At 45.6% G+C, this 144,179-nt stretch overlaps 1 protein-coding gene and 1 long non-coding RNA gene across 2 annotated transcripts; both read right to left on the reverse strand.

Moving 5' to 3' along the window:
* Positions 1-204: 204 nt before the first annotated feature.
* LOC122463085 lies at positions 205-62,277 on the reverse strand. Its single transcript, XR_006286067.1, has 5 exons — positions 62,107-62,277; positions 61,190-61,313; positions 25,125-25,566; positions 8,053-8,137; positions 205-918 (listed from the first exon to the last, which is right to left on the reverse strand). It is a non-coding gene; the product is annotated as an uncharacterized LOC122463085 (long non-coding RNA).
* A 14,012-nt stretch (positions 62,278-76,289) lies between these two features.
* On the reverse strand, positions 76,290-90,544 carry TBX3 (T-box transcription factor 3). The gene is made up of 7 exons (XM_037878836.2): positions 88,241-90,544; positions 86,235-86,502; positions 84,962-85,108; positions 82,747-82,823; positions 81,390-81,547; positions 79,479-80,155; positions 76,290-78,385 (listed from the first exon to the last, which is right to left on the reverse strand). The coding sequence occupies exons 1-7, from the start codon at positions 88,633-88,635 to the stop codon at positions 77,942-77,944; spliced, it is 2,166 nt and encodes a 721-aa protein (XP_037734764.1). The 5' UTR covers positions 88,636-90,544; the 3' UTR covers positions 76,290-77,941.
* Between the last annotated feature and the right edge of the window lie 53,635 nt (positions 90,545-144,179).

The following is a 144,179-nucleotide window of genomic DNA, read 5'->3' on the forward strand; positions in this document are numbered from 1 at the left end:
ACAGCACTGCATCTGCGCAGGTTCTGTGCTCTAAGTGGCTTGGCAGTGTGCACACCTCGGGAGTTACACCGCAGAATGCTGCTTTACTGCGCACAAACTTGCCAGTGTAGACAAGGCCTAAGCTCCTGTATAACACAGGCCAGAGAACATCCCCTATATCACAGCTTTAAAAAACCCCTCAGATCTTAATTTTAAAATTGCCAGTGATGGAGAATCCACCATGACCCTTGGTAAATTGTTCCAGTAGTTAATTAACCTCCCTGTAACAAACTGATGTAATCAAGTCATTCCTTAACCTTTCCTCTGTTAAGCTAAGGGAGCTTTGAGTTTTAAATCCTTAACGCTTTTCTTTGACGTGCGTGTGGGGTTTTCTTTTCTTGCATCAAGTTCTGCTGGTAAAATCATTCTGTAGCAATAAATCCGCAATGTGTAGCCCACATATGCTGCTTTCAGGCCCCTGTGGGGTGGTTTGTTTTGGAAGCGGGATTGCTTTCATGGGGGCATCACAATTAATGTATTATAGGGTTGCAATATAAATAAGGGGCAATAAAAAGGCAGGGGGGAGGGGGAGAAATGTCTACTGCTGATTAGAGCTCTGAATACAGGGCAATCAAAGATTCAAGCTCTGAAAGGAGAGAGAAACTGCCCCTTATCTTTTATGCAGAATAATCATCTTTGAGGAATTTTCCTGTAACCTCAGTGCCACTTTTTTACTCTCCATAAACTGGTTTTAGTTATTTTAAGAGGAACAGCCTCAAAAGCCAAGTCATTTATCTTTCCCAGAGCATTCTCCAGCATGTCACATTATGAAGATGGGAACGTCACGTGTGCTGTCAGGGTTTTTTCTCCCTGCAGAACCGATTGGTCTCCTGTGGCTTGCTGATCCTGAGGCGATGCCATGGTCTGTGGTGCTGAAACCTGTGGGGGGTCAAGCAGGAGACCATTAAGATCTTCTTACAGGGAAGACCCTCAGCTGATGTAACTGAGCTCAATAATACAATGCCGATTTACAACAGCTGAGAATCAGGCCTTTCCGTGTCTCTGGTGGGAATGAAACAGAAAATAGGCAGGTTTATGTCACCAAAAATTAATGGGTGCCAGCTGCATTATATAAGGCTTGGGGCTAAATTGTACCCTCAGTTACACCACTGATTTTAAAAGAATTGCATGGATGATTTCTGCCTGGGTCTTTAATTTTATATTGACCATATCCTGAGTCCCATCTCTATCCAGCTCATTTATCAGCCGTTCTCTTGATGCACAGTTCCTGGTAGTTGCTGTAATCAGTTGGTGCATGGTATCTTGCTTAAGAAAGAAGAGGAGGGCTACTTAGACAAATGAAAAATGGGTTTCTTTCATCGTTTGGACTGAAACGATAAGTTCATCTTTCAAGTCTGGTAAACAGCAGGGTTTGAAATCAGAATACTGCCACCAACAGGGGCTTGTGTTGAACTACTAGATGGTCAAGCCCAGGGCTTTAAGACCCAGGAGATGGGGTAATTCTGTCATTAATCTTTTGACAAGTTTTGCATTCTGGCTTCTGAATTTCGTAGCACATCAGCTTGGAGAATTGTGTTAATGGTGCTCTGTACTGAGATTCTTTCTGCAAAGTTACGGTGAAAAGGAACATTACCTAGTGGTTAGACTTTTTGGGTTACGTTCCTGGCTCCTCCAACAACTCATTGCCAGCTGGTGCAGGTGACCTTGCCTCACTTACCCCGTCTGTAAAATGGGGACTGTAATATTAACCTGCTTCTCCAGGGCCTTGTGAGACTTAGTCAAGAAATATTTGTAAAGCGCTTGGAAATCTCACGTTAAATGTGCACTACTGACAGGGCTCCCACCATGGATGGTCACGGCTCCCAGTGGGGCTACAGAAAGGTGTCAGTGGTAGCCTTCCCCTACTGCTAAATAGTAAGAGGCCCTAGCTAGGTCCTAATTAGATGGGAGAAGGTTCCGGAGGGAAGGGCCCAATACAGAAAAAGTTGAGAACGAATGCACTACAGAAATGCAACAAGTAACTAAGCCAAGATGTACAGATACTCAGAAAATGGAATTCCATCCCATGGGAAATTCTGAAATTTCAAAATTTGTTTTCAACCTGACTAAAGGCCAAAGGTTGAAATCTCAAAATATTTTATGGAGTAGAAATTCTGAGATATTTCAATTCAGAAACATCATCATGTCCTCATCAAAACTTTCACTTCAACTTGCTCATTTTGGTTCATTTCTATGTTGAAACATTATAATATAACAACACAAAGCAATATATATAACAGAAACAAAACAAGAATGTCAAAAGGAAATACTCCATTTTGTTTTCAAATCATTTCAAAAGTTTTTCCATCAAAACCTGTTGAAATCAGCTTGTTCCTATGAAATATTTCAATTTCAACAAAATAGCATTTGCTGGCGGAAAACTGTTCCATCAATGAAAAAAATATATCCCGTTCTACCAAGCTGTAGACATCCCATAGTGTAGCTCTGGGGAATCTGAATGGAAATTAGGGACATCAGACCCATGTAATAACTCATCCAATTGTACAGAAACAAATGGGCTCAGACATGAATTTAGAAGAGGCCCCTCTTTTCCATTTCTTGCTCTTCCCTTTAGAGATTTGAGTTGGGTTTCAGCTTCTCTTTTGAATGCACAAACGGTTTTGCCTTTATTAAAGCTATTGTCCAGTAACATAGTATTCAGGCTACACACCTTCACTGCAACTTCATTAAAGAGACCTTGATCCTGCCATGCAATATTACTGCTCACCTTCGGATGAGTTACTGAGGGAAAGGAAAGCAAGACCAACAGACCCATGAAACACATGCAGATCTTTCACCTAGGTATAAGTAGCTGTAAACCTACTTAGACATTTAGGGTGGTAGTTTAGCATCCAGATCCCTTAGACAGCTACAGTGTGGTGATTCTTGGCCTCAAAAGAACTTCAATTCCTTGCTATATTCATACCTTCATAGTGTATTTGGGAAGACTATGTTCAAGTACCAAAAGCCTATTGACTGGTAAAAATCTGTATAATTTGACTGCCCTCTAGTGGCTGAAGCGAATGTATGCAGCCAGAGAAATATTGTTTGTATTAATTATAACTTCTGACACATTGTGAATGAAAACTGCTGAATAAGAGTCCAGGGCTTACGGATGTAAGCAACCCCAGTGATGTCAATGGGATTGTCCAATGAGGAAGAACTCCAGGATCAGGTGTCACATGTTCTATACAAATCCTGTGGTTAAGACTGCCTTGCTCCTCCGAATGCCAATTTATATTTTTATTATTAGTAATAGTACAGTAGCACCTAGAGGTTCCAGCTGAGATTAGGGCTCCATTGTGCAGTACAAACGCAGAGAGAGCGCCAGGGCTTCTCCCAGTCTAACTAGACAAGGCAGACAAAGGGTGGGAGGGTAAGGAAAGAAGTTACTTGCCCAAGGTCTCCGGCAGAGCTGGGAACAGACCCTAAAACTCCTGAATCCTTATCCAGAGTCCTACCCACTGGATCACATGGCCTTTCAAACAAGAAACCACCTTCTCGTTTGCCAAAAAAAGTATCTTTTTGTCATTGCTCAGGTGAGTCAAAGGGCTTGTCTACACTGCCCCGCAGTTCGGACTATGGGGTGTGTGAATAGACGTGCACCCCAAAGTGCTGCGCTGCTTCGTGGGGACATTGCGGACACAAATTAGAAGGTTCCTAGTTTGCGTTAACAGAGTCCTCTTCAAACAGAAAAGGAGTACTTGTGGCACCTTAGAGACTAACCAATTTGTTTGAGCATAAGCTTTCGTGAGCTACAGCTCACTTCATCGGATGCATACTGTGGAAAGTGTAGAAGATCTTTTATACACACAAAGCATGAAAAAATACCTCCCCCCACCCCACTCTCCTGCTGGTAATAGTTTATCTAAAGTGATCACTCTTACAATGTGTATGATAATCGGTTATCATACACATTGTATTATCATACACATTGTAAGGAGAGTGATCACTTTAGATAAGCTATTACCAGCAGGAGAGTGGGATGGGGGGAGGTATTTTTTCATGCTTTATGTGTATATAATATCTTCTACACTTTCCACAGTATGCATCCGATGAAGTGAGCTGTAGCTCACGAAAGCTTATGCTCAAACAAATTGGTTAGTCTCTAAGGTGCCACAAGTACTCCTTTTCTTTTTGAGAATACAGACTAACACGGCTGTTACTCTGAAACCTCTTCAAACAGGACTACATTAATGTGAACCAGGAGCCTTTTAGTTCAGGCCTGCAAGCATCCACACGTGGGTGGCGGGTATCATAGGCTGGGGGAGGCTGTGCCTCCCCAAACAGCCTGGTGTGGCCCCACCCATGCTCCACTCCCCAGACCGCCTCCTGCAGTTCCCGGCACTCTGCCCTGGCCCAAGCTGGCTGGGGCTGGCCGGCCTGCCTGCCACGGGGACTTGGAGTGGCTGGTGCTGGGGCCCGCGGTGCTCTGGGGCTGGCCGTCCGGCGCATTGGGGCTGCGGGTGCTGCCGCCCGGTGCTGGGGCCCATGGTGGGGGTGCTCTGGGCTCCTGCGGGGGAGGGAGTACAGGAGGGGAGGGGCAGGGCCTCAGGCACAAGGGAAGGGGCTGGGGGCTAGCCTTCCCCAATGGCTGGGTCACCGACTGCCCATGCGTCCACACAGAGGAGTTATGGCATGTGCAGCTATTCACACCCCCATAGTCTGAACTGGCGGGGCAGTGGAGACATAGCCTAAGAACCAAAGTTCCTAATTTTTAACCCCTGGTGTTAATAGTTGCACTTCCTGATCACTGTCTATTACTAGGCTTTGGTACAGTGCCTGCACACTGGCCAGATCCTCAAAAGCACTGAGGTGCCTAACTCCCATTGATGTCAATGGGAGCTCGGGGCCTAAATACCTTTGAGGATCTGGGCTAATGAGACCCTGAGCCAGCTGGGGCCTCCAGGTGTAGTCATAATACAAAGCGGGGGTGGGGGGGGGGCGTGTTTTCCTATTTGCACTGCACAAATGTGCGCGTCATTTAGACCCTTTGTGAAGTGATGCTTTGGGCGACTGAAACCCCCCCCCTCCCCCCCAGCTTAGCTGGTTTAAATATAAACCAGCTTTTAAACAAATACATACACATTAGCATTTAATAATACATTGCACTTGTCTAGTGCCTTCCACCGAGGTTCTCGGCATTCTCGGTGTCCAATACGTTTGCCACTAGCCACCTGTGGCTAATAGGCTATTGAATTGTGGCTAATGCATGTGACTTTTTTATAGTGTGGCTAATAAGAAAAATTCAAAACCACTAGTGTGACTAGCAGTGTGGCGAGCATCGAATTTCTATTGGACACTGCTGCTTTATAAGCATGAATAAATGAAGCCTCACAAATCCCAGGCTTGTTAGATGAATGTTATCCCCATTTTACAGATGGGAAACAGAAGTGCAGAGAGGGTTAGGCCAGCCCTTTCAAAAGTGGCCACTGATTTAGGGTGCCCAGATGTAAACCCCTTGGACCTGCTTTTCACAGGTGCCAAGGACCCACCATTTTCAAAGACTTCAGCTGGCAACTGTCTTCAGTTTGTCCAAATGATTGCTATCTGCAAAGGAAAAGTTGCTAAGAGTGCTGAAGGACACCCCTGCCTTGTACTGATTTCCTGCCCAGTTCACATTACGTCACCATCATTTGGTTAGTTCTGATATGCCACAGTTTTAGCGTGCACAGAATTAATCCAACATATGGGATCGGGGGCAGAATTCAGGGCTGTGTATTCTGCACTATTAAGAATTATAATATTGTGTATTCAGGTAGAGCCAAACAGTCCTAAGCAGGGTCAGGACCTCACTCAGCTTGGCCCTATTCAGACACAGACCAAAAGATGCAGCTCTGAGAAAGGAGAGCGTGTAATTTTCACCGCTCTGGGAGTAGCCCCAGGACTCATTGTGACTCAGAGACAGCCCTCTGTAGGTATTAAAAACCTGCGGATGGCCCATGTCAGTTGGCCCAGAGTCCCAGGGCTTGGGCTCGGGCTGTTTAATTGTGGTGTAGACACTAGAGCCTCGGATCCCGGGGGGAGGCGGGGGTAGTATATCCCAGACTCCAGCCCAAGCCCAAACATCTACACTACAATTGAACAAACCCTTAGCCTGAACCCTGCGAGCCCAAGTCTGCTGGCACAGGACAGCTGGCGTTGTCTAACTGCAGTGTAGACATGCCCTGAGTCACATCTCCTCCTCTGCATTCTCCTTCCTTTCAAGTAAGGATAGCAAATTACTCCTGGTCTATATCAGCAGCAACCTATTCCCTTTTTCTGCCCCCATGCTGACTCATCTACTCTGGTCCCTGAGTGTAAGAGTGGGGAAAAGGAGGAAAGCCAAAGTTCTGCCCATTCCCCTCACCTCCCTGCCCACCTGCTCTGGGAAGGAAGAAAGCAGGCAGGTTGTCCACTTACTTCTAGGCATGTAGACCCAAGGTCCAGGTAGCCCACATACCAAGATAAAAATGGCTACTTTACTCCCTTGCGTTGGTATATAGTCCAAGTCACCATCTATCCCTATGAGGGTGTGTTTCACCTTGGAAAGTGAACAACAAATATTACAACAATGAACCTGTATGGAAAGGTAGCCCAACGACCGACTTGGGAACAATTTACCAAGGGTCATGGCGGGTTTTCCATCATTGACTATTTTAAAATCAAGTTTGGATATTTTCCTGCAAGCTCTGCTCTAGGGATTATTTGGGGGCAGGTCTCTGGCCTGTGTTATACAGGAGATCAGACAAGGTGACCACAGATGTCTCTTCTGGCTTTGGAATCTATGGGGTCAGGGCTTCATGATTCCCCACAGCTGCAGATGGGCTGCTCCAAGAGCAGAGTGCTTTGGCAGCTCCCATCCTGTCTCCACTTAGCCGGGCCCCAACTCCTGCATGACCCCAGGGAGGGGAGCAATGTAGGAGCATGCTGGAGGTGGGGCCATAGGCAGGAGTTGGAGTGGGAGTGGTTCTGTGCTGAAGCAACATAAAGGGACCAAACCAGTGACTAGAATCTGGCCCCCTGCGTTTCAAGCTGGTGTTCCTTGTACTAAATCATGTTGCTTCAATCTATGCTAAGAGGCACAAAACCAAGCTTTCCAAGCTTCAAACAGGGCATTAGGAACAAAAGAGAACATTGAAATAACACACTTGTAAACACAACGCCGCTGGCACTTCCCCAGTAGCATTGAGTCCTGAGACGAATAACAAAAGGTTCTAGTAATGCCAGGCAACAAAAAGGTGTCTTGTTATCAAATTGGCACGCATATGCCAATATCTGTTCTAATGTGCACCTTGTGAAATCCTGTAAGTCAGCATTCAGCCCACTCACTTTTGCTTCAGAAGTCCTTGGTTAACACCTCAGTAGGGACACAGATTCTTTATGCCAGTGCCCAGCGCATGGTTTGACATGCCCTGTGTTGCGTCTGATGCTGTACAGCACAGCGCAGTTTGCATTCATTTCAAAGGAACAGCTTTTTGTTCCTGGGGTCCTGGGCTTTGTTAAAATGGAGGATGCAGGCAGTCGTCCTGTTCTCTGGCAGCTCAGAAAGACAGCAAACTACTGTGACTTAATAGAAAGGGTCCTTTGGGTCAAATGGCAGAGTCTCCTGTATTGGAGCCAGTAGTCTTCCCTTCAAGTCTGAGCAGAGAGTGAGTCACTTAATGGACTTGCTCTCCAGACAGGTAAAATATGCGTGATTCTAAACTCACCAGGAGACATCTTTGAGACCAGAGACTCAAGGAACCCAGCATACACTCAGAGAGTCTTTCCTTAAGTGCACCTGCTACCTTCATCCAATTCTTTCTCCTAACTTCATCATAACCTCTGGCCTCAGCCTGCAGATTTCAAGCATCTCAGATGTTCCGTGGTCTGTAGCAATGGCATCTTCAAAGCCATCAGGGACAATTCAGGCCTTCAATTGATCTTGACAAAAGTTTGACTCAGGGCAACAGTCTACCTACTCTCAAGGGTGGTTGGTGTGTTTGAATGAATCTATTTTGAATCCTTTTTAAACAGAGAAGTGTTCCCCACCTTATCCCAGCTCTTTCATAGACCGCTGTACGATTCTTCTCATAGCTCTACGCCTCAAGCCCCCTTCTTCTCTTCTTCACAAAACCTGCATGAGTAGAAGCAAAGAGTCAGAGGCTGCATAAAGTTATGTGCTTGGGAGACTTATTGGTGAAGTTGTACAACTGCACAAACCCTTTCATCTTTGTAGATGGGATCAAAAATGTCTTAAAGTTAAATCGCTCCCATTTTGCTCAGCCCAACAGTCTAGACAATCAAGTTAATAATCATGGTAACTAGTAGACTAATGATCGTAATTACTCATAGATTCATCCTATCATTCCCACCATAATAACCACCAAGCAATCTAGCCATTCTGCTCCTGAAAACGAACTCCTTATGGTTAGCCTGTTACCATTAACCTTCTCTCTTGTGCTGTCTACTCCAGCTCCGAAACTTGACCTAAAATATAACTAGCATGAAAAAAATTCAATCTAACGATTTTGTTCCAAACACAGGGCCTGATATTGCCCATCCTTCCTCCCAGCAAATAGAATCTTACCTTGTAGGGAGACCCCAGGGCACAGATCCTCAAAGGGTACCTAGGAGCCTACTCCCATTCATTTCAATGGGAATTAAGCACCTAAATCTGTTGCCCCCTTTTGACCTGAGCAGCTAGTCAAAGTTTGGGGCCCTGGGAAATTCCAGCTGGAAGTAGAAATTGATGGGGTCTGGTATTTTGTCTGAGACAGTCTTGTTTATTTACAAGGAATGTACAAAGTCCTGCTCCTCCGAGTGGAGGAGGAACCGAGAAAAAAAAAAAAAAGAGCGTTTTCTTAGATTACAGCCCAAGATTTTTTAGCCAACAGACCCAAAAACTCTCTCTCTAGCTTTCCCCAGGGTCTCACTGTGCTCACCAGCTACTGCATGGCTTTCTTGCCTTCTGCCTCTGCCTCTCTCGGAGTGGTCCCTCTGGTCTCCGTGTCCAGGTGTTCTCCCTTCCCTCACCCACGCCCAAGCTTTACCCAAAACAATACTCAGCAAAAGCTCCTCTGCCCACCCAGTCTAAAATTCCTGAGGGGGTTCCCAGGCACTTTTGTCTCAGGTGGGGAGGCTGGAGATTAATTTATCCTGACAGTTCCGTTCCTTGAAGGGTGAATTCACCCCCAATCTCAAAACGGTTTGTGGTCCATGCAGTCACCAGGACTTTTTAGCACAGGTGCCAACTTCCATTTTTCTGGATGGGTGCTCCCCGAAGCCCCACCCCCACTCCGCCTCTTCCCCCAAGGCCCAACTCTCGCTCCGCCTCTTCCTGCCCCAGCTCTGCCCCCTCTCCCAGGGCCTCCTGCCTGCTGCTGAACAGCTGATCAGCAAGTGGCTGGTGGGTGCTGAGTACCTGCTATTTTTTCCCCCCGGAGTGCTCCAGCCCAGGGCCCCCACAGAGTCGGTACCTATGCTCTTAGCACAGCCATACCTTTGATGACCTGGCCCTGGGACGTTTCATTAAGTCAAGCACTACTCATTGTGGCTAAGCCTGGAAGAATCTGGCCTACCTCAGGGATGGGGAACATCTCTTCTTACATCTCTATAAAGTACTATGCACAGCTGTGACACTAGAATAATAAATAATCATAATGATGAACACATTGTATCTCTGGGGGTCCTTCTTATCACTAGAATCAAGTGCTTTGCAGACACTGGTACTTAAGCCCCCTCCCCCGAATACTGCTGTGAAGTATGAGGTGAGTAAGAGATATATAAAAATCACTTCATCCATCAGACAATTTTCTTTCCAGCTGCATCTGTTTAACAGCAGACAGCAATAGAAGAGAACATTTTAGGACAGGAAGTGAAGAATGCCACTGCCTGTTGAAACTGAAGGGGCCATCTGAGTCAGCAGACTGACTCAATAACATAACCAGGTGAATAGCCTAATTCTCGAGAAAACGCCATTGCGTCTTTAAATGACCACACATTGCCAGAACTTTGGTGTGATGTCCCAAAGAGGTGCTGAGTTGCCCTCAACTTCCAATAGAAGAGTGCTCTCTACCATCACAGAGTAAAGAGGAAGGATGGTCCAGTGCTTAGCGTGCTAACCTATGCCATGAGAGGCCCAGCTTCAATTCCTTGCTTTGCTGCACACTTCCTCTATAACCTTGGCCAAGTCACTTTCAATGGGAGTTCGGCACTTAAGTACCTCTTAAGGTCTGGATCTTCATCTTTCTGGGCCTCAGTTTCCCATCTGTAAAATGGGGATAATAGCATTGCCCTATCTCAGAGGGGTGTTTTGAGGATAAATACATTAAGGATTGTAGGTGCTGGAAGTCCTACAAGTACTTAAGATGTATTTCTGCTTCACAGAAAAAAGCATCAACAAAGGAACCTGTGACACTGAAAAAGATTTAGGGGTCATGGCAGATAATCAGTTGAACGTGAGCTCCCAATGTGACGCTGTGGGCAAAAAAGCTAATGCAATCCTGGGATGTATAAATTGAAGAATCTCAAGTAGAAGTAGAGAGGTTATTTTACTTTTATGTATGACACTGGTGTGGCTACTGCTGGAATCCTGTGTCCAGTTCTGGTGCCCACAACTCAAGAAGGATGTTGATAAATTGGAGAGCGTTCAGAAAAGACCCAGGAGAATGATTAAAAGATTAGACAACATGTCTTACGATGACAGACTCAAGGAGCTCAATTTATTTAGCTTAACAAATAAAAGGTTAAGGGGGTGTGTAGCAGGGCAAGACTCATCGGTGCGGCACCTCCTGCTGGTTGTCCAGGGAATTAGCTCTTCGCCAGCACTGGAGCGTCCTCTGCACACCAGTGTCTCACCTGCCACTGGCCCCATGTCCCTCCCGGACCCTGGTGCCTTTTTCCCTGCAGGACCCGCGCTCTGGGAACCCCCAACCTTCTAGACCCATCTCGCCTCAGTGGCTACTGCCAGTGATCAGCTAGCCTCCATTCACTGGGGCAGACTGCAGTGTAATGGACACTCATCGTTGGCAAGGAGATAGGACCTGCTGCCTTTGCCTATCCTCAGGCTGCCCCTCTGCAGTCCCAGTGCCTCTGTAGGCCGTCGCCAAGGCCTGCAGCCTAGGGGTTTATCAGGCTGGAGCTCCCCAGTGCTGCTGTGCTCAAGCACCCTGTTCCCAGGCAGCTAGCCCTTCCCACTCCAGGGCAAGAGTGGGACTCCTCCAGCTTCTGGCCCTCAGCCCTCTTAGAAGGGCCAGCTGGGCCCTGATTAAGCCAGCCACACCTGTGCTCAGCTACAGTCAGCTTCCCCCAGATGTTCTTAATCCCTTTCCTGGCTGCAGCCCTCTCCAGGGCTGCTTTTAACCCCTTCAGGGCCTGAGCGGGGTGACCACCCCACTACAGGGTGACTTGACTACAGTCTAAAGTTATCGCCATGTGTCATAAATATAAAGGGAAGGGTAAACACCTTTAAAATCCCTCCTGGCCAGAGGAAAAATCCTTTCACCTGTAAAGAGTTAAGAAGCTAGGATAACCTCGCTGGCACCTGACCAAAATGACCAATGAGGAGACAAGATACTTTCAAACCTGGGGGGAGGGAAAAAACAAAGCTCTCTCTGCCTGTCTGTGTGATGCTTTTGCCAGGGACAGAACAGGAATGGAGTCTTAGAACTTAGTAAGTAATCTAGCTAGATATGCGTTAGATTATGATTTCTTTAAATCGCTGAGAAAATAAGCTGTGCTGAATAGAATGGATATTCCTGTCTGTGTGTCTTTTTGTAACTTAAGATTTTGCCTAGAGGGATTCTCTATGTTTTGAATCTAATTACCCTGTAAGGTATTTACCATCCTGATTTTACAGAGGTGAATCTTTTTAGTTGTTACTTCTATTAAAATTCTTCTTTTCAAGAACTGAATGCTTTTTTCATTGTTCTTAAGATCTAAGGGCTTGGGTCTGTGGTCACCTATGCAAATTGGTGAAGATTTTTACCAAACCTTCCCCGGGAAGTAGGGTGCAAGGGTTGGGAGGATTTTGGGGGGAAAGATGTTCCCAAACTGGCTCTTTCCTAATAAAATAAACCCGGATAAAACGTTTGGTGGTGGCAGTGGAAGTCCAAGGGCAAAGGGTAAAATAGTTTGTACCTTGGGGAAGTTTTAACCTAAGCTGGTAAAAGTAAGCTTAGAAGGTTTTCATGCAGGTCCCCACATCTGTACCCTACAGTTCAGAGTGGGGAAGGAACTTTGACACTATGAGATACAAATATTTAATAATGGGCTCTTCAATCTAGCAGAGAAAGTTCTAATACAGTCCAGTGGCTGGAAGTTGAAGCTAGAAAAATTCAGACTGGAAATAAGGTGCATAGATTCTGTGGCCTGCGTTGTGCAGGAGGTCGGACTAGATGATCATAATGGTCCCTTCTGACCTTAATATCTATGAATCTAAGTGAGGATCATTAATTGGAACAATATACCAAGGAGCATGCTGGATTCTCCATCACAGACAATTTTAAAATCAAGATGGGATGTTTTTCTAAAAGCTCTGCTCTAGGAATTATTTTGGGGAAGTCCTATGGGAGGTCAGACTCACTAGATTATCATAATGGTCCGTTCTGGCCATGGAACGTATGAATCACCAACATAATTTCCTCTAATACCTAGGTGTAGTTAATGATCTCCCATTCAAATGCCTACCTAGTTTAACCCTTAGTTAGTTTGTGGCCTCTGAGCAGCTTGCTACACAAGGTGGTATAAGTTCCAGTCAAAAGCATCAATCAATCAGATTCTGAGCCCAGCAGTGGAGGTGGGGTCCAGGTTTTTGTGAACAGGATTTGGTTTTTGACAGAAAATTTTAAAATGCAAAATCCCCCGCCCCACACACACACTTTTTTTAACCAATTGTTTCAATGAGGGGAAACCCCCACTTTCTCCTATTTTTTTCATTCCCCTTCCTATGGCCTCTTTTCCAATGGGAAAAAAAAGTTTGGAGAAAGTGAGGTTTTTCCCCCCCAAACACATGAAAATTAAAGGAAAAGTTTCGTCAGACACTTTGAGAAAACAATTTTATTTCCTTCACAAAATACACTTCCTTTTTTTCAACCAGACATAGAGATGTCATTGTGTGGGATCGCTATGGAAAATAATATTAAACAAGTGAGTTGTTTGTATAGTCACTTAACAACCCTGCAGGAGAATGCTGATATTTTAATAGAATGGTGAATGATATAATATTAGGTGCTGAAATCTTTCGTCTGCCTGTTAAGCCAATTTTAATACAGATATTACACATATTTAATACACGTATTGTCTTACAGCATCTTCTGCTGGGCCCTTGCACAACTGAAGTCACAAATGGCATCGCTTGTAAGCAAAATGGCCGCCTGTTGAGCACGGATTAAGAATGCCAGATCTAATAAAATCCATTGAAAACGAGAATGACATAATATATTAATGGTTACAAGTGCTTCTTACTGTGTTCGCTTCCAGGCTATTAGGCTGAGCAAATCTAGCACAATGTAGCACTAGGGGTATGCGAATGAATTAGGTGAGATTGCACTGTACAACAAAGCCACCAAACTTTAATGTTTAAAGAATGCTTTGTTTCACTTTCTATTCCCCCAACCTATCTCAAACCACATCCACCTGCAACCCAGCTAGTGGGAGAGTGGAAGCCCTTTACAAGTTATATAATAGTTCAGATGGTGCTGGTCTCTTTAGAGGCTGTTGGCTTAAATCCTACATTTTGCATAATTGGAAAACTCTGCTTGAGACACCCAGGGCTGTGATAGTGTGTGAGTGGGGAGCGGGGCTTGCAGAATCAAGGAACATTAGCAGAGCTAAGCTTGCCCAGGCCTGACAACAGGATGCCCTGGTAGTATTAGTCTCAGAGACCCACTGTTATTCATGCATTTCTCCAATAAAATGAATGTCTGGAGTGGCTCATGACCGGGAGTGCCTGCTTCAGGGCAGACGGGCAAAACCAGGGCAGACGCCCCAAACTGGTGGTGTGTCTATGGATTTCACCAAGCCAGTAACAAATGTGAACTCCTGGATCACTATAACAGTCTTACCATGGAATCAGACAATCCCCTTAGAGTGACTCTCCAGTCTGTCTTGCTATCCAGACAAACTGGACTTAGTGATAAATGGTCACTTTCACCAAAAATCACACCACATTCAGGCTGCTTCCAGTCTCAAGAGACCAGTCACTTACTCCCAGATCAATTGGTTTCCTAAATCTTGCACCAAAGAAGCTTGTAACCAGTCCTGTAATAAACTATCTAAAGGTTTTTTTTGACTACCACTGCTCGTTCGGGGTGTGGGTTTTTATCGCTGGGAGAGCTCTCCCCGGGCGATAAAGCGTAACTACACTGCTCACTTCACCGTGCTGCTGCGGCCACACTGTAATGTGGGCAGTGTAGACATACCCTCAAAATCTTGTCTCTTTCACCAACAGAAGTTGATCCAATGAAAGATATTCCCTCAGACACCTTGTCTCTTTAAATATTCTAAGCATTGGCCTGCCGCCAGATGAGAAAAACATAGGATACCGTTCAATTAAATAACAATAAAACACACTGGGCTGGGCGTTTCATGGCTGTTTGAATTTCAAAAGGGATTTCAAATCTCTCCTCCTGCCTGCTTCCCCCACCCATCTAACAGCAGCTATAAATCCTCTTCTATCGCAGGAGATTATTCCACGCCCGTCAATTAATCTGGAGAGAATGTGATTTTGTGGATTGAGCTCAGGGACTGGATTTAGAAACTTCAGAGCTCGACGCTTGTCTCTGCTACTGATTTGTTGTGTGGTTTTATGCAAGTCATCTATGGCCTAATTTTCAGAGGTGCTGAGCGCCGACACCTCCCAGGGAAGCCAGTGAGAGCTGCAATTGCCTCATCTATAACATGGGGACAGTTTAGCTCACAAGGTGTGAAGGAGAACTAGTTTAGGCACAAAAATTGATTGTGTGGTTAAGGTGCTGGCCTGAGAATAAGGAGATAAGGCCAACTCTATCACCAGCTGTGTGTGTGATTTTAGGCAGGGCATTTCATCTCATTCTGTTTTTTTTGCTATTTAGATTTTATACTCTTTGCAGCGAGGACGGTCTCATACCGTGGGTTTGCACAGCACAAGCACACTGGGGCTCTGATTCAGTTGCGGAACCTAGGTGGTACCATAACACAAAAAATAATAACATCGATACAGGGGTTTGAAACTGCAAAGTTCTAAGGTTTATGATCATAATGGGAGAGCCTTTGCTTGCTTGCTTGCATTTGGATTTTCCCATCTCTCTTTACATTCCTTCTTGGACCGGCTCTTTAAGGAATTGACTATATGTGCAGAGGGCACAGATGCAGCAAAAAATAAAATAAAATATCATATAAACAGTTCAAAGCAATGGCTTATATTCCAGAGATAAATTTAAAAAGAAATCATATCTAAATCTCCAAAGGAACAAGAAATGGTGAAAAATGGTATAGAGAACAAGGAGAAAGAAAGAAAGAAATTGAACAGAAAGGGAGAAGAGAAGGGGAGAGAAAAAAAATCCAAAGATTCCAAAAATTCATAAGTTTCTTTGGATTTTTTTCTCGCCCCTTCTCTGCTCCCTTTTTGTTCAATTTCTTTCTTTTTATGAATACAGTATTTATACCATATGGAAGCCACTCATCTCCTAGTTTTAGAAGGACCCTTCAACATGTAGAATACAACATGAGCTTTCCTTCAACTAGAAAAACATTTGTTTTTAAATTGGAACATGCTTGGTAACCTTCCCCCCAAAAACACAGGTTGAAATTCCAGGCAGAAAAAGACTTACAAACTTGAACTAGTTTTGCAACACCTAAAGCTATTTTGACCTCCATGAGAACAATAAACAAGTGTTCAGCTGCCACTCACCACCTTAACCAGAGCTCACTGAAGCCAGGGGAAGGTTGCCATTGACTTCAATGGGCTTTGGATCAAATCCACAGTGAACATATTAATTTTAATATACAGGATCAAGCGTTCTCAGATTACTCATTTCAATTATGAGCCAGAAGGATGTATTTGGACAGTGGCTTAAATTCTGGCATCGAGTCATATTTCCCTGTGATCGAGTCCTAAGCAAGCAACTGTTGGAGAATATATAATTACAGTACTTTGCACTTATACAGCACCTTTCATCCAGCAGTTTCAAATGCTTTACAAGGGCTAATTAAGCTCATAACATCCTGATATGGCAGACAAATATTATCATCCCTATTTTATAGATGACTTACCAAATCCAAAGCCACACAGCGAGCGGCAGACGTAGAACCTCAACACATTTTGAATATTATTGCCTCTCTCTAAAATGTTGCTCTCATTTTTTACCTCCATGAAGAGATATGCAGGGAGGATTTAAACGTAGTAATCTTCGTAACAACCCCAGACCCACTTGTCAATTCCATCCATCTCAAGAGGCTTGATACATACCTAGATTGTCGGCTCTCTGTTGGCTTTATACTGTATGTTTGCACAGTCCCTAGCACAATGCCCCTAGATTCTACTTTAGAACAAGTAACTAATACTAACACAGCCAGTTTAATATAGCACAGATATGTAGTGGTTTATTACCTTGGAATCTGTCCCAGGACATAATTAAATAGACTTTAGCCATTATCTGTGCCCCTAGTGTCTTATTGCATGTTTTATGGATTTTTTTTTACATGCTTGTCTCACATATTTTACTGCAATTAAAAACCAAACAAAAAGCACCACATGATAACTATAGGGTGGAGTTTTACTGAGTTTCTAGGTGAACATAACCTGTTGCATGGAGAAACAAGTTTTCTTGAGTCTGTTTTATGACAGACAAATTATTTATTACTGGGATTTGGATTGCAAAGCAAACACATACTGTCCTAAAAGTCACATGGGTAGAGACTGTCAGTCCTGCATTTTCTATTATCATACATATTGATTATTATAATAGAATGGGATTTATGGAAATATGTTGAGAAGAGATTATAACTCAGAGGCATTTTACAGAAGACAAAAGAGCTGTGTATGTCTGTGTGTGAGAGAGAGAGAGGAGGGGAAGACTCAGACATTATAAGTAGAACTGGGTAAATTTTTTTAGGCAAAAGGTTTCTGTTTGTTTTTTGATGAAAAATGCAGAATTCGGATTGATCGAAACGTAGAAAATTTAGGTAGAATTCACAGAATTGTTCTGGTTAGAAATAAAAATACAAAAGGAAAACATCTGAAAAAAAATTAAAGCATTTTATTTCTACATTTTCAAAATGAAACATTTTGATTCTTTGATTTGAAAACATCGTTTCATTTTGAATTTGAGTACAATTTTAATTTTTGAAAAAGTTAAAGTTTTTTTCAGTTTGTCAACATTTTTGAAAAAAATTTTTGTTTCAGCTTGACCAAAAATGGTGGGATTTTTTCTGCTTTTTCAGTCCAGCCACTGAATTGAAAAAATCAGTTACTTGCACAGATCTAATTATAAATATTGCACATACGTTATCAACTTTGTACCAAGGGGCTGTCCTAGAACCTGGGAATAGTGGCACATAATGATGTGACAACACACCTCCTGTTCCTCAGCCACACTCACTGTGCTGGGAAGGCTGCAAGGGGAGGTACAGGCTACATCTGGCCTACGCCCCTTGAGGATTTCCCAAATGCAGGGGGAATTCCCAGGTGGCCAGATCGGTGGTACAAATTGGGTTGTACGCGTATAAAGAACTAGGACCTTTGTTTTAAAACTGAAAAATACAGTTTTAAATTACAGCAGAAGAAAGGATTCATGAACTCACACTAGTTTTGCAAACTCCAAAAAATAGTTTGTGAGTTTTGCCAAGCCTTGGAAATTCCATGATGCTTACCCATCCCTATTTCAGACAATAACCAGGTATTTAGCTGTCACCAATGGAACAAAGTCTACAGTACAGGATCAAGAATATGGCCAGAACTCACATGCCTCTCACAGATAAGCCCAAGGGATCAGCAGGGTGCTGTCCATATCTTAACAAGAAGAATCCTGTAAAAATATTCCCCTTGCACTGTGTACAAGGGATACATTTGCTGCAGAGAGGAGGGAGAGGACAGGGTAATAGACAGGGAAATTGGCCCAAATTTCCCTTTGCTTTGGTGGAAGGCCCTAGTGTGTCTTCTTCAGCACATCACTGAGAAGAAAGGGGTTTGGCATCCCAGCCAATTGTTTAAATTCTGGCATCCGGTCAGAATTTCCCTGTGAGCAAGTCCACAGCAAGCACCTACTTGAGAATATGTCATTTGCACTCATGCATCACTACCATGTGCTGAAGCAGGTTTACTTAATTCCTACTTCAGCACAAGGGGGGTGGACTAGATGCCCTTCCAGCTCCTACATCACTACAATTTCATCAGATCTCAAAGCACTTTACAAACTTTAGTTAGGCCACAGAATATTATATTCCTGGCAGACACACAGAGAAGTTAGATAAAAACTTACTATACTTTCTGGACGGTTGCAAGGTAGAACTGTTTCTTAAACTGCAGAACAAGAACCCCAAACCAGAAAGAGACAAAGCAGGCTGTTCCCTAAAATAGAGAGGCACAACTCAACACACCTTACTCTAGGCTGGCTGGCTGCAGACTGACTGCTGAGATCCAGAATCCCACGTCCCTACAGAGCCCCTTAGCCTGCAAGCAGGACCAGGAAACCCCCCTACTCAGAGTGATAACTTGCAATTCCAACACAGTCCTCACTACACCATATGGAACACTCCAAAGGGGTGATGGGTAAAGTAAAGCAGAGTGCTTTAGTAATTTGCCCAAACACAGCAGTTCATTGTCAGAATTTGAGGTAGAGCTGAAGACTCATCTCCAGTCTTGGTCACTAGGCCATTCTTTCTTTTACAATGTTTATCTCGTGTAAATCTCCATTCTGCTGCTATACCAACAATTCTTGTGTCACTTTAAATTACTGGCTCCAGTGACGATGCAGAGAGTCAAGGAGGCTAACCTAATACACTTCTCAATTTACGGTCCTCACAGTGCCTAGGCAAATAACACTTCCTTGACACTAAACTGGGAGGACAGGTAGATATGCTGGAGGGTAGGGATAGGATACAGAGGGCCCTAGACAAATGAGAGGATTGGGCCAAAAGAAATCTGATGAGGTTCAACAAGGACAAGTGCAGAGTCCTGCACTTAGGATGGAAGAATCCCATGCACCGCTACAGACTAGGGACCGAATGGCTTGGCAGCAGTTCTGCAGAAAAGGACCTAGGGGTTACAGTGGACGAGAAGCTGGATATGAGTCAACAGTGTGCCCTTGTTGCCAAGAAGGCCAATGGCATTTTGGGCTGTATAAGTAGGGGCATTGCCAGCAGATCAAGGGACGTGATCGGTCCCCTCTATTCGACATTGGTGAGGCCTCATCTGGAGTAGTGTGTCCAGTCTGGGGCCCCACACTACAAGAAGGATGTGGAAAAATTGGAGAGAGTCCAGCGGAGGGCAACAAAAATGATTAGGGGACTGGAACACATGACTTATGAGGAGAGGCTGAGGGAAGTGAGATTGTTTAGTCTGTGGAAGAGAGGAATGAGGGGGGATTTGATAGTTGCTTTCAACTACCTGAAAGGGGGTTCCAAAGAGGATGGATCTAGACTGTTCTCAGTGGTAGCAGATGACAGAACAAGGAGTAATGGTCTCAAGTTGCAGTGGGGGAGGTTTAGGTTGGATATTAGGAAAATCTTTTTCACTAGGAGGGTGGTGAAACACTGGAATGCGTTACCTAAGGAGGTGGTGGAATCTTCTTCTTTAGAAGTTTTTAAGGTCAGGCTTGACAAAGCCCTGGCTGGGATGATTTAATTGGGGATTCGTCCCGCTTTGAGCAGGAGGTTGGACTAGGTGACCTCCTGAGGTCCCTTCCAACCCTGATATTCTATGATTCTATGAAACGGTGACCTGAGCCATTTGCTAAACTCTGTTTGTTTCATTGTAACCTCATCCTCCCGACCCCCTTTTGCCTGTCTTATCCACCAGTTGCATCCTGTCTGACATGTAGGTTGGAAGATCTCTGCAGCAGGAACTGTCTTCCTTGTCACTAAGAACACATCTACATTTACTGGGGATCAATGCTGTGGGATTGATGCACCAGGGATAGATTTAGTGGGTCTAGTGATGACCCGCTAAATCGACTGCAGTTCGCTCTCCTGTCAACTTTGGTATTCCACTGGGACGAGAAGTGTAAGGTAAGTCGACGGGAGAGTGTCTCCCGTTGACCCAGCACAGTATAGACACTGCAGTAAATTGACCTAAGCTACGTTAACTCCAGCTACGTTATCCACATAGTTGGAGTTGTGTAACTTAGGTCAACTTGCTCCCATAGTGGAGACAAGACCTAAGGCCTGGTGTACACACAAGATGTGTGTACACTACAGAGCCTCTGTCAGCACATCTATGCCAGCATAACCCTCTAGTGTAGACACAGTGCACATGGATAGGAGGAGTTTTTCTGCTGTATAACACCACCACCTGACTGAATGATGCTAGCTGCGGGCTTGTCTACACTTGAAACGCTATAGCAGCACCACTGCAGTGCTTCAGTGTAGACGCTACCTACACAGACAAGAAGAGTTCTACCACTGGCTTAGGTAATCCACCCACTGAGAGGTGATAGCTAGGTCAATGGAGGAATTCTTCCATTGACCCAGCATGGTCTATGCTGGGGATTAGATCGGTTTAACTATGTCTCCCAGGGGTGAGGATTTTTCACAACCCTGAGCGACGTATCTATGCAGATGTAAGTTTCCAGTGAAGACCAGACCCAGGTTGACAGACGTCCTCTTCTATCGGCATAGCTGCATCTACTCTGTGGGTTTGGCTGGCATAGCTATGTCACTGAGTGGGGAGGGTGGATTTTTCATACCACTGACCAATATAGTCATGTCGTTATGAGTTTTAAGTGTAGACCAGGCCACAGATTTTGCACCAGTATAACCACATAGGGTAGGGGTGTGATTTTTTTACCAAAATAGTTACACTGGTATAAACTCTAGGGTGGACACAATCATACTGTTAAAAAAATGCCTTATACCAGTGTAGCTTATTCCCTTTCCTATATAGGAATAAGCTATATCTGCATCCACACTAGTGGGATTGTACCACTTTAACTATACTGGTATAGTTTAAAGCAGTACAACTTTTGTGTGTAGATGAGGCCTTACATAATGCCTAGAATCATGGAACTCTAATGCTTATTGAGGGTTCCATAATGGAAATAATAAATAATAATAAAACTCACACTCTCAAACAGCAAATGTAGCTGTCTAATTACCTAGGATCAGACCCAGGCTGTCATGACCCAGACTGAGGATATAATTGGTGTTAGGATATAGATATTCAGGCCTGTCTGCAAAGGCCTGTACTTTAAGAATTTAGGTGTATTCTTATCACTTGGCTAGTTATAGAGGTATAAAAGAAAGAATCAAAATCACCGTCTGCCAGTGTAAGGTCCTTCTCTTACTGTGACAGTCTGAGGCCCTGTTCTTAGGCTAAGGCCTTTGGCTAAGCAACAGAGGCAGCCATGAGCTGGGAAGCGACCGGTCACCTCCTCACGTTCCAAACTAGTCACACTGAAAGAAGGTGCTATTGGGCTGTTAGGAATACACTCCTGTCCTGATAATGCCTGTCACCTCCAGAGAAATGGAAGTTCTAGTAAGAACTCACTTATCAATAGACACAGCTGGGAAACCCTTATGTCTTTATAGATGTAGTTGTGAAATCCTCACTTCTGTATTGTTTTGTCATTATAGTTCCCACTTTGCTATTGTTTATTGGCATGGTCTCTGTCTGGTTTTGTGATTGTTTCTGTCTGCTGTATAATTAATTTTGCTGGGTGTAACCTAATTAAGGTGGTGGGATATAATTGGTTAGCTAATCATGTTACAATATGTTAGGATCGGTTAGTTAAATTTCAGTAGAATGATTGGTTAAGGTATAGCTAAGAATATTACTATATAAATTAGGGGCCAACAGGAAGTAAGTTGGGATTCGAAAATAAGGAAAAAGGAACTTGGATTTAAGCTTGCTGGAAGTTCACCCCAATAAACATCGAATTGTTTGCACCTTCGGACTTTGGGTATTGTTGCTCTCTGTTCATGCGAGAAGGACCAGGGAAGTGGGAGAGTGAAGGAATAAGCTCTCTAACATCTATAAAGACGTAAGGGTTTCCCAGCTGTGTCTATTGATAAGTGAGTTCTTACCAGATGTCAAGAATTATAACATTCATAAACCAGTCGGAGAACACTTCAGTCTCTCTGTTCACTCGATTTCAGACCTAAAGGTCGCAATATTAGAACAAAAAGACTTCAAAAACAGACTCCAACGAGAGACTGCTGAATTGGAATTAATTTGCAAACTGGATACAATTAACTTAGGCTTGAATAGAGACTGGGAGTGGATGTGTCATTATACAAAGTAAAACTATTTCCCCATGTTTATTCCCCCCACACACACACACTGTTCCTCAGACATTTTTGTAAACTGCTGGAAATGGCCCACCTTGATTATCACTACAAAAGGTTTTCTCCCCCCAGCTCTCCTGCTGGTAATAGCTCATCTTAAGTGATCACTCTCCTTAAAGTATGTATGATAACACCCATTTTTTCATGTTTTGTGTGTATATAAATCTCCTCACTGTATTTTCCACTGAATGCATCCAATGAAGTGAGCTGTAGCTCACAAAAGCTTATGCTAAAATAAATTGGTTAGTCTCTAAGGTGCCACTAGTACTCCTTTTCTTTTTGCGAATACAGACCAATACGGCTGCTACTCTGAAACTTACCAGACAGAAAACTATCAACCTAAATTTCCTTTTACATCTTCTAGGCACTTCCCTTTCTCTGGAGGTGACAGGCATTATCAGGACAGGATTGTATTCCTAACAGCCCAATAGCACCTTCTTTCAGTGTGACTAGTTTGGAATGTGAGGAGGTGACCGGTCGCTTCCCAGCTCATGGCTGCCTCTGTTGCTTAGCCAAAGGCCTTAGCCTAAGAACAGGGCCTCAGACTGTCACAGTAAAAGAAGGAGCTTACACTGGCAGACGGTGATTTTGATTCTTTCCTTTATACCTCTATCTAGCCAAGTGATAAGAATACACCTAAATTCTTAAAGTACAGGCCTTTGCAGACAGGCCTGAATATCTATATCCTAACAATTGGCCTCCAGAGTTTCTTAATGGGGTCATATATGGGAATCCACAGAGTCTGTGCAGTTTGCAACCAGTGAGGTACATAACAACAGCTTATGCCATGCCAATGCCGTAGGCTCATTTTGGTTAAGTCAGTGGGTGAACATAAGTTGTTTGCATGGAGACAAACAGTTACGCTAGTCTGTTTTGTGACTGTTATCTATTGCTGGCGTTTGTACTGCACCTTATCATGGCAGGGTTATTCTCGCTCAGGTACAGAGAGCAATGGCTGTTGTTATCAGGTATTGTACATGCACAAGAGGATTACACATTTCACTCAGGGCTCCAGCATTAACAGGAGTTAGGAAAGTGCACTGAGAGGAAACGTGTTTGAACAGCACCTAGCCCGATGGGATCCTGGTCTCTGACTGGGACTCCAAGGCACCCTGGAAATACAAACAAATAATAATGTGTAACACCTGCTAAAACAAGGTGGCCCTTTGTCTTCCAATGGTGACTCGACCACATACAGTGGTTTACAAGGCTGCTGCTGTTCTAAATACACATGCTTCATTCATGTATGACTAGCAGTGGGAGTTCATGCTTTTAGAGCCACAGGTCACATCTCCGATCCCCACAGGTGACCCAGCCAGGGGCATTGTTACATATAGAAGATAAATGAGGTTAGCAAACAATCATTTGACCTAATTGCTACAAGTTCCAGACATAAAAAGATTGCAGGACCCGCCCCCCCCCGGCCCCTTTTCATCTTTGAACTAATGACGGGTGGATCCAAAATTAAGCCATGGTCATTGTGAAACAAATAGTCATAAGCAGCAAAGAGGAAGAGGAGGAAGAAAAAAGTAGTATCTGGATTGGGTTTTGTTCCATTTAAACAAGCATTTGAAAGTTCAGATGTCTGCTGAAAGCTTAATTGTGTTCGGCCAGCTGTCTTGAGAAACAACTTTCTTGAGAGATTCCTGTTATTTCCTCATTCTGATCCTGGCTTGGCTCGTATTTTAGAACTTCAATTTACTGTCCCCTGGATGAGCAGATGGAAGCAAAAAACTGGGACTGAAAAAATTAAGCTTATGTTCTTACCATCATCTTCAGTCCTTTGTATTACAGTAGCATCTAGGGGTCCCCACTCAAATCAGGGCCCCACTGTGCTAAGCACTGTACAACCATGAGACAATCCCCGTTGTGAAGAGTGTTCAGCCTAAATAGGGAAGACGTGCAAAGGGGGAAGGGAGGCACTAAGAGATGCAATGATTTACCCACCATTAGTCACAGAGGAAGGATTAGAATTTAGGTTTGCTGACTACCTAGGGCAGTGCCTTAGCCACTAGGCCAGATTGCCTCTCTGTACTGAATTGACCGTGTTTTTCACGTTTCGCACTCACTTTTCATAGGTGACCATACAAGGTGAAAGGCAGTTATCTCACTTGAAAACTATCTTTGACCTGGCCTACAATTAAAACTTATGCCAACAGAGCTATCTCAGCCAGGGTGTGAAAAAAAACCCACCTCACTAGCTACCAACATAGCTACGCTGGCCAAAAAACTCCAAACCACCCCATCCACCCACACGTGGATTCAGCAGTGCTGATGGAAGAGTGCCTCTGTCAGTTTAGCGAATGTCATCCAGGGAGGTGGAGTTCCTACATCAGCAGAAAAACACCTTCTGTAGGTGTAGGCTGTGAGTTGCTATGACGGCATAAACTCTGGAGCACAGGAATAGACTTTGACGTGCTCTCGTCATGTCCGTTTGTCCTCCTGAATACCAGGAGAACAAAAAATAAAGACAACAATACTTCACACATAAGCGCTTTTCAGCTTCAAAGCCTTTTTTTTTTTAAGCAAAGGTTAATTAATTAATTAACAGAGAAAGAGGGAGAATGTGCATGCAAGCAAAGCAGCAAAACAAAGAAATTGAGAGGGCTCTGGGCAGAAATGAAGCCTCAGGGAAAAATTACCTTGCCTTCTCTTTCTTCATTAAACTCAAATTCAGGTCCAAACAGGCACCAGTTTGAATGCGGCCTGAGAAACACGCAGGAATGGGGTGTACACGTTACAAATTGTCTCTGAATTACAGGGCAGCCTGAATTAACTATTCCCTTTTCACCCTGCGTGTGTTTGCGTCTTTGCACAGCGAGTTACTTACATCTCAACGCATCCGTGCCTTTCGGAGTCTATTGACTTAATGAGAATTACAGTTGGGAAGACCTCAGTATGCAGAACATCTGACAGCTGTTTATTGTTCCAACAGTCTTGTTGAGTGAAATTTGTCTTTGGAAAGAGTTTTGATGAGCCCAGCCTTGCTGACATAGAAGTCATGGAGATGTTTTGACAAGGACGTCAGTGGGAACGAGCTCTGGCCTTTTAGTTCTTGCTCCAAGGTAAATAGTGGCATTTCCCCTGTGGTAGGAAAGAAAAGAAAGAAAGACTAAATTTTGGAGTAACAGGAAATAGACAGGGGAAAGTGGAGACAGGGGAGTTATTTATCAGACCAGCTATATGCTGCTAGTCTCTCTGATCTGCCACTAAACCATACATGTTAAGCTAAGCACACTGAGGGTACAGCTGCATGGCTGCTGAGGGTGTGACTGGCAGCTTGTGTAGACATGCCTGCGGCTAGCTGTACTTGAGCTTGCTCACTAAAAATAGAAGTGAGGCTGCTGTGGTGTGGGCTTCAGAGCAGGGTGCAGAAGCAAGCAGGTACCTGGGGGGTCATGTGGGTTTGTGCAGCCCACCCTGAAGCCAGGCCATGGCATCCCCACTTCCATTTTTAGCAAGCTAGCTAGAGCACAACGAGAGCAGGTCCGCCCCGGCTGGAATGTAGACATTCTCTGAAGCAGATTAATCCTTACATAAGTGCAGGTGCCAGCAGAGGGACAGAGGTGAAGCAGTTGAGCCTCTCTTATTCAGCAGCTCTGGAAGCTGGTGCACCCCTAAGCACAGGCTAGGGTAGTCCTGAGACCTGCCTTAAATTGCATCCCTGATTCAGTGCCTCCTTTTGCAGGATACAGAATAGCTGGGACATTACAGTACTCCAGACCACCCTCCTTCTGCTCCAACACAGCTCCTCCTTCCTTCAACCCGCTCTCAGCCCACCCCCAGGCCCATTCCACCCCGGCCTACCCTAGAACGCCCCCTCCACCCAGATCTGTGGCAGAGACAGTGCAGAGCTGCCACAGCCAATTCTGCACTCAGCATAGGAGACCAATATTCTGGGGTATTCCCCAGAGGGGGCTGCTTGTATCTGTCCTATGGCCCCTTTTATCCAGCTTAGCGAGACCAAAGAAAAAGGATAGATTGGGCCACGGGGCCAGATTTTTCTCCCAGACACAAAGATGCAAATCTGAAGTAATTTCACCATATTCATTGGAGTTCCTCCAGATCTCCAACAGATGGAACTGAGAGCAGAACCTGTCCCGATGGAGCTATATACGGGGAACTAACTGAAACCAGCCTTTGGCTCTTGCTTTTCAGTTTTCTAGCATTAGCTATCAAAAATATCCCACTAGATTATTCAACGCAGCTAAAATTCTAACATTTTGCAAGCCACTATCCCCACAATCTCTCTACCCCACAAACAGTGAAGGATAAAGCTCCTTCAGTCAAATTATGGATGCACTGAGTAACCACAAAGCGAAAGATACCTGGCAAACTCTGTGCAATTCACAGCTTCAGTAAATTATCCCTATGATTTAGTACAGTTGAGTGGGTCCTGGAAGACTTCTTTGAACAGTAGGTAGCATGCAGCATCCACAATAGCTGCTCAGAATTCATTTTGGGGATGTGCCAGGTTCATATTTCTGTCATTTTCCTTTGTATCTGGGTGTCCATATATCTATTTACTGCTAGTCGAGTCATTGCATTTAGCAATCCATCAGTGTTACTGTCACTTTAATTGCCTCTGTCTCCGTGGATTACTATTATTTATCTGTCTTATGAGCAATACATTTAGTGCCATCCACCCAATACATTCATTCCATAATTACGTGGGTTGATATTATCTATGTACTTCCTCCCACTTATAGAGTGGCCACTTTCTTAGGAAGGAGAGAAATGTGCTTCAAAGCATAAAAGAGGTTAATTTCATTGTCCGTTATCATTATTGATTAATATTTTCTTTCACTGTTAAGCACTAACACTGCACTCAAGACACAAAATGAAGACCAGCCGTGCTCTGAAGAGCTTGACATTGAATAGCACCTTGCAGCAGGCGGAGAAACCCATTGGAGGCAACGGGGATCGTCACGGTGCAAGGCGCTGTTTTCACTGTGAGGATAGGAATCACATTCTGGCCCAAAAAGAACAGCAAAGATGGGACATACTGGGAAAGCCGTTGGGAGGGAGAACTTGGGGAGACAGGTTGTTTGTTTTGGTTTTTTGAATGTGTGATTGCTTCGCTTCTTGCGGGCATTGGAGAAAGAGGGAGTCTTTAGGCAGGATCAGGAGGTGACTTGGTGAAAATCAAGGATTAGGCTTTTCTACGGCATGCCTTACCATAATAGCTATAGCTATAGATAGCTGAGCCGTATATCTCAACGACCTAGCTTCTCTTTGTATATGTCTTCCCATGTTGACAATGTCTCCCCAACTTCTTTCATCTGAACCCTGATCCCAATATAATATATTTGAGTTCGAGTATAAGAGGCCAAGTACATCATTGCCCTGGCCCTGGTATAATCATTTACAGGAGTATTAGTGGATGAAAAATGCTATTAAAGCCGAAGGTTGTATTTTGCATCCACTTTGCACTGGTGTAAATGACAACCCAATGTGCAAGGAAGGCATGAATCAGGCCCAAAGTCTTTAAGACAAGGACTTTTAGCTAGATTCATGAAGTCTGTTTTGCCCTGCTCCAGCATAAATGTATTTGCTTCAGTACTATGTTTTTTAAATTCCCCTTGTTTCTCTGCATTTATTTTTCACGCTGTCCCCTCTCTTCTCCCGGTTTTTCCACCCTATTTCTTCACAAAATATTTTCCTATCTATTCCTTTTTCCTTCTCACCGAACTAGAATTTAAACTCAATGGTGTTGGAGTTAATCCAGCATTAGAACCCAGAACATTTGAGTAAATTTGAAATTAGACAGTGCAAAAGTTACCTGTTGCTATGAATAAGTGTCATCTATCTATCTATCTATCCATCTCTTTTCTTTAAACGCTTCCCTGCTGTAAGTCAATTATGAAGTGTAAAAGGTTCCAAGGAACTACTGGCGATTTCGAGCCAAGTGGCTTACACATCAGAGACTGGCAGCCTCAGTCTTTGTGCTCCAGAGTTGAATAGTGTCAGGTGATGGAAGAATTCAGCAAACCTCTCAGACCTCAGGGAAAAGTATCCCTTTTCATGGATGTGTTTCCCAGCAGCAGCCATGAATGGGCTGATTTGTGCGCGTGTGCTTCTGTGACGGGTTGGGGGAGGGAAGGAAATGACATGTCAGGTAAGTGGCCTTTTGCCATCCACATGGTTTGCTCAGTTCAGTTTTCCTTGGAGAAGGCCATTGTGTGGTGTACTCGCTCCCTCTTGGGGATCAGCTCAAAACAGTCGGCCAAAAACTCTGCTTGAGCACCACTGTGGCTACTAATTTGTGGTCAGGCACTAGAGAAAGCTGCACCATTTCAGTGAGCTGCCCCATGGGGCCTGTGGTCAGACTCACTGCAAGTTACGTGAGGTGAGAATTAAATCAAGATGCTTTGGAGGTGTTTGGGTTCTCCCTGTGCATCCAAAAAGGGATCCTTCCCGAGTCCAGTTGAGAGGCATCAAACTTGCCGGATTTCAGCTATAATCCACTCTTGAGATTGATTCTTATGCAGAGGAGCCAGCACCTCTTAAATCATCAGAACAGGGCTGATGGAACAATGTCTCACACAAGTCATTTGCAGGTTCAATCCGGAACCCTCAGCACCACAGCACAGACCTCTCTCCACTTGAGCTAAAGAGCTACCTCTTAACCGGCAGCAATAGTAAGCTGTTATCTTCTATATAAACCACACACTAGAGGAGGACATACCAGGCATTTCGCTAAAGTGCTATGCATAGGATTTCATAGAATCATAGAATATCAGGGTTGGAAGGGACCTCAGGAGGTCATCTAGTCCAACCCCCTGCTCAAAGCAGGACCAACACCAACTAAATCATCCCAGCCAGGGCTTTGTCAAGCCTGACCTTAAAAACTTCTAAGGAAGGAGATTCCACCACCTCCCTAGGTAACGCATTCCAGTGCTTCACCACCATCCTAGTGAAAAAGTTTTTCCTAATATCCAACCTAAACCTCCCCCCTGCAACTCCTTGTTCCATCATCTGCTACCACTGAGAACAGTCTAGATCCATCCTCTTTGGAACCCCCTTTCAGGTAGTTGAAAGCAGCTATCAAATCCCCCCTCATTCCTCTCTTCTGCAGATGAAACAATCCCAGTTCCCTCAGCCTCTCCTCATAAATCATGTGTTCCAGTCCCCTAATCATTTTTGTTGCCCTCCGCTGGACTCTTTCCAATTTTTCCACATCCTTCTTGTCGTGTGGGGCCCCAGACTGGACACAGTACTCCAGATGAGGCCTCACCAATGTCAAATAGAGGGGAACGATCACGTCCCTCGATCTGCCGGCAATGCCCCTACTTATACAGACCAAAATGCCATTGGCCTTCTTGGCAACAAGGGCACACCGTTGACGCATATCCAGCTTCTCATCCACTGTAACCCCTAGGTCCGTTTCTGCAGAACTGCTGCCGAGCCATTCGGCCCCTAGTCTGTAGCGGTGCATGGGATTCTTCCATCCTAAGTGCAGGACTCTGCACTTGTCCTTGTTGAACCTCATCAGATTTCTTTTGGCCCAATCCTCTTATTTGTCTAGGGCCCTCTGTACCCTATCCCTACCCTCCAGCGTATCTACCTCTCCTCCCAGTTTAATGTCATCTGCAAACTTGCTGAGGGTGCAATCCACACCATCCTTCAGATCATTAATGAAGATATTGAACAAAACCAGCCCGAGGACTGACGCTTGGGGCACTCCACTTGATACCGGCTGCCAACTAGACATGGAGACATTGATCACTACTCATTGAGCCCGACAATCTAGCCAGCTTTCTATCCACCTTATCGTCCATTCATCCAGCCCAGACTTCTTTAACTTGCTGGCAAGAACACTGTGGGAGACCATGTCAAAAGTTTTGCTAAAGTCAAGGAACAACATGTCCACTGCTTTCCCCTCATCCACAGAGCCAGTTATCCCATCATGGAAGGCAATTAGATTAGTCAGGCATGACTTGCCCTTGGTGAATCCATGCTGACTGTTCCTGATCAAAAAGAAAAGGAGTATTTGTGGACCTTAGAGACTAACAAATTCGTTAGTCTCTAAGGTGCCACAAGTACACCTTTTCTTTTTGTGAATACAGACTAACACGGCTGCTACTCTGAAACCTGTTCCTGATCACTTTCCTCTCCTCTAAGTGCTTCAGAACTGATTCCTTGAGGACCTGCTCCATGATTTTTCCAGGGACTGAGGTGAGGCTGACTGGCCTGTAGGTCCCAGGATCCTCCTGCTTGTCTTCCACATGGGGCGAACTGCTCACACCCCAACCCCCTTTGCACTTGTTTAAATCTCTTTCAGAGGGTAAGTCATTTCACACAAAATCTTTCCTCCGGCTTTCAAGGCGTGGGAGATGCTGGCGTGGGCTGGAGGTGGGGAAAGCAAATCCAAAGCCTAACCTGTTGGATAGCAGCCAATTCTGCTGGGGATTTTAATAAACTAACAAATCTTTACAGGCATCCAAGTTCTATACTTCAAACACGGAGATAGGACAAAGCACACTGCATAGGGAGTCAGATTGTTTATCAGCCTCGGGAGTCCGGTTCTCAGTCGATGCTGGGAAACTGTTATTAGAATGCTCATTTAGACACCTACAGAGCACACAGCTCGTGGTGGTTGGCAGTTTTCCAGCGAAATGTTTTTTTGATGGAATACGTGGTTTCCAAAAAATGGACATTTTTATAAGGAACTGTCTGCCCTGCTGAAATTATTTGATTTTCCCCTCAGAAAATATTGTTTCAGATCAGTTCAACATTAATCTATATCTAAGGCTTCTGATTTTAGATTTTAACCAATCAGCACTGGTAAAACACCCCTGATTTAAAAAATAAACAACAATTTCATTTTATCCGGTAACCACTGGAAAAAACACAGGAAATGGTGACTCCACTCATGTTGACTTTACCCCTTTCCCAGGGGAGTTTGTGACATCTTTGCTCCCTGGCTTGTATCTGAGCGTTTGTCGACATGGAGCAGTAATTGTGGGCTATGAAGGTGTGGTTTCTAAAACGCACAAATGCGCTGCACATTAATTGGTCCGTGTAGACCCTGCTAGTGCACACTAAAGGTTCCTTAGTGCACTTTAATGTAGTGTTATCTGAAACATTACTAGCTGTATATACAAATTGAAAAGACCAAGACCCACATTCTCCAGTGTGCTACATCCCCTTTACACTACTTGAGTGGAAACAGGCAAGAAACAACCAGCCGAGGGTTCCCCTTGTATTGAGGAAACCTCTGCTGATACAAAGCCACCCCCAACCCCTGCTATAAAGAGGGGGCCTGTCAGAAGCAGGGTGGGGACTGATAGAGGGCATGGCCGAGCACAGCTCCATTATACCAATGACAAATGACAACGTATGGCTACAGCCCCAAGCGGGTAGCAGTGCTCAACTGCACCAGCTTAGCAGGAGCCTGGAGGGAGGAGGGACACTGTCTCCCCCTAACCACTATGCCACCCATAAAGTGGGTGCTGTGAGCCTGCCCCTCCCTGGCTAACTGGCTGCGTGCGAGGCGGAAGGGTTGGTACCATGACCCCTCTTTTTCTCCTTCCAACCATCTTTGCAGAGGCCAATGCCACTAGCTTTGTGGAGTGCAAGGAGCCACAGTATGCCTGGCCCTTTTACAGTGGGAGCAAAGTGAAGGTAGTCTCCTTACCATACACTTTCTCCTTCCTTTGTGCATACAGGCACAACCAGGTCTTTGAGTGGTAAAAACATCATCAGTGCATGCTTCTGGGAACAGGGCAATGTATGCATCAACCTTGATGGTACAATTTCCAACTATGGGGCCTGATTCTTCCTGACTTTCACTATTGTAAATCAGGAGTGAGTTCACCAAAGTCAGTGGAGCTACGCCAGTCTCCTAAGTCAAGACCATGAAATGAAATGGTGGCAAATGCGAAACTGATCAGAGAAAATGCAATTTTACACATTGAGCATGTGGAACTCATTGCCACAAGACATCACTGTGGCAAAGATCTTAATGGGATTCAAAAAGGAATTTGACATTTAGTTGGATAACACAATGATCCAGGGTTATAGCTGTAAACGCTACAAAATTATCAAGAGATGTGGAAGGGATATAGGCTCAGATCCTCAAAGGTATGATTTCAGTATGAGTTAAGTACGTAAGTACCTTTGAGGATCTGGAACCCCATAAACTCTCATGCTTCAGGGCTTAAGCCAACCTCTAATTAACAGGGGTCAGGAGGAAATTTGCCCTGGGGGTAGGTTATCCCATAACTTCTAACTGCAGGATTTCTTGCACCTGACTCTTCATCTTGTCCTGACCAATGTCACAGACAGGTTAGAGAATTAGGTGGACCATGGGTCTCATCCACGGTGACAATTCATATGTCCCTAAAATCAGTCCCCATACCCCTTTAGAGCCATGGGGAGGACAGCACAAACAAACCAATGCTTAGTAAAAAGAAAATAACTGCATATAAAGTGAAGGAACTCTGATCATTTTTAACATTACAGGAGGTGTTTTTAAACAGCAAAGAGAATTAAAATCTATTTTTAAAAGCTTATTGTCAGTGTTCCTTTAAATGAGGGCTGTGGTTTCAGCTCTGCAGTTTCCCTTATTTATGGGTTTTTTTAAAAATTCCATTTGCATGCTAAAGACATTTCTGTTGCAGCAAGTCTTCCCTCTGAACCTAACCACACCCCTGCTCCTCCACAGCAACATGAAAAGGGACAGCTCTCTGCTCGCATTTAAACAGATACATGCCTGGAGTAACATTGTTGATGTTAATGGACTTACTCTGCATTTACACTGGTGAAAATGAGAGCACAGACTGCCCCTAAGAAGTTCTCTAATAATTGTCATCTAATCTCAAAGGAATCTGCAACAAGATTGGAAAGACCACGTCAGATGCATCCCTGGTGTAACTCTACTGTTCTCAATAACATTACAGCAGGGATGAATTTGGTTCACCCGGACCAAACGAAGAGGATATGTCTAGACTGCAGTTAGACACCTGTGGCTAGCTGGTGCCATCTGACTGAGGCTCATGGGGCTCGGGTTAAGGGGCTGTTTAATTGCAGTGTCGAGGTTTGAGCTGGGGTTGCAGCCTGAGCTCTGGGACCCTACAACCTCACAGTCTCCCCACCCCCATTACCATAGTAGTGAGCCCCTCACAATCTTTAATGGACTTATCCTCACAACACCCCTGTGAAATAGGGCAGGGCTCTTATCTCCATTTTATTGATGGGGACCTGAACCCGGAGAGCTGGACATCTAAATACCTTCAAGGATCTGGACTTTAGTGACTTGCCCAAGGTCACACAATAAATCTGTGGCGGAGCAGGGAAATTAACTCCCAAATTCCAAGCTAGCACTCTAACCATTGGACCATACTTCCTCTTTATGGCTCTACCTAACTGCATGGGAAATCTCTCAACTACAGGCTCCCTAGGGAGGTTTCTCACATTGTGTATTCCTGACCTAACTGGGAGCAGACAGAGAACAACCTTTCCTCATAGTATTTGGTCTCTTCTGCTTCCATTTGCAGCCAATCTCAGAAGCACAAAAGCGCAACAGAAATAACAAACATACCATTGAGAATCAGCTGATTTTCCTTTAAAAAAAAAAAAAACAAATAGTTTCGATTTGGTTTCAGTCTGAATTTTTGGCAAAAGTTCAGATTATTCTGTTTCCCCTGAAGCGCTTCACCCACCCCTACTGCTAATGCTCCCGATAATTTTAGTTATTTCTGTGCTTACCTCAGGCCTTAGAACAAACCTCCCAGCAGTCTGGTAGGAACTAGTGACATCTAGCAAATGCATTCAATATACCAAATAAGCAACAGTCTGCAGATAAAATAAATCCACGTACCTGTGAATCAGCTTGCACATGCTATAACCCCCCTGACTCCAGGAACGGATATTCTGTTCCAAACCTAATCTTGGAGGTACTAACGCAGACAGTCTCAAACTGTGCCCTGTCGAGCACTTTCTCGGGGTCTATGGAAAACTGACAGGTCACATGGAGCTGGCTCCTCCTCCATTTTTACAGATGCTACTACAGGCATCCAGGTTCTTCACTGGAAAGAACAACCTTGGAAAGTCATAAAAGCATCTGGAAACCAGGGACTGAGCCCAGCTGTTTCCACCAGGCACTGCAGCTACATAAGGGGAGATGAAGAGAAAACAGATGTCCCCATTGGAACAGTCAGTTGAGTGGGAGACACCGGCAGGAGGGTAACATCCAAACAAGCAGAGAACCAGGTAGCACGGCCAGTATGTAAGAAAGATGTGACATACAGGAGTGTTGCTAAAAGTCTAAACTTTATTTCCTAGCCCCAGCCAGGTGACATGGATCGGAGTCACATGGTAGGGGTTAGTATTAATGGCTACTATTAACTTGTTCCTTATACAGTCAAGTGCAAATAAAGCACAATATGAAACCCAAAGGACAATCAATCACAGACTAATGTCCTTGTAGTTTACAGACATCTGGGATGCAGATCAGAGACAATCGGAACCCATGATGACGGAATTATTTTGCCTCTTACCGGACATCTGTCAGTAGAGTGACTACCATTGAAACCCAATGGCTTTTGGATCGCGTGGTCACTTCTTGTTCTCAAAACAGTTCCCTCTGCAATTCCCTGTTTGGACACCAACCAAACCTTGTGTTTCACCCTGCTCTAGCCCTTCACTTCTTAGCATAGTTTACAACCATGTCATCAGGACTCACCTATGTTTATGACCCAGAAGAGAGCAGGGGAAGATGTGTCTGATCAAAGGGACAAATTCACATAATCAAGCGAGTGTTGTGTATGCAATTGTTCCAGAATGCTATCAATCCATTGAGGCTTTTCTAATTCCCCTAAGGCAAAGCTAGAGACTTGCCTTCATTTTACAGCCACAAGAATTTCCCAGAAGGAAAATAGCTGTAAATTTTGTCAAGAAGGGGAAGTCCAATGGTGTTGCTGGTGCCAGGAGTTTATTTTAGGAAGCAGTAATCAATGATCAGCCAATTGCAGCACTTTCCAGGCCTTGTAAAATGCATATGAGCTGCCTTGTATTACTTTGTAATGTACTCATTGTAACTATGAGCAAACAAAAAAAAAAAGTTTCCTTTTTTTGTAACTGCAAGTATGTTCTGAGGTCTACAAAACACACCCAGCACTGAGAGACATAAAGGGCCAGATTGCTAGAGGTATTTAAGTGCCTAAAGATGCAGCTAGGTGCCTAGTGGGATTTTCAAAAGCTTCCCATTGATTTGCATCTATGTGCTTTTGAAAATACTATTACACATAGCAACTTTAGGTGCCTACATATCTTTCAGAGTAGCAGCCGTGTTAATCTGTATTCGCAAAAAGAAAAGGAGTACTTGTCGCACCTTAGAGACTAACCAATTTATTTGAGCATAAGCTTTCGTGAGCTACAGCTCCGATGAAGTGAGCTGTAGCCCATGAAAGCTCATGCTCAAATAAATTGGTTGGTCTCTAAGGTGCCACAAGTACTCCTTTTCTTTTTACATATCTTTAAAAATCAGTCCCAGAGAGCTTGGTCTATTTAGCTCATTGAAGAGAAGGTTAAGGTTAACTACCCGCACAGGGAGAAGTTGTTTGATAGTGGAGGGCTCTTTAATCTGTTTGACAAAGGACATGTTCCAGGCTAGATATGTAAGCTAGACAAATTCAGACTGCAAACACAAGTTTGTATCAGTGGGAGTAATTAACCACTGGAACAGCTCACCATGGAATATGATGGATTCTCTGCCACTTAGAGTCTTTACATCAAAGCTATGCTGTAGTTCAACCACAAGTTGCTGGGCAAAATAGAAAGCAACTGGGTGAAATTTTATGGCCTACATTATGCAGGGTTAGAGTAGATGCTCATAATGGGTTCAATTCTAGCTTTAAAATCTGTTAGCCTACAATGAAAGATTGTGTTTTTCACTGACTGATAGGCTGTCCATACTAAAGTAATTGACACTGGATGAGGTTATTCCTGGAATGACAGTCACTTCACAATTTAAAAGGTGTGCTTACTCAGAAGTGTGTTGTCGGTCCTCTCATCCTAGCCCTCAGGTGTCTCTGAAGTTAGGACACATTGCGCAACAGAACTCTTGCTTTTTAATAGGTCTCTCAACTAGTTAGACCCTGATTCTGCAAAGTACTCAAGTATGTACTGAGCTTTAAGTGCATGAGTTGTCCCATTGAAGTTAATGGGACTACTCACATATTTAAAGCTAGACTTGTTCTCAAGTGCCTTGTTGAACCAGGGCCTTAGTGGACCAGTACTGATCCAAGGAAGAGATCTTTATTTTGGGGATACTGTATAGATGTCTGACCCTGCTCCATTGAAGGCAATGGGCATTTTGCTACTGAGTTCAGAGGGAATCAGATCAGGGCCAAAGAATATAAATAAATGTGGAGCTACCCATTTTAGGAATGTCTCTATTCAACATAAATACGTGATGTTTTAGAAAGAAGAGAGTTTGATAGATTGGGCCAAATTCATCCTGGTGAAATTCAGATGAATTAAAACAAATTATCCTAGAGATGCATTTGGCCCATCAAGCTCATTTTTGAAAAAGTTTTGCAAAGCCACAAAACCACATGCACAATTATACGTTTGTCTGAGGCTAATATTATTTGTATGGAAACAATCTGTGCTTAGATCCAAGGTGTTAATTGCCTTAATAAAAATAGATGTTAGATGGAAAATCAGATGTGATACTTTCTTTCAAATCTAGGAAAAATTAATTTTGCAGTGATGTATTGCACTGGCACAATAGCCTAAGGTTCAAAACTGATTCCCTGAACTCCCATTAACTTCAGTGGGAACAAAGTTAGGGCAATGTTGGCTGCTTTAAATTATTTGTTCAAGAATAAGAATTTAAGAAGAATTGGAAGTACATTGAATGATTTTTGACCCAGGGGAAAATTACCCCTTGGAAGCAAAAACGTTAGCAAAGTCATATCGCACAAAACCACTTAATTACATCTAATATACAATGGGCTCAACCCTTCACTCACACTGGCAAATGTTTGTGCATATTAATGACACTCACTCACACAAGAGGTCTATGGGGCTACTCATGGAAATAAGTTCTAGCCAACATGAGTAAGGCCAGGTCTACATTACAAAGTTAGGCTGGTTTAGCGATGTACTCAGGGGTATGAAAATAACACACCACAGCTGACATAGCTACATCAGCAAAACCCCCAGTGTAGATACAGCTTCTGTTGGCATGAGAATGCTTCTCTTGGCCTCGCTAATGTTGTTCAGAGAGGTGTGTTACCAGTATGACAGAAACATTCCTTCTGTTGGCATAAGTACACTACACTTGTGGGCTTTGCTAGTATAGCTATACCAGCAAAGTGTCTGTAGTGTGAACGAGGCCTAAGGCTTTCAAAGGGTACATCTACACTACCGATGCTACAGCAGCACCACTATGGCAATGCAGCTAAGCCACTGTAGTGTAGATGCTTCGTATATCGACAGAAGGAGTTTTCCTGTCTATGTCGTTAATCCACCTCTCAGATAGGCAGTAGCTAGGGTTGACAGAAGAATTCTTCTGTTGACCTAAATGCAACTACACTGGGAGTTAGATTGACCTAAGCCCGGTACTCAGGGCATGACGTTTTTCACAGCCCTGAGCAAGGAAGCTAGGTCGATCTACTTTTTAAGCGTAGGCCAGGCCAAGGTTGCACGCTCAGTGTTTAGCTAGCTATGACACCTTTCTCCTGCAGGTTAAGGCAAGCCAAAAATTGGAGTTGGATCTTTACACCTCTTTCAAGGATAAACAATGGGTGCATTGGAGCAAAGAAATCAAGCTGATATTAGAAAGCATAGAATGGCAATATAAATGGTTTACAAGGCTCTCTCTCCTCGCATCTCCTCAAAAACAGATCTAATGTCTGGGACAACAGGCCCACACTGTAAATACCTCAAGTTCACCCTTATTCACACTATTTTATGTTGTCTCATGGTCTATCATTTTAGGCTCAATGTTCTATACTGCACAGAAAAGGTTCTGACCTTTTACTGCCCCCAGACTGTGTAATTGGCAACTCCTCTTGGCTTATAGATCAAACAAGCGTAGCTAGACATGAGCTCATTTTTGCCTTAGTAGATTACTCTCCACACACCTAGGATCTGATCCAAAGTCCATTGAAGTTAAGGGTTTCAGTGGGCTTTGGATCAGGCCCTTAATGCCGAAACCTGATATTTGCTCCTTCCTCCCAACTTAGCTAGAACAGAACCAGTTTTACAAGCAGGGTTTTCGTTCAGAGTAAATAATAACCAAAAACAATGAATCACCGTCCGGTGGAGTCCAAGGAAACCACCAATGGACCTTTATGTCAAGCTAATCCTTACATCCCTTTCACTCAAAATACGGCTTTCCGTTGTTAAGCAGAAAGAGGCATTCTTTTCCACTTGATCTACGATGGGATTTTCAAAAGTGCCTAAATGACTTAGCAGCACAAGTCTCATTGAGAATCAATGATTGCTTTGCCCAGAAGTTACCGTTTAGGAGACCCCTGCCATAGATATAATCAGAAATCTGGTAGTAGACTTTGCTTTCATAGAATCATAGAATATCAGGGTTGGAAGGGACCTCAGAAGGTCATCTAGTCCAACCCCCTGCTCAAAGCAGGACCAATCCCCAATTAAATCATCCCAGCCAGGGCTTTGTCAAGCCTGACCTTAAAAATATCTAAGGAAGGAGATTCCACCACCTCCCTAGGTAACACATTCCAGTGTTTCACCACCCTCCTAGTGAAAAAGTTTTTCCTAATATCCAACCTAAACCTCCCCCACTGCAACTTGAGACCATTATTCCTTGTTCTGTCATCTGCTACCACTGAGAACAGTCTAGATCCATCCTCTTTGGAACCCCCTTTCAGGTAGTTGAAAGCAGCTATCAAATCCCCCCTCATTCTTCTCTTCCGCAGACTAAACAATCCCAGTTCCCTCAGCCTCTCCTCATAAGCCATGTGTTCCAGACCCCTAATCATTTTTGTTGCCCTCCGCTGGACTCTTTCCAATTTTTCCACATCCTTCTTGTCGTGTGGGGCCCAAAACTGGACACAGTACTCCAGATGAGGCCTCACCAATGTTGAGTAGAGGGGAACGATCATGTCCCTCGATCTGCCGGCAATGCCCCTACTTATACAGACCAAAATGCCATTGGCCTTCTTGGTAACAAGGGCACACTGTTGACTCATATCCAGCTTCTCATCCACTGTAACCCCTAGGTCCTTTTCTGCAGAACTGCTGCCGAGCCATTTGGCCCCTAGTCTGTAGCAGTGCATGGGGTTCTTCCATCCTAAGTGTAGGACTCTGCACTTGTCCTTGTTGAACCTCATCAGATTTCTTTTGGCCCAATCCTCTCATTTGTCTAGGGCCCTCTGTATCCTATCCCTACCCTCCAGCGTATCTACCTCTCCTCCCAGTTTAGTGTCATCTGCAAACTTGCTGAGGGTGCAATCCACACCATCCTCCAGATCATTAATGAAGATATTGAACAAAACCAGCCCGAGGACCGACCCTTGGGGCACTCCACTTGATTCCGGCTGCCAACTAGACATGGAGCCATTGATCACTACCCGTTGAGCCTGACAATCTAGCCAGCTTTCTATCCACCTTATCGTCCATTCATCCAGCCCATACTTCTTTAACTTGCTGGCAAGAATACTGTGGGAGACCGTGTCAAAAGCTTTGCTAAAGTCAAGGAACAACACGTCCACTGCTTTCCCCTCATCCACAGAGCCAGTTATCTCATCATAGAAGGCAATTAGATTAGTCAGGCATGACTTGCCCTTGGTGAATCCATGCTGACTGTTCCTGATCACTTTCCTCTCCTCTAAGTGCTTCAGAATTGATTCGTTGAGGACCTGCCCCATGATTTTTCCAGGGACTGAGGTGAGGCTGACTGGCCTGTAGTTCCAAGGATCCTCCTTCTTCCCTTTTTTAAAGATGGGCACTACATTAGCCTTTTTCCAGTCATCCGGGACCTCCCCCGATCGCCATGAGTTTTCAAAGATAATGGCCAATGGCTCTGCAATCACATCCGCCAACTCCTTTAGCACTCTCGGATGCAGAGCATCCGGCCCCATTGACTTGTGCTCGTCCAGCTTTTCTAAATAGTCCCGAACCACTTCTTTCTTCACAGAGGGCTGGTCACCTCCTCCCCATGCTGTGCTGCCCAGTGCAGTAGTCTGGGAGCTGACCTTGTTCGTGAAGACAGAGGCAAAAAAAAGCATTGAGTACATTAGCTTTTTCCACATCCTCCGTCACTAGGTTGCCTCCCTTATTAAGTAAGGGGCCCACGCTTTCCTTGACTTTCTTCTTGTTGCTTTCTCCATGAAAGATCCTTCTTCAGTGCCTGTGAGGTAAGAAATGAACCTGGGTCTGAGGTGATGGCTGGAAAACCAGTTACTGCCAATCTTATTGCACCAGCTTCACTCCCCTCCCATCCCTTTGACCCCTGGACATGGAAAATCTTCATGGATAAGCTTCCCCCATGGGCTGAAACGTTAAACATCCTGCATTGTCTTTCCTCTCATTCCCTTTGTGCATTGTTTCCATTGACTATTCATTATTAAATTTAATGGATGGACATGCCCACACTGGCAAGCAAAAGATTAGGGATGCTTCTGTTGTCCTCGCCATACTACTCTACACACGCCACCGTACACCAAACCAAAAATTTGTTCATTAGCTAGGAAAGGGCTAAAACACCCACATTCCTCATCCAGACATGCAGAAATACTGGAGGTGTCCTGGTATGGGTCTATCTGCACAACTCACCAGGACAGGCCAAAGGAGCCAAGGAGGAACAGAAGCCCGTTGAGAGAACATCCATAGTCCATCTTAGAAGCCCTTTGATGAGAGGAACTGGATAGCTCAGGGTAGAGAAATGGGCTCTGGTATCCACCTCTGATATGTCAGATCAAATTCTCCTGGCCAGTGCTTAACTGAAAGCTGTGACCCATTTGATGGTCTATGAAAACAGTTGGTCCATTCCTAGTAAGCCTTCTCACCACAAGCGACCCTCTTATTAGCAGACTCAGTAGAAACACCAAAGCATGAATGCATCAAGGACACTGAATTCTCTCACCCCTGAGATGATCCCTCTGGGTCCAAGTGCAGACACTTTACTGAGGCAATGCAGAGCAATTTGCACATCTTCTGCATGATATAAACAGAGTGCCTCAGTCTTCAAACTCACTGCTCTATGATGTACAGGTATGAATTGGAAGTCTTTCACATCTCTTATGGCTTTCTTATTACCGCTCCTTGTGAGGATTTTTTTTTTAATGGTCTGAATCCTGAAGATTAACTAGTCCAAGAGTTTTCAAAGCAATTAGTGATTTTGGCTGCCTCAGTTTTTGAGAGCCCAACTAGAGACACCTTATAGGAACCTGGTATTCAGAAGCTGGGGGCTCATCACTTTCTGAAAGTCAGGCCCCCTTTAAGGTGCCTCAGGTTGGACACTCCCAAAAATGGAGGCTCGCAAAATCACTAGTTGCTTTGGAAAGCTCAGCCTCAATTTGACAGGACTCCAGGCACTGATTTTTCACCTGATTTCTTTGGTCATTAGACACCTGATCCACTTTTGCTGGATATGAGGCAGGTTGCTTCAAACAGTTACCTAGAGGTATTTTCAATCATTTGCTCCCCTCCACACACACACACACACACACACACCAACCCCTCCATAGTGTGGAGAGATTTAGAACTTACACTAGATATTAGAGGCCACTTGAAAAACCTGCCCTAACACAAGTCTGTTATTGTACACCTTGTTTACTTACATTCATTCTGTGGTCTGGGACCAGGAAACTTTGCTCAAGGAAATTTACTGTTCAGATTAATAGTGGGGGAGGGGGGAGGTAAAACTGCTCGCTTTTGGCTCAGGGATAAGTGCAGGCGAAAGTTGTTACTGGGAACGTTGTCAAGGAGCTGGGGACACAGAATGTGTTTTTGAAGGTATTTATTTTAAATAAAGAAAGTTTATATAGCTTGAGAAAATTATTTGGACAGAAATTACATCTCAGAACATAGCTCTTCCTTCTCACCTTGACACTTGCAGAGCTCCTCCGTCCCCTTCCCTTTCCCGAGCTTTGTCATAAAAGCAAGTTTTCATTCAGAGACCATCGCATTCATCATTGCATTCTGATTTACAGCTAGATCATGGCCCAGCCTTACACACCCATGCGCAGCCAGAAGGGGGAGTAAGACCCACTCAGACCCACCTTGGCATGGCAGCCCCAGACTTTAGGTCAGGGCACAGGGATAAACAGGCTGCCTCATATATACAGCCCCCATGAGCAAAAGAGTTGGAGCTGAGCTCTTGGGGGGTAAGGACTGCGCATTTAGCAACATACTGCAGCAGGCTACGTCCGTCCTGGACCATGAAGGGAACAGGGAGCAAATTGTGACACTGACTCACAGTTACTTCCCTGATGCTACTCCTGGGGCAGTGCAGCTATGTACCACCTTTGCCCAGAGCTCTGCCCAAAGAAACAACCTAGCCCTTAGTTTGAAGGGTGAGGGGGAGAAACTGTCTGATTCAGGAAATGCTACAATATGCTACGGTAATAGTCCAAGCTGGTTCAGCATACCGTACCAATCAGATGCCCTGGTGATGGGCAGAATACACACACAGTCAGACAGAGATAGTGAATAGATTAGTTTAGATTAGATTTGACTGCCCAGTACTTTAATAAGGACTGGTTTAATGCACATATAATATATATGCAAAGTGTGCACCATGTTTCCTGCTAGTGGGTGGAGAATAACAGCCTACTACTGTCACCATCTAATGAAGTCAGTGCTTTAGCTCAAGTGGCAGAAGTCTGTGTGATGACGCTGTGAAGGTCCCAAGCGCAAATCCTGGTGACTGCTGTAGGGGCAACGACAGACCCCCACTGGAACTAGTGGCCTTAATAAGAGAGAAATGAGGCAAACTTTGCTCTTAAAGAGACGTGAGAAGTTGGGGCTTCTTCAGTGCTGCAGCACAGGGCTGATCTCCAGGCTAAATACGAAGGGTTAAAGCGAGGTACTGAAGGCAATATGAGCCCAGCAGAACAGATTCAACTTGATTCTCTGAAATGTCTCCATAAAACATCTTACCGTTTTAGTCTGCATTTCACCTTTCGCAGCTTCCTTATCCATGATCCCTTTTAACGCATATTCTTCATCATTATTCTCATCATCATCATCATCATTCCACTGAGGCACCAGAAAAAGAAAAGGCCAGGACCGACTCAGCGGCAGCTCTGGACGAGTGCTGGGAGAGATGGGAGTCCTGTGAGAGACAGCTCACTCCAAGCATTACACTGGATTCAGTTCCTGTCCTCATGTACTTCCCAGCTACTTCTAAGCATTGTGCCAGGACTGGGTTCCTGCTCCCCAGGAACCTGTGTGGGACTCAGCCCCTCTGAGCTCCCATGCCTCCAGGGTGCAAGGCCCAGGCTCTGGGAGTCATCTGCTGGGATTTGGTTCTTGTGAGCTCCTGCTGTCTCTGAGCTCATGCCAGATCTTGGCTCCTCCCCACATCCTGTCCAGGTTGCCTCAAACTGCAAGAGCTCCAATCTAAGGTGTATTTCAGGGGACAGAGGGAATGAAGTGGAGAGAGAGAAAGGAATTATTTCACCAGTGCCAGAGGATGAATTATCCCTTGGGATTGTACCAGATGGGGATGGGACCAAGTTGGGAAATAACAAGAGTTGGAAAGCAGAGTCTAGGACAAGAAAAATGGAGGGGAATAAATCCCACCCTATAAATACATATTGTCCTAGATTGGGAGGATGAAGAGGGCATTCAGATATTCATCTGCACACCTGCTTCCTTCAAATTTTTTTGATTGCCTGATGGGAAACCAAAACGAAAGAAAAAAAATTCTGCTGAAAAATTTCAATTTGTGAATGAAAAAAACTATCATGAAGAAAACCTCATTTTCCAACCTCTCTAATGCAGATCTCTTTTCAGATTTGCCCCCCATTATGCCTTCTGAGTTCTTTTGAAAATCTGGCCCTCGTTTCAGGAGGATGCATGCGGGTGACAAAGGTGAGATTTTTCAACTGAAACTTTTTTTTTTGGTCAAAAATTGTAGATTCAGATTGACTAAAACATTTTGTAAATTCCCATTGAATCTGCCTGCTTTAGTTTGAAAAAGCAAACAGAAAAATCCTCCCAAAACCAAACTGTTTTATTTTGACATTTTTGTTTTGATTCAAAACCGGTTTTTGTTTGAAAATTTCCTTCAATTTAATTTTTAAAATGTTAATGTTAAAAAACGCTCAAAATCAAAATTAGACATTTCATTTTGGGTCAAACGAGGCACTTAAAAAAAACCCCAACTTTTGAATTCACCAACATTTATTTAAAATGTTGTTTTTGGATTGAGCTGAAACAAATTTCTCCCCCGCACCTCCAGAACTGTCAGAGAACTCAAAAAAATCAATTATTCACCCTGCTCCATGTACATATAATCTGTCAGGAGCAATGGAGTTTGTAGCTATTAAGTCATTGAAATCAAAGGTGTAATCAAGAACAGAAATGTTAACTTGGCACATTAGTATAAAAGTGTCCTAGCCTTCCGTAGTTATATAAGACACAATTCATAATACATTTGAGGCAGAACTCTGTAATAAGTCCCTTCTCTGGGACGGTGCAAGACAGGTCACATCTGGCAACTTGCTTTCAATGTCATTTTAATCGTTCTGGTGGTAATTATATCCACAGCTGGGAAATCAGGTGCATCAATGAGTTTTGACATCATGGAAGGCCAAAAAAGTTTGAACGGTTTCTCTCTTCCAGCAGAACGTTCGTAGGAGTCTGGGTGTGGCTGGGGACCCCCTTCTAACACAGAGGAGCCTGAACACCCTTCCCAAACAACAAGCATTTCAGAAAGGCTGCATTGCCTACCCAACAGACTGGCAGTATGGCTTGGGTTGCCAACCCTCCAGGATTTGCCTGGAGTCTCCAGGACTTAAATATTAATCTTTAATTAAAGATAATGTCATGTAATGAAAATCTCCAGGAATACAGCCAACCAAAATTGGCACCCCTAAGTTTGGCGTACTGGAGAGTGCACTGGGCTGAGGGTCAGGGTGCCTCCATGCTACTGCTGCTGCTTGACCTTGGGCAAATCATGTCTCCTCTCTGAGCCTCTATTTCCCTTTCCACTCCTTATCTATCGGATGCAGGGACACTGTGTTTGCACAAAGAAAAGGAGTACTTGTGGCACCTTAGAGACTAACCAATTTATTTGAGCATGAGCTTTCGTGAGCTACAGCTCACTTCATCGGATGCATACTGTGGAAAGTGTAGAAGATCTTATTATATACACACAAAGCATGAAAAAATACCTCCTCCCACCCCACTCTCCTGCTGGTAATAGCTTATCTAAAGTGACCACTCTCCTTACATTGTGTATGATAATCAAGGTGGGCCATTTCCAGCACAAATCCAGGGTTTAACAAGAACATCGGGGGGGGAGGGGTAGGAAAAAACAAGGGGAAATAGGCTACCTTGCATAATGACTAAGCCACTCCCAGTCTCTATTCAAGCCTAAGTTAATTGTATCCAATTTGCAAATGAATTCCAATTCAGCAGTTTCTCGCTGGAGTCTGGATTTGAAGTTTTTTTGTTGTAAAATAGCGACTTTCATGTCTGTAATCGCGTGACCAGAGAGATTGAAGTGTTCTCCGGCTGGTTTATGAATGTTATAATTCTTGACATCTGATTTGTGTCTATTTACTCTTTTACGTAGAGACTGTCCAGTTTGACCAATGTACATGGCAGAAGGGCATTGCTGGCACATGATGGCATATATCACATTGGTGGATGTGCAGGTGAACGAGCCTCTGATAGTGTGGCTGACATTATCAAGCCCTGTGATGGTGTCCCCTGAATAGATATGTGGGCTCAGCTGGCAACGGGCTTTGTTGCAAGGATAGATTCCTGGGTTAGTGGTTCTGTTGTGTGGTATGTGGTTGCTGGTGAGTATTTGCTTCAGGCTGGGGGGCTGTCTGTAGGCAAGGACTGGCCTGTCTCCCAAGATTTGTGAGAGTGTTGGGTCATCCTTCAGGACAGGTTGTAGATCCTTAATAATGCATTGGAGGGGTTTTAGTTGGGGGCTGAAGATGACGGCTAGTGGCGTTCTGTTATTTTCTTTGTTAGGCCTGTCCTGTAGTAGGCGACTTCTGGGAACTCTTCTGGCTCTGTCAATCTGTTTCTTCACTTCAGCAGGTGGGTACTGTAGTTGTAAGAATGCTTGATAGAGATCTTGTAGGTGTCTGTCTCTGTCTGAGGGGCTGGAGCAAATGCGGTTGTATCGCAGAGCTTGGCTGTAGACGATGGATCGTGTGGTGTGGTCAGGGTGAAAGCATCTTGCACAACAGGGCACCAGCCTTGGTTGGGGTCTGTTGCTCTACGTGGAAAACCAATAGCAGAGCATTTGGGGTGTGGGTCTGATATTCTCTTGCCTTCCTTCTCTCACCCACTCCAAGCTCCCAGCGAGGGTGGAGTGAGTTTAGGGACCACTCTTCTCCACCATTGGCTCTTTGACGGTCTCCAAAATAGTCAATGAACTCCCTTTTCTTTACAGGTGCTTTGGGTTCCCAGGTTAAAAGTCGTAGGCCAGATGCTCAGCTGGTGTCAGCCAGCCTAGCTCTCTTCACCTCAATGGCACTGAGCTGGCTGGCACCGGCTGAGGATCTGTGCTGCACTCACTAAAGCAAACGGCCCTGAGGAAATCAGTGAAACCCATCAAAAACACAGAGTCAGCAGCCACCAAACCAGGATAAGTTGAAACACGATAGGCAGTTATTTGTAGCCGAGGTGTTGTGCTGTGAACAATTATTTTTAGGAGGAGACGTGAGTTCACTCCCATTTTTCCCTATGTACGTCTCCCCGCCAAACTCAGAGGCCTGGTCCCGCAGTGATCATCCCTCCAATCAAACAGGGCTGGGCTCACACTTCCTCTGGAACCTCTCCAGCCACTTGCCAAAGTAAGGAGGGTTCTTACGAGTGGCATAAGACTGACTCCTTCCTGAATGAGCCGTGCTGCAGTGCTCTTAGCCAAGGGCATCCTCGCCCTTTTTTAGACTGGGGTGAGCCCTGGTTTAGCCAATGATGGACAGCAACTGGGGTAGCTGCACCAGGGCAAAGCGCAAGTGTAGATGAGACAGCCAGAAATTGCATTGATGGAGTTTAATCCAGTTTCAAGCTGGGAATAAGCACAACAGGTGCAAATTGTAGCTTTCCGTGGTCAACACCTGAGGTCTACGACAGGTGCTGACCACCAATGACTGAGGTACAGAAAAGGTAAGCCAGATTCTGCCTTCAGAAGTGCATATCTACTAAGTTCCACTGCGTGCATCCGATGAAGTGGGCTGTAGGTCACAAAAGCTTATGCTCAAATAAATTTGCTAGTCTCTAAGGGTGCCACAAGTCCTCCTGTTCTTTTTGAGGATACAGACTTACACGGCTGCTACTCTGAAACCTAAGCTACATGTGCGCATCAAAGTAAATTCTCTTATATGGAGCAGGGGATGGACAGTAACCCACCAGCCCCATGTCTTTGCCTTGTGGTCATTTTAACAGCCAGCCCCATACCCCCTGCAAAGTGGGTCTGTTCTTTGTGCCCCTTTAACTTCTACTGGCAATGGGGCATATGCACCAAGCAGCACCATGTACTTTAAAGGTCCCGTTTTAGGCCTCAACTCCCCTTCCACAGGCGAAGAAGCATCCGGGGGGGAGATTTCCATTCCCTGCCCTTGAGTTCTCACTCCCTCAGTAGCACAAGACAGCACAGGCCTTCTGCACTGATGGCATTTAGCACTTACGCAGCACGACTGATCTTCAAAGCGCTTTACACCCAATGACTAATTAAGCCTCCCAATAGCTCCGAGAGGTGCTATTAACCCCACAAGGCAGGGGAGGGAACCGAGACAGCAAGCCAGACTGGCCCCTGGGGGAATGCCACTGATCTGAGGCTTACAGGTGGCCCAGCGTTATGTAGCGATTAGAATCGGGGTCAGTGCCCAGGCTGCCAAACAGGATAACAGAGAGACAGCTTGTCGCTCTCACCAGCAGAAGTTAGTCCAATAAAAGATGTTGTCTCGCCCACTTTGCCTCTATTATCCTGGGACCGACAATTATGCTGCGTAGGAACTCAGATAGTCGCAGTTCTCCCACCCATGCTCTGATAGCCCCAGATGAAAGGTGCTTTAGTCCCCAAGAAGAACTTAGCCTTGAAAAGTTCTGGGGTGGAATGGCATCAGATCTGTGCATATCACCGGAAGGGCGAGTTTGCCTGGATACAATGGGGGCTTGATTCTCTGCCTGCTTCCCATGGTGTAACTCATTTTGCCTCAGTTACAGTCAGTTTGGTCCTGTGGTTAAAGGACTAGATGAGGACTCCAAAGATCTGTGTTCATTCCCAGTCGATCTGCTTTGAGGCCTTGGGCAAGTCACTTCTCCTCCCGATGCCTTTGTTTCCTCTCGCACCACTTATCTCTTTAGACTGTAAGCTCTTCCGAGGAGGGACTGTGTCTTACTACGTGCCTAGCCTGATCTCGGTCGGTGCCCCTGTAACACATCACCTCCTTAGTCCATCTATAGCCGTAAGTGAAATACGTTTCAGCTCAATGCTCATGGGCACCACAAAGCATGCGGCCCTTTTACATCCCATGCTCTGTATCCAACAGATGGTGTGTACTGTTCAGACCGCGGGGTGCTGGGGAACCTAACCAGAAGAAACTCGTGCAGTTGTGAAACAAATGATCATACACAAGTGGCAATTTCTGATTGCCTGTCAATGCCTCTTCATCAGTGTATTGATCATCTAGGCCACACAAATGACCTTGTCATTCATTTTTAAATTCCATTTCAAAATAACCACACTGGGCAGAATGCATCTGACCTATACCCGGGTACAATATCTAGAGTAGTGAGTGGCAGTGTCAGCCCTGCCCCCTAATCTGGGGTGCCCTTTACCCTGCCTGGCTGGTTTTGCCCCCACTCCTCCACAAACAGCGTCTAGCATGTAAGTCACTCCGAGCTCGGCATGTGTGCACTTGCAACCTACTAGTCACACTCAGGCTTTCACTAGCCTGAGTTACTCTGCAAGGTTCCCCCAGCACATTCACAGTCCCAGACTTTTCCCCAGAAATGTATGTTTCGTAGGGTCCCCCCTCTCCTGGACAATACAGGCTCCTATAAAGTCCATCATTTTAGTAATAGAAACAATATGCACAAATCCTGTTACCCCAAATGGAGCTTCCCAAACAAACACACTGATTTAGCTAATACAACAAAACAAAGTTTATTAACTACAAAGAGAGCAATTTTAAATGAGTACAAGTAATGAGAGGCAAAAGTCAGAACTGAGTACAAGAGAAATAAAGCTAAACCACCACTAGTGCCTATCTTAAACTGATACATTCAAAGCAAAGGTTCTCTCACCACATGCTCTCAATATTCTTCCTGACCAAACCTCTAGGCCAGGGCCCTTCTTCTGTGTCATGGCTGCTTCCTAGGTTCCTTCTGGTGCAGTCAATGGACAGAGTGAGAGCCGGGAGGAAGGCTGCCTTGGGGTGTTTGTCCCTCATTTTTATGGTGTCAGTCCCTGCCCTTAGAAAAGATTTCCTGCTGAAATTCAGGGGACAGCCTCGCTTTTGACTGTTTATCTCTTGATGGTTTATCCACCCCTTGGAACTCCCTTTGTGCTTGATTCTTCTGTTTATTGCTTAAACGCAAATTAAGCAGATTACACATTCTTTGTTTGAGATAGACCTGATTGCCAATTTCTGTGTAGGTGGGGCTGGGGTTTGGAACATGTGCTAATAACGCCATACAGTGGAATCTTATAACTTTACCTATAATATTGCCATATATATTTTATCAGGACAATATTGATCAGCAAATTATGAGTTTTCAGATGATACCTCGGAAGGCATACTTTGTGCAAATGTTATTACAGTAACATGGAGGGGTGAATACAGGGCTGAAGACCATCACAATGACTTCTAAAGATTTATTATACTTCTGGCCCAAGAAGTCCTCAGCTGCTGTAAATCTGAGCAGATCTGTTGACTTTAAAGGAGGATCTGGCCCTTTATGTGTTTCAAAAGAAAAAGAAATCACATAGCTTCTGAGGTTCACGTTTCATGTCAGATCTGGGGAATTCAGATCTAGATCCAGGTTTGGATTCTAACTCATCCTCCCCTCCAGAACATGGGTAGGGGTGTTTGGCTCCGAGGGTGCCATCTGGGCCCATCATGCACTGATTGTCTGGAAATGCACAACCGGTGTGCTACCTGCGACAGACTTCAATGCCTGCCCAGCACTGGCCTCAATTCTCTGCATCTAATGGCGAAAGCATTTTCCCATTACCCTCCCTGTGTTAAGGTTGTTTTAGCTTGAAAAGCCTCCTCTAATCATTAAGGCCCTCAAGGCACAAGAAACTGCTATCAAACAGGCTATACAGCCCCAAACCGAGACGGATGCTGAGCTGCAGAAGCCGAGGATTAGTGAGAGCGTTCAGACTTTGGGAAGAATCCCTGGTGCCAGAAAAAGGTAGCTAGTTCTTTTTGGCATAATATCAACAGGTCTCTCTCACTGGAGCCATCTAGTGGCCACGTTTATTATGCCTTTATTCCAAACAGAGACATATCCATATATTCAACAAGGAGTCGGGTGGCACCTTAAAGACTAACAGATTTATTTGGGCATAAGCTCTGGTGGGTAAAAAAAACACTTCTTCAGATGCATGGAGTGAAAAATTACAGATGCAGGCATTATATAATGACACATGAAGAGAAGGGAGTTACCTCACAAGTGGAGAACCAGTGTTGACGGGGCCAATTCGATCAGGGTGGATGTAGTCCACTCCCAACAATAGATGAGGAGGTGTCAATTCCAGGAGAGGCAAAGCTGCTTTTGCAATGAGCCAGCCACTCCCACTCCCTATTCAAGCCCAAATTAATGGTGTTAAATTTGCAAATGAATTTTAGTTCTGCTGTTTCTCTTTGAAGTCTGTTTCTGAAGTTTTTTTGTTCAAGTATAGTTACTTTTAAATCTGTTATAGAATGTCCAGGAATATTGAAGTGTATCATCATATATCCATATATTGTTTAAAATTAAAATACCAGCTGTCACATCTTTTAATGGTCTTGTGAGCATTGAAAGATAATGGTCAAATGAGAAGACAGGCAGGTTTTGGCAAATCATACATAGGGTTCTTTTCATACAAGGGCCCAGATCTTCAAAGATTGATTGGTTCAAATATTGATCTCATTGATTTCATGAGCTTTGAGGATCTTAGCCAAGACTTCTGTTGGAAGGGAAATATTGTTTTTCTTTCCCTACCATACCTTTCAAATGATCGTATCCATTCCAAGATGCTTTCCAAATTAGGATGACTTGGAAGTCCTTTCAAATTATTATTGCTAGGAGTATCTTGTGTTGTGGATCTTTTTAGGTCAGTCCCTGAACACCGGTGGGGGCATCAGAGAGAGACAGGTCCCCCTTTGTTGTAGGCACAACTAAAGAGCTTTATCTCAAGCTGTAACAACCTGTGCTTTTAGGTCTGGAGGTCCCTGCTTCAGTCTCCGGTGCCTCAGCTGAAGTGATAACCATCACATCTGCTCTGTCGAAGCATGAATGGACACCCAACAGGAGAAGCAGTGGGAGGCTGAGTTTGTCAGACCTTGAAGCAATGTATTTCTCATGGCTTTACCTCTATATACAAAATATAAAACATACGTGGCCCTATTTCTTAACAGTATAAAAACCGAAATAGTATGGTGAGCTTGAGCTTGTCATTATGGCACCAGACAGAGTCTAGCCCCATCTGTGCCACTGACTTGCTATGTAGCCTCTAAACCAGTTTCTTCTTCTGTTAAATGGAGAGAGCATCAAAGTTTCACAGAGTTCAAGGCCAGAAGGAACCATTAGATCAACTAGTTTGACCTCCTGCACATCACAAGCCACTACATTTCACACAAATACCCCTATGCAGAGCTCAATAACTTCAGTTAAACCAAAGCATTTTGGTCCTCAGGAGATTAGAATTGTGTGTGCCACAGGGAAAGAGCACTAGAAACCAAGGCACACCAGTGCCTGAGGCCCTTGCAGTGGCAGGGAATTGGTTAGGTGAGACATGCCCAGATGATCTGTTGTAATAATTAAGCCTACAGATTTACCCTAGTTGTAAAAAGTATATGAAAGATCATAAAATGTCACAATCTAGAACAACAAATGTTGATGGGAATAGGTGCAAGAAAACCAGTCAAAGAAACTATCAGCCTAAACCAAAAGGACCACATTGATATAATCCACAGAAGGTTGAAATTATGCTGCTTAAAACAGGTGATGTGGTGGCAGAAGTCAATGAACCAAAACTGGTGTCAGACATTAGACCTAACTGGTGGACAAAATTCCCTTTGTGGGTCCTTAAAGAAAGAGACTTTGGGGTCTGGGTGGGAGGGGAGACAAAAAGAACAGATGAAAAAGGAAGAGCGGATGGAGGCGACGGAAGCAAACTTCACCATCCTGGCTGCTACCCCCCACCATCTCCTGCAACCCCAGACCTTTTTTGTCCGAATCCTGGGAGATGTTCTGACCAGCTCCAGCCAGAAAGAGGGCTCCAGCTGACATTGCCACCCCTATCAGCTCCCGCTGAACCCCAAACACCACCTGTGATAAAATAGGATGGGCCTTTGTAACAGCAACAGCGCCAATTCATCTCAGCCAACTTCTTCTCTTTCCCCAAAGGACAGTTAGGACCATCTCTGATACCCTCCAAGACCCTGTCAAACATGTGGGGGGAGGGGGGGAACAAGAGATGTTGTGAAAACGAAAGCCTTACTTAATACTTTCCATTTCAAATGCTTTCACAGTCTTTCCTTCTTTTCTGTATCTTTAATAAAAGGAATTTTAATGGTGTGTTTGTCATGGTTCTAAGCTGGCTGAGGTCTTTGTATACTAAACTCCCAATCTTATTTAACACTGTTTAGTGTTAACACCTTTATTCCATCTAAATTAATACAACAGATCCTAGCCAGTAAGAATACTTGCCCATTTCAAAAGGCTGCAATGAGACTTAATTAACTAATTGGAGAAACTCACCACGGGACAGAAATTCAGCAAAAGCCCCGTGCACCTCTTAATTCCACCTTAGACTTTCAAAAATAAGTTTTCAGTAGGGGACAGAGCTAATGTTTGCAAAGTGCTTTCTAGTTCCTCCTTGGAAGACATTCTATAAGAGGACAAAAATAGAGCTTATTTAAATACAATGCTGTATATTAATAGATTAAAAAGAACAGACATGTGCATGAACTAAACTATTGGCAGATTAATTTTAGAAAATCTAAATCAACATGAGAAATATTTTTGAGCTCAGGACTATATGTACTCTGTAGCTATTGTTTGCACCATGCTTTAATATCAGGTCTGATCAGAGGATGAGGTGCACATATAGGAAATAGATGGAGTTATTTTTAAACACAACGCTTGATGGATATTTTTTAAACCATTTGGTTAACTAACATGTCCAGAAGGTTCTTTCCTTCTCTGTAGGAGAATGAGGACTGGTCTACCCTAGAAAGTTAGCTCCACCTAGCTATGTCACTCCGGGGGGTGAAAAATTCACATCCCTGAGAGACATCGTGAAGCTGACTTATGCCCCTGTGTAGGCAGCGCTAGGCGGATGGCAGAATTCTTCAATCAACCTGGCTATTACCATTCAGAGAAGTGGATTTACTACAGAGCCAGAAGAATCCCTTCCATTGATGTAGTAAATATCCACACTATAGGCTACAGCTGCAGTGCTGTAGCTTTTCTAGTGTAGACATACCCTGAGTAAAAGCAACGGGTCTGACTCGCCATTGCCCCGCAACTTTTTCCGTCACTTTCAAGGCAAGTGCGTGTAAAACACCAGCAGATCAGGATAATAGCATTTACACCTACACAAGGGGCAGGGCCATGGAGTATCAAGCCTGGGAGTTGTATAATAATGGCACTAAATCTACAGGAAAGAAAAAAATCCCATAAAATGAGGCCCTGATCCTGCCAAGACTTATCCATGTGCTTAACTTCACATACAATATGTAACTCCACTGAAGTCAATTCCCGTATGGGAGGAGGATGTGGGAGCTGGCTGCAGACTATTCTGTTAGAGAGCGTGGGAAACAATGGGAGACCAGCACAGCCCAAAATGTGGGTGGCATTGCCCAGGAAGGGGACACATGGCAAAGTTGGCTGGAGAATGCACTCATTGAGCATATCCTCTCTGCTGGCAGACCTCCAATGGGGTCACAGGAAAGACTGTAGTGGAAATCCTATGAGGGTCCAAGCAGTGGTACCATCTCTTGGGAGGTATCTTCCCCAGGATACTGAGGGCCTTACTCCCTTAGGATGGCACTGGTTGTACCAACTCTAGTGAACCTTCACCTTTGTACCTTAAAGAGCATGAAAAATGGTGTTTCTACTGGTAGCGCTGGAGAGGGGGATGTCATCAGCTCCACTCACTGTTGGGAAGCCTCCTTCTGGCCACTGTGGGGATTAGGTCTTTCCAGGTCCAGCTCCCACTTCGGACATTCGTTCACATGCCCACCTACCTCTCTTTCTGAGACTCAGGGGGCTCTCCCTTTGTGGTTTGGCCCTCCAGCCAGGTCACTGCAGGTTTTCCCTTTGAGGGGTCAAAGTCCCACTGGATGACTGTCCTAGGCAGTCTTCTGCCCCACTGCCTTATCTGTGCCACCTACCCAGTGGATGGTGGGGGAACCTGGGCCCACCCACTACTCCAGGTTCCAGCCCAGGGACCCTACAATCAGCAGCCAAACTCTGCACAGTCCCAAACCTTGCTACTGTTTCCCTGGGCTGTTCCTACTTTATCTCGGTCAGGCTCTTTGCCTCTATCCGATTCATTTGCCACCCTCCCTTAGGTACGCTCTTCCCCCAGGGCTTCTATTCTCCCCCGATTTCCTCCTGTCATTCTGTGCCAACTTCCTGGCCTTACCATAGCCCTGCCTTTTCCTTCTCAGCTGGGCTCTGTTCCCAATCAGGGGTTACTGAGCCAGCCTAATTCCCCTCAGGTGGGGCCAACCATGTTAACTGGCCCCATCTCAGCCCCATTAACCCTTTCAAGGCTGGTGTGGGGTGAACATCCCATCACAGGGGGGCGCTTTTAGTGCTCGGCGAGCATATTCCTAAAACATCACCTACATCTCGGTCATTTGTTTTATTTTTTATTTCACTCTTGCCGTCTCTCAGGACTATTTCAGGGACTGTTGGCATGTGCCATCAATAAACAATCCTGTTAATTCTGTGTTTAGAGGCGCACATCTGATTACTCTGTACCCACAACTCAGGATACAGCTGTTGCCAGATGATTGCCCCTGCAGTAGTCAAGGAAGAGACTCCGGGGTATTTTTACTGCCTGAAGAGGGGAAAGATTTGTTGTCTGAGAAAATGTTGGTGCCAGACCATAGCATAGGCCGCACCACTAGATGGCTCCACTGGAAGGCACCTGCTTTAGCTAGAGCAGCCAAAAGAAAGGAACTGAATCATTTGCACACTACAAAGACTCGGCCGTCGGTACATAAATACTCTTTTGCACTTTGTGCTACAGTCTTGCCAGGCAGCAGAATCTTGGGGAAGGAGGAGCCTTTACAAATAAATATTTCCCTAGGGTTTGCACTCACTTTTATGTTCTGCTGTTAAAATCAATGAGAATTGGGCATCTGAATCCCCTAAGTGTTTTAGAAAATCCCTCCTCCCCGAAAATAAACAAAATATACCAGTGAAATATGCCGGGTTGTGAACACCATCACTATGATGATGCATCTCACATACTCCCCTCTGAAGCTCTGAATGCTCCAAGCGAGACCAGGCGGCTCGTGGCCTGTTGCCCTTGTAGCACACGCGGTCATGTGCAAGGTACATGCAAAACACGACATCGGATCAGAACCGCAGCAATTTATACCCACTTTGCGCTGGTGCCAATGACTGCACACCGCGCGGGGCAATGCGGCCCTGAGTCGTTACGCTTTGGTGGGGGAGAGATTCAGTAGGAGCTATGCAACAGCAGCAGTTTCAAGAGTCAGAATCCCTAAAGAAGCAGCCCTCACTGCATCTCCTGCTGGCACTGTGGGCCTACCAGCTGTCCCAAGCTCTGCAGACCTGGGTTCCAGCCCCTGGATCTTTACATCTTGGGACCTGGCCCTTACAGTCCCTCCTAACCCTATGGTTCTACCTGTTCACAGGATGCAACATACGCTACCTTCTCCCACCACACTAGTCTGCAGGTGCTGAGGGTGGATTACGCTGTGGCCCTGACCTCACCCTACTCCTCCACCTCTACTTCTGTTGGCAGTAGATTCACCCAAACGCTGGGACAGAAGGGCGGGGTTATACCTGGCCCCATCCCAGAGAGTCCAATCACTGGGAGGAAGTTTCTTGGGTGCCTGCCCCATGCACATCTGGCTTTAGCCTTTAATAAAGATATCCACAGAGCGAGTGAGCATCTTGCTGCCTAGCACCACTCGCTAGTTCTTTCTTTACAATTTCCCAACCTTGGCTACAAGTTTGCAGGGAGGGAAGTATAGTTCCCCTCTTCTATTTCTGCCTTGGTAGAGATCTTCCCCTGCAAAGAGTATTGTAAATATAGCTCCCCAATTTTTTTTAAGTCCGACTAGCAGGTCTCTTCATTTTTGCCACCAAAACAGGGCCCCATAAATCTTCTAGGCCCTATATACTCAAACCTAAACTGAAAGAGACCAGAAATTGATGCATACCTGAGAGTATTTTTAATTCCAGCTCTCACAAGTTTCATTTCAAGTGCTCTTAGCTGCCTTGCCCCAAAGAATTACAACAGTTTCAGCCAGATTGCTGGTCAAAAATGTCAAATAGTTTTACCTTGAAAAGAAAAGGTTTTTTTCCTCCAAAATTTCTTGTGACTATATATTTGTTTGGTTTGCCAGCAAAAAAAAAAAAACAACAACAACAAGAGCCAGACAAAAATATCAGATTTCAAAAGCCATTTTTGAATAATTGTTTGTTTGTTTTTAAACCAGCCCCCTCTCCCTCCCACCCCCCAAAATTCAGTTTGTCATTGGGGAAAAAATTGGCCAGAATGAAAGTTTTCCATTTTGGTTGAAAAGTCATTTTTCATTGAAAAAGTGTTTTGATGACACATAGTTGACCAACCTTCCTCAGTGGATCATGGGTAGAGAGGGGTTCTCCTGTATGAAGTGTGATTGGGTCTTAGTGGACAAGCAGCTCGACGTGAATTCCAACTATACTGCTGCAGTAACACAGGCTAACACGATCCTTTGATGGACAAACATGGGAGTAGTGAGTAGGTGTGGGGAAGTGATTTTACCTCTATAGACATCACTGGAGGCACGACACTTGAATACAGCACCCAGTTCTGGTGTCCACATTTTAAAAAAAAAGGTTGAAAAACTGGAGAGAGTGCAGAAAAGTGCCACAAAAAAATGATTTGAGGCCTGGAGAATATGCCTTACTGTGAGAGAAGTAAAGAACTCTGTTGAACTTACCAAAAAGAAGACTGGGGGGACTTGTGTACAGTGTCTAAGTGCCTTCTTCGGGAGAAGATGCTGGATGTTAAAGGACTCTCCTTAACATAGTGGAGAAAGGAGAACAGAAGCTAGTGGTGGGAATCTAAAGCCAGACAAATTCAAATTAGAAACAAGTTGCACATTTTAATTGTGACGATGGTTCACTGTTGGAACAAATTACCAAGGGAAGAGGTGGAATCTCTATCTTGCTGTCTTCAGCTCAAGACTGGATTCCTTTCTGGTAGACACAGCTTTAGCCAAACACAAGTTATTGGGCTTAATGCAGGGTTAACTGGGTGAAATTTAATGGCCTGTGATAAGCAGGAGGTTGGACTAGATGACCTAATGATCCCAGCTGGCTTACGAATCTATAGACCAGGCCCCTCACCCACTGAATGACTTAATGGGCAAGACCAAAGCCTTGAATAAACACCAGATATGAACCTGAGGCCCGCGGAATCATGTAATATATTCTTGGGCAGTTTTTTTCCCTGAAAAAGAGGCAGTCTGCTGCATTTTATACATCTGGAAAGTTTCCATGTTTCCTCCTCTATCTTCCGCTCAGCGAGTTACCACCTTAGCATAGCATGTAGATGAATTAATAGATTGGAGGGACCAGATTCTCATCTCAAAGGAAGCGGGGTTTCCGGGGAGTGGTCGAAGGTACTTCTCACCACTGTTGGTACTCCAGTGCCTGGGGAAGTAATGAGTGCAGGAAGATCCCAAGGTTTATTAGGATTGCAACAAGGCTTGGTAGGCATGAGATCAGGACCCCATTGTGCTAGGCGCTGTACAAACATACTCAGACAGATCCGGCCCTGAAGATGTTACCAGTACACAGAGGGGAAACCAAGCAGAAGTAACTTACATGAAGTCACACCGCAGATCAATAGCAGAATCAGGAACCAGATCCTGAGGCCAGTGTCTTAGCCACTGAACCATGCTGCCACCAATAAACATAATGCATCTCTTTGATATTGCCTTGATGACTGAGGGAGGCAGAGATCAGTGCGTTGACAAACAGTTACCACCATGTCAGAAGCCAAACAAATGCTTGGGTTCGTCAACATCAAACAATAGGAGCTCCTTGAAACTTTCCCTTTCATTTCCGTCTCGCTTCAGTTCAGTCAGCCTGAGAACAGGCTGTATCAGGACACTTCTTCTAGTCCCGGGGCAAGGAAGGGAGAAAAGGAAGACGAATAAGTTGGCCAAATGTTTTAGAACCTCCCAAAAGTTTGGTGGGTTCAGGTTCAGGGTAAATGTTCAGGGTGGAATTTTCAAAAGCATTGAAGTCCCATTGAAAGTCCCTGAAGTCACTTAAATACCTTTCAGGATCCAGGCCTTAGGTTCATCTGAAAATCACAACCTTACTGTTGTTGCTTTGCACTTCTCTAGTAGCAGCCAGCCCTGACGGTTTGAGTGGAAACTCCCCCACCCCTGCTCCCCAGCCCAGTAGCTTTCCTCTTCCTAATTAATTTCTCAAGATGCTGAGGTCTGGCTGGAGTAGCAGTCTAGGGTGACCTGCCCTAAATTGAAAGTGGCCCACACAAATCCAGAAGCAGAATAAGCAGCCCAGCATTCTTTGGTGATTTCCGCCTTGCAAGCAACTTCTCCTGCACTAGGAAGAGAGAATGAAAACAGAGCACAGGCAGGGCTTAGAGTCGTAGGGGCCCTATTTTACTTTTCTTTGTGGCAAGATGATCCGCCACACACTCAGCCGCTTCCGCCCCTCATCTCATTAATTGATGTCTGTTCAAGGGAGCCTTGGTTCTTTATTTCCCCCCCTCCCTCCCCCCCCGCAGACTACAGAGACAACCCTGGTCATACATACAGGGGGCATGGCAGCCAGCCAGCCAGCCGACAGAGCGCGGGAGGCAGGACAAAGCGGCAAGCAGATGACTGTTGATCTTGAAGATGGGCAACTCACTAAGCCTTTTCTTGGCCTTAATAAAAGCTCCTAAATAGGCTCAGAGAAGGTTTGCAAAAATCCCTGGCTACTGTTATGGAAAAGGACAGAATTGTCTTCAGATACTCTCAGCCTATTAAGGCTGATACATTTTTGTTGGAGTAGCTGTAAGTGAGTGACATATTAACATGGAGTGTTGACAGTGTGTGTGTGTGAGAGAGAGAGAGAGAGAGAGAGGATTTTGACTCAAGCACGCAATCCATTCAGTATTTGCTCTGCTGTGTATTCTCAGTTCCTGCCTTTTGACTGTAAGCCGCTCCAGTCATGGACTTTTGGCTCACACATTTCACCTACCGCACAGCCGGGTGGACATCTGCAGCGCTGTGCTAGAGAAATGATACAAATAATAATTTCAGCCACCCTCCCTCCCTACATATACCCTTGTCTTGGCGCAGGATGAAAGAAGAGTGTTACATGGACGTGCAGCAGACCTAATGGAGTTTTCAGGGAAAGGGTTTGTGACCTTAGCGAGAATGACGCATAAGCAGGGATGCCTCAGAAGGTGGCCTAGCTGGCAAACAAAGTTCCCTGACCTTGCACAGAGCCTCACTCCTGCAGACCCCTGTGCCCACATGGAGCCTGGCAGACAATTGACTTCAATGGGACTTAAGTGGGTGCTAAAGTGCTTTGCTGAGTTGGGGCCTCAGTGCACGGGAAGTGGATCGTGCCAGAGGGACAGCCCTGAAGAATGATTGACACACTCGATTTTGCAAGGTGCTGAGCACCCTTGATTCCCATTTGAGTCAGTGGAAGATGAGGGGGCTCAGCATCCCAGGAATTGTCCTCCTGTAGGTGCAGGATCAAGCCTTTTGTGCTGGCTCCAGAGACCAACGAGAGGAAGGGCAGGTGACTGGTTACGGGGCTAGTCTAGGATTTGGGATACCTGGGTTCATTTCCCTGCTCTGCTGCAGGCTCCCTTTGTGACCTTAGCTCCTCTCTGCCTCAGTTCCACATCTGTACAATGGGGATAACTGCCGCCCTGCAGACATGACACATATAGGGGTCAGGTGCACCCCCCCCCCCGGGTTGACTTGTAATGAGCATGCTCACGTGGATTGAGCATGCTCAGTAACTCTGCTGAAGCTGGCTGCCCTCACTCTGTGACCCTCCCCCCCCCCCCCCACTATTGGCAGGCACAGGTCATCGCTGCTGCCCTGCTTCACAGGGGTGGTGTGAGGTATTCACTTACTACAGGAATGGGGGCCATAAGGTGCTCAGCTATGGATGTAGAAGTTTTCCAGCAGCAGGATGGAGTGTCTTAGCCCCATTGCAGGCCCAGCAGCAGGACGTCAATGCCACCCTGGAGAAGCCACCTGTGGAGTAGAGGGGAGAGGATCATTCACTTTCCTCAGCCTCTCTGCCAAGTCTTCCAACAAGGTTGCCCATTAGAGGGAGATTTCTGGGAGCTGGACACGTGTCTGCCAGGAACTGGATTAAAGCCACCTTATGTCAGCAATTTTCATTCTCTCCATCCCTGGGGTGGCCTCAAACTGGTGACGCAGAGATGAAAAGTGCCTGTCCTGCTGCCCATCCCAAAGCCCCTCCGTCTCTCCTGGAGCACGGGGTCATTCAAAACATGCTTTCTCCAAGCGGTCCCATGGGAGCAGCATTTCTTAAGCGTTTGAACACAGTGCCCCCTCTTCAGGGAAACGAAAGTCATTGCACCCACCCCCTCTGGGCCCCAGCCATGGGTTTTTAAAGGCCAACCTATATCAACCACTGCACCTTCTGCACCCCCCAGCTAGCACTATGCAGCCCACAGAAGGCTCAGTCACCAGCTGGGGTGCCCCCCTTGTGGCAGAGCATGGCACAGAAGCCCTCTAGTTTCTGTTGACCCTAGTCTGTTCCTTCTTGTGACTCATCCCTCTGACTGGGACACTCACAGCCTCACCCCTTCCGGGGCCCAAATGAAAACCTAAAGCCTTAGTGACCACATACCAGGCCCCATGTAGGCTCAAGGGCCCTTGCCCCTTTACTCCCAAGACCGCTCCTGTTAGGAGAGCTCAGGCCCACCCTCTCCTCTGGGTTCCAGCCCAAGACCCTTGTGATAAGCAGCTCCAGCCTGTTTCTTATCTCTCCCCACTGGCCCCCTGGACTGCCACCTACCTTTGCCTGTTTGCCAGTATCTGTCATGGAGCTGCACACTCCTCTCTCACTGCAGTTGCATCTTTCTGGGCCCCTTTTCCCAGGTTATTGCTGAGGAGATTCCTCCGGGTGGCTCCTAGCCTTTCTGACAGGCCCCTTAGAACTCCTTCACCTGTGCAACCTATTGCAGCATCCCTCTCTCGGTGCTCACCTATTAACCCTGCAGGCCATCCTTTATAGAACCACCCAAGCTGGTTCTTCTTAGCTGGCTCTAATCCTTAATTATATGTCTCCCCTCCAGGTGCCACAGAATGTGCTTATTGGATGCTACAGCTCTCCTTAACCCTGTCACTGCCAGTGTGGGTTTTATGAGGCCGGCCACACCCACACATGCTTTGGGGAATGCTGATGTAAATCTTCACATTGTGATAATTCCTCTGTTTTCCTACATGGTTTATTGATTGGTGAAATCACTAACCAAGCTGGCATTTAAAGTATCATCTGTGTTAACATCCATTGATATGAATGTGGTGTCGCTCCTCAGAGCCGTTGTCTCAGGCTCTGTGCAAACTCAGGCAGACAGCACAGTATGAATTACATTAAGACGACGCATAGAACGTAAAGGGTACATTTTCCAAGAGCACCTAAGTGACTTAGCTGCCTAAAATCCATTGAAAGTCAATGAGACTTGATCTACTACTGGTCTACACCTAAACTTTCAATCCACCTCGCTACATCTCTCAGGGCATTGAAAAAATTGGCACCCGGGCTCTGTAGTTAGGTTGCCCTCACCCTCACTGTAGATGCAGCCAGGCCAATGGAAGCATTCTTCCATCAGCTTAGCTTCCACGGCTCGGAGAGGTGGATTAAGTAGACTGATGGAGTAGGAAGGTGATGTAGGAAGTGGCTGCACTGTAGCACTCGGGTGGCTCAGCTGCAGAGCCCCAGCTGTGCCACTATAGTGTGGACATACCCTACGTCACAGAGGCCTGGATTCTCAAAGGCATTTAGGTTCCTGACTTCTTTTGAAATGAATAGAAATAGGAGCCTAAATACCTGGGATGATCTGGGCCTGAGGAGCTTTTGAAAAATTCATTCCTAGGAACCATGAAAAAAGCAACGCTTTTCAAGTCCCCACCACAATAAACTCTTAGTAGTAGTCATACCAATAAACGTTTATATTATGGGGGTGCCTGATCAGGATCAAGGCCTACTGGGCTGGGTGCTGTGCAAACATTGATAAGAGAAAGTCCCTGCCTGGAGGACTTGCAGTCAGGAAGACACAAACAGGCAAAGGGTAGGGGATGGGAATGTAACATGGGAGTAAATTAATTGGGCGAAGGATTGACCCTGTTTGCTTTTCACATGTTTTGCTGTTGTTGTTTTGACTTTTAATTGGGGGCTAGAGGTGAGGTGAGGTGTGGGAGGAAAGGATAGCAGGGGCTAGGAAGAGGAAGGGAGAAAAAGAGGGATAGGAGGTTTTTCACCTTCCTTTGCAATGTGGGGCATTGGTCACTTGCTGGTCTAAACTAAAGTAAATGGTGGATTCTCTGTAACTTGAAGTCTTTAAATCATGATTTGAGGACTTCAGTAACTCAGCCAGAGGTCAGGGGTCTATTACAAGAGTGAGTGGGTGAGGTTCTGTGGCCTGCCATGTGTAGGAGGTCAGACTAGATGATCATAATGGTCACTTGCAGCCTTAGAGTCTAGGAGCCTCTGATAGTCCCAGCTCACCGCTGGCCTAGTCATAATGAGCAGGCTGGGTTTTGTAAAGTGCATGGCAGGGGTGTGTGTACAGGAGGAATCTGGAGGAAGAGGAGGCGATGGCTGTTCAGATTTTATCAGGGAGTTTTCCCCATGAATAAAGGGTAATATGGGAGAAAGTCTAGAGACATTCAGGGGGTGGTTAAGGCTGGGCATCTTGGCAGAGCGATGATGGGGGTTGACATCATGATAAGTTACTAAATCAGATGGGGCAGGTGGAATTAAGATGTGAAGAGCTTTGAGGATCTACAGTCTAGTGTGGTTTTGATTTGTTTCTGACCCTTCCCTCTACTTCTCATAGTCTCTTGCTTCCGTGACAGTCCAGAGAGAGTCTGTGGGATTTTCATCCCTTCCCTTGCTTTGGAAAACCTCTCTAGCTTTGATCCCTTCCACTGGGCAGGCGCCCTTCCTGCCTTCATTCTCCTGCACAAGCTGGACAAGCAGTTTCCTACTAGACCAATAAAATATCCCTTGAACTGGGGCGTGCATATCAGGGTGATTTCCCATGCAGCTCAGATCCAGTTTCTGGTATGACAGTGTGACACCAGGTGACTGTGTCCTGAGCCAGCCCATCTCAACAACCTCTCCTGTAGGGAGTTGGAAACACCTGCACAATGCTTGGTGTCACCAACCAGAGGAGCAAAAGCAGGCTGGCTGCTTATTAAGTTACAGTTTTAGCCTCCTGCAGAATAGAAAGCAAGTGTGTGGAGAAGGGTTACAGCAGAGAAGAGAGAGGATGGAAGCAAGCTTGATGTTAGAGCGTTAAACCACTAGAGCTGCAGATCTGAGTTCAAACCCTGTTGCCAGTTGCTTGTCAGAAATGCGTTTTATGGTCCCTAAGGGACCTTTAGCCATATGACAAAAGCTAGCAAACAAACTGGCCAGATCAGCAGTCTTTACTCAGGGCTAGACTGGTGCAGGTCAAAAATGATGTGCACTTGTGCATGGGGGGCAGAGAAGAAGAGAGTGTTGCAAATCAGGGTATAGTGACAGAGCCATGTGTGGGCCCAGGACTGAGAAAATGGGTCTTGCATGTCAGGAATAAAGAGCTTAGAAGGAGCCCAGGACTGCAATAATATGACGGTATATCAGGAATAAGGGGCACAATTTTCAAAAGTGCCTAAGTGCCACTGCCAGGACTTAGGCTCCTAAGTCCTTTGGAAAATGTTATCCAATGTTCATTGGCAAAGCTGCATGGGGCCCAGGACTGAGCTAGCAGAGGGGTCCTGTATGTCAGGATTAAGGTGCCAAAGCCAAGTAGATTTGAGGCACTTTCCATGCTATATCTGGCTATAATTAATGCTATCATTCTCTCCCTTTAATGTGTACCAAACTGAAGTGAACATATTTTAAAAGAATATCTATAGATTCCTCTTTCTCTCTCTCCGTCTTCTGGGTTTCACTGGGAAAGTCATTCACTGTCATTTAAAAAGACGGAGAAGAAAAGGCATCAAGTAATCAATTACCCCTCAAATCAGGCTATCATTCAATAAATAAAACAGCATGTCCCCTTTTAGCGAAAACCCAGAGTCCCAAAGATTCCCCCTAAGGATCTGAACAGGATGTCCATTATCCAAACTGATAGCAGCTAGCCAAGTGGAAAGAGCAGATGCGCTTTCACATTTTCTGACACTTTGCCTTGCATATTGCGCCATCCTCGCTGAGCATAAAGTGATCTGGACTTTAGATAACACATTAAGAAATGTAAGGAATTGCTTTGCTTTCCAGCCAGCATATCCCCTGTCAATTTGGATCAAAAACCAACACCCGAGGAATTAAGAGTGGTTACTTTGTTACATCTCAAGTTAATCCTTCTACTTCCAGCAAAATTGCTGGCCATCTAGTTGTGAATTCCCCCAAAGCTCTGTTCGCACAGCTACACTAAACGTTTGTGGCAAGATCTGCTATTCTGCAGCATGACAATCATTCTTCCCCCCGCACCTCCCCACCCCAAAAGAATTAACATGAAGCTCTCAAGATTTAACTCCTTCATAAATCTTTCAGGCTGCTGTACAGCAGGAATTACCTGCCACAGAAACCCTGCATGTTGATCCTTGCAGAGGTTGCAAAAGCAGCCTTGGCACTCACGTGCATAGACATGAGTCAAAGGCCTTAATGAGAGTGCACACCAGCTTGAGAAAGGACAATGGGAATTTCTGATGAATAATCAGGGACTGTTGGAAACTAGGGCAGCAGTTTATTTTCTAGCTCTGTGGAGCCTGAAGAGCCTCTGACATAGGACTGTCTGCATCACTGGAACCTCTCAGCTGTCCCAGAAATGTTGACATTGGGGCCTGGGATCCATGGGTCAGTTAAACACACATGGCTGCTCCATAGGAGGAGAAGGCTTTCTTTCCAAGTGTGTGACCACTGCATATTAAAAGGCAACCAATATAGTTCCCATTGTTTACCCTGAAGTCTTCAGGCTTTTACATCCTTGTTCTCACATTTTAGTGGCCTCCCTCAGCAAATTGATCAGTCGCTTTGGGAGGAATGTTGGTTGCAAAATTTCAGCTTCTCAGACAGTAAATAGCTCCATGTGTGTGCAGGGGGGACAGAGAGAAATAGAGAGTGGTGGGGGGGATAATATAGTAATAAAATGATAATAAGACAAAATACTTGAAAATGAGGATGATCTGTTCTTTACTGACCTGTTGGTTAACCTAAGTGTTAACTTGGGGGGGGGCGGGGATTTCAATTTTAAAAAATTCCCTCCTAATAGAGCACATCTAAGCACACACAATATTTCTGTAGTTTGTCTATAAAAATATAGGGCCAAATTCTTCCACCCAAAGATCCAAAGTCCACTGAAATCATTGAGAGCTTTACCATTGCTTTTCTTTGGGTTATTGAACAAGCCCTATAGGACTAGGCTCACTTATACAAATTTACTCAAGCCAAAGAAAGAAATTGCATGTAATTATGAACATCAGGCAGGCCCACCCTTTCCCCTCCTTGATGGACAACACACAGTTTAATTTAATATTTATAACAAAAGCACTTTGAAGTTGTCTCTAATAACCAAGCAAATCTTGTGAAGTTGTTTTCATAGGTTTACCATCATCAGGTAACACTTGTGGAGATACTTCATGCCAGTTATCTTTTGCGGGCGTGGGAGGGAACTGAAGAAGTTACTTAGAGAGTGACAAGAACAGACAAGTGAGTCTGGTGGATTTTCTTTGTTATATTTTCTGCTAGGAGTCTGCGTGTAACTTACTTCTTTGCAGCTAAGACAAAGGAGTTGACTTTACAAGCCTTTACCAGCAGATGGCGCTCCAAGAACAGTTTAGACCGCTTATGCCAGGGCACTGAATCGCGCCGTACTGTACTCCACATGAACTGCGATTCACTCAGTCCCCCCTTCCCTTTCAGGCAGGTATGTCGATTGACTCCGTGTTCTAGCATGATTCAAATGGAGAAAAATGGATTTGTGAGGATTATAAAGAAATGCGAAAACAAGGAGGTGGGTTTGGGACCCAAAACACGCAGGCTTCGGGTGCAAAATGGTCAGTGATTGCTTAGAACATTATTTCCTCTAAGAACAGGACTAAAGAGTCCTTGATCTGTTGATTACTGTCTGCAATGCAGGACAGCTGCTCGCTCTGCATCGGTCATGGTGGCACAAGTTAAGCGCCAGTAAATCTCTCCGAAATATTCGATCAACCCTAGAGAAGTTTCCTGACAGGAGGAGTTGCATCCACGGCTTGCGGGGCGGTTAAATATGCATTTGGTGGTTCCCTCCGTCCGCCACCCAGCCTCATTTAGACAATTATCGAGGGGGGAAATCAGCGACCGAGTGCTTGAGTGGCAACAAAGGCGCTTCCCCCCGGGGGCTGAGCAGAGAGAAGACGAAAACTGGGGTTTAAAATGACGCCTACTGCTCGGAAAGAAGCAGGGAGTTGCAATGCGAGGGACGCTGAGCTGTATTAAGCTGGCAAACATACCTAAAGGTGCTTTACGGCTAACTAGACTGCGGGGGGCGGGAGATGGAGAGAGAATTCTGGGGCATTTACAGCTGAAGATTGTGGCTGAAATTGACCATGATGGAAAAAGAGAGGTGTGCAAAATGCACGCACACACACACACACACACTAAACGACGTTAACTGGCATAACATTAAAAACTTGGTGTCGTGTGTTCTATTTATATAAGTAATACATAGAGTTGTATATGTTATCTAAGTAATATAACATATAATATTATACCATCGTGTAGGTGTGTATGAGATGAGAAATACCTCACACTTTCTGTGTGTATATACACACATATATAACACAAACAGCGAGTTATAATGTAGACACTTTGTAGATGTACACAGTATATGTAGTATGTACATATAAATACAGATCATATTATACATAATATGTACAAACACACACATCTATAGTTATGTATATATAACATAATACTCTTAGACGGGGGTCAAAAATCTACCGCATATTTCGTGTCCTGTCACTTCTCTTTTCCATCATGGTCAAATTCAACCACAATGTTCAGCTGTAAATGCCCCAAAATTCTCTCTCCATCTCCCCCTGCTCTTTTCTCTCTTCCTTTCTGTTTATTCGTCGCCCCGAAAAAATACATGTCCTCTGTCAAAACCCGGGGAGCCTTAGCCCCATTACAGCCCCACTCTGCACTTTCCCCAGAGCAAATTATTCCTGATGCAAACCAATATCTAGCCCTAATTTTACAGAATCGGGGCTAGTTTCACATGTGTTCCTATGGGTGTCTAAACCTCGGGGTATTTTTCTCTTTTCCAGCTGGAGTCATGTTGAGAAATCGGCAGTCATAGTGAAAAACACACAATGCAGTTGTGAAGTTAAAATCCCCTTAATGACTCATAACTTGTGACAGTGAGACAAATAAATGGTAAGGGGTGGGATGGGTCATAAGCCCTTTCAACCTTAAAGTGAGACTTATCAATAGCCGTCCTTTAAACCACGCTTTTCACTCTTCCTAGAGGAGAACTTTGGGGAAACACTAATGATCAGTTCTTGCATTTTACATATTTTTTAAAATATTTAGTTTAACCCGAGACCCCGGGGCGGAAGTGAGCTGAACTGGGACGGGGTGGGGGGGGGGAGGATGAAGTGGCTATCAAAATAAAGTCACTGACTTTTTTTTTAACATTTAAAACTAATTCTAAAGAAACACAAAGCAAAAAAGCAATACCAGAACTGAGCCCAAAAGAAGGTTTCCAGGGGGGATTCATGACAGACCTGATTGCAATGCTAAATTCCCAAGGAAGTAAACGAGAGAACTGATTGCAAACCTAAATGTCCAAGTTATGACTTTTGCAGATGAAAACTCTGTTTTGTATGCCATAGCGCGAACACCGATTCAGCTCAGAGATAGCCTCTTCCTTGAAAGAAAAATGTCATAAAACTTTACACGAACACTTTAAACAAATCTTCCCTCTTCCCCATTACAAGTGGCTGTCATCTAATTTCTCGGCTGATCTTTGTAAAAACTAATGTCCTGCATTTTATGAACATTTCAGCAAAAATGGGGAGCCGTATTTTCCCCCTTTTTTTCAGTACTGCTGTGATGTATCTCCATTTATGTATTTAGTTGGTTTTATAAAATGGACGTGTCCAAAGTGAGTTTGTTTGGGGTTTTCTCACCCCCCAGGTAGCCGGTTTATTTCAGGTTACATTTGCAATTAGAGGATTTTTAAACTTAAAACAAACTTAACTTAATCTTGCACCAAACAAAGAAGCTAGCAAAAACAAACCAACCCCAAAGTACACCTAAAATGTCCTCAGACTCAATCAATATGGCTCTTTCTTTAAATTGCATTTAAATGATAGATAGCTAGAGAGAGAGAGAGAAAAAAAAAAAAAAAAAACACCGCCTAACTGTAGATTTCAGGAGGAAGTGAAATGAGCAAAATTTTCAACAGCGCTGCTTCTGGTATTCCAAAATTGTCTTGGAATCCAATTGAAGCACTCAGCAGAGTGGAGCCTACTGTCTCGGAGCAGCTTGTTTTCAATCACAGATTTTTCAATCCCATGCCAGTCAAGATGTCAAAAAGGTCTGCTTACTGACTGCAGAAAGTGGGGGAAAGAGGCAGTAGAAACCACATCCCAAGTTCAGGAGGAATTCTGTCCCCAGTCAAACTGCATTAGGCAAGAGTTGTTTCCCTTTTTGCTGTAAGAATTTTATTTCGATTTTAAAATGGCTTTAACAGTATTTTCCCCTAAATTAACAGAGGAACGGAACTGGGAAAAAGGGGTGAAAGAAAAGGGGGGGAAGATCGCACTGGCATGAAAAACCAGCAATAGCAAAGCAAGAAATTCGATCCTTGGTGTTACTGAGTGTGTGCTGGGGATTAAAAGAGTTGCTCTAGATCAAGGAGTAAAAAGCACAGAAGTGGAATAAAAATATAGGAGTATTATCGAGCTTCTGCGAATTTGGAGAGCCTGTTCAAATCTTAGCGCCCTCCCAATGTGAGCACCTGCCTGCCTACCCCCCTGTTAATCTGTATTTCTAGCAACATCTAAAATATCCCCATTGAATAGAATCTGAAGCAACACAGCTGGAAGAGCCCCTTCGAGCCACTTGTCCACAGCTGAATTGGCTTCTTATCCAGAGCAGGCGTGCAAATCCGAATTAGAATCCTCGTGTCAGGATGGCTCGGAGCAAGGGTGGCCGGGCTACACTGCACTGCCAGCTCAGTAGAGAGTGTATCCTCGCCATGTCTGTACACGCCTCTCGGGTCTTGATGGTTCCCTTGTAACGAGGGGGTTTGGTTAGGCGCACGTGTGGAGTCTGGGACCCGAGCGAAAAAAAGAAGCTGAATTCGCTTCAGTCCTGCTCTCTGGTGAGTCAGTGGCTTTCTCTCCCCCCGCGCCCCCCCCCCCCGAGTCAAAGGCTTCGGGGGGGCCGGGAGCTCTTTAAAATCTCAAGCAATGCAAGAGGGGCTGGGCTGCAGTGAGGGGTCGCTAGGTCAGAGGGAGAACGCGATCCGATCTTCCCGCTACACGAGTTGCAATGTCCCTTTTCGTGTCTGTTTACCTGGTCGGGTGTGAAGGGGGTGGAGGAGCGAGTTGTATGGGGCTCTGCGTTCAGCGGGGCGTTGTGTGTAACGGAGTGCGGGGGCTGGGGGGGCTGGGGGTGTTAAAGAGTGGAGGTCGTGCGTGTGAGAAAGTGTTTGTGCATGTGAAAGAGAGAGAGAGAAAATGTTTGTGTGTCTCCATAGTCACTGTGAAAGAACCACCAAAAGATCTTGCGCCGGGTCACGCCTGTAACGCCCTTAAATTAACTCTAGGAGCAAACCTCCAGCTGCAGCGTCCACATGTCTCCCCTGCTACTGACCCGACGGGGGAGCAGGAACCTTTACCTTGTGTCTCCATGAGTAGCAGCTGCACGTGCACCGTCCACTTCTGTGGCTGGAGCCTGGCTTCGGCCACCCCCTTCCCCCCCCACACACACACCCCAATTCCTGAGAGCACCGAGTACATCTAGGGCACCCTCCTGGGCCTCTCCAGACGCTGTTATCTCAGCACCTGGCAGCGTGTCTGCAAGGCACCGGCAGAGAAGTAGGTGTCTGTGCACACAGACTGAAGAGCAAGAACGTGCGTGTCTATGTCTGCCAGAGAGGGGAGTGTGTGTGTGTGGGGGGGGGGGGGTTCCAGGGGGCATAGTGAGGGGCACCTAACTCAGGGAGCCGAAGGAAGGAGCGGTTCGAGTGTGTTGCGTTTGATCATCCCCAGCTCTCCCTTGCTGAGAAGTGTCCCGGGGAAAGGCTGCATGACAATGTCAGTTATGAAGCCCATTCGCCTTACTCATGCAAAAACCCCATGCACTTCAAGCGGATTTTGGTCACAGCTATTGGGCCCCGCGCTTTTGTTTCCCCACCAGCAGAGATACAAACAAATCGGTATATTCACACACTACTGTACACACGGCATATGTGTGTCGTGATGTATTTATAACCACACTGGTTACATATGCGTTAGGGGCTTCCAGTCTCAGATTGACCTTGACCGCAAAGCTCAATACATAGGAGCATGTGTATATACGTGTGTGTGGATACACACAAAGACATATACAGCGAGACACACCCCTGCGTTCTTGATATATAGATACAGATATCTGCCCATACTAGGGCAAGTACCTTTAGAAAGTAAAGAACTTTGCTGACCACAGTCTCACATTTGTGGTGTGTGTCAGTGATTTTAGCTATGCATCTTGCAAAAGACGTGCAATATTGTGTGTGTGTGTGTGATATATATGTGGTGCCTCTGTGTTTCTTACAACACAACAGCATCTTCAGTGACGGTACAGAAAGCGCACTAATGTTGTTTTCTGAGAGGGAAAATAACTACTTTTAAAAGCTGCCCGAAACTTGTGTCCGTGTTATTAGTCACTGCCCTGTAGCACAGCTCGTGAAATGCTACAGCCCAGGGTGCAGTCAATTGGGAGAGGAGGTGGAAGAGAGACAGACTGCATTGGTCGTTGCTTTTTAAGACATTTAAGAACAATCAGTAATGAAGGAAACGTTTCCCTTCCTTGCACAGAATATGGAGGTCCCTTTGATCCCCTTAGGCGACAGGTATCCTGTTTTATTCGGATCTCTCAAGGGGAAAAATGAAATTACGGCTGAAGGATCCATTTCTAGCAGGAAAAAGCCACGATTAGCATCGCTGGGGGGGGGGGGGGGATCAAGGGGCGCCAGGACACGGACTATCAGCTGGTGGGTTTGAAGCTGTTGCCTGTTACTGGAAGCTGCAAAGCCCAACAACACAAGCAGTTGCACAAGCCCGGCACAGAGTGCGGACTCCAGGCAGGAGGGAACCGCGCCATTGAAGGGGCGTGGGGGAAGGGGGTTTTAATAGGATCTGTAGACAAAAACAAAACAAACCAAAAACCCCGCTTGGGTGTAATAAATTGTCACTTGTAATCGATAAATAATTAACTCATACTCTCGTGTGGTCTGAACCGACCGGGCAGGGACCGCAAGGACTGCGCTTGCAACTTGAAGACAAAAAGAGAGAAGACGGGCGGACGTGCGCGCTGTTTGGTGGAAAAATCAGAACCGCTGGCGTCGCCTGGAGCAGGACAACGTAAGGGGTGTGGATTCCAGGGGGACATCACCGCTACCTTTCCTTTTTGGGGGGTGGGGGGGAAGAAAGAAAGAATCAGGTGGTGGAGAGGTGTAGGGCAGGTGATCTTTGGGGGCTCCCCGGTTTACCAAGACCTTTCATTAGGACCCTCTCTAGAAGAAGAATGACCAATTGTTCATCAGGAGAAAAACCCACGAGCCCCAGGGACGCTGTCCGCGAGCAGGCTGCTCATTTTAAGAAGCGTCCTGGCTAGAAATAACGCGCAGTTGCGCCTCCGCTGAGCGGTTTCCTCCTCTTGCGCGCGCGCGCACACACAGCTCCTGGGTCTGCGCATCACCCTTGGGCCGGTAGCTCCAGGCGCAGGGCTGGGGAGTCAGGCCCGTGGCCGCCTTTCCCACAGACTTTGCACTCGATCAAGCGAAACTTCCATTGAATCCGACGGGGAAAGCAGTCCCCGGTCGGCGTTCAAATCCCTGAACCGTCCCGCGCCTCGGGTTCAAACACCCAGTTCCACACAACTCAGTAGAAAGGGCTGCTGCATCTAATTAACTACCTGCCGTTTACCTGTGGTCTTCCTGGCAAGAGAAGGAAACTAACCCCCAGCGAGCAAAAGCCTGCTTGCTTCCTTAAAGTCAGATGAGCTTCTCCTATCGCCTTGCGATCACATAGGTGGCGCTCCTCCCCCGCTAAAGTCTCCCCTAGCGCCAGCCAGGTCGCCTGCACAAGGCAGCAATCCCATAAAACCATTGGGGATATCAACTCAGGCGCCAGGTGAGTAATAGACAGGATAATCCAGAGAGATTGCTCGCCGTTTACCTCGATCCACAAGCGCCACAATGGTTACTCATTAACGTTACTATATACAAATAAGATACTCAGGAGATAAAGCCATTTGCAAGTCAGAATTACACCTGGGGTGCATAACTCTTCTCTCGTGAGGCCTGGGTTTTAGATTGCCCGCATAGGAGAAGAGCAAACAGGCAAGGGAAAGTTGCCCTTACTTCTGATCTCCAGGTGTGAGGTTTGAAGATTCCCCCCCAGAGTTTATGGGGCTATCAGCGGGACTCAGCCATTTTGCTAAGGGCTGGTTGGATATCTCAATTCCATCGAGGCATTTGGGGCGATCTGCCTAATCAATGAGCCCAGAGGCAGCGGGGAAGGGGTTGGACAAGAACAATTGCTTTACACCAGACATGAACAGCGAGTCTCACTCTTCGCCCCAAACCTTTCCCTGAAAATATTTCAAGTTCTCAGTGCAAGCAGGCAGCATAAAAAGAAAGGAACAAAAAAATCTATGAGCCCCAAAGTAAATTACTCTTACACCGCTTCTGTGTATAACAGAAAAGTGAGGGATAACTCAAGTTCTTTTACACACATTCCCCTCGTGCCCTACACCTCGGCCTCGGTGAGACGTCCACACGTGGAGAAAAGGACGGCGTTTCCAATACGCTTTTTATGCATCAATTATTGCACAGGTCAGGAGCAGCTCATTAGTAGCCATGGACGTCTAGATCGACTTGTGATAACGCTGCTTTAAGTTTCTTTAGCGGTAGCTGTGCGTGTAATATACTCTCGCCACTCCCAGCCAGCAGCCTTTCTGCCTGTAAAGATTTGGGACGAAAATGACGCCTTTCGAGTCGGGGTTCATTATTATTTAGAGTCCAGCTAAATATGGTGCATCATTTAAATGAAATTTCTTACTAGGCCTCACAACGGGCTTTCAAGAGACCCAAAGGGGGAAAAAAAGCCCTCGACCTTAATCACGTCAGTGGGTGCGGATTGATCCATCAACATTGAACACGCCGTGGTTTAAAACAAGCCCATCCACCCGGCTCTCAAATATTAGAAAACACCTTCCAGTGAATGATCAGCTGGAGACAGCTCTGCTAGGAATGTGTGTGTTTGTGTGTGTAAGGGCAATATGTATGTATGTTTAGGCGGTGTGTGTGTACATGTGTTTGCACTGTGTGAACGTGTGTGCAATATGCAGGAGGTCTATACAGCGCTTGTGCGGTGTGTATTTATGTGTGTAGTGTGAGTGCTTCTGTTAATGGCTTTGTGTCTGTAGACAGCGACGTGGGTTACTGCTCCTAAAACTCCTGTCAACTTTCTTTCCTCTACTAAGTACAGGAGAAAGTACAGAACAGTCAACAGTTGGATTCTTTAACATTGTGAGGTCGTTTGGTTTCCTGTAGTATAAAGAAGCAAAAATATTTTATTGGGGTTCAATTTTAAGATGAAATGTCCTTTTTCTCTCAAAAACTCTCCATGAACAGAAGATCTGATCAAATGAACCCCAAAGTGTGACTAACCCCTTTCTTTTCATGATGTTTTCAGCAGCAGTTCTTCTTAAGGGAAGCGTCCAAGTGCCCCTTGCAAGGGGATTTTAATAGGTTTGTAGAAGGTTGCTGTGTATATATCCACTTTCACCAACTGGACCTCTGTTTATCTACAAACCACTCAATTCAGAGGCCTTGCAAGGCGGAGGAAGGAGAATAAAACAGGATACAGCCTGGAAGTGGATCCTTATAATATTTATTACTGGCTGGAGATGAATCACTTTCCAATATATAGGCCACTAACTGTTAAAAAAAATCTTTTTTAACAAGGAAAAATATATACATAATGTTTGAGAATGTGATCAAGGAGTTGGCAAATGTACAGAGAGCTGGTGCCAATTTTCTTTATTTCTAATCTTATAACCTCTAAGGCCTGGTGAGGGTAACTAGAATATAAACCCAATGATTAAATACTGAATTTGTGTTCCTGCTACAGTCGTTTTATATGTCTTTATTATTATTACAACCATAAAAACAGGACAAGTTGGAGGAAGAAAAATGTGTTTTCAGGGCAAAATTAGAATGATTCTACTCCGAAAAACAGACGGCAAGAAATAAAATAGTAATACCACACCACATTGTAAGCACTTTACCTGCAAACTTTTGAGGAGGCTTTTGCATTAAATTTTAACAGATCTATTCTCTAATTCTTCACTTTTGCTTTATTAATTTATGATGGATAAAAGCATAGCTGAGCCATTCTCATTAACTTTTCAAATGTCACTTAATATTTTTCCATTAAAAAACTTGACTGTGTTGCATATGAATCCACTTTTTAAAAAGAAAAAGAAGAAAAAAGTGTATTATTAAACAGTTTGGTTCAAACTTGTATTTTCCCAGGAACATTGCAAGCTATCCTTCTCTTTACTGCTTGATTTAAAAGAGATCCTTCTCAACTCATTTCACATGGGTTTTGATATAGAGCAAGGAACAGAAGAGACAGAAAAGGCAATATTTTAAAAACCCCTCTCTTCTCCCTCCAGTTCAAGTTTTTAGGAAAGTTTCTATTAAGGCATTTCACAAGAGGCCCAAAGACATTTCAATAAAAATTTATTGAAACTTCAGTGACTTTTAAAAGGGGGGGGGGAGAGAATTACAGAAAATCCAAGAACTTCTTGACAATTATATAACACAAAGTATAACTTCATTTCTCTTTTAATCAGGTCTGAGCACCTACCTGACATTCAAGCCATTAAAATATTCACCCACTCAAACAAAGACAACAATAAGCAAAACAGTAGTAAAAATCCATTGTGATTTTGACACACTAAGGGAATTGGAAAATAATATCTTTTAAAAAGTAAAGAAAAACCTAAATTCTTCATCTCTCTCTCTCTCTCTCTCTCTCTCTCTCTCTCTCTCTCTCTCTCTCTCTCTCTCTTTTCCTTTCAAGTCACTGGAGAAGTGTGTTGTCATTTTATTAACTTTTTTTTGGGGGGGGGGGAATTGTACACTGAGCGTAGCACTTTTAACACTGAAAAACAAGGGTTAACTGCTACAGTGGCACATTTCTTTCATTCTTCTTTAAGTTCATTGATTTTTTTCTTCTTTTTCTTTTGCATTCAGCTCTTTTTTTTTTTTTTATAAAAAAAATCACTTGAGTTTTTGCGTGGTGGTGAACCAAAAGAAAAGTGAACACTTAGCACTGGGGTATATTTGGTTGGTTTGTTGGTTTTAGGTGGTATTTTTAAAGGAAGTAAGAACTTGAAAATGACTAAAACAAAACAGAAAAAAACAGCTGCAGTCATATTTACAGAGATATGTACACTGTCAATAAATTAAAGTTTAATTCTGAGTATTCATATTCCACTTATTTACAAGTTATCAAATAATTACATAAATACTTTCTGTCTTAATAATAGTGTCCACTTTTTTCTTCTCATTATGTTTAAACCTTGTTATTGCATATACAGTAAAAGAGGGAAAGCTGTAATAAACCTACAGTCAAGCTACAGAGGTTTTTAGGTAAAATATTTTTTTCCCTTTCCAGCTACATTTTGTATTTTTGTTGCTACAAAGGGGAAGGGTGGGAAGAAAGGGGTATGGATCATATTTTTATTTGTTTTTTAATTTTTATCCCTGGGATTTTTAACAAGCATCCAAAAATAAAACAACCCCCCCCCCCCAAAAGCGGACTACTATGGAACATGCAAAAAGCCATAAGGTGGCTTTGAGACATCACAACAATATGTCAAAAGACACAGCTTCCCTTAATAAAGACTAACAAGAGCTATATTTAATAACCCATCCAAAAAAAAAAACCAATATTGAAAGAACTGATATGCAAGTTACTTACATATTTTTTAGAAAAAAAATCACTTTTCTTACTTTATTTTTTAATCCATATGTTTGTTTGTTTGCTTTACACATTGAAGAAAAGAAATAAACACCACCCACAAAACCACCTTTCTGGCCTACACATGTCATTGATAGCAGCTTTCAAACCAGCTCTTCCACCTCCAGGCCCCCACCCCTTCTCCTTCGCCCATTTCAAGATACGTTTTGCTGATAAGCCAGCGCAGTCCGCAGAAAGCTGGGCTGGGCCATGTGGTTTCCTTCAAACAAAGTGCACTGCGAGCGTGATTTGAAATGAGACAAGAAAGGGGAACCCCACCCCCGTGTTAACACACTCTTCCCCCCTCCCGCCCCGAGAGTGGAAGGGGGTGCAGCGGAGAGGGGACACTATTAAGGAGACCCACTCCTGGATCTGTCTTGCTTGGATTCAAGTCCACTCACGAGACGCTGGATGTTCTGCAGTTCGCTGGTCGCTTCCTTTTCCGAGCAGAGTTTGGGCGACAGGGACACGGAGCCCGAGGAGAGAGTTGAGGACCTGCTGTTGAGTTCTGAGCCCGAGTCCAACGCCACCGAGGCGGGGCTAGCTGCCATGTTGCCAGCTTTGCCCTCCCCTGTGCTGCTGGCCACGGTGGGCAGGGCAGTGGTCAGCAGGCTGCTGCCGTCAGGCAGGGGCACGGGGAGAGAGTAGGGACTGTACCTCAGGCGAGGGCGGACGGCGCTGAGGAAAGGGTGCCGGTGAACCGAGCTGCCGGCTGCGGAGGAGGCCGCGGCTGCCGCAGCCATGTAGGTGTAGGGGTATGGAAAGAGGCTTCCGAAGGGAGACATGGCCAGGCCCTGCGAAAAGAAAAACAGAAGCAAAGGGGGGGGGGGGGGGAACTGTCAGTGATGTTTCACCCTTTGTCCATGTTCCCATGCAGCCCAGAGAGCCGGAGAGAAAACACACCGCTCACTCGGCTCGCCACAAATCATCCCCCCTGGCTGGGGAGATTTGGGGTCTGGTTTATGGAACAGGAGACTCACACACAGGCCTGCATGTCAAAGGCGGAACAGCTGGGAGTGTGAGAACTTACACCCCGAGCAGACCAGGCCAGGGCACAGCCAGACCGCGATTTGCAAGCCTGAGTGCCCCGAAGTGGAGTCACTTCAATTCAGTTGGAAACACCTCCCAGGCTTTCCACAAAAGGTGCTGATCACCCATTCAAATCACTGGGCCCAACGCCTCTGAAAATCGGGCCATTTACGCAGGAATGCAAGTGCCGAAGTTTAGGCACCCAAAGTTTGAGAACCGTGGGCCTGCAAACAGGAAAGAGAGCATGGTCCCCCATGGAAATTAGGGGAGATCCCCCCTTTCCTACCCAACTCTACTTTTATTTTACTTTTTAGAGCCCTCCATTTTCTCTCTCATCGCTGACTGATGGATTTCAACTAGCACCGGTCCCCCCCCCCCCCCCCAAGATCATCTTTAAAACAAACACATCACACGTGAGGTTAGTAACGATTACTGGAAGTAAGGACGCCAGAGAGCTTGGAACTGAACGAAATCTAGATCAAACACCCTGCACATAAGTTTCCCAGGGGAAATAAAAATGAAAGCCTAAAAAAAAAAAAAAAAAAAAAAAGACAAAGAAACCCCCCCGTTTTCTATTCCAGGTTCATTTTTATACAACCTGGTGCTTTCAACCCGTTGCAATTTTGTAAAACCGCTCCCTATCCCTATCCCTAGTGGAGGGGTGGTTCTGACTCTGTTCTTAGTTGCACGGGTGTAAATCAGAAGTCAGAACCCAGTGTAAACGGGAAAGGCGAGTCGGACCCCTTGGGTGCCCAGGGAAAGGCAGAGCGCATCGCTCCGCCTTGGAGGGAAAGGAATCCCAGCCCAGCAGCACCCTGTGAGCGCCAGGGCTAGCGGAGGGCAGGCCTGGGGGAATACCTGAGAGGCCAGGACGTGCTGTTGGAGATGAAACGGTAGCGCAGCTGCCGACGCCCCAGAAAGTCCTTGAGCCGCTGCTGTGGCCATAACCGTGCTTTCCAGTCCGCTGACCCCGGCCGAGGCCCCGGACACGGTGGCCAGTAAGGGGCCCATGCCAGCGGCCATGCTGGAGAAGGCTCCCCCCATGGCGAACTGACTGGGGTGCAGGAGGAGCGGGTGCCCGCTGCCCAAGGGGTTGAAGAACTGCTGGCCCGCCAAGCCGTGGGGGAAGCCCAGGTTCTGCAGCGGCCCCTGGCTCAGAGGCGCCGGGCTGTCCGTCTGAACCGTGAGCGGGGCGAAGGGCTCCTTGCTCAGCAGCCGGGACTCATCCACCTTCGGGGCGTCCCTGCGGGGGCTTTTGAGTTCCTCGCTGCCCAGGCCTCTGGTGCTGGAGGAAATCGTGGCTGGGCTGTGCCTGGAATCCGGGGGGGCTTTCTCAGTCCGGCTGGGGCCTTCCCTGCTCTTGCCGGCCGCCGAGTCGGTGGAGAAGAAGGGCGCTTTGGCCGGGCTGCCGCCCTTCTCCCGGGGGTCTTCCGCCGCCGCCGTGGTGGTGCTGATCTTGCCAGAGTCACTGGCCTCCGGCAGCTGCTGCTCATCTTTGCTCTCGGCGTCGCTCTCCCCCTCGCTGGGGCACGGGTCTGAAAGGCAAAGGAGCAGGCGCTATTGCATAATCCTGGCCCTGGCTGCAGACCCCCTGTGCCCTGCCAGGCAGCACCTCTCTGCGCTCCCCTGTCCTGGGGCTAGGGGGAATATTCCGTGCAAGCCTGAACTAAGAAAATAGCGAATCCTTCCACTCCAATCAGCAGAGGAGCAACATACACGTGTGTATGGGAAAATACCCCAAAGTGAACGTGCCTGGGGCCAGAGCCTTCAGTTACACCGGGGTAAATCCGAATTAGCTGCCACATAAATCAGGATGGGTTGCTCCGGTGAAACTGAGAGCAGGCCGGGGCGCGCATTGTGTGTGTGTACCGAGCAAAATCCTATTCAAATCCTATTTCCTATTCAAATGTAGTTAAATAGAGGATTTAAAAAATAACGTTATGGGATTGTTGTTTGTTTATTTCTAAATCACTTTCTGCAGCTTTCAGACATTTTTTTTCCTGCTTAAAGACAGGAAACCCGTTGCAGGCTTTGAACAAACTCCTTCCCTCCTATCCCCACCCCTCCTGGCCCTGCATAAGATTCCTGGGTATTTTATCTCCTAACCTACGTGCAACCTCCAGGTGTTAAGATCTAGTCTGTTTGTCAGATCCCCTCCCACCTCCACCTCTGCACGACTTTAAACCACAAAATAAAATAAAATAAAATAAAATGGGAGGGGAAGGGGGGAGAATTGAAAAAGAAATGCAGTGTCTCGGCCAACACAACAGAAATCCCAAGGAAGATTTCAAAACCACCGCCGAGAAAAGGGGAAGAAAAAGAAATCCACGGCGATTTTTCTGCAAGAAAGTAGGATTTTATAAAAGGGGCTGGGGAAAGAGCCTGCCTTTAATAACAGATTGAAACATGAATATTAATGGACCGGCTCCAGTTTTGAACTTTTGCCCCGTAGTCTGCCTTTGCTCCCTTGACTCAGAGCTGGCTCCTTTCTGAACCGCAGGGAGGGGGAAGGAGGGGGAAAAAGAGATTCAAAGCACAGCAGCAGAAGAAAAAAAAAGTGAGGGAGGGGTGGGGAAGAGAAGCGGATCTGTATATGTAAAGAGCCTTCAGCGGATGCATGTTCAAAATCATTTGCTTCGCTGTAGCCAGAAGTTTGGCCAGGAGCGAAACTTTTCCTTCACGCCCGAAAGGAAAAGCAACCCAGAGATGAAGGATAGACACGGTCTCTGGCGTAGGTGCGTGCGGGGAGGTGAGGGGAAGGAACCTCACCTTTCAGATTGGATGTGCCCACCGCAGAGACGGCGGGGGACGAGGACTGAGCGAAGCACTTAAAGGCGGTCTGCTCGCTAGAGGACTCATCAGAGGTCCCGTTCTCCTTCTTCTGCCTCTCGTCATAAGCTCTCATGGACTGCAAGGTCAGCTGCTTTCTGCGGGGACAGCGAGGGAGCAGAACTTCTTCAGAGGGCTTTTGCGCTCTCCCGGGACTCCAGTTAACCTGCTACCTAGCACAACCGCCCTTCTGCACCCCGCTACCTCCACCTTCCCCTTCTGGCTGTGCAGCGGGAGGGGCCACAGAATCTATGTTGCATTAATAACGACTTTGTACATGTCAGATGTTTTCCCCCCGTGTGTTCGGTGGGGATTGGGTCACATTTATGACGGATCAGGGTTCATGGATTGGAAGGAATACATTTTTGCAGGCAGAATTAAAACGCTGCGGGTTGTCTGCTAATGAGAAGAGATTCTTGGAAGCTGTTAGCATCAGTACTTAGCTAGGGCAGAGTATTAAATAAATGAGGAGGAAAAAAATCATTCCCAAGCGATTAGCTTTTAAAATGTTAGCGTGTTCCTGGGATATCAGGCATCTTAATGGTTGCTAAGATTGCTAGGAAGTGGTTATTTTGCTAGGTACTCTATGTAATCTTTCCCCCAACAATTAACCCGGAGTGAAATCTATTTATATTTAGAGAGAAATTAGAAATAATTTCCGACTTGTGGCTTCCATGTGGGATTTGTTTTCAATTGATAAAATGCCACCTCCCCAGTCAAATGAAAGGCGTCTCTGTTAGAGCATTAAAACAAGCCTGTTGCCACAGTGAAAATGCTTTGTTTGTTTCTATATAAAATACGAACTACTCCTACTTTGCAGAAATAAAGTCCTAGACAATTTTATAATCAGGATGCCATCTCTATAAAAGAGATGTATTATATTTTCTCTTCAGTGCAGAAAGGGGGTTTTAACACCCCAAGGAAGATACCAATGTATATACAATGGCATGTATTTACCGTGGGCTCTCAAATCTATACTTTATTCCTCGTATTTTCCAGAGCCAGCTGCAAACACATGCTTTAATATCCTTGCCTTTTAAGAGAGATTTCTATCCTTGGCCGTATGTCATTCTCTTCTTATGTCACTTCTCATATCAATCCAATGCAATATTGAAAATAAAAGGTAAAAACACAATCGAATCACCCGCAATCTGTTTTGCTTTATGAAACAAACTCTCCTTATTAAATCTGGCTGGGGGAAGGGGCTAGTTCGGAGCAAGCTGGAAGTTATATTGACCTCTGGACACGTTCTAAAGTTGGCAAAAGAGAAAGAAACAGAACAACTTTTCAGGCTTACCTTTTCTCCCTCCTTCCATTCCCGGTGTCGCGAAAACCTTTGGCAAAGGGATTGTTGTCAATTTTTAATTGGGTTATCTAAAGGGGAAAAAAGGTGGGGAGAGGCCACAAAGTAAGGCACCAAAATTTTCAAACTCTCCCCCCTCTCCTGCAATACATACAGCAGGAGGTTTCCTCTTCAAGAAACACACAGCACATAAATCGGTACGTGGACGTGCAAAGATTTTTGAGTTGGCAGGGGCAAGCAGATTACTCGGTGGATCCATACACTTTAATACTCTGGCTTTGCACAGTTCTAAAGACACGTTTGTCTCCTCAGTTACACAGACTGGCTTAGTCGAGTCAATCGCAGAGAATGGCTTGCCACTGAAAATGCCCCGTGTTGCTAATACCGCGCTGGAAGGAATGTAACAAAGTGCACTGCGATCCATTAAAGTTATGCTTCAGTTTAAACTCTTTAAATGCCATAATTAAACCGCAAACGAATCATAGCCACCCCCCTTGCTATACAATAAAGTACTTTATATAGTTACATTGCACAGCGTGTGTTGGGGGGGAGGGCGAACACAGAGCTGATTTTATTGAAAACGCCTTGTAATGCATCAAGATTTTTTAGATTAAAAAGCACTGAGTTACCCTTGAAAACATTTGTTTTCGCTTATCCGCTTTACATTTTTAAAGCCTGTTTAAAGAATCGGTGGAGATCTTAAAGAGACACTGGGCAGATTTAAGCCCCCCCTCCAAGTTTGCGGAGCGCCTGTAAATACGAGGCGAGGAGTTTACACTAGAAAAATGCACCAAGGGTTTCATTTACAAAATCGGGGAGGTGAGGAGGTGTCAGGGTAAGAGGGGAGGGTGTTTTATTTATGTATTTATTTATTGCAAACCCAACAACCTCCGCTCAGAGAGCAAAGCAGCTCCATAAAGCATAACTTATGCCTTCTGTTTGGATTCCCTGAACTCTGCATGGTGTCTCCTCGGTCTATAAAGTTAAACCCAGGACCCAACGATTGCACGAAACTAACAAAGGTCTGGCTAGGTGAGTCGTGGAATGTGGGTTCTGACCTCTCGGGCAAGATCGCTGAGTTAGAGGAGGGGGCGAGGGGCACTTTGCTTCCATTGCAATAGGCTTTACACACAATTTCATGGCAATAAGACAAGTACATTTAGTTTTACTCTGCAACGAAGTGACGGCTCCGCTGACGGCTCCAAGCGAGCATTGTTGCTAGCAAGTCCCAGGGCAAAATCTAGCCCCATCTCTCCTGCACACATTTCCCTTCTATTTCCTTACCAAAAAAAAGCAGGCTTGCAGAAACAGTGTAAACTCCCCCCCCCCCCTTCCCCACAATGACAAATAGCTCTTTAAAATATAATAATTAGGGCGTGAGGAATCTTCCCCCCCAACTTTTAAAATATTCATCTCGTGGGATAATAGAAGGGGGACCTAGAAGGATTACATATCGCAGAATTCCAGCAACTCAGCCAGGTGCTTTAAATCCAGCACTTTTTAGTCTAACAAAAGAAGTTATAACGTGTAGAGAAAAAATACAATAAACACCGCCAGTTTTGGCTCTTTGGTTCCCGAGACCTGTCTCCATTTTCCTAAACTCAGCATTCACCAATCTCCCAAATAAAGCTCCTTGGATACAACCGATCCCCTGGCAGACGGGAAAGGAGAAGTCTGACGCGCTGCAACTTTGTCCACACTGCCTAGTTCAGCTCTTAATGCTAAACTCTGCTAGAGAGCCTCCCTGATCAGAACCTCCTCCCCCCACCCCCGAATCAATAACAACAGTAATAAAAACACTGCAGGGTAGAAATAATAATAGGAAGTAAAGGTGCGTTCCAGCCTTATCGCCAGCGCTGTCAAAGGAGGTAAACTGGTGCAAAGGCCAAGGGCAATGCAAACTACAACCCTGGCTCTGGCCTGTCTTTCTGAACACCGATCGGACTGAGTCCCTCCTGCTCCCCTATGTTACTCTTATTTAATCCACACCGAAAACACAGATACCCTCCCTCACGTGCACACTCAGTGTAAACCCTCCCGTTTAAAATAACATTTCCAAGGCAAACTGGATACGCCATATTAGCAGCCTTGTTTGCACTACAAAAAAAAAAAGAGTGACAGACTTCCTGATTTTTAAATCAACAATGCACCAGAAAAGCTTTATTAAAAGCCTAAGCACTTAAAACGAATCCCTCCCGAATCGCCTTACCTTATCGTTCTGGTATGCGGTCACAGCGATGAATTCAGTTTCAGGAAATACATAGGTCCTGAATGTACTGTACGGCAGCTTGAGTATGTCGTTGGCTCGGACAATATGGAACCTCGGTTGGTATTTGTGCATGGAGTTTAAAATTGTCTGCAATTGCACGGGAGGAGGGACACGATCAGATACAAAAACAATAACAACCGGATTTACAAGAGTGATCGGCTGGGAGGGTGAATTTGTTCCCTCTCCATTCCCCACACCACCTTACAGTCCCCCCACACGTTGACAGCTACACACTTCAGTTTTCAATTAATACACATCTCTCTGTGCATTTTGAAATCGACCAACATTTTGGCAGCGGATGGGGGAGGGGGAAGAATCGTTTGCGATAAGGACAACATGTATTTTAATTTAAAAAACAATCCAGGGCCTTAGTTGTAACTAATTGACGGTCCCAATCCACTTAAGGCCTTCTGCGAAGAGCAAAAACGTATCATCTAATCAAATCACAGCCAGCAAATGCAATCTTCACAACATTAGAGATTTCCCATCTCCCTGCTCCTTTGCAGAGTCTTCCCAAGGAGAGAGAGAGAGAACCCTAGAAGATCATTTAACTTCTTTTAGCACTTATCAGCCTATTTGTTTGATTTAATTATTAAGTTAGTTTTTATCACTGCACACCCAGTAAATGTAATGGAGTGGGTAGAAATGAATGGGCCCCTTGACCTCTCATTCTTGTGTCTGTTTATTTTCTCTCTGACTTGCATTATCGTATCTTGATGAATATATATTTAAATGTTTGCATTCCCGGGCATTTAAACCACCCTTTATACACATACCCATATAATTCCCTACAGTAAAAAAGGGATCCTCTCTATTTTAAAGCCAATGTTGCTCCAGTGAGTTTCTAGATGTACCAAGATTGAAATTACTATATTCATCAAAAGGCAAATAAATTAGTTGCATTATAGGCTGGACACGTGGGTGTTACAGAGGAGGGTTATTCATTTATTTATTATTGCCACAGATCTATTCTTTAGCGAGTTAAAATCAATGCAAATGCGTCTCTCTTTTTTTCTCTCTTTTTTTTTTTTTTTTTTTTTTTTCCTATTTGCAACCCCCTCCCGCAATATTCCAACTCTGCAAGACTACGTAGTTTGCCATGGGCTGCACCCTCTTTGCAAACTCAGTGACTCTGGTTCTGTTGCAAATTGTGGGTGGGAGGGAAGGAGTGAAAGAAAAAGTAAGAGAGGGATCAAAAGGAAAAGGAACTTACAAATCCATGCTTGTCAGAAATATTGTTAGTCAGTTTAAGTTTGTGGAAAGTGACGACTTTGGACATCCATTGTTCTCCCGTAGCCGGACTGTCCGGGTGGATGTACATTCTCTTTGGCATTTCAGGATCAGCTTTGCCGGCTACCATCCACCGGGAATTATGGAATTTATATCTACAATCATCAGCCGCCACAATATCCATCAATAAAATGTACTTGGCCTTTTTATCCAGCCCAGTGCATCTCACTTTAAATGGAGGAAACATTCTCCTAGGGATAGAGAGGAACAGGAAGAGAGAGAAAAAGACAAGATAAAAAAAACCCGTACAAGCAAACAAACAAAACCCTACATGAGTAAACTCCTATATCCCAATGCCATTTCAGCCAGTAATTTCATGTCTCAATAGAAAAAGGCCCTGAAATAAACACGATGTATTCCCCCCCCCCCCCCACACACACACAGAAAGTATTCTTTTTTTTCAATCGCTTAGAGGTTTCAAGAGAAAATTCTTCCTCGAAAAAGCACGTACTGAGGATGTGTATATTTCCCTACAATCGCCACAACATTCCCCGCCCTCCACTCACAAACTTCAAAGCCTGACATCGCAGTTGGATCTTGAAGCCATTTGTATTTATTTGATTTTATTTCTCTGAGTGCTACACAAAGAGACATGGGAAGCCATTGGTTAACTGTGCGAATGCTCTGCAGGTTTAGGAGTCAGTCCATTAGCTGTGGGGGCGAAACAAGATTTCTGCTGGGGCCGGGAAAGAGCCACAATGTTGTACGTAAGTGTGAAATTCAGAATCCAATCATGTCTCAATGTAGGGGAACATATCTGAGCAGGGCTCCTTGCAAACCACATTCCCCTATGCTCCTAAGTCCAGTTCTAAAGTGCAACAGGATACCACAAATTTGCTGTTTATTATGCCGAGCGGTTGGCATTCAGCAATCTCCACTTAAAAGGAAACACATGACTTTGCAACAAATAAGTATCTAATACTCTTCAATCTTTCCTGCAAAAGTTTGGCCACAGAAAAATGGGGGAGGCGGTAGTGTCTATAGGGGCAATTTTCTGCAGCTCTCAGTTCTTTTGTGGCTGTACAATCTACAAGCCATGCAATAAAAAACCCTATAACGTAAATATTACTATTATAAGCATTATAGGATTACTTCTCAGGAATGGTTCGTTAAGAATTATTTGCTCTTACAGATTGCATATGAATTAGCAGTGTTTATAATAAAATACAATTAAGTACTATTAATTGTGCATATATGTATGTATATATCTAACGCATATGCGTGTTATGAGTATACACATTATATAATACACATACAACATACCCACATTCATACTTAATATACGTCTGTGTGTGCACTCAGAAATGAAGGAATTAGATAGATAGATAGATAGATAGATAGATAGATAGATAGATAGATAGATAGATACCAAAATTGCTCGCAAATTTTGTGGACAGAAACCTATAACTATACATTGTGTGTAAGATTAATGTTTCTTTTTTTATCAGTTTATGTATTTCCAGACACCATTAGTCAGCACAAATGCTTGCATAGATCACAGTAGAAACACAGATTCATAAGGAAGCAACTGGAAGAGAGAAGTCATTTCGTCTAACACTACTATATTTACTTCAACAGCAGAATTATGCCCCCTTTTCCGGTTATGAAAGACAACATGCAATAAAGCAGAAATCAAGCCAGTTAAAATCCTAACCAAAATTATTTTTTTCTCTTCTAATATTCTACAGTCACACTAAGCTGTTGTCTCACACACGTGTGTATATAGACACACATATTCACACACAGACACACTCAGCACCCACTATTGGCGATTCAGAAGCTGAACAGGGCCCTGAAGCGCAGTCACTTCAGCTGTCTGAAAGTTTTCATCATTCCAGATGAAACAAGTTTTCTGGAGGAAGTCGTTGGCTTGCTTTGGCACTGCATTGTGGGGTCGAGGGGAATACAGAGCGAAACACACAGACCTACCTTCCTGATTTAGTGATCACCATTTCTGTGCCCCTTTTGTGGAATTGTTCCCAAAGTTCTTTGGCTTCCAGATGCACTTTGGGGTCATCTTCCACCTCTTCCTCTGGCTCCAGGGTTTTTAGAGGCCTCAGATGAGCTGCCGCCTGGTGACCCAGGGAAGAAAAGGGAATGCCAGTCTCAGCCGCCCCGACTAATTGATCCATAATCGGTTTGGCCAGAGCCCCGGGAAGGGAGAGGGCAGCCGCCCCATTGGGAGGCAAAGCAAGCGCCGGGAAGAATGGAGGTTGGTGTCCCAGTACTGCGCTCATGGCAAAGTCCGGTGCTCGGTGAGGTAAAAAGGGATGATAAGCCATGCTTGTCCCAGGGATTACTGGATCTCTCATCGGTATACTCATCCACTCCCCCCGGATCTTCCTACTGCTGGAGGAGCCCTGGAGTGGTTTCTAACAGTACTTCATGGGGGAAAAAAATCACCCCAAATAGGGTGTGTGGGGGGGGGAGATCTATAGACACAGAGTACATGAAACAAGAAAAACTCTACACACTGCAAGTGGCCCAGTCAGGAGACATAATCACTCCGGACAGCTTCTCCTTGTGGCGGCTGCTGATTAGTGTGGCTTTTTTTTTTTTTCCCTGAGTGGAAGTTCTTGCATGCAATTTCAAAGGATGTAGAAGAAGAAGAAGAAAATCCAAGGATGTCGCTGCTGCTGATGGGGGTCTCCGCCGCGGACGCAGGCGCTCCTGGAGCCTGTGTGTGTTTTATTTCCCTCTCTCTTCCTCTCCGTCCGTTGCAGAGGTTGAGGGCTCGAAGACGGGTTTTCTCTCTGTGGTTTGTTTTCTTGTTGCGGTGTGTGGGTCCCTTCCCTCCACCCTCCCTTGCACAGAACAGAGCCTGGGAAGGGAAGGGAAGGGAAGGGAAGGGGGGGGCGGAGATAGAAAAACAAACAAAACTCCCCACAAAACAGAAAAGGACCCCGGCTTGATCACCCTTCTAGCAAGCAGCAGCTACAAAATTTGCAGTGAAATCTCGCTTCCGTTTCCCCCCCTCCCCCGCAGAGCCTTCGGAAGGAGCCCTGATTCCAAGAAGGATCTCTTCTTCTTTCCTTTCCTTTCCCCACTTCCCTTCTCTCTCTCTCTCCCTGCCTTTTTTATTTGGAATTACACCCTTGTCTCCGCTCCAGCACACTCCAGCAGAGGGGAGAGAGAGAGAGAGACTTTCAGCTCCAAGAATTCCCTGTGAGCTCTGCCGCCCTTGCACCGGATTGTCTGGATGTGTTATGGGTCGCAGGGGAGCTGGAGCCTAGTTGATTGGCTCTTTGACGCTTTCGGACCAATTGTGTGGCTCCATAGGCGTGGTTTTGACAGGTCGGGTGGAGGGGGACAGAGCCGAGTTATAAAAAGAAGGTGTCGGAAACTGTAACGCCGCAGCAAAGCATCACTACTACTCCATGGCGTGTGAATATGTCAACATGATCAGAGGGGAGGGCGCAGCGAGCCACTGGGGAGCGAGCGAGCGAACCGCCTCTAGGTGGCTTCTCCGAGGCGAAATCGCCCCCTAACCCGGCTCGAGCTGCTCCAGCCCTAGAGGAGGGGGGGGTGGGCGGCTGGGAGAGGCTCGCCTCTCCCTGGAACAGTGCAGGGCTCCGCGGCTCCTTCCCTTTGGCCAGATCTAGGGCTGGCCCGCGCTGGGCATTTTCATTTTCGACTTAGCAACCGCCTGGCTCAGCGGGGTTTGCATCGCCTCGCCGCCTCGCAGGACAAAAGCCAGGGCAGCCGCTAAGGGGGCGGGGGGGGGGGGGGGGCTTGGAGCCGCGCTTACCCTGCCATGGGAGCGGCACCTTAGTTCTGCCATCCGGGGGTGCGCGATTTGCGGCTGGAGAACGGGCCTTAATGAACCGAGTCTCTAGGGGCTTGAGATTGTTGTCCCCAGTCCCTGGTTTGAAGTGCAGGGGATAAGGTGCCCCAGGACCTACACGTTACTCTCCGCCCTGTGCTAGCTTCTGCCTTGTGCACACCTTGGAATCGAGTCTACGGGACACATACAGGGAGTGGCTGTAGGCCAGAAACACGCGAGTACCAGAGTCAGACCCAGGGACACAGACTATTCTGCGCCGTAGACATGTCATGCTGGATCCAGTCGAACGCAGGGTACGTTGCCGGTGCACACGATGGATGCATTGTCTCGAGAGGCAACCGCTGTTACACGTGTGTGGAAGGAACAGGGGGCTCCCCCCCCCACACCCCCCATGAAGTCTGCGCTCACGCCGCCTAGAGAGAGGCTCACTCGGAAGGCGAAAGTGTCTCAAGGCCTGGCTCTTGTTCTAAATCCTTTTATCCCTCTGTCACCAAGTCTTGGGGGGGGGGGGGGATGATATCTGACTCAGGGATCGCCTTTACGATATGCAGCCTCGCGCTCCCTGCTCTTTTCTTCACCCGTGTTTTATCTGCACAGGGATCGGGGGTGTGTGTGTTAATTCTTCTTCTTCTTCTTCTAAAGCAAACCGTGACATCTTGCTCTCCGGCCTCTGATGTGGCTGAGTCCTTGTCCCAGTGGCTTCTAGGGGAGACTGGGGAATGGGGGGGGGGGATAGTTTTTTTTAAGCAGTGGATTGTGCTAGCAGTTCATGCTGGCGCCGAATGGGTTACTCTAGCCCAGCGCCTTCCCACCCCTCCTCCTCCAGATGGGTGCGCAGGGAGAAGACGGGAAGTGCAGTGCAATTCTCCGTGCTCTTTGGGGCTGGGAATTTGGTGGGGGTTGGAGAGGGCGAGCCCGGAGTAAAGCACAATCAGGCCTTTCCTGGAGTACCCCAAACGCCTGATGACTTCAATGGGTTGTTAAGGAATGCAGGATCGGGCCCCAGCTAACATACCCCTTCTGTGTCCTTCCACCCCCTCTGTGTTACTTTAGGAAGATCAGAGCTGAGCTGGCTTTGCCTTGGCAGTTTATGTTCCTTTGGGAATGACAATGCATACATGCAAGTCATATCTTGCGGATGGGGCTCGTGTGAGAGAGAGACAGAGCAGAAAATATGTGGAGTGGAGTTTGAGTGTGGCTGTGGGAGGGGGGGATGGAGCATGTGTGTGTTAGTGGGGGTGGGAGGGAGGAAATGAGCAGCCAGAGAAATCATACAGATGTACAAGCTGGGGTGGAGAATGTCACATTTTTGGGAGGGATCCCCCCCTCACACACACACTCCGCTTACAGAAAGGGAAATAAATGCTGGGAGCAAAGCAGAGAGGGAGAGAGAGCCGGCAGTGGCATTGTGGCCTAAATGCATGTAGATAGCAGCGGAACATCTAAAGTGATTAGCTCTTCTAACGTTGCATTTTTGACGCACATGGTTAAGAGCGCTTGGCGCCAGCCTGGTGAAATCCCTGTAGTAACCAGCGTCTAGGATCACTTTGCATTCACCAAAATATCTCCCCTTCAGTCTCAGGCGGGGGGGGCGGAGGGGGAGCAGGGACTAGGCCTTCAAAGGCGATGCGGGTGGATGGGGGGGGGGGGGGCAGGAGAGAGAGAGAGAGAGAAGAGTCGCATTTTTGGCGAACCCAAACGCTTGGATCCTCTAGTGATTCTATGGGCTAGCTAATCCCCTTGGTTATAGTTTTCAGCTAGTTATGGCAGACAGAGGGAGAGAAAGCGATTGCAGATCCTTCCTCCAACCCCTGCTAGAAATCCGTGATTCCGTGTCATTCATTCCCTCTCCTGCCCATCACAACCTGAAAATCACAATGAGGATGAGGCTAATAAAATAATGAATAGAACAATCAAAATAAGCAAGTTTCCAGAAATCCAGGAGCTCTTTAAAAGCAACCCCCATGAGTTCTCCAGTGACCGAAAGGGTGTTTGCACGCCGTTGTCTGGTTGTGTATCTGAAGTGTTCTTCTCTGTGTATAGATATACACTTCTAGCTATATAGGGGTGTGTGTATTTGTATATACATTTCCGTGTGTGCATGCAGAGGAATAAACACGTCATGCATACACCCAAAGAATGATCTGCACATTCACACAGGAGATGATTGTGGGTTTGGGTTTGGTTTTTAAAAGTTTCAGTGCAGAACTGCATACTTAACCCCCTTGGAGTAACGTCGCCTATAAATCCACCACCCCTGCTAGGGAAAACAAAGGTAGCGGCTGAAAGAAAGAAGTTCATTTATATTTTTCCACGCAGACCCTCCCTCTGCAAAATGCCCCCCCCCCCCCTCCAGCCCTCCATTTACTAGGCACGGAAAATGTTTGTGGATTATGATTTCCAATCGCATCGTCTTGCTAATGGTGTACAAACTTCCGCCAATTATGAGTGACCTCCCAGACGAAGCCCCCCGGAGACTCCTATTATGAAGGGATGCTGCACTAATCTAGGATCAAAAGCAGGAAGGTGCGAACTCCCTTTGTCTCTCCTCGGCCGCCTCATTCCCTCTCCTGTGTGTGATAAATCTACACTGGCGCCGACTGCGCGCTGGATGATTAATTTGCAAGCAAACAAAAGGGACCTGATGGCCAGCCATGTTAGTTAAATATTGGCCAGCGCTTCCAGCTACTTGTTAGCCCCTTTCTTGCAAGGCAAGCAACAGGGTCGAGCGCCCTCACAAAAGCAAAGGGCGAAGCGCCCGGCCAGGGAAGGGGAGCAGGGCCAGAAAGGTCGGGAACTTGGGCTGAGCAGAAGCAGAGCCGATAAGGTGGCGAGATAAGGGTGGCTTTTCCCTGCCTTGTTTGAAGCCCGGGGACGAAGCATGTTAGACGCTATCTTGCTCTTCAAAGAGGCATTGAGATGTTTTCTGTCTCTTGGAGGAGTGGTTAGGCCAGGGCCCCCTCTAATCTTTTAACACAAGGGCTGTGATAGTGAAGGCTGCAATCAAATAAATAAATAACACGGTGGTACCTTCCCTGTCCCCTCTGACCCTGAGCCGATCAAACGTTCCCCACAAGCCCCCCCGCTCCCCGACGGTTTCATTCACGAGAACTTTGCCTTAGCTCCACTCACGTCAGGCTTTTCGGTCCTCTCTTGACATATACCCTGAAGAGGCTGCGGCATGCCAGCCTAGCGGTTAGCTCTGGCCTTGGGGACACTTGTTCTGCGTCCCCTTTCCACGCCAATAATCCATTTTAAGTCTACCTGCCTGTGTGCGCCAGCTATTGTGCGCTCTGCGGACTCTAGGTTGTTTGTTTGTGCGCCTAGACTCTGTGTGAGAGTGTGCACTGTGCGTGTGTGCGTGCACTGTGGGTGCCCGCCCGCTCGCGCCAGGTATCTGTAGAGTTCTGTGCGCACTGTGTTTGCGGGCGCACTATGATTGTGGGCATGATGTATACGGATATTTGTGTGCGCGCGTTATGTAGGTGTGTGTACTAAGTAGGTGTATATATATATATACACACGTGTGTGTATCATTGCTCTATATACGTGTGCATTATGTATGTGCATATCTGCATGTGTGCGCACTATGTATCTGTGTGTGTCTGGCCGCCTGTGCGCGTGTATATTTGCATCATGCGTACAGTGTGGCCGTGCGCGTATTTGCATATGTGCGGAGGCGCGAGGTATACACGCATGTATGTCTGTTTAGATGTCTGTGCGCTCTGTGTTCCGTGTGTGTATTATGCAGCCGTATGTCTGTGTAGGTCCCTTTGGGTGTGGTGCCTGTGGCTGGGTCTGTATGTATTTCTAAGTGGATGTGAGTCTGTCTGTGCGTTGCGCATATGTTGTTTAGATGTTTATTTGTGGGTATCTCTGCATGCGTTTACCGCGCGAGCACCTGTACGTGTGAAGCTGTGCTTGTGTGTTTGTGCATCAGAGGGCCGCGGGGAGGGCTGTGACTGTGCGCCTGGGCATGTGTTTGTGTGTGGAAATATGTATGTACCCATGTGCATGGCGCTGCTGCCTTTCGTTCCACCCACTCCTCCTCGCCCCCGGGGCCCTCGCTCATGTCTGACGCGCTTTGAAGGAGCCAGAGCCTTGGTGGCCGACCGCTGTTTATCTCAAATAAAACGGAGTGGGACGTTGCTTTGGCACGTTTGCTGTAAATATTCTCCCTCGCACGTGTGAGGTCTGGCGAGCCGTGATTACATGCTCATTCCTACTTAAACTTTCACCCCCATTCGCAGGCCCTTTCACTTCAGCAGAAGGTGTCACTAAATAGGAAGCGGTGTTGACACAACTGCATCCTCGCTTCTCATTGAAGGGCTCAGTCCTAATTAAGCAGGTTCCTTAGGGGGTTAGTCAATATGCTCGGACTAAATAAACTTTTACTGGGCAGGGGGAATTGCTCGCGCTCTCTCGCTCCTATCAAGACCTTATTGCCAGCACAATTTAACACTCAACTTAGGCCAAAGCTTTCCAGCCGGGGTTGCCTAAAGGTAGACCCCCACAAAACCTAGCACCTTTAAAACCCCAGCCACTTCGATGGAAGATGCCTAAATATGGGTTTTAGGAGCCTATCTGTAAGGACCCAGGTCTCAGAATGGTGCTCTGGGGTTTTTAGCAGGTTGCTGTGTGGTTGGCTGAATTGTCTTATCTGCTTAGAATGTCACACTTGCAAGAAAAGCACTAGCTCGAGGGTTCCACTTGAAGCTGACCAAGAGACCCTCAATGCACCACCCCTTACGTTCCTGGAGGTGCCGGAGAGTTTGCTTGAACTTTATCATATACTGAGTTGAAAGGGAGTCCGATTAGGCCCAGCAAGCAGCGGCTAAAATCCAAATTTAACATGCAAGAAAAGGCTGCTGGGTGACTCAGACTGGGACTAGAGCATGTCCCTTGACCACAGAGATTTGTCAAACCCTTCTCCACCAGCGGAGGGAATGCGATTAGTTAACATTCCTATTGAACTAAAGGGCAGCCCTTTGGCCGGATTCACTGGATAGTGAAGCAGCACCTAGACGGTACAGGGAGAGCACCTCACTTCTCAGTGGTGCGTGGCCTCGGCTCTGATCAGGCTCCTTTCAATTACAGGACCTTCACAAATGTATTAAAAGAAATCATTTAGGTTGTCTGTCTCTGGTTTCAGCTTCCTTCCTCCCAGGCCCTCTCCATGGCTGCTTACAAAAGCTGGGACCCTTTTCACCCAAACCAGCATCCTAGGCCCTGAGCATCCTTGACTTACTCACGTTGCTTTCCATTTGGCCCTGTATAAAAAACATAAAAAGGGATCTAGCTTTCCTGTAACTTACATTTACATGTCCTCTGACAGGGCCTTTGAATTATTGATCAGGGCAATTTAGTGCAACAGTCAGCTGCGTGTGTGTTGGGTGTGTACAGAAGCAGAGATAGTCAAAGTTGTCTAGCTAGGGGCTGCAGCATGTTTAGCCTACAGCCCCGCTTTGGCGCCAGTCGGTTTAGGCTCTCAGTAAAGCACACGCAGTCCATACTGATTTGTTTGGTGGGTTGGTTTTTTGCTCTCCAGTTTTTGCCAATACGTTGCTGGCACAGTCTAAGCGAACGCTCTCACCCCTTTCTAATGATCATCTTTCTCTCACCAGCGGCGACGAGGTAGAAACTATGAGTAGCTAACGCTGGGGAGCAGCTTAAAAGAAAAGAGACACACACTCAGGAAGTTGAGCTAATTGTCGTTTCCTATTTTCGAGCAGATCTGTCTTTTCAATGCCTGCTTTGTGTGTGTGTGTGTGTGAGAGAGAATGTTTTATTCAATTACTTTAACACACACACACACACACACACACAAAGAAGAGACTGGAGGATTCCTATAACAGGAATCCGCTAGCGTGCAAGACGCTACATAATCCCCCCCCCCCCCCCGCACACACACTTTTCTTGTGTACCCTGTAACAAGGCACTCGAGACCACACAATAAAGAAGCTGATTTTTATCCGCTTTGACCATCCGACGTGTTCTTTTTTAGCCCAGACACAGCCCTGAAGACTCTTTCCCATCTCTCCCCCAACCCCCTTCCTCGAGTTTTTGTCCCGATGAAGGTAAGTGCTGGAGAGCCGCTGTGTGCTCGGCTGCGGAGCACGCGGCCGCAGTCCGGAGAGGGGGCTGCAGAGGGGAGCAATGTTTAGTCACTGTCAGAATGAAACTGACAAACCAGCGCTTCCCCAGAGAGTCTGAGGCAGCCCAGAGAGTCAGTTTCTCTCTCCGCAGCACCGTTGCCTGCAAAAGTAAAACCAAGCAGAGGGATTTGATCCTTTGGCTGCTGATCGGATACATCTTGCTTTTGTTTTTAAGCATTTTCTTCAAGATGCCATGAAGCCGCCAGGCAATCGATTGCTCCCTAGGTTTTTTACCCCCCAGAGGGGATGGGGAGGGCGGGGGGAGGAGGAGGGAAAGGGACATCTGTAGCAGAAGAGCATGGCAAATCTAATAGGGGCTCCAGTCAATAGGAAAATGACAGGCAGAAGAAGAACTGGCTTCTTCAAATCTGCTGAACTAACACTCGCCATGTAGCAGCGGACACGTTTTCTCAATTTAAGCCGGGTATCCATTACTATTTTCCTTACTGGGTTTCAATTAAAGAGACAAAAAACATGCACCGAGGGCAGGAGATAAATGAAAGGGAAGACGAAGCTGCGGGCAAGTCCCTTTCTCCTCGCTGGGTTTGTTACCAAATACGAGCTATTTACTTCCCCAACCAGAATAAACCAACGGGGCTGCATGCCAGGAAAGGGGGGAACCGTTTGCAAACCTGTCCTGAGGACTTGAAGGCGCTGGGGGTGGGGGTCGGGGGCTGCTACCACATCACAATGCAAGGCCTAGAATATGCCTGGTAAAATACAGACGGCTTCATTGCCAGAATATTAGATAGCTCCATCAAACTCAGAAAGCAATAATCCCCCCGCCTAAATATTGCAACTTTCTTTCTTGATTCCACCATATCTACACATGGTTCGCTCGGGCTAAATCAACAGTTGGATTGCACGGAGATCTATCAATAAGTAATTCAGAAGAAGCAAGAGTCTGCCTCACTAGTCAAGAGAGGGAAGGGATAGTTGTTTCCCGCTCCTTGTAATTCTCCTTAATCTATTTGCGTAGGAGCAGTTAAAATCCCAGAAGCCCTGAATTTTTTAAAAAAAGAATCTCGGTACTTAAAATATCTCTGCATTTTAAAGGCTGTACGTCCTTTACTAATAGAAAACCGAGCGGGTGGTGTTCTTTTTTTTTTTTCTTTCCCCTTTTCAAGGCAGCCTTTTAAACTGTATATGTTTTCAAAGCACTCCTGTAATTGAAGATCTAAGATTTACAGTATCGCTACACAAACCAGAAAGCCTGGTGTAGGACAGATAGATTCAGAGATCGAGAGCTGTCTTCAATTAAGCATATGACTTCCAGAGTCCCAGTATCAAAGGAGCGTTTCCCCCCTCAAATCATTAAAAATGTATTTAGATTGCCCGTATAAGATGTACATAAACTGCACATTATTAAAAAGAAAACAACTTTGATCAATTTCCACTAAACTACTTGAGCTGCTCCCTCCCCCCCCGCTCAAAAATGGACGGGACATGTGTGCTCTGCTGGTCATGCTCTGTTCTAATATTTATATCCGTGTAAAGTGCTCAGAGTTCGTAAATAGGAATTATTCTTCTCTTAATTCTTTCTTTAGCTACAATTATAGGGATCGTTTATTTGAACCAGGGGGTGAACAGAAAGCGTGTAATTTACAATTGTACTTTCAGTTATATACGCCCCCAAAACACTAAAACCTGACTATATATTGGCAAGAGACAGAAGAAAACATAGACTTCTAATTTGTAAATCCTACAAATCTCTTTGGGGAGGGAATCCAAGAATTTATAAAATCTTCACTTTCGAAAGTTTAGCGTCAGATGAATTCTGTTCCTCTTTGACAGCACTTCAACAATTTTCATTTTAAAGGCGAAATACATGGCAAGCCGCATGGTACAATGTCCCAGGAAAGAGCTTTTCTCCACCACCTTACTCTCATTCAACGGGGTAGCATCGGGGAAGAGCTACATTTGTATTGTCACCATCCCATCACTGGGAAGCGTGAAACTTCTTTGCTAGCACCGACTTCTCCGCGGCATCCCAGCCACATACGGATCAAAACGGTAGTGTCGAATAAATATAGACCATCCCTACAGAAATCAGTGGGGTGTCTGTGGGATTTGTTACGTCGGGACATTATCCCTACGACATGCTGTGTGACAGCCACTTCAGGGAGCTGGGTTTTTGTGCAAGACAGCTCCCACCACTTTTACTGCGCGCTTTGCCCGTTCCAACCCTGCGCTTTCGCAGCTGGAATGGGACAAATTCATCCAGTTTTATAATCTGACCAGAGCAGCTGCCGCCAGAGGTGTGTGCCATTCATTTTCATAGGAGTAAGTTTTATACGGAATCACAGAAAATGACCTTGGCTGTTTCTGTCCCTCCTAGGAGTCTATTAAACCTTTCCTTGATAGTGGCACCCCTTTTGTCTAAAATCATTCCCAAACCCCAAATCTTTAAGAACAATTCGACTTGACCACAGCTAAAATTTGGTGGTGGTTGCTGTTTAAAAAACAAAAAAAGGTCACTCAGGCAACCTCCCCCAAAACCCATTCAATGGATAAGCAAAGCAAGAGGAGTTTAAATGTGTACCCTGGGAAGTGAAAAGGAGCTCCCTCTTTTTCGGTGGCTGAGGGGCAGGGTTTTTTATTATTTTATTTTATTATTATTAAATATGTGTTTCCTTAGAACAAATTTTGGAAAAAACTGGCCAAAATGCATACAAGTGTGAAAAATGCAAGGTAATTAGGAGGGAAAAGAGGAATATTTTTTACAGAAGGGAGTGGGGGGGAGGGAGGGGGGAAAGAGTCCAAAAATCTATATAGTCAAAAACCACCTTTAATTCACCATTTTAAACGGCCCTCTAATTTCTTTCTGGATGCTGAAAGGACATGTTTTACATTTGCTCTTGCACTTGCTCCTTGCTTTTCAGCTGAAAAAAATTATTTAAAAGTAGCCATTTATCCGAAAAACTCCCCAGCACCCCACCCCTGTCTCTCTTCCTGCAGCAAGTTGCAGGCCATTAGTGTGCCTGGAGTAATTACTGTTCTGTTAGGGTTCAGTGGAATAGGCAGAGTCGGTTCCTGCCACAGAGTTTTTGCAGCAGGGGTGTTGTGAAAATTTATTAAACACAGATGAGTCAGGAGTTGGGGCATAAGGAAAAGATTTACAATTAAAGTCCATTGGAGCAGAATACAGTCATCCCTCCATTGCAGGTGTAAATAGTGTTTTGGTAAAGGAGTCAAGCTTGCACGTGCTCACTATTCGTACAACCCTTTTTCCCCTGACTGTAATGGTCTGAAGGGGGAAAGTTGCCCAATTTTAAAAAAAAAAATACCTAAGTCCTAAATGGGTAAGTAAAACATGATGCTGGATCCACCCTCACACAAATAGCATTGCCTAAATTCTTTATGAAATCTAATGGCACTATAGATTTATATGACCCCCCCCCCTCCTTTGAATATATATACATGTTTTCTGGTAAACTCCTTGCATCTAACTGAATTAGCAGGTTGGAATGTTTCTGAGTTCATATTGCTCCAAATCTATAGTTCAGCATTACAGACCATCAGTGAGCATGATCGATACACACTGCATCTGGTCCCCACCTAGAAATAATCCTTGTTGCCTATGCTCTACCCAGGAATTGCAGACCCACTCAGTGTTCTGGGGTTCCCTGACCTGTGGAAAGTTGTGAACCCTTGTATGCCCTTTCCATGCTGTTCATCACATGGGGAAAGGAAACTTCGTGATGGTCACAGGCCTCTTTGAAAGACTCCCAAAGACATATGGGTAATAAATGATCCCAGGTACACTGAAGGTATGGAGAGAAAATATACAGGATGGAAACGGAGCATTGGATGTGAACTTCCAGATAAGGAAAGGTAAAATACTTTCCCCATAGTACTGAAAAGCAAAGAATGCGCCTAAGAGATTATCTATTTGTTACCCCATTCATTATAGCAAAGGCAAGACAAATGTGTAACATATCAGACATGCAGGTCACTGCTAGATATTAAGGTTACATTTATAAATAATTGAAAAGGGGCTAATAAGTTATCAATAGGTGTTTTATTTAAATGCCATTAGGACAAGTGTCAATCCTGAGGCAAAACTCCTTTTAATTTCAGGTACAAAAATGGGATATTAGCGATTATAAGGAGTGTAGCATTCGATGCAAAATACGTGTGTCTCATCTTCTTCCTATGTAACAGGTTATGTATTGCATCTGGTGTATAAAGTGTGTGTACTTGTGTTTTTACCATTCACACACAGTAGAGAGGCTCTGCTCTGTGCACGGTACGTTGAGAAACATTGTGTTTACAGATTGGAAAAAGCCTTCCCCAGAATTTAAGTGGGGAGAGTAGAACATGTACAAACATCTAAACAAGATTCAAATAGTACAAAGCGACGGAAAATCCAGAGAAGCCACATAAAAGGAAAGTTAAGTAGGAAGTGGTGTAAAAGTGTTGTCATTTATTTTGCCTTCCCTTACAGATGTTCTGCATAAAGCCCTGTCTTAATGAGGGGGAGTGAATGAACGCTGGGTGAACCTAGAGCCGAGCGCGCAGGCAGAAGCTCTGTGCAGCCAGAATACCCAGTGCGAGGGGCTTCCCTATGTTTAACCTCTTGTTTCACCACCTCCGGTGGCTAGAGCAGCTCTGCTTATTCTCTGGAGTGCTCGCACGGCCAATGGATCCCCTGGGATTTCATACCTCTGGCCACTTGATGGCGCCCCAGTGGCCTTCACCGAGTGTCTCTCTCCAGGAAGAAATAGTGTTTTCCTTACCTGAACAGTTCCTTCTCGGTGACAACGGTTAGGCTAGGGAGAGAAAAGACTTATAATTAACTGGCTCTTGGCAGAATATGGCGGGGGGGGGGGGGGGTTGCTAATTCGTATGCACGCTGCTTGCTCCGATTGGGCAAAGGCCAGTCTAGGGGCACTGCTCATCTTAGGGCATTGCAATAAACTGCTTATTAGAAGTGACAGATCGGCGTTAATGTACTGAAACCTTGCTCGCGATTCTGGATCGGGTCTCTTCCCCCCCACTTCCCTTGAGGTGTGGGGGGGATGCAAAATCATCATTCAACGTATTTCGGAGTTAGGGGTGTGTCGGGGGAAGAGCGGGAAGCCAGAGCAGAGCCAAAGACTTTTAAGTTAGCAACAGAGTCGGGCAAGAATGGTTCCTAAGTTTAACATCGCATATGGGATAATATCTTCTGTGATGAGAGGCATCTACTGGACCAACTCAAAGAGGTGGCTGGGGGTGAAAAGAGACTGGGGATTATTGATAAAAGAATTGACCTAAAAGGCCGATCTCCTTCTTGCTTTGATGCCCGAATTGTACAAGGAGCCTGGATGAGCCCCGATTATTCTTTTAAAGTGGTACAAAGGAGGACAAGTGTGCTGTCAAATACACACACACACAGAGGAAATAATCGTGTGTGTGTGTGTAATCCTACTAGCAACAAAAATATTACAATGACCTCAACGATAATGAAACAAAAACTGAAGTCCCTTCATGTGCTTATTTTTCAGACAGTTCAGTCAAATCCCAGGTCATGAAATCTCTCCGTATCCCAGTTAGCAGGATCAGTTAAAAAAACCAAAACAAAACAAAAAAAAACCCCCTTCCAACTGCAGATGAAATCAAGGGATGACAAGAACAGACATTTACCTAGGACAGGTGTTTTCAAGTGAATACTTAGTAGAATCATTCCCCTTGCAAGACTGAGACTAATTAGATCCTATAGAAAAACTCTAGAGACTAGCTGGAATTATCCAAGGGAAAGAACGTTTGATTCTTGATTAGCGGTGAGTCTGTTAGAACCTTATTAAGAAAAATCGCTACAATCAAACGAGACTCTGCCTTGTGTTTTGCCTGTTACATTTCAGCTACTCCTTCTGCGCCGGCTACCCAATGCAGTTGAGGGGCTGCCGGGAGTAAAAATAAACTGGTGTCCATTTGTTTAATGATATTTTAGCCCAACCGACCGGATCTGAATTCAGCATGAAAGCTTTAGTTGACAAAAGACGTTCAGTGCAATTTTTCCATCTCCTGCCTGGGAGAATTGCATTATATTTCCATTGTAAAGGCTTTACAAATACATTATCTGGTTTATTTTTTCCTCCTTCTTTTGCAAGTAAGTATATTTATTCGCCACCTCCTCCCCCAACTTAAAAACCCTTAATTTTACGTGATCGATGGCCGAGGTCATTTGGTGCATAATTAGGTCAATAAAATCAATGCTTATTCCTCTGATGGGCTGAAAGCTAATAAATTCCTTTTTTATATTCGCTCCCTCCGATTGCTTAAAAACGATCTCCCCACCCCAAGCTAATGCAGAAATAAAGTGATGCCCCGCTTAGTAGAGGAGTCTCATAAAATACCCTGTCATTGCGCTTTCCTGCACCTACACGCTGATAAATCTCTATAATCGGGAGAATCAGAGGTAATAACGCATCCACTAGCCGGCCAGCTGAAAGCTTTTTTCAAGTCCTTCTCCCCTGCACCCCTCCCCCATTGTTTTTAAATGTGGAACTTTTTACAGTAAATCCAGAGATGCACAAATGGGCTGGCTCTCTCTGCCCAGATAACTTCATCTCCCTCGTGTCCCCTCTGAGCTCATCTTAAGCCTCCTAAGAGCCGGGTCTTGTCGTGAACTCCAAAGGGGATGCGGGGAGGAGGAACTGGAGAAATCCTATTAACATTTGGAAAGCGAAGCTTTATTCGCATAAACCCCAACCCGTAACTATTTGCACGGAGCAACAGAAGTGTGTGTGGGGGGGTCCTAATAAGATCAGTATAGAGGGGGCTACACATCTTAACAAAGGTTCACTAGTCTACAGTGGGCTCCAGCCCTTTGACATACATTGCAGATTAATTGGGCACTGTAGAAAGGAGGGAGGTGGGATTCCAGTTAATTAGTCCTGAAATGAATCAAACTCAACATTATAGGAATTGTCTCCGGGTACCGGGTTGTTAGTGGGGATTTGGGGGGTTGGGGGGGGTCAGCTTTTGTGCCGGACAAATTGGATGTGAGTAGCGTGCGGCTGCCTTACACTACAGTTTTGTGAACTGGAGACAGCTCTAGTCCCTGGGAAAACTTAAAGCGGCCCCTGCGCTGTCACAGAGCCTCATTATCTCATGTCTGATCCCATCTTTCGGGGACAGCGCTTAATCAGCCGTGGCACACACAACCCCACCGGGCCGTGCTGCTAACGACGCCGTCTCCTGCAAACCACAACACCTTGCCGCGCCCCTCTGCAAACCCTCCCGCCTCCCCCATCAAAGGGGGCGACGTTCTGGTAAAACGCTGCGTGAAACCTTTCGAAATCAGCGGCAGGCCGGGAAAGAACTCAGGGTTTTAAATCAAGATCAGATGTTTTGTTCCCCTAAACTATCTGCTCCAGGAATGATGGTGGCGGAAGTTCTACCGCCTGATTATGTAGGAAGTCAGACGAGATGGTCACAGTGGTCCCTTCCGGCCTGGGGATCTAGGACTCTAAACCCTGCTCAAGTAGATGGGGGGCTTGGCAGGGACTACAGTGGATTTAGGGTCAGACCCCAAATTGGAAGCGCGTTTTTACTCAGGCAAGCCCCCAGGTAAATAGGAACTTTCCTTGGGTAAAAACCAGGTAATAAATACTAATAATCATCAACCCCTCAGGTCTCCTGTCTAGTCAAATCACCCTTCAAAGTAGGCTTGGTTTTTTTCTTTTTAAGTTTCCCAGCTGACCTGATCCCCTCATAGTTATCTGCAAAGTAAGAGGACCCCTTTTTCCAAAATAGGCTTTGGGGCGCGGGGGGCGCCTTTCCAGTCCCAGGAAAGGCGAGTAGGCTGATCTTCTGCCTTTAAGGCGACAACTGTCTATTTTGTCAAGACAAAAGGGGCACCCTGAAACTCCACAAAAAGGTACATGCCCCCTTTCAAGAATCCAACAGGTGCCGAGCACGAGTGCATTAGCTTCGTACCCCGCAGAGCAAATCAAGAGCTCACATTTGAACCTATGTGGGCCCAATTCTGCAGCCCCTTTTGCTGCTCAGTTCCCATCGACTCCACTTCGAGTGTTCCCTGGAGGGGTCAGGCCAGCTGGCTTTCACTTTCCAGCAAGAACCCACGGAGGCCTATTCGCATGCAGGTTTTCTAACCCCTCTCCCATTTTGTTCCGAAGAGTTTGTGATTCTGCTGTGGGGATCTTTGAGCTGACAAATGGGGGGAAAGAATCAAACCAATCACCTAAACTGATCAGTGGTTTAGAGGGAAAATATAGGTAAGCAAAAATAATAATAATTAAAAGCTCCCAACCTCACCTCACTCTCGGGCCTGCAATTAAAACCCAATTACTTTTGGGGGCGTTAACCACCGATAAAAACAGTTTGTAATGAGGTCTTAGTGGGAAGGACATTGCACGACCTGCACATTTCTTTGTCAATCTAGAGAGACAGCTATCGAGTACGTGTGTATGCTTTGCACCCAGGTGCCGGTCTCTGTCTGTCCGGCGGAAGGACCTAGGGAAACTGTGTCCTTCGATTTCCATGAATGTCCAGGAGCTGCCCCGTTTCTCATGGAAGTGATTGTTTCCAAGGTCGCTCCCGTCGACGCTACCTGAAAGGAGCGGATCCGCGTCTGCGGCTGGTAACGCATCCGGCCCAGTGGCAGGGAGGTGTCACAGGGCTGCATCTTCCTGTAGATTTGCAGGGCTCTGCGCAAGCTGGATCACAGCTCCTTGAAGACCGCTCGGGGGCCGGGAGGGGTTCTTTTGCGGCGTGCGATGAAATAGGGTTTCCTAAAAAGTTCGTGGTAGATTTTATGGGGTTTCTATTTCCTGTCTGTTGGAAAGAGAGCGAGAGAGACCCGATCACTCAGCTGTTAGTGTCGCGGTAGGTTATTAGTGTTAGGATAGGGGTCCTGCCAGCCAAAGCCTGTTGGAGGATCAGATGTTGGTGTCTGACAGGGGACCCAGATCTCCAAGTAGACTCGGGCTATTCCTGGGTGATCAGAGAGTCAACCCACCAAGTATTAGAACATCATTGCAGGAGTGGAGACCCAAACAAGCAGATGCCGGGGATCTTTCATGCGAGAGGTACAGCCATTCCCACGGGTGTTTACACAACACAGCTGAAGCGGTGTAATTAGTGAACGTTTAAGTAGCAACATCCCTTTGTGGATCAGGACTAATTACAGCGGCTCAGGGCGGTGCCGTGATTCCCAACTGAGCTGACACCCGTCAAGTGCGAACACGCGGGGCAGGGCTCTCCCCAAGCAAACCCACCTCCCCCACGTGGCTCGTGTCCCTTCCCCCAATCCAGCCGCCCCCTGTTTTGTCGCGCACCTGAGGGGCGGGTTTTTTTTTTTTTTGCTTTCCACGTCAGACGATCCGTCCAGCCTGGAAGGTGAGGAAACAAACACACCCCACGGCTACCACCCCACCCACGACCGCGCTTTGCCACCAGGCGCAGGTATCGTCTCATTTCTGTGCCTGCTACTTAGGGCAGACCCCACGGCTGCCGGACGTAGCCGTTTGAACCGCAGGGTGTCTGTCGCCCAAGCCCTCCCTCCCCTGGTGTAAAACCACCTTGTGCCCACGGGGCCAGGTCAGGCCGATCGCTCCAACCAGGAAACTTTTGGAAACGTAGCAAATTCCGCCCCCGCTTCTCCTCTTCCCGCCCGCCCGAAAGGGTCTGCTGCCCCAGGGGGGTGCTGCGAAGCCCCGCTGCTTAGACGTGAACCGACGGTCCCGGGAGACCTGAGGGGAGAAACTGCCGCTCAGGGCTGTTTAACGTCGCCACGTTTCTTTTGTTGTAACATCCACAGGCATGAAAAATACCAGGCGAGGCCCCCCCAACCCCCGCTGCATTTTAGAGATGAGCCACAGAAACATACAGAGGGGGCGAGTTTCCCTTGACCCGTTTTGTTCTGTAACTCCCCCTACGCCGGCCCAGTTACCCAACGGAAGCCAAAATACTTCAGGGTTTGCTTCAAAAGAAAAAAAAATAAAAATCTGTTAATAAGCAATGTTCCTCTCCTCCCCCCATTAAAGCATTGTTAGCTGGGCATACCAGATCCCTCACATTTTCTGCAGACCACAAAGGAGAACGTGGGGGGAGATACTCTCAGCTGGCCCAAAACGACAAGAAGGAAAGAAAAGAACACGGAGAGCGAACGAGCAAGAATACCTAGAGAATGGAGCGATGGGAGCCGGGGGGAATTCCCAGTGTCCATCTCTAGCTCGAAGTAAAGGGGATAAGGTCGGTGAGCAGGTCTGTAGTGAGTTGTAAAGTTGCTTCTCGGGAAGTATTCCTGATGTATTACTTAACGTGCCTATGTAGTTATCTGTCTCAGCATTAATGCGTCCATTAAATCACTATCGAGCAGCATCACCCTATTCCCAGAGTACTTGGTCGCCTGGGAATATGGTTTCTAAACAGGATCAAACATCTGATGCTGACAAGTTATGAGATAAGTTATAATTAATTAGGGTTTGCTACATCCACAGAAGGGTTACTTTGGGGGTTGGGGGGGAGATCTGGCCAGTAAGGATTTCAGCGTGTTGGTAGGATGCGTAATATTGAGTTAAAACATAAATCAAAGGGGGTCTAGAAGAATTGAAAACCTGTAGCTTTCAGAACTCGGTCAAGATTACAGCAATTCTTGATAGGAAACGTTCCCCAGTCTCTTAATGAAAAACATGGGGACATTTGGCTTGATCAAGCAGCAACAACTTCTGGGGATAACTGCTATAAAAAAAAAGAAGTCAAGTTTATGAAGAACTCCTCTAAGGGGTAAAGGTCCAGTCTGGGGGTACTTAGGTCAAGGGGGAAGTGAGAAAGCCAAGAGAATCTCAGGCAGAGAATCTGGTCAAACGCTACACTTTTTGAAATTTCAGAGAGAAGGGTTTTTTTCAACGATTTACCAACACTTTTATAGAAAAAAATTGCAATTTTTTCCCCCCGGCCAAAAAAAAAAGAAAAAAAAGACTTTTTGGCAATAAAATAAAGTTAAATGCAGGTTTATCACCCCAAAGCCCCAGTTTTTTTTTAAAAAAAAACATTTTAACCACGCATTTCACATTTTTCAAAACGCACCCCCTAAAATTTCGACCCCCCCAAAGACCCCCTTGTTGTTTCCCCCCAAAATTTGTCCGAATTGTTTCATGAGGGGGGAAAAATATCACTTTAAAAACATCGGAGTTTTTCTACAGGCTCCGCTGCTGGGCTGTCCGTCTGTCTCCCCCGCTGGGCTGTCTGTCTGTCTCCCCCATCCCCTGTTAATGAGTCTATTCTAATGCACCAGGCAGGTCTCCCCCGTTCCCTCACTGTCCCGCTGCTGCCTTCTTAAACACCCTCTCCAGCAAACAAGTGGATTTGTGTGTGAGCTGGAATTGCCCTTATTTGCTTTGCTTTAACAAACAGCTGAGGGGGGTTTACTTTAAGGCACGCTATAAAAAGCAATACACGGGGGAGGGGGGTTAACTGGCGGTGGGGGGTTCGTTTGAAAGGCAAAGCGATTGTTGGGTTTATTTGCTCGCTCTCTGCAATAAATGAGAACTCCTCAGGTGCGGAGGGGCTGGGAGGGTGGAATGCCAGGACAGATTTACACCTGTCCTTACAGCTTAAATTGACAACTCTTATAGCCTACAGAAATGACCACTGGTGCCAGGCAGTCTGGGGAAAGCCAGCAGGTTAACTTGTTTTACAAAAAAAGCACAACAGGACATGGAAAGAGATCACTTAAACTGATATACACACAGACACCTCAGCCTCACCCCCGCCCTGCGCCCTTCCTAACAGGGAGACAAATATCACCGCTGACCCCTCCAAGGGCCTGGGCTGTGTTTCCTTGCTCTCAGACAGCACAAGTGAGACACATACAGCCTCCTTGCTACACCTGGGTGGAGGCAGCCAGAAGAATCTGTCTGGATTGCTGGCCCTGCCAGCCCTAGAGCCCAGTTCACGCCCCCTTCCGAAAGAGAGAGAACCCCCTCTGCTTCCCCACCCCTTTAATATCACACCTTGCTGACAGACGCTATCCAGATGCCTCAGGAATCCAATCTGGCAGAAGCTCCATCTTCAGCAGTGGAGAGGAGGAAGACCACGGTCCCTTCTTCTAAGAGCCTGTTGCCAGCTCCTGGCGCCTGCTGAAAACTGACCTCAGGCCAGTCCTTGAGTGTGGAGCCAGGGTCACTAAGGCAATGCTTCCAACACACCCAGGCTGTCTCCAGCCATTCAGATGAAAAGGGTTGGTGAGGGTCAGCAGATGCATGAAGGTCCAGGGAGAAAGCAAGTTTCAACAGATGGCAACTTCATACAAAAACATCTTGGGAAGGGAGGGAAACAGCCCCATAGGAAGGGACCTGAGATCATCCAGACACCTTTTAGTGGTGGAGGGTAACTAAAGTATCCAAACTGGGTATCTAAACATAGGCTTTAGATCTTCATCTGGGCCTAATTCTGTATTTAGGCACCTAAATAATTGTCCTGATTGTCAGAGGTTCTGAACAGCTGCAGCTAACACGCTTATTGGAAGTGAGCTGCAGTATAGCAGACAAGCATCTGTTTTATAATCAGCAAAATGCAAGCTTTGGATCAGCAGTTGAATTTGCATACTATAAATACTCTATTAATTAAACACATTTTAAGGGAGGTAGCTGTAAAGGCTCTGGTGAAAAAGAGCATTCTGAAATATTATGTTAAAATGTGTCTTTTCCAGGCTACATGCATTGCCCACTTATTGTTAATGAGATGGAAGAATACACATGCCATCCAATAAAAGATTAGACTGATGCAAAGGGGAAGCTGCAGTTGGTGCTGAATGAGACAGCCCACATGTTAAGCAGAGTTTCATGCACAGGGCACATTACACCCGTGTCCTACACCGCATATCAATTTCCAGGCCACGTTAAAGGCCTTGCTTTTGACTTTTATAGACTACATGGCTCGGGTCCTGGCTATCTGAGGTCAATTCTCTTCTTGTGCGCTGAGATCACCTGAGGCTTCTGAGCTAACAGCTCCTTTTTGATATAAAGAGGAAGGTGCTGACAGCAACCTTTGCTCAGTGAGAGGCCCTTAGCTAAACAACTCAATTTTCTCCTTGGTTTACCAACACCAAGATTTGGTTTCTTTCAGGGCATGCTGTGAGACCCATTTGTCCTCCAAGACATGTCCTGAAGGTGGGGTAGGACGCTGAAGAGCAGGGAAGAAGCTGGGTTGTGATATGTTATTAGGATTGGGAGGATACTGTAGGATATCTGTGTGTGTCTCCTTGTATGATGTATGGGTGTAAGCCTGTTTGGATACCCTGTTTTTATATTTGATTAAAATCTGCTATTCTACTGAGGGCCTGTGATATAGGTACAATGAACCAATCTGAATAGATCAGTGAGTCCTACTGAGGTCAATGGAAAGATTCCCATCAAGTCATGCAGGCTTCAGGTTGAGCCGTAAACAATACATAGCAAAAGGCTTGGAGAGGAGCACACAGCAAAGTAATAAAAGATGGGATTTTAAATGTCCTCACAAGGTCACCTTGAAGTGGAAGGGAGGAAAAAAACGAGCCTGTGTACATAACAGCTTATCTGCAATGATATATAATGTGGTGGCTGCCAATTTTAAAAGGAAAAGCTTTGCAACAAATTGATTCTTTGTACTTTTCACCATAAGGGCTGGTTTTCCTTGGGGCATATGTTTGTATGAAATAAACACATAGGCGCACATGCACATCCACACACATCACTCGGAAGTTTCCTGAGAAAACAAGCGACAGCCAAATTGCCTGGTAGCCTTCACTTCTTTTTTCAAATTTCTCTGCAGTTTTGCACTGAGAACAGGTGTCTTTCACACCTAGCACATATTTCACTTGGCTGAGTGTTAACAGTGAAATTAAAGCCATTCCTTTGACCTAGGAATTTTGATGGGAGATGTAACAGCATCTCATTCGGGAGGGCGTGTTATATCTTTCCACAGGAACATCCATCACTTCTTCACAAAAAAAAAAAAGAAAAAAAAAGAGAGACCAATAAAGCATACTCCATGCCCGTTATTACTCAGTGAATTCAAAGGTGTCTCATTTTTTAATAGGCCCTTAGCAATCATGCATGTGTCTTGTCATCTATCATCCAGTGGTGACATCTTCCTCGACGTGAAAGGGTCACGAGTGATGTTGTTAAATGGGGAGTGAGGCAGACAGAGAGAAAAGGGAGAAGGATTGCAGCTTTTCATTGCACTGGGTGAAATTATGGCTCATTCTAGGTGAGTGGCATAAGACAGCCCCGTATTCCTCTTTGTGGGCTACCTGCTGCACAGAGTAGGATGGATGTCTCTATGAGGTCATTACTTCCTTTCCAGTGCAGATGGGTAGGGATGGGACAGTGGGTGGAGCACTGACTTTGCCGCCCCCCCTCGCCCCCCCTCAGCATGCCAACCAGTACAACTGAGTCAGCATGGAAGGGGAAGTAATCTGCACTATGGCTGGCACAGATTATTTCCTTCTAGAACAAGGGAGGAACCAGAGCAGAAATTGTGACTCAGTCACAATTTGGAGCCTGCTCTTCTCACAGGCCAGTGCAACTACATGCTGCCCCTTACTGGTGGCTTGTGATAAATACAACACTCTTGCCTGGCCCAGTCAGCCAACTTAGGCGCTCAGGGCTCGGGCTGCAAAATTGCACTGTAGTTGTCCAGGCTCAGACTGGAGCCTGAGTCTGGGATCCTTGCATGGGGTGTCAGGGCTCAGGCTCCAGCCTGTATGTCTACACTCCAATTGTATAGCCTTGCAAGCCCGGGTCAGCTAACGCCGGCTAGCCACGAGTGTTTTATTGCAGTGTAGACATACCCAGAATCGACTACATTACAAACTAGGCTAACAGTGCTGACAGTCCTAGATTTGTGAGAGTTCTACTGTTCCTCAGTGGTTGGAATTAACTGCAATGTAGCGTTGTCTCAAATCCATTTGTAATGGCTGTAAAAGGAGTCAGCTGATTTTGACATTTTAGCAGTAAATCTTTCACTTTCCCTAGAAAGGATTTTCACTATAAAATTAACTTTCTTTTCCAGCCATGCCTTGCAGACTGTTTCCTATCAAATGGTGTTATGCAAAACGGATGTAGTAATTACTGTATAGGGCGTCTTTCATTTGAGTACCTTGGAGGGGGCTTGGAAGCCTAGAGGAATTTTGACTCAGGGACATCTAGTGAGGTAGACATGGATTGTTATAGCCCATTATACCTGTGACTAAACTGAGGCACAACAAAGTCAAATCCCCATTTGTCATAACCACTCCTTTTGGAGCCTCATTTTGTGTGTGCTCATCCTGAGCCCCATTCAAGGTGCAGAGCAGCCACAGTTCATGCGAAGGGCAATGGGATCTGCAGGTACTCAGCACCACTGAAAATCAGGACCATGGGAAGACCCTGTGGCAGTGATGGGTCCAGAGCACATGAGTCCTGGTGCCCATTTGGTCCACGTCTTAACTTTTCACTATAGAAACATTGCTCGGAACAAATGTGGAAGTAAACGAACATAGATCATCTCATATCACCTACCAGAGAGGGGATATGTATGCAGTCAATTAGGTGTCGGAGTGAAATATTCCTAGTTGATTTTATAGGATGCTCAATATCTGGATTTGCCTTGAGACAATGTTGTTGCATTAGAACAAAATATGAGAAGATATTTAACTATATTAGAAGCGAGAGCCACAGGGAAAAATCTACTAGATCACCAAGGTGTAAGGGGAGAATCAAATATAAACGGAAGACATTTCAGAGAAGACATATTATGATTGCTGTTACGAGGCCTCAGTGTGCTAGGCACTGTACCAACAGATAGCAAGAGACAATTCCAGCCCCCAAAGACATTACAATCTAAATAGACAAGACAGAGAAATTGTGGTAGAGGAAACTGAGGCACAGAGAGCAGAAGTGACTTGCCAAGGGCACACAACAGGTCAGTGACTAAGCCAGGAATAAAACCCAGCTCTTATGAGACTCAGTTCAATGCTCGATCTACTGGGCCATGCTACCATTTCTTTGATTTGGTCATAAATAGAGCTGGGTAGGAAACAGTTTTCCTATCTCAAACTGGGACAAAAAAATTTCTGTGAACCAAAAATCTGGAAGAAAACCAGCCATTTTGATTACTTCAAATAACTTTGCTTCCATTTTAACCATTTTTAATTTTTCAAAAAATAATTAATATTTCAAAAATGAAAAAATCATTTTGAAAAAAACATTTTGCTCAGAAAACATTTAACAAAACATTTGAACCAGTTTGAAACTTTTTTTCCCCAAAAATGTTTTGAGTAAGAAGATGTGCCACAAAACCAGCCCTTTCCCATAGAAAGTTTTGGTTTCAATAAATCAGCAATTTCCAGTGAAATACTTGCTGTTGAAAAATTACTAACTAGCTCTATTCAGAATGAGGGGTGTTGTTTGCTATGGAGTAAGGTTGTCCCCCACCCTTGACCTTTCATAACTCTATATATTCCAGTTTTTGTACTCCCGAAACCTCCCCCCTATCCTCAACTTTGCAGGATACAATATAAACACATAATGCTCTATATACTGACAGAACTTAGCCTCCCCCTAGAATTTTTCTGAAATGATGCTCCTGTTCAGAACGTTGGCGGATGAGGCGAAATATCTATCCCAGGATTACTCTTTACAAGTAATGAAAGTGAAAAACTGCAAGATATAGAGGCTATGGAACAACGTAAAAGATTGCAGTAAAACACCAAGATCATATTGCATTTCTTTTGAGAGTTCCAAAGGTTTTAAAGAATGAAATAACTGCTTTCCACAAAAATTAATGGGGCCAGATCCTCGCTTGCATAAATCAGCATAATCACATGGAAATCAACAAAGCTATACTAATTTCCATTAGCTGAGGATCAGGTCCCACGCATTTGTCTTTAACTACAGGTACAATATCAGTGGATTGTTGTACGCCTCTTAGAAAATTGGCTAAGGGTGATCTCAGACTGGTGAAACATGCTTCACTTGCAGAAAAAATAGAAGGTAATTTTATAATAGTGAAGTAAATGAACCTTGATGAGCATAATATAATAGGGACAAAAGAATGTGGGTAAATCATGCCTCCCTTAGCCATATGAATTCTTTGAAAGTTAATAAAATGGCAGGAGAAGGAGAACCAGAGAATATGATTTATGGAGAGGTTCAAAGTGCTTTTGATAAAGTCCTTCACTAGAGTCTCTGAAGGAAATTTTACAATCATGGGGTTGGGAGATAAAGTGCTGTCACAGATTAAAAACTTGGTGAGACAGAAAACAGAGTGTACAAAATAAATGGCAAATGGCCAATATGGAAATAATTTGTAGGACGTGTCCCCAAGTTTTTGGAAAGTGCTTAACAGGGGGATGCCCCTGTAGTTAGGGTTGGGGAATAATTAATTATAACAATAATTAATACTATAATGATGATGCCTAAACCAGCACCCATTGAAATAGAAATAAATTTGCTATTGACATCAATGTGGGTAGGACCAGGCCCAAATAGCATGGGAGGTGATTTACAAAGGAAGGGAAGTACGATCTAGAACACTGTTTCAAGCTTTTCAGGTGGGTGACCCCTTATTTAAAATAAAAAATTGTTACGGTCCCCTTACATTTACTATGAAAGTATGAGTAAACAATATCAATGATGATGATAACTCTGCATAATTTATCTCTCTGCGTGTGTTGAGAAATTGATGGGGAATACCTGACCTGGAAGGGTAAAGGTAGGTGGAGACTGGGGGAGTGAGATTTTCTTTGCTTTAGAATATGATGAAATTCTCAATGATTTGCACTTCCCTGACCGCCTCTCATGACCTCTTCCCACCACAGGGGTTGCGACCCACTGGTTGAGAAACATTGATCTGGAAGAAACGGTTGAGTAATTAAGTGAAATATTTTGCTGATGACTTACTTAGGTAAGTCAAGACTGGGGGGAATTGTGATAAACTCCAGAGGGACCTAAGAAAACTACATAATGGGGCAACTTACTAGCAGATCAAATTATTCGGCATGGACAAATGCAAGTTAGCATACACTGGAAGGAGACTGCTGGAGAACGAATGTAGTTTGATGAGTTGTAAAGCCATGGTAATTTCTTAAGCAGCACTTAGGCAGGTAATTTCTTAGGCAGCACTTCATCGAAGATGGGCAGCAGCAGTCAAAAAAATCAAATAAGGGCCTCAGACATTAAGTAGGGTTGGGCCTTGCCAAATACTTGGATGGGAGACCTTCATTCAGAGAACAACTATGTTCTGGAGGAAGTGATGATGGGAACGTATCTGGTAGCAATCTGCCTTGGGTGAGTGCTAACCCAATTCCCCACCATGCTAGGAGATGCTATGGTTCTGAGAAGACCATATTTTAGGTAAGGCAAACCCCAAATCCTGACCATTTGTGGACAGTAAAGATCTCATGGCATTTTTCACAAAAGCAGGAGCAGTGTTCAAAGAGGAGTAACGATGAGATTAAGCCCCATCTCCTCTTATTACCAGGAATACCCTTTATCTCCAGATCTGGCTTTCCTTCAACTGAACGCCTCCCCCATCATCAAACTCAACACAGAGATCCTTTCATGTTAATCTGGTTTTGTGTTTCCAAAGCAGATCCACAGCTGCTATGGCTTCAGTCCATATTGAAGACAGGCCAGGAGTTGGCACTGCTAATTCTTGTGGCTTCCCCACTTTCCAATCCATTCCTCTTCCTTTGGTTGAAGTCAGTGTAATGCAATTGGAGCTAAAGGCTGACAAACTCCTGTGTTAAGGTCTTTCTGTTGTGTTTGCATCTCACATTGAAGAAGGGCACCTGACCCAGCAGAAGGATGAGAGAGGAAGCCTATGAGGAACTGACACTGACTGTGTTAGCTTGGGCCTGATGGATCACCTGCATTACTAGTGTTGTGCTACTCTCTGAGAGACCTGGGGCCTGATCCACCTCTCCATTACTCCAGTTTTACACCAAAGTAAATCCGTTAATTTCACCAGAGTTAGAGCCGTGTATAACTGGAGTAACATAGCGGCAAATCAGACCCCCTAATTTTAAGTGTACATTTCAAGCAGCCTCTAGTCAAGACCAGCCTCTAGTCAAGACCAGAGACCAGCCTAGCACTTAAACAAACAGGAATCGATGGACTCTATACACACTGAGGGCACAACACTGCAAGATGCTGCCCTGCCTCAACTCAACTGATTTCAGTGGGATTCAAAGTGTTTGGCCCTTTAAAGCACTGAGTCCTGATCAAGGAAACTATTGCACGGATGTTGACTGCACAGATATTGACTGCTTCCCGTGCTTTTTGTGTGTGTGTGCGCACCCATAAGGACCACATAATCTTGGCTGGTCCAAACATAATGTGCCTCACAGCTGGGACTCCTGGAGCTTGAAGCGGATGATGCTGGGAGCCGCTAGTGAGAGCAGGTGCGCTTGGGTAATTTCCAAACAAAAGCCATTGCACTGTGGGATGAAGACAGAGGCCTACATAAAACTTGATCAAGATTAAATGGCTGGCGTCCTGAGACCACTACCTAGCATGCTGATCATCACGGCCTCATTGTTTCCTTGTACTCCCCACTCTGTCTCTATCCATCTGTTGTCTACCTTGGGGCAGAGACTGTCCTTCTGTTCTGTGTTTGTACAGCAACTAGCACAACGGGGTGTGTGTGTCCATGACTAGGGCTCTGAGGTGCTACGATAATACAAATAAATAAATAAATAAATAAATAATACTGCAGTACTTGCCCCTTTGCTAAACACCTCACCCAAGACATTGCAGTCTACCAGTACAAGTGCTTACTAAAACTCCTAGAGGAGCCGGTGTGTATGGAATCAACACATTTGACACACATTGTAAGCTCAAGGCATTCCAAGCCATGTGTTCTGTTGTTGTTTGCAAAATCTTATTACCCTAATGTGGGCAAAGCTCCTAAAGTCAGTTGGTTTAGCTCAATCTCAATCTTGCATTGGACTTGACTTGGAAAATCTTAGAAAAATAGTACCAAAGGAAAGGGCCTTTGCAAGGAGGAAATCTTGCCCCTCCTGCATTGTGTCAGAGGGTCCTCAGCGGTGGAATCACGGAGTGGAAAGGTTCTTTGGGATGAGGCTCTACAGGGGACATGTACCCAGTGCAGAATCAGCTCTGCAATGGCTCCTGACTCGCCAATGAATAGGGGGTAAGTGGGAGTGAACTGAAGGAGAGGTGAGGATGAAGATCCACTGCCACATGAATCCCCCCTGTCTCTCGACATAAAGGGGATGCATTAGGGATGTGGAGGCTACAATAGCAGGGTAGTAGTATGGCTCCTCGGTGACTCTCCTGAATGCGGAGGTGCAATGTCAGGTCATTAGACCAAATTCCTGCCCTTGCCTCCTTGGCCTAGACAAATGCCTTGTTAGCAGAACCAGTGATATTCCACTGCCTGGGGTAGAGGGGCTGCAGGATTCCACGGGGCTGCACAGGGACTATGGCAAACAGTTCAGCTTCACAAGGGCAAGGGGTTGTGCTGGAGCTGATTGGCCAAGGGACCTCTACAAAGCTGAGTTCTGCACCACTCAGAAGTCTGCACAGCTCCTGTGCGCCCTGAAATCACAGCCTTCTCCATGGAGATCGTGCTGACAAGTGATGACAAGAGCTGGGAGAAGGAAGCTAGCCTAGCAGCCCCATGCTGTAGTCTGAGGCTACGTCTACACTAGAATTTACTTAAGTATAGCTTACATCACTCAGGGGTGGGAATAATCCACACCCCTGAGTGACATTAGTTATGCTGACCTAAATGCTGGTGTGGACAGCGCTATGTCAGCAGGAGAGCTTCTCCCGCCAACACAGCGACCGCCTCTCGCAGAGGCAGGAGTTATGAACCCGCCAGGAGAGCTCTCTCCCGTTGGCTTAGAGCATCCTCACCAGAAGCGCTACAGTGGTGCAGCTCCATCAGTGCAGCTGCGCCACTGTAGTGTAGACATAGCCCGAGTTCAGTAAGCATCCCTCAGGATTTTTCCTGCATCTCTCAGGCTGTCCATGGACTAAGCAGTTCAGAAGACCTGTAGCAGAGCTTCAGGGAGGGTGAGGTTAGTCTGGGTGAGAACCTGAGAACATTCACGGATGTCTGCCTGCTGCTTTCCAAAGGCACAGAATTGCCCACCTGCTATGGGGCCAGATCTTTACTTGGGGTAAACTGGCCTCACTGCATTGTCGTCAAAGGACTGACGTTGAATTCCACCAGCTGAAATTCTCATCCATTATCCTTAAGCAAACAATGGCTCCACTTCTGATCTCACTTACACTGGTGCAAATCAGAAATAACTCAGTGGAAAAGGGGTCACACTGGTGCAAAAGTAGTAGGTGTAAGTTCAGAGTCAGGTCCAGTATATTTAGTGCAGATTGTGGCTTAAACTCATGGTCCATGCTGGAGAAGAAGGGGGAGGAGGAGCAGAACTGCAACATGGGCCATAACCTCAGCTGGTGTAAATCGGCCAAGCTCTATTGATTTCAGTGGAGTAGGTTGATTTATGCCAGTTAAGGTTCTGGCTCTATACACACTGAGACTGAAAATTCCTCAGGGCAGGGACAAGAAACATTCTGTATTCTGTTCTGAGTCTCGGCTGGTGGAAATCAGCATAGCTTCCCAGATTTCAATGGAGCTACAGACCAGTTAACACCATCTGAGAATCTGGCCCATAATTTTAAACTTGAACGGTGACCTCAGTGTCCCAATGTATTAATAATCTTCACACAGAAAGCAAACAGGAAACAAAGACACAGCTAATTAGAGCTGGCAGCAAAGAGTTTCTTTTTTTTGTCATGGGAAAATGAAAAAAAAAAAACTATAATAAAAATATGTCGCCTTTCTCCATGAGAAATTTTAACTTTTTGCAAAAGATTAAAAAAATCCAGCCAAAATACAAAAATTTGGGGGGCTTCCCCAAAGTCAACGTTTAGTGTGGAGAGCAGACCTTATCGCAAAACATTTTGTGGAATCGAAACCCCAAGTCATTGTTGGCAAACCCATTGCAACAGAAAAGTTTTAACCAGCCCTAAAATGAAGGCATGAAGAAAATCAGTGGTAGCTAGCTGGAGTCTGAAAATAGGCTCAGGTGATACAAATAGGTGGAGGCAAAACTTTATAAAAACATTCAGGTCACAATTCTGGCAGAAGGCGGTGTGGACTCAGGAGTGTAAAGTTACTTCCAATGCAGCATTTGGCTAGTGGTTAAAGCAAGGCGCTTGAGCATCAGGTTTCTTGTTTCCTCTCTGCTTTGGACTTGCTGGGAGACCTGGGTCAAGCCATTTCCCCTCTTCATGACACATATTCCCGCATCGGCAAAATGAGTGATACCAAATTGCAACAGTAATTATGTTCATAATTATCTCAGAGCAGCCTGGAGTGGCTGCTCTGGTAGCCTCCAATGTTTCTCAATCCAAGAAGTAATTGCCTGGTCCAAGGGGGAGGATTCCCCTCAAAGACTTTACAAGGAGACCTAAATCCTCACCTTCTCAAGACTGTAGGCAACTGGCCAGACTCGTCCCTCCATCGATCTCGCCTATATCTGTTCGGGTTTAGAGGATGATATGCACTGAGAATGCCCAGTGCCTCTTGTGCATTGATCATGGCAGGGAGAACGTTTCTGGGCTGGCTGAGGGTCAGTGAGCTGAGGTAGATCTTTAAAAGAAGGAGCTGTTTGGAATTCTGATGCCTGGTGACTCCATTACAGAACTGGAACTGTCAGCCTGGCAGAGGGCAGGACTCAGGTGCCCAGCACAGAGGATATTGTTCTAAATGGCGCCTGCACCATCATCACCAACTTGCTGTAATCACGTGTGGGGAGGATGGTCCCCTAATTCCGTCAGCAGAGCCCTCTCACTGCTATAGGGATGAGGTTCCTGCCAACGCTCACATCAGATGCAAGGGGTGTGTTAAGTAATTGCTCAACAGATGTTAGTCTTAAAATAACATTTAGTCTAGTGGCAGGTTTGTTTCTGACCCCTCCTCTTTTGAGCTGCACATGGGGGTTCAGGTTTGGCCTGTAGCATCTCCAACACCTCTTATTGACACCAACAGGAAGGAAAGAGAAGAAGGCTGCTAATATACTGGGGTTCTCATTTACATGGGTGCCTTATTCACCCGTTAGATCTCTTGCTCCTTTCTGTGGCATGGGTAGGCTTCTTTCTTTCTAATCCAGGCTAACCTGGTCCAGAACAGATTGCCCTAGTGCTCAGCCCCCCTTTTTGAGGATCTGCTGGTACCAGACTGATTCTTATGAGAAGACATACAAGTTGAAAGAGTTGGCATAAAATTATGCAACTTAAAAATTATCGGATTCCAATGCTGACCTCCCAAATATCCTTCGTTTTCATGCCGTGGCCTGCAAGTTGCATTTATTTGCTGTGGGGCCTCTCATTAACTATGCCCGTAGGTAAGAGTGCTTCCTGGTAACCCCTTAGGGGTCAAATCAAATTAACATGATCTCCAGTCAACTGGGCCAAATCTTCAGCTGGGGAGAGCTAGCAGAGCTCTTTGACTTCAGTAGCCGACTTATGCCAGCTGAGGATTTAGCCCAGGTAGTTGTCTTCAATCTGTCCTTGGTTTCTCTTTCCTAAAAACAATACTGAAAAATGGTTGAATAAAATTACCCCCAGGTTAGTCCCGGAATACAAAATATCTTCCTACTCCATGCTTAGCATTACTTTTTTTGCCAGTGGCCATGTATTTTGATTACCCTTGAAGCTTGCAATAAAGGTGTTAAAAGACAAGAGAGGTTTTCATGTGCCGCATAGAGACTTGATCTCCTCTGTAACACACGTACACAGAGTGAATTTGTTTAATGTCTGTCTGCAATTTTCTATCGTGCTTGAAGCCAGGAAGGGAGGGGGAAAAAAGTGTGTAGCAGAGTTGCTTTGTTAGGTAGCTATTCAGTGACTCTTTTCCAGGGAGATAGATGAAACCACATTAGCCACTCCATATATGAAGTTACAAGACACTTCATGACCGGCCAACTCTGCTATCCCTTTTACAGAGCCTACCACCTGCTCTGGACAGAGTTATAAGTAGGCAGTGTTCCCTCAGCCACATTGTGGCTGGCACCTGTGTCTTTACTTATCTCCCAGCATGCCTACAAGAGGTCAGCCACCGTATTGCCATAGTCTTCTAAAGTTTAAGATGCCAAAGTCAGACTGATGTTGCAGCAGTTCACGCCTGGGGAGACCTAGAGCAATAATAGTGCCATCTTCCTGATTCTGCAGACAGACTGACAGAAGTGATAGCTCTAAGAGAGGTTAGAACTGACATTTTTACTAACCATTAGATGGGATTTTTCAAAGGAATCTAATAGACCTAGGCACCCAAGTCCATTAGAATTTCAGTGCCTAACTCTTGAAAACGCAGACTGTATTCTCAATGGGGTGATTCCTCTGAACCCTAATGATACCAGCCTAAAAGGCAACATTCCAAACTATTTCTCTGTGGGTCATTTTAACAGAAACACCCGGCAAGGCTGTGAACATGGAGGCTGCTTGAACAAATCATTGCCACCACCTCCCCTTTATTTATTTATTTGTGTAGTGGTGGTGCCTTGAGTCTGGATACAGCACCTCTGAAATAGCTGGCAGAGCATTCCACTCACATGAGGCCTCTCATACAGACAGGTTCATGCAACAATTGTGATGGAAAGAGGTAAGTCTATCACTACGTATCTGGTGCAAACTGTTCCCAGGGTAAGAGATGCTACAGATTGTTGATGGCCTTGGTCATACCTCCTTTCTGTTTCTTCAATCTCTGAAGAAGCCAGTCATTTAATTAGTGTCAGCCCAAGAGAATGGAAGGCAAAAAAGAACTGCTGTCAATTCAAATGTTACCCAAAGACTCGGGCCTTGTCTTCAAGGGCAAATTGATCTATAGAACTTTTCTAATGTTGTTTCCAAAGTGCCATAAACTATATTAAAAAAGTCACTTTTATCCCAGAATAGATTGTTCACACTGGGGAGTGTGGCGTTGGCAGACCAGGTGCCTGCTCATGCCAAGGACCCCATGCCTCAGTGGAACACTGACAAATACAGAGCTAGAATCCATCTGGTTCACCTGTGTGTTAGTATTGTTAAAATAGGTATTAGGATTACAAAAATGTGTTTAGCAGTGAGACTTTATTGAATACTTGTAAGTTGCTGAACACATTAATCTCACTTATAACATCTGTGTACCATATTGTAAGGTACTATTTAAACATTTGTGTTCTGTGACTGTGTAAATCAGCAGGCAGGAGAGAAACATTAATTAGAGTAAAGCGCTGATCTCCAACAGAAGGTGTTATGTCCTGCCCCTCAAGCAAGGCACATTGAGACCAGATGAACTATTGTGGAACACCAAAGAGGACAAAAGACTTTGCTGATTGATCTGCCCCTCCCCCCATGAAGAGGAGTAGTGCAAGTGAATTCCTTCCATCAGCTGAGTTTGCAGCTCAAAGTGGAAGGGGGGGATAGCTTGAGATTTTAAATAATTTTTTATGAATACTAGCTTGAAGGTAGAGGTTAGCCATCAGTTAAATTTGCGGCTCAAAGCGCAAGCAGGGGAAGGGAATAAAAAGCCCTAACAAGGAGGAAGTGAGCCTTTATACTACTGGGACTCTGAGAGGCAAGGATTAACAAGCATAAACAAAAGATCCCCAGTGCTTAGTCTGGGTTAGCCCTAAAGGACATATAGAGTTTGCTTATTATAGCAGCTTCTATTTTGAAATTTATCATTGGAACTCATTTGTGTGTATGTATGTTTACCTGTTTTAATCTTGTTAATAACTCTCTTGTTTTCTTTTCCTGGATAATCCATCTTTAGCTAGTTTATTACAGCATTGGCTACAAGCATTGTCTTTGGTGTGAGATCTAAAGAACAATTGACCTGGGGTAAGTGACTGGTCCTTTGGGACTAGGAGTAACCTGAATATTGCTGTGATTTTGGGTGTAAGGGACCATCTATCACCAAGGTAGGCTCACTCAGTGGCGAGATAGCTCAGAGCACCCAAGGGAACTATCTGTGACTCCATGTTTTGGCTGTTATAATGAGGAGTTTAAATTTGATGGTTGATGGGTGAAATCTAAGTATAGCACTCACAACCAATTTGGAGTTTGTGCCCTGTTTCCTAACAATTCTCCCATGAGGTTGGTACTCATGCTCTTAAGCCACTGCTGGATAGCTTGATAGGAAGTTATATTGGCATACTTATAGCAGTATAATTATACCACTGTATATCTGCTGGTCAATCTCCCTGTATTGTAAAGGTCTAAGACACCATAGCCTCTAGACCCAGCACTGCGGGTTGTGCCATAGACGTAAAATGAAGGCCATAAAGTCTTTCAACATATACATGTCATTTATAACAGTCTTTACACACTTGGTGTTACATGATCTAGATTTCTGCAAAAAAAAAAAAAGATTTATTTTCGTGAACAGTTTTTTTCTCCCCCTTCAGTAAAGCTTTTAACCAAGAATATTATCTCAGTTTGGAAAATCCTTGAGTTGTTGATTTTTAAGCAGAACACTTGATCTTGGTTAGAGCCTCTCACTGCTCAAAAAATAAAACAATTAGATTTCAGTGCGTAAATTTCAGATCTAATTGGAATGTGCTTTATGATTCATTTCAGTTTGCCAACACTTTTACTATTTGTAACTGGTGAGCTCACTGATAACAAATACTATGTTTCCAGGTGATGTTTTACATACAATCTATCCTGATGTTTGAATATTAATAAAGATTTTCTCCAGCTTTAATCCAAGAAAGAAAAGGTCTGGCCATTTATATATCTATCATTGGTAGAAATGTATTTGTTATTCCATCACTGATATGTGAAAGTCCATTCAATGATCAGTACAGTAGAATATCATTTTTTAAAAATCCTCCTTTATTTTTTAAAGCCATCTTTCTAATGAACTCATCCCAAACAGTGATTCCAACTGCTACTGCCCTATCATTTATACTACTGGGCTAATAATTTAATTTTCATTGGGTTGGGGGGAGGGGAACAATCTTACTAAATTGCTTCACTTTGGATAATGCTCATCCTCTGTCCAATTTTGATTTATTTCTGCCATTGACATTTCTAGTTTCTTGGAAATTAATTCCCTTATTTGAAGGGGGAAAAATCCTTTTTGACATTGAAAGAGAAACAAAGATTTCATGGCATACCCTATGACTTGGTAGAGAAAATACACATTTCACACACATAGAGCATCATGGGGAGATCTCTCTCTCTCAGGCCTGGCCTACACTTAACATTTAAACCAACATAGCGATGTCAGGCAGGGTGTGAAAAGTCCACACTCCTCTGGCTATGCTGACCTAGCCCCCAGTGGAGACACAGTTATGCTGATGGAAGAAAGCTTCTGTCTACCTAGCTGCTGTCACTCGGGGAAGATGTTGTTCCTACACAAACAGAAAACTCCTTCCATTGGTGTAGGCTGCGTCTATAGTTATGCCACTATAGTACAGATAGACAGCCATGCACGCACATTTCTCTACACTCAAACTGGAATGGAAATAACCATGGCCTGGTCTATGCACACTTATTGTACTGATATAACTGTCTCAGTTAGGGGTGTGATTTTTTTTTTTAACTGATGAAGTTATACGCAAACAATTCCTAGTGTGTCCACAGTTATATTGCTATAAAAGTGCCTTATATCACCATAGCTTATTCCCCTTCTTGTACAGGAATAAGCTGTTCTTTTATACGTACCTTAATATTGATATAACTGCATCCACACTACAATACAAACATGATTAAAGCAGTACCACCATAGTGTGCTGACAATGCCTTGCCTCTGAGAGAAAGTTTCACCCTCTTAACTGAAATTGAGTTTTAAATCAATTTAGTTAAACTGGAGCAACCCTCTGTGTGGACACTCTTATTCTGGTTTAAGAGAGGCTCATTTGGGTTCTCTTAAATCTGTTCCTGATCAAGTTAAATTCAACAGAAATAAACCTAGTTTAAGCTAAAATAAACATGTCCACACAGGGATTTGCACCATTTTAACTAAGCCTTTAGTTTGGATTAAGCAAAATTTGATTCTAGCTTGCATGTAGACATGTTCACAGAGCATCACAAGGATCACGCACACATTACTATGCCACAGGGTGCCTCTGTCACTACCCAGTGTACTTTACTGCCTGGCCTGACAGTCACAAACACACACCAGGTTGTTACCCTATTCACCACCTATGTATGTATTCCTTCCTTGCAAAGCATAACAGCATAATGCAGACTTATAGCAAGACATGGTTTCCCCATAGCCTTCACACCTCCATCCCTCACCCTGCAAGCTTTCCTACCAAGCTTTCCCTTACTGCCTGCTTCTTCCACTTATGTCCTCCCAATTACATCCTTAACCCAGGTGGTCACAATCCCCCAATAGAAAGTGTTTAATTGCTCATAGCTGACCCTGCAGTCTTCTTCATGCTGCAATGACATCAGTGACCAGGGTGCTACTAATAGGGTCTTGACACAGGATCGCATACACACGCACAGTATGATGGGCACCTCTCTCTCTATGGTACACACACAACTTTCAGTGTCTAGTGATTCTTCCCAAATCATTCTTGACTGACAAACAGATCCCTTTGTCCACCTCCCAGTGCCTTCAACAGCTGAGAGATCAGAAACTTTTCTCTCTGTAATCTTTGACCAGAAGAACCTAGAGAGGCCCAAACTTGAAGCCATTTTAACCGAAAGTTTGTGCTGTGTTACGTTGCACATGTTTATTTTCTCTAACCAGAGGGCATAAGACCATTATTTTGTATGTACAGTGCATATAAAAGTATTCTTGCCATAAAAATTAATCCCGCAGCTTGTTTACTAAATAATAGCTGTAGTGAAAAAGATACAAGAAACTGACAATTAGGAAAAGTTTGAGCAGTTCAGGAGAAACCAAGGAGTCATGTGGAATGGATCTGTATGTGAACAAGAACTAAAAGGAAGAAGCACTTTTTAAAAGAAGCCTTAGTGACAATTGGGAAATGACTGTAATTTGCTTGTAAACTAATGACCGTATCTAGAGCAATAAAATAATTACAATAGAGCCTCATTATACAACACAATATAGCCTGGGCACCATAGATCGTGATAATAATAAAATAATAATAATACCACCAAGCTCTTATCGAGCACTTTCCATCAGCAGCTGTCAAAGCACTTCACAATTTCTAGTATACCTTTGCAGTTGTTGTTGCCCTATTGTTCCCAAGATAGTACAGATACAAGGTAGGTGAAGAAATGTCTTTTATTGGACCAACCTCTGTTGGTGAAAGAGAAAAGCTCTGTGTAGCTTGAAAGCTTGCCTCTTTCACCAACAGAAGTTGGCCCAATCAAAATATAACCTCATTCACCTTGTCTCTATAATTTTTAGGATAGATATTGTGCAGGCCACTCAGTGTTAGAGAGGAAAGATCAGGCTTGACAAAGCCCTGGCTGGGATGATTTGGTTGGGGGTTGGTCCTGCTTTGAGCAGGGGGTTGGACTAGATGACCTCCTGAGGTCCCTTCCAACCCTGATCTTCTATGATTCTATGATTCTATGGAAGTATTGCCATCCTAGGACAGAAACAGCAGAGAGCAAACTTCCATCCCCTGCCTCACCTGTTGGACAAACCCCGGGCTAAGGAGGCTCCTTAATCCCTCTGCTAAGAAAAAGCAAGAGGGAGAAGAGAGAAAAAGAAGTGGGAAAAGGGATAAAGATTAGTCAATAGGTCTGGGGACTCTTGTGTGGAACACGGGGCAGGGCAGATCTCCCATAATCAGCCAAGTAATTTGTAGCCAGGGCTGAGGTGTTCAGAAACAGGTCATTACTCAACCTAAAGATGCCCTTATCCCTCTTCTGAGGGATAGACGCGGCTCCTCACCGGACTGTGTGTTGGGGTCGGGGGCGAAGGAGTGCATGACCACGAGAGCATTTTGCCTGCGTTTGGTTTGCTGCTAACACTGGGCCACCGATGTGAATAGCTGAGAAATGCAAGAGGGGTGAGAGCACAAAAGGGCAGGTTCCTTGGAGGAGGGAGGTCGCGGGGGGGACACATGGCCTCCCCCCTAGAAAGCTGAAGAGCCAAATGGTGGGCTCTGCCCGGGATTTGGGGTGATGCTGCTGTGGGTGGAGACGGATCAAGATTTCTCTGCATTACAGGCAGAGCTCCGAAAAGAAAAGCAGCCCCCGGAGGTGCCAGGGGTCTGTTCACGTGTCCTGCAGCCTCAAGAGCAACTTTCCGGTTGACTGGTGTAATTACTGTTACTACTCCAGCCGGAGGGGTTTGTCCAGGCCGGCTACCTTTCTGGCGCCAGCAGGTTACTGGCAGTGGGCTGGACAGGAGGGCAGGTAGGGGCGAGAGAAGGGGCATCATGACAAGCATCTTTTAACACCAGGGCCGTCTCTCTCTCTCCGCCCCCATAGCTCCTCCCGGTTCTCTCTCTTCCTGACTCAGTTTCCCCCTCCCCTCCCCTCCCCCGCTCTCTCTTTCATTCTGTCGCTTTCTCCCCGCACCCCAATTTGACCTCTCTCCTTCTCGCTTAGATTCTCCACCCCTCATCCTCTCCAGCACAGAGCCCGTCACCCCTCAAGCGACGGTCTCCGGGGCGCCCCGAAGCAAGCTTTGGGGTTGTGATGATGGAAGAGAGCCCAGCTCCTGCTTCCCACCCATCCGCCCCGACTGGAGCCTGGAGAAAGCTGTCTCCACAGGGTAGCGGGGAGATCCCGCATACTGCACACGGGCTACTTAACGCCGCGAAGAAAAGAAAAAAACCAACCGAGGTGCCATTAAAGTTAATTGTTTTTATTGCCGAGTTAACTGTGTCTTGTAAATCTTTTTACGAGCTAGCCAAGGAAACACTGGGAGGCCTAAAGTCTAAATAGACCAGGATGGGTAAGGCAGGGCAGGGGCAATCATCGATCGGGAAGGGTACTTGGCTTCCCTGCGACAGAGTTTGCAGCGCCGCCGGGTTGAAAAGCTCCACCGAGGGTCCCGGGAGTTTGCTACGTGGGAGCGAAGGTGAAGCTTAGTATTAAGGTTAAGATGCATTTTGTGCCTCTGAGTCCAGCGGGGTCTATTGCCCACCAGAGGGGTTGTCATCATGCCCAGAGCTCCGTAGGAAATAGAAGTCTGAATCCCCTTCTCCCCGCAAGCATAGGAACGATTAGAGGACACAATGAGAGAGAGGCAAAGGAGTTGATGAGTGCAGGGGGTTAAACATGGCTGGAAAGCAGGATTTTAATGAGTGGGGGAGGGGAGAGCGATTGACCCCAAAAGGCCGCGGCTTGACGTTTGCCCTGGACAAGCGAAGCGAAAGAGACGCCAAGACGTGGGGCCGCCCCTGCATTGCTTCTCCTGAACAGCTCCGGAGCCAAGCCGCATTCACCTGTGAGTTCTCAGAGACCCCGGGGCCAGCAGAGGAGACCCCGGGAGCCTGCTTTGCGTCGCCGTCTTCAACGCGGTGCTTCCAGCGCTTCTCTAGCGAGACTGCCAGGGGATTTCTGGAGAGAGGCGGAGATAACTAGTGGGACATTCTCCCACCCAGAGATCGAGTTTGTGCTTTGCGTGTGGCTGACTCGATAGGACTCTTTTCCTCCATATTTATGGTACTGTATCTTTCTGGTGGCATCTCTCTACCTTCAAACCTACCGCTCAATCATGTTACCTAAAGTCTTTTTCTCTCCCCATCTAACTACCTATCATGTATAGCTACCAAAATATAATCTCTCTCCAGTGTAGCTCTCTACATCTAAATAAAGTCTATCTATCCATCTATGGATCCTGTCTCTGCTGCCTACCTAAATAAAGATTTACCGACATACACACACACACAGATACATATACACACACACCGTGTACATAGGTGTACACAACATAGACACACAGACTGGACAGTGGAAGATCTTGAGAGGTCTATGTATACCACAGAACAGCCCTTTGATCCTGTACACTTGCCTGGAGAAAGCTAATCCCCTTGTTGTGATATAAGTACCAGATGCTTCTTGGGGGAATTGTACTAGGGCACAGGGTTAATGCCCCAGCTTTTCTTTAAAGTGTCCTGTGGATTATTCCCTCTTCCCTGATTAACAGGATTGTTTTCAAAATGACACGAGTGTTAAATCCGACTGTTCTGCTGCACAGGGGAGATGTTTTGGGAAGAAAGTGTTTTGATTTCCTTAATGCCTCAATAAACTTTTTCTCCCGAAGGTGACCTCTATTTCCACGAGATTATTAGTGGGTTCGCCATTGCTGCAGCCTGGCTCATACCCAGGGAAAGAGAAGAGGAAATGCTGCTCTCCTGGTGCTTTGGGAGGGTTAGCAATCTAAAGGTTTTTACTTTTCCTTAAGTAAAATGCTCATTCCTCTTCTGTTCAGATAAGGAAACTGGATGGACTTTTTAGTGTCTGGAGGGAAAAAATAGCCATTTTCAGAAACAAATTTGCCAACTGCTTTCAGTCCCTGGAATCTTCAAGCGCAGCTCCAAATCCGCCTGGCTGTCAATCCAGATTCCCATGTACCCTTTATCAGTGTAGTGTGTGGCTACACTGTTTGTCTCGCTAGCCAAGTCTCGTGCAAAGTTCAAAGTTCGACCCTTCTAGTTTGAATCATACTGCTGAATGAGTCCCGCTACCAACTGCGCTTCGAAACTCCTCATCCTCTCAACAGTGCTAACGAGACAGGGCCAAATTCAGATGTACAGTAGAGAGGAACTTGTCGCAAGTCATAGAAAACAGATTTATTTTGCTTCTCTGCCTCTCCTGTTCCTTACCGTTCTTACTGAGGAATAGACTTCAGGCTACTATTCCTCCTCGGGAGGTTTTGTTGTTAAGGATCTACACATTGTGGAAGGAGATTTGCTGATAGCGGCTAAAGTTGTCGCAATTTTCCTCTTTTTCAGAACTAAAACTCAAATTCTAATCCCATCAGAAGAACCCTTCCCACGCATTTGAAGAGCTACTTGGAAAATGGACGTCCTCCATCCATTTTAAAACATTCAGTGATCCTTTCATTTCCTCCCGAAACTATTTGTTCTCTGCCAGTTTCGGTTTTGGGTTGTAGTTAGTTTGATCTACATACCTGCCCACAGGAAATACCAATCTTTTCCTTCACTTGAACAAGCTTCTTTGGTTCTTTACTTCGAAAGGTTTCAGCCTCCAGGATATCTAAAAAAAAATGTACCTCCTTTCAACATATTTAATCTGGATAACGCTTTCTAACATGCTACAGGTAATCTGGAAATAGGGGGTGCGCCACTGAACATGACCCTGCATCACAAACAAGGGTCTGTAACCCAACACAGACTCTGACTGAATCATTGGAAGCTTTTGCTTTTGTCCTGGGCCTTTCCCCATATTGCTGTGATGATGTTAATATCATTTTAGAAATGCAGCTGGCTTGGTGCATCTCACAACCAAACTTCTGCATTTCTGGGGAGCCAATTTGTACCCCGTTTACCATTCAGTCAAACCCTCTCCCCCCCCAAAAATCCAGATTTCCTGGATTGCTAGAGATTTGCTAGGTAGGGAATCTGGAGAGACAGTTGCCAGGGTAGATGTGGGGAACATTATATAATACAGGCAACATGGGGGGGGGGGGGTGGGGAGCCTGCAAAAGTTATTAGTTTAACTAATGGGGAAGGTCATGGCTGGCTGAAAGGGAGCCTATCTCCAAGAAGCAGATAAAAGGAGACAGCTAACAAGTGGGCACACGCTACAGCATCCCCCCCACTCCACACACATACAGATAAAATAACTTCTCTGGCGGTGGGAGGAGCCAATGGCCTCCAAAAAAGAGTTTCCAAAGGCTTTGCTAGGCATTAACCCTTCCGAGGAAGAATTCCCGTCCTCTCAAGTCAGTGGGCTTGATTGGCTCAAGGACTGGGATCCTGATCCTGCACCAGTGGAGTCAAAAGGGAGGCTTTGCCATTGATTTCCCCCAGGGGCAGGATCAGGTCAGTAGGCCAAATTTAAAAGCACAGGAGCCATATTATACTCATACAAACCCATTCATTTCCCAGGTATAAGTGAAAGCAGAACACGGCCCCAGGAATTTATGAAGTATTTGTCTGTCCTGTGCATATGAATTCCTTGGTTTTGTGAGGAAATCTCAATCCCCCATACAGTAGTTTTGTCCGTAGAAGATTCAAAGGAGACCTTTCTATGCCCCTGCACTTTCAAACGGTAACAGGCCATGAACAATGAATGTCTCCCAGGATACACTTGCTCCAGTCCCATAAAAATCTCCTTGCTTTCAAAATGACTTTTTATTCTTGGCAAAGAAAGGAGGGATTAAAAGTACAAGATGAGGAAGAGCATCAGGGTGAAGCTAGAGAAGTGATTATCACCATTGAACTGTCTCCGCTGGCCTGTCTTTCCTTCAGCATTGGTCATAATATAGCCATTCAGCATACAAGTCCAGGACAAAAATAACCATGCAAGGCATAAGTGAATTGGTAAATATCTCAGTTTAAACTTAAGGGCTCAATTCTTTCCACAAGTGTAAATCCACGTAATTCAGTTGGATCACTGTGGATTTACCTTGGTGTTACTGGGAGAGGAATTTGTCCTAAACTGAACCTAAAGTCCTACCCCACCTTTATAACTGTATATTTACATTAGGTGTTTGGCTCTGGCTTGCTTAAGTACTGCCCCCCACCCCCATTCAGAAATGTAACAGTTGGTCAGAATAAAGTGACATTTAATTATGGTAGGAACTGGACAGGAAAAGGATTAGTTTAGTCTAGCCTTGTCTGATGAAATAGAAAAATCTAACAGGGCTAATTATGGACTCAAACACAGAGATACAGATGAACTCCAACCTACACACACAGCCAGACATGCAAAAACACACATGCAAACTCCAAGAGACACAACCTCACAATTATACAGATACACACACAGGTACATGCAATACAAACCCTGATCTGGATGTGGATCCACTCAGGCATATATGTGACTATACACCTTCCACAAGCATAGGTCTCTGAGCGTACAGTGCTTCTTAGCCTCACGAAAGAGCTGGGGGCCCACCATGGAGCAAGTCAAATGAGTACTCTGGATTGCAAACAGCTGTTGTGCAACAGTTTTCTACAAAGTAATGGCAGTAAACAAGTCCTGTTTCTCGGTTCACTCAAATCTAGGAGAGTTAATCACAGAGACAACAGTGAGCAAGTCGCTGTACAAATAAATAATAACGTATCAATTTATCTGGTCGAATATGTATAGAATGTCTCTCTCTGCCTCCCCCAAATTTTCAGGGCTGACCAGTGACTTAATTTCTGACTGCCCAACCTAAGACATCTGATTTTCAGAGGTGTGCACTCAGCACTTTCTGAAAATCAGGCCTCTTTCAGATGTCTCAAGTTAGGCACCCCAAATCACTACTTACTATTGAAAAAAATTGCTATGTATTCTAGATACTCACAGTGATTTTATACATATTTAATATGCACACACACAACTATGTTAAAAAACATGAAGGTTGCAAAGTCAAGCAACTCACAAGTTAGGAAATGCCAGAATCCGTTCCTCCTCCGCTATGCACGTGCATTATGATACCCTCTTTAATGACAAACCCACCAGGGAGATGGATGGTACTCACTTAATGAGCAGCTATTCAATCGTTTGTTTTCTTCTTATTGTTCAATGAGTGGCCCTATGTACTGTCATTATGAATTATTTTTTATTATTAATAGTAATCCTCATAGGCTTTCGTATGATGCTCATCATTATATCTGATTACTTTTATGAATCTATTTTCACACCACCCCTGTGAAATGAGCAGGTGCTATTGTTCCATTTTACAGATGGGAATGGAGGCACAGAGAGATTAAGGTCAAAAGTGTCCACTAATTTGGTGTGCCCAATTTACAGCGCCTAGGGCCTGATTTTTCAGAGTGCTCCACAGTGTACAGCACTTCAGCGCTCAGCTGCCCATTGACTTAGGTCGCCGCTGTAAGCGCTCAGCCCTTCTGCAAATCAAGGTCTCAGGTTGGGTATTCGTACAGGAGAAACCCACAGGTAGTGGCAACACGGGACAAGGTTGGTTTAAGTGACTTTCCTAGCATCATATAGGCACTTTGTGGCAGAGGCAGGGCTAGAATCCAGTTCTCCAGGACAGCAGTCAACTGCCTGAACCATGAGATCATCCTTTCTCTTCCTGCAATTCCCTACTTCATTTGCGACACACTTTCCAACTTCTGCAACAAAGGAGGCAGGGGCCCAACAGATAATCTTCTTCCCTAGGCTATTCTGATTCATCTCCACAGCGTGGCCCATTCTGTGCACTGAATGAGTCAGGGCTCCCATAGAAAAAGCAGTATGTGATCCTGTAATTAAATATGGTATCATAATACATACACCCACCGGCACAAAGTTATGGTTGCACAGGCAATCCTCATTCTGGTATTCCTTAACTTTTGAGTGCTTGATTTCACAACATTAACTTTCTTTCAGTGTAATTTAACATGCTTTTTACAAGCAAGCTGAAATTTCATCATGTGGCATCATATTTACACCCACTTGGGTCATCAGAGAGGCTGGAACCTTGAGAGCCACCACAAATACTTCTCCCACTGGAGCTAATGGATTAGCTCATAGCAACAGTAAGTTGTCATCCTCTATGTGGACCAGCACTAGAGGGGCATGATGAGACACCCACTTTGCCAGTGGGTTTCACAGATATTTGGTGACAGCAGAAGAATGGTGGAATCTCGAGTTTCATTCCAGGATCTGGAGTGGAGTGTGTTCCAGTGGGCACAGAGCCTTCTGCCCCATCCTCCGTAACCTGTCCCCATCCTGTCTTTTTTCCAGTCCCCAGCTCATCATCCTCGTCCCAGTCTCCTTGACTATCCAATTCCAGGCTATAGTTCTGTACTGTGGGCTCCTCACTCCATCCCCAGTCTCCTTGCTCAGTCAGTCCCAATCTGACATCCAGTTTTTCTCCCCACCCCAGGTCCTAATCTCAGCATCCCACCCTAGACTCTTCATCCCAGCTTCCCCTGGAAGCTTCTTCTTCCAGGCTCCTAGCCCAGCCGGTCCCAGTTTCCTATAACTCCCTCCCACTAATCATCCAATCTCAATCTCTCCACTCCCACTCCTAACCCTAATCTCCCCCATCTCCTTGTCCCAGTCTCCTAGCCCAGTAAATCCCAGTCTCCAGCCATAGCTCTTTGTCCAACTTCATTTCCCCCAACTGACTTCCAGGCCCACCCTGTCCCCATATCTCCTCCAGCTGCTGGTCTCCTTGCCCAGTCAGTCCCAATCTTTTGCCCCCCCCTCCAGCTCCAAGTCTCAGTTCTCAAGCATCTTGATCCAATCCACATAAGCACTATGTGCATATAGCATGCACACATATATACAGTGCAGAGGTGGACAGATATAGACAGAAATACTAAGATCTGGATACATTCATTGTGAAACTTATACGGCAGTATGTTTGGCATACCAAGCATATGCAGAATGTATAGAGATGTGGCAAAAAGAGAGCGAGAGGGAACATGTATAACTTACTTCCTAACCCTGCAGTCCCAGGGCTCCTCATCCCATTCCCAGTCTCCTTGCTCAGCCAGACCCAGGCCAAGACCCACTATTTCTTCCCTAGCTCCCAATCTCCCCCCCCCCCCCCCAAGCATATCTAATATAGGATTCTTTATCATTATTGTATCCCCTTAAAAACTCTTCATAGAGGATGTTTGTGTATAAGGAGGGCAAAAATCTACCCTTTAATTCACCAAATTCCTCATTTTTCATTTGGCTTGGAATGCTGCGATGTATTTTTTACCGTACCTGCCTTTGGAACACATGGTGATTTATGGCCGTGTGAAAATTTAACCAGTTGTTGGAAGGCGCGGAGGCGAGGGGCTGGGGGGTGGCTGGGAGGAACCGTGAAGGGAAAACAACAAGGCCAAGGTAAAAAGAAAACCGCCAGCTTCCTAGCAGCCCCCCTTGGAAAGCCCGGCAACACGCAGCTCCAGTGCAGGGGAGAAAAGGGGCACTTTTTTCCACATGAAGTGTTGGAAAGGCAAAACCAGGATACATAACTTGGAAATTATAAAAGGAGGTAAATCCATCAAAGCAAATCCATTGGGGAATACAATTAGGCAGAGAGTTGAAAGAACACAAAGGAGCCTCGATTGGAGCGGGCTCTGCGGTTGAGTGACAATATGCAGGCTTGCAAGGCGGCAGCGGCAGACAGAGAAGGGGGAAGAAAAGTTAAAGGGGGGGGAGCTCAGCAAATGTGATTCGTAGGAGACTCTGGGCAAGCAACAAAATCGATGTAAATTCATTTCGGCGTGGGCGGGGGAGGGACTGGAGCTAGTCATTTCCCTCCCTCGAGCCTGCGGGAGGGCAGGGCTCCCTTCAGCAGTGTCCAGGGATCCCAAATGGGTCTTGAGCCATTGCACCATCCCCACGCCTGCCCGGTGCACCCTAGCCCACCAGGGCTGGGGGGAGAGGGGGACCGGGCGCGCGCACTTGGAGCGTTGGGTCACTGGGCCAGACACGGACCCGCTGGTCCATTTCAGGCGCTCCGAAGTCATTCCGGACTAAGCGGAAAATAACCCCGCTTGTTCTGCAGCCACACGGGCAGCCGCCCGGATGCAAACCCTGGGGCTGCACAGACACGGTCTCGGCGTTGTTATTTTGTACGTTTTGTTCTGGAGAGCCCCCCCCCCCCCAGCAATGTCAGTTGAAAGACGCGAGCAGCCCCCACGGGCTTGTTTTGCATTATTCCCCCCGCCTCGTAGAGCTGCCCTGTGGAACTCCAAGCGCCCCCGCTTCCACACACGCTCGGCTCAACGCGATCTCCAGAAGACCTTCTCTACCGAAACCCCATTCCTGCAGGTGTGCGATCAAAGCTGAGCCGTTACAGGGTTTCCCCTTCCCCTGACCTAGGCATGTGAAGGGTAAATGCTGTTCACAGCGACTTGATTCTGAGAAGAATCGAGGAAGAATTCAAAGTATCCAAGTTTATATTTAAGAAGCGCTGCTATTTCCCTGGTTTTATTTTGATTTTATTTGGGGGCGGGGGGGTGGGGAAGGGATGGAAACACGACGTTCAAAGCTGATGCGAGTCAGTTACATACACCTGGTAGGTAAACATCCCCGTTTCTTTTTTTGTTCCCAAGCAAATCTATTCCCCGATCCCCGGACTCTTCCGGAAAGGGGACGGATAGATTAGATACATTTGCGATATCGCAATAGAGCCTCCTTCAGCCTTTTCTATTTACGATGTTTAATCTCCCAAATCATTCCCGCTGAAAAAAACAATTGTCCAAACAATTAGTTAATAGTCAGCCGCAGTGACTTTCTTTGCTTGACAAAGAAAGAAGGAAGCGGTCAAAGGTACATTATTAAACATGCAATTAATTATAGTACACGATATTTCCCCCCTCAAAGGAAATTTAATGAGTTAAATATATCTATAGTTAAAGGCTTTTTGCCCCCTCACTGAACCGGATTAACAGTATTTATTTCTTTTTAACTGTAAAAAAAAAATCAGTCATGAAAAATAATCTTGACAGAATGCAACTTCCGGAAGGCTTTCGGCCCCCCCCGCCCCCAGCAGACACTCTGAAAGCTATTACAGAGATGAAGCGATGCTGTATTAAACGGTAACAAAATTAGGCTAAATACAATCTCGTATCACTCCCTCCTCCCCCCAGACCCCGAAAACCGGGGAACCTCGCGTTTGTGAATGGATTGGGTCACTAACACTGCACCGTTACCCACCGAATTGCCCAAAGCCTCGCCAGCTCGGAGCAGTTGGACACAGATTTTGAAGTCGGCCAAAGAAAGGGCCAGTTGTGCCGATGTGTTAGCTGCCTCCTTAATCGCAGGGCTCCTGCGAGGCAAAAATCTCGCCCGAGGGACCCTTCGCAGGCTGTCGTCCTGCGTGCTAGCCTAGCCAAGCCACCCCTGCTCCCAACGCATCTCATGGGAAATGGGTCTCCCCAGCGCCCCTTCCAACACCTCCTCAGTCCCGGGCTGGCGACCTCCACAGCAAACGGCGTGAGGGGAATGGCAGCCCCTTGCAGGAAGGAGATCTGCCGTCCCGCTGCAGCCGTGTGAAATTGCTCTAATATAAACTGCAGCAAAAACGAGCACGAACGCGGCGGAGCCGAAAAGCGGAGCCTCTCTGCTCAGATCGCAGGGGCGCGGGCAGATTTCCCTCACCCAGCAAGGTTTCAGGAGCCTGCCAGGGGAGCTCAGAGGCGACCCGGACTCCGCTGCGTGTGCCGTAACGGTACAGTTTATATTAGACAGCGGAGCAGAAATAAAACTACCTAGTCAAGCATTAGAACCAGATGCGAAGCCGTAGGTCTCACGGGCTTCCCCCCACACACGTGTGCGCGTCGGGAAAGGAGCGGATCCGAGCGTACCGCAATGGGAAGTGAATGCAGGGTTAGACCCTGGGGCGTTTTGTTCCAAGGTCTGTTCCCCAGCCGCGCCCCCCTCCTCTGAACCACCAGTTGATAGGGGGAAAAAATTAAGGGCCCAATCCTTCCCCTAACGAAGTCAGAGCCAGTGACCCCCAAGGGGACAGCATCATGCGCTAGCAAGTATCTCATAAACCTGACGGGAAAACTTCTCAGTACCACGCTGTCTTGAACAAATCTCTCCCTAGAGGAGCGGGGAATATAATGGCGGGGTGTTATTCTAGTGGGTGGGTTCCGGAGAGAGGCGAATGGGGTCCCGAAGAGTATCACTGAGTGCAGAATTTGGCCTCAAATATGTATGGGAACCAAGCATGTGTTGACTGGCAGTTAACCACCCCCCAGTCGAGTCTATCTGTCCCACTCTGCTACGGAATATCTGGGGGTCGAGGGGGCAGTGAAGTCCTGTCTCAAATGGGAGGCGATTCTGCTTTCCAGCGCTGTGTCTGGCCTTAGAAACATTCAGCCCGAGCCCCCCGCGCTTGGTGAAATCCAGAGGGCGTGCAGAGCAAACACAAGGCGAGATCCAAACTGCGAACCCTTGTCCAGCGCTTGGCAGCGTGGAGAGGGCATGAAACCAAGGACCGACACGTGGAAATCCATTGCGAAACACACAGAGAAGAGTCGGGCAGATAAAAGCTCGTGGGTGGGTGGGTGTGAAATATTAGCTCGCGTCTGAAATAGCCCTTGCAGTTCCGGGACGTAGCGGGGCTCTCTCCCCCTCCAGAGCCCTTTCTCCGAGGCAAGGCAGAAGGCAACCACGGCGGGCTGTAACCTAAGAGCGGAGGAGGGCTGGGAGATTATTTTGACATTAGCAACTCAAGGCTGCGAACTTGCCCTTTGCGACAGATTTCGCACTGCGAAATCTTCGAGGGAGGCAGGTGTAGCCATCTCACGCTGAACTTCCCGTAGGAAATTCGCTCCTCCTCCCTCACACTTACACCCCCCCGGGATCCTTCTCTGGCATTGCTCAACTCTGTGCCCAGATCCAAGCACCCAAGGTATAGCGCTCCCCCCCCCCCCTTTCTGAAACTGATCTCCTTTTCCCCACACACTTTTGGTTTAATTTGTTTCTCTGGCCTACTGACTTGGCTTTGCCTTCCCTTGAACACTGGGTGTATCGCGGACATCAATCAGGCCTCAGTCTACACAGGGGTAAGGATAGAATATCAGCGAAGGTGACCAAACACGGCACAGGATTCACATCATCTCAGCCTTGATGAATTGGGTTCATTCGGAGTTTCAGAATCATAACAACTGTTGTTCCCCATCACAGACCATCAATGGGGCCTTTTAAAGGGAAAGTATCCATTTACTCCACGGCATGTGATGCATTAAGACTTTCATCTTCTATTAAACCTTAAAGGCTGAATGAATTTTAGACAAACTCAATTTGCTCAAGCTGGCTCTGCGGTGATTTGACATGGTTACTCCTTTCCCTCCCTCAGAGGAGTTTTTCCCCCAATAGTGTTTTGACATATCTTGGTAGTTGCCTTTTGGGAAAGGCTGCTGAGCATGGATCAGAGCAAATAGAGTTTAGCTCCAAGAGTGCAACACCTCTTAAAAGTGTAACTCTGCATCAAGCCTCATGCAATGTGAAATTTACCTTCCTACAGCTCTGAACGCGGGTTTTTCTTGAAATCTGAGTTGGGAAAAGAACAGCTATTTCCAAAATGAACCAGAGTGTTTATATCCAGGCCAATACAATAACCTTAACAGAAGAAAGGGCCACCTATTTCTTAACTGAAGGTGTCCAGGCCAGATAAATGAAGCCTCAAGGAGCTACCCTGCATCCACACTAAGAAAGAAGTTGAGTTTAGGTCAAGTTTAGCTAGCACACACTAGACAATTATCAGTCGATCAAAACAGTCCACATATCTAGTCTAGACATATGGAGGGGGAGAAAGAGAGAGAGACACACACTACTTCTAAGATTCAGGCTTCCATATGTTGAGAAAGATGAACCATATTTGTACATATTTGATTCGTACCTACCAGCTGGGCTCACTCATCCTGGTTGTGACTGAAATAATTAAAGAAAAGCATGCATGCCCTGTTATGTTGTGAACATGGGCCTACACACCATCTATATTCATCAGGAATCAAGAAGTGACCCATCAGAATCACAGGCCTATGAAATCAATGAGTAGCATTTCTGATTGCTATTTTGCAAGATGAAACCTTATGAAGTATTTCACTATTGTGTCTATTGTTTTTGGTTCTCTACCTAAACATAAATCAATTGCAGTTTTGCCCTGGTGAACCTTCAGAAATTTAAGTAAATGGAAAGCACAAAAATCCCAAATCCAATCCTGACAGCATTCTCCCTTTTTTCCTTAGTCAGAGGATCATAGAATCATAAGACAGGAAGGGATCTTGATAGGTCACCTAGTCCAGTCCCCTTCACTCATGGCAGGACTAAGTATTATTAAATATTAAGTCCTTAATAAATATTAGCCTGTAATTACAGAGGCTAACAACAGGGTGCAACAAAGGTGCGCATGCTTAGACCTTGTACATTGAAAAAGTTATGTGAGTTAGCCTTCTAAATCTGATGCTAAAAATAAATATTAGCACAATTATTTTAACAGAAAAATTCCAAGATCACACTTTTAGGAAAACTGTACAAGAGAATTTAGTATTAAAACTTTGCCTGCACAAGAAAGTTGCACCACTGTGACTAAAGGTGTGCTATTAAATTGATTTAATTAGAACAGTACAAAGGACTGTGGACACTTATTTTATTTTCAACATGGCTTCGTTTGGGTTAGTTTAAATAAATTAGGAATCAGTTTAAACTAACCCAAATGATTCAGCAGATAGACCCCTTTTCAATATCCAGTTATTATATTGCATTGGGGTCACTGTGATATGGGAGGTGATGCCTTTTGGATGAGATGTAAAATTGAGGTCATGACCATGTATGATCATGAAATATTCCATGGCACTTTCCCCAAGAACTGCAATGTTTGCCCTTGTGTCCTGGCTATATTCCAGTTTGAATAACTATAAATATGGCCGACTTAACCCCTCCTACTGTGCAGCTTGAACTGGACCCAGGAATAACAACAATCCCTTTTACTGATATTTATATTAGCACCACCAAATAAGCAAACAAATATCAACTAAGAGAAACCTTTGCTTATTAACACATGTATATTCTTTATTATAGAAATCAGTCAAACAAGATGACCATGTTCTTAACCAGATTGCCTGACTTGATTGGAACTGTAATGTAGACCAACTTTGCTTTAATTTCTCATTTCTGTTTCATTACATTTTGTTAAGTTCATTCATTAAATTTTGGGTGTGGAAGGAAGTTGTTTTGGCAATGGAAGGTGGGAGTGAAAATGTTCTGAAAGCAGGTCATGGTTCCTCCTAAGTTTCATCTCCGAAACAACTTCTTTCCACACCCAGAAGTTAACTTAGGCCTGGTCTACACTACGGGGTTAGGTCGAATTTAGCCGCATTAGGTCGATTTAAAAATGACTGTGTCCACACAACCAACCCTATTCCGTCGACCTAAAGGGCTCTTAAAATTGGCTTTTGTACTCCTCCCCAACGAGGAGAGTAGCACTAAAATCGACCTCGTTGGGTCGAATTTGGGGTAGTGCGGTCGCAAATCGACGGTATTGGCCTCCGGGAGCTATCCCAGAATGCACCATTGTGACCCTCTGGACAGCACTTTCAACTCCGATGCACTAGCCAGGTAGACAGGAAAAGCCCCGGGAACTTTTGAATTTCATTTCCTGTTTGGTCAGCGTGGCGAGCTCAGCAGCACTCAGCAGCACAGGTGACCATACAGTTCCAGAATTGCAAACGAGCTCCAGCAAGGACCATTCTGGGGGGGACCCTACCACTATCCCACCACTGTCTGTGGATACCTGCAAGGGGGGAGTCTCACGCCGCACGGAGGAGGATTTTGTGGATGAGGAAGAGGAGAAGGATGAAGAGGAGGAGAATGCGCAGCAGGCAAGTGGTGAATCTGTTCTCCCCAGCAGCCAGGACCTTATCACCACCCTGGAGCCAATACCCTCCCAAGGCGGGATCCCCGAACCTGAAGCTGGAGAAGGCACTCTGGTGAGTGCACATTTGTAACTACAGTACAGGGTTTAAAAGCAATAGTGTTCATGGTCACCCGGTTGAAAGAGGGGAATTTTTGTAAATTTGACAAAGCCTTGGCTGGGATGATTTGATTGGGGATTGGTCCTGCTTTGAGCAGGGGGTTGGACTAGATGACCTCCTGCGGTCCCTTTCAACCCTGATATTCTATGATTCTATGATTCTATGTAAGGGAACAGTAAAAGGACCCTGTTCATGCTGGGCTGTTTGTGCTTGGCTAAAAGGGATCATCCCAGAGAATAGCCACGCGGCAGGGGGGAGGGGTGAAGGGATCATCCTGGAGAATAGCCACGCGGTGGGGTGGGGGTAGGTGTGTGCTGCACATCTACCCGAATACTGCAGCCCCTCCTTTTAAATGTGAAACTCAATCCATTGCTTGCTCTGGGAAAGGGGGATGCTGCAGTTTGAAAACATTCCCACATGTTATGAAGGCGTAAGAAGCCAACCCAATTTTACTCTACCTTTTTATCTCCCCCCAGGTGCAAATGTTTCTACGCTCCCCCTATCATCTCCGTCCCTGAGGTTATCGCAGACTAGAAGGTAAAAAAACCCCACACTTGCGAGGACATGTTTTCCGAGCTCATGCAGTCCTCCCGCACTGATAGGGCACAGCTTAATGCATGGAGGCATTCAGTGGCAGAGGCCAGGAAAGAATTAAGTGAGTGCAAAGAGCGGAGGCAGGACATGATGCTGAGGCTAATGGGGGAGCAAACAGACATGATGAAGCATCTGTTGGAGCGGCAGGAAAGCCAACAAGAGCACAGACCCCCGCTGCATCCACTGTATAACTGCCTACCCTCCTCCCCATGTTCCATAGCCTCCTCACCCAGATGACCAAGAACATGGGGGGAAGGCTCCAGGCACCCAGCGACTCCACTCCAGAGGATGGCCCAAGCAACCAAAGGCTGTCATTCAAACAGTTTGATTTTTAGTGTGGCTACAATAAAAAATGTGGCCTTATCCTTCCCTCCTCCCCCATCCCACCCGGGCTACCTTGTCCGCTATCTCATTTTTTTTTTAAATTAATAAAGGTTTGCATCAAGGAGAAACACACACAACTGTCACACCGAAGTTTGGCCAGTCATGAAACTGGTTTTCAAAGCCTCTCTGATGCGTAGCACACCTTGCTGTGCTCTTCTAATCACCCTGGTGTCTGGCTGCTCAAAATCGGACACCAGGCAATTTGTCTCAACTTCCCACCTTGCCATAAACGTCTCCCCCTTACTCTCACGGATATTATGGAGCACACAGCAAGAACAATGGGAATGTTGGTTGCGCTGAGGTCTGAGCTAGTCAGCAAACAGCGCCAGCCAGCTTTTAAACGTCCAAAGGCACATTTGACCACCATTCTGCACTTGCTCAGCCTGTAGTTGAACTGCTCCTTACTACTGTCCAGGCTGCCTGTGTAAGGCTTCATGAGCCATGGGAGCAAGGGGTAGGGTGGGTCCCCAAGGATAACTATTGGCATTTCAACATCCCCAAAGGTAATTTTCTGGTCTGGGAAGTAAGTCCCTTCTTGCAGCTGCTCAAACAGCCCAGAGTTCCTAAATATGCGAGCGTCATGCACCTTTCCTGGCCATCCCACACTGATGTCAGTGAAATGTCCCTTGTGATCCACCAGTGCTTGCAGCACCATTGAGAAGTACCCCTTGCGGTTTATGTACTGGTTGACAAGGTGGTCCGGTGCCAAGGTGGGGATATGCGTTCCGTCTATCGCCCCACCACAGTTAGGGAACCCCATTGCAGCAAAGCCATCCAGTATGACCTGCACATTTCCCAGGGTCACTACCCTTGATAACAGAACATCAATGATTGCATTGGCTACTTGGATCACAGCAGTCCCTAGAGTAGACTTGCCCACTCCAAATTGATTCCCGACTGACCAGTAGCAGTCAGGCGTTGCAAGCTTCCACAGGACTATCGCCACTCGCTTCTCAACTGTCAAGGCAGCTCTGATCTTGGTATGCCTGCACATCAGGGTGGGGGAAAGCAACTCACAGAGTTCCAGAAAAGTGGCCTTACGCATGCAAAATTTTTGCAGCCACTTGAATCATCCCATACCTGCAACACTATGCAGTCCCACCAGTCTGTGCTTATTTGCTGGGCCCAGAATCGGCATTCCACTGTATCAACAAGCCCCACTGCCACCATGATGTCCCAATTGCCACAGCCCTTGCTTTCAGGAACGTCTGTGTCCATGTCCTCATCAAAATCCTCCTCATGCTGGATTCTGCCCGGTTCTGCATATACTCCACGATAATGTGCAAGGTGTTTACAACGCTCACAACAGCAGCGGTGACAGCGAGCTGAGCGGGCTCCATGTAGTATGGCGTCTGCAGGAGAGCAGAGTTGCAGTGGAAGCGGTGGATGAAGACAGTTTGCAGTCGTACGGCACCCAGGAGGACCAGAACGGATCCCCCGAGCTCGTCGCTGGGGAGCAGGGAGAGCAGGGTTGCAGCAGAAGCGGTGCATGATGACAGCAGCACACAGGACACAACAGCAGCGGAGACAGTGAGCTGAGCTGAGCAGGCTCCATGCTTGCCGTGGTATGGCGTCTGCATGGAAAAAAGGCGCGAAACGATTGTCTGCCATTGCTTTCACGGAGGGAGGGGCGACTGACGACCTGTACCCAAAACCACCCACGACAATGTTTTTGCCTCATCAGGCATTGGCAGCTTAACCCAGAATTCCAATGGGCGGCAGAAACTGCAGGAACTATGGGATAGCTACCCACAGTGCACCGCTCCGTAAGTCGATGCTAACGATGGTAGTGAGGATTCACTCCGCCGACTTAATGTGCTTAGTGTGGACATATGCAATCGACTGTATAAAATCGATTTCTAAAAATCGACTTCTATAAGATCGACCTAATTTCGTAGTGTAGACATACTCAAACTCAATTTAGACCTATTGCTTTCAGGCAGCAAGCCTTATTACTAGCTAGTGAGAACACAGAAATGCTACAAAACGTTATGGAGCCTAATTCTCTTCTCGCTTGAACCAGTGTAAACCAGGAGTAATGAACTCATGTGACGTCAATGGAGTTATGGCAGAATCATTGTAAACAGTCAGAGGATTAGACTCCGTGTAAGCAATATGGACATTTTGGGAAAGATCCTCAGCTCCAAATCCATTCATGGAGTTATGCCAAGTTTATACCAGCTGAGGATCTTCCCCTCTGACTGTATGAATGTTAGGTCCTCAAGTCCTTCTGGACTATTAGGTGTGGAAGATCCCTCCAAATGTCATTCCCAAGGTAATTTTCTCTAGATTCTCTATAAAGGGGCAGATCCTCAGGTGGTGTAAACTGGCATACCCTTGTGAGGCAGGGCAGTGCTGTTATCTCCAGTCTGCAGAGGGGAATTGAGGCACAGAGACTAAATGCTTTGCCCAGGGTCACACATGAGATTTGTGGCAGATCAG

This window comes from Chelonia mydas, chromosome 15 (assembly GCF_015237465.2).
Source record: "Chelonia mydas isolate rCheMyd1 chromosome 15, rCheMyd1.pri.v2, whole genome shotgun sequence".
In the NCBI taxonomy this organism is placed as follows: Eukaryota; Metazoa; Chordata; order Testudines; family Cheloniidae; genus Chelonia; species Chelonia mydas.

Bases quoted from the DNA above. Each gene is read 5' to 3' on its own strand.
- TBX3 (XM_037878836.2), bottom strand. From the start codon at position 88,635: ATGAGTATACCGATGAGAGATCCAGTAATCCCTGGGACAAGCATGGCT. The intron at 85,109-86,234 runs GTAAGTTCCTTT...GTGCAATTGCAG, and splicing joins TTTCTGACAAGCATGGATTT to ACAATTTTAAACTCCATGCA. The intron at 81,548-82,746 runs GTAAGCCTGAAA...CTGTCCCCGCAG, and splicing joins AATGGAAGGAGGGAGAAAAG to AAAGCAGCTGACCTTGCAGT.